The following is a 142,902-nucleotide window of genomic DNA, read 5'->3' as shown; positions in this document are numbered from 1 at the left end:
ACCAAGTACTATACGGTCATTTGGTCCATCACGTGTTGCCAGGTAAAACTGGGCTTTAATAGATTCGTTTTCCTTACAAATCTTCAGAGAAAGCCTTAGTTAACACTCTTGAACAGTTAGCACCTCAGCTCACCCCTTAGCAATGGGCGTGAAATCTCCCCTCTGTGCCTCCTACTGTGATCTCCCGCCGTGATTAAACAGCCAGCAGCCAGGATCTTTCTTCTGGGAAGATAAGAACAGCTCAAAATGGTACAGATCTCCCAGTTCACATGCAAAGCAGAAAACCGGAAGGGAGAGAGACAAAGGTGCAGAGAGAAGCAAAGGATGGGAAAAGGCACAGCTGAGGATTCACCAAGCAGACTACCAGTCAACACACAAACACTTCTTGAGCCCCTCCAGTGTGGGAGGCACGTCACTAAATGCTTTGCGGAGAAGATGTCTTCACCAGAGCCCTGGGAGGTAGGCAGGCTCAGAGGGGTTAGGTGATATGCCCAAGACCATCCTAGCTGTCAAGTCTGACTCCCAAGTGACTTAGTGGACCTCACAGCCTTGCTGGGGACGTGAGGCCATGGCACATGAAAACGTAAAGGTGCTATCAGTCAGCGGTGAAGGAGATCCAAGAAGAGAGGTCCCTGGAGCCCAGGATGGTGGGATGTCTTCTCAAAAGTGTCCATGAGGGTGGGTGAGCTCGAGACAGGCGGAAAGGAAGTGGGAGAACTCACATGAACTGAGATCAGGAATGTGTATGCTGTATTCAGGAGGAAGGGAAGACTCGTGGTTGCTCCAATGAATGGTGTAAACTAAGTGTAACAGGCCTGGAAAATTAATTTGGAACCCAATTTTATAGTCCTAAACATTGGTCTGAGGAATTATGAACTCAGTCCCTTGGGAAATAGAAAATCCCTGAAAATTGTAGTGAGATAGTGACCACCCCAACGATGGGGGGAAGCCCCCTTTCCCTCTCTCTCAGGGGACCATGTTCTTGCCTTGAGCTTTTCTTCCCATTTCCAGTTCAGGAACATTCTTCCTAAGGTCCTGTGTGTGATGGTTGCATCCACTGTAAAAGAAACCTAGCCACAGTGGCTTCACAAAATAAAGGTTTACGACCCTCACATACTAGTAAGTCCCAGGTAAGGCAGTCCATGACTGATGAAACTGTTCTAGGAAGTCATGGAAGACTCAGGCTTCTTTTTGCTCCACTATCCTTAGCACACAGCTTTTATCCTCCTTACTCCATGGCTTTCAGCCTCATGATCTCAAGATGGCTGCTGCAGCTCCAGGCATCAGGTCCACAATTCCAACTCAGAAGGGGTGGGAGGGGGAGGGGGCATGCAGAGAGGAACCACCTTGTAACAGCTTTTCAGAAAGACTCACCTAGAGATTTCTGCTTACATCTCATTGCCCAGACTGGTCATGTGGCTGCTGCTAGCTGCAGGGTATCTGAGGTGGTAAGGGTTTTTTTTCTGTTTGTTTGTTTGTTTGTTTGTTTTGTCTGGACATTGTCGCAGTATTGAACAAAATTGGGATTCTGACAGTATGGAGGAAGGAGAGGTGGATATTGAATAAATGACTGTGCCTAGCATACCCTGCTTTTTTCAGGCCTGGCCCCCACCCCCCTCCCCAGAGCTGAGCCAGAGTTACGCTGGAGGCTGAGACAATTGGGTGGAGCACAGCTGCAGCCAATCTGGGCCTGGCCCACTTCTGTCTTAAGGCCTCATTCGCATACCACAGCAGGAAGGTCATGGTTTTGTCTGGGCACGTGACTGGAACAGCTCTGCCTTCATCCTCCTGACCTCTGCCTGAGGCCCCATGACCTTACACAACCAGGGCAGCAGCCCGGCCTGGGGACTTGGAAGGGCATGCCCCTCTGTGCGGGGCACCTTCAGCAAAGACACAAGAGAAGGCAAGTTTGCCCCTAGGTCCTTCTCCTTCCTGTGTCCCAGATCCCACAGAACAAAGCCAGTGCCCCTGACATCTCGACCTCGTGCCTGGCAGCCCACGCACACGGCCAAGCAAGAGGGGACGGGCCACGTCTGTTTCTAATCCCACCTTAGCAGACGACTGGCTGTAGCAAGCCAGGTCAGCTTTCTAGGCTTCACTTGGGTGACCTATGAGTTATCCAGACTCTAACTCAGTTTTTAAAAAACGTAAAAAGAACCAAAGCCTAGGGTTGGGTTTAATTGATCTGAGACGGTGTCCAGGGGGGTTGGTGGACTTGAAAGCGCCCCACTGGTTGCAATGGGCAGCCACACTACAAAACCTAAATCCTCGCTGCTCAACGTGCCATCTGAGGACCAGCTGCATCTCCTGGGGTGTCTTGGAAAGTCTGGAAGCTCTCTGTTGGAAGTGATGTGACTCAATTCCACCACTGCCTTGTGGTGGGGACGTTGCTCTTGGCCTGGAGGGTCTGCGAGAGGGAGGCTGCAAGATGGCAAGGGAGGGGAGGGTAACCGAGCACCCTGTCCTCCCTTGGGTGCCAGGGAGGCCCTGGAAGTGCCATGGGAGCCTCCGAGAGTGCAGGGCCCAGCCCAGGGTGGGGTGCATCAGGCCTCCCTCTGTGCTGTTTGCGGGTCCTTGCTCTGGCCTTCTGAGGAACCAAAGGATTTTCCCCAGCGCTCCAGGATTCATCAGAAACTTCCAAATCTCCCCAGGCCTGTCTCCGCCTCTGATGTGTGTAGCTTTGGGGAGATCTTGCTAATATACGTTTATTCATTATTTAAAGGCTTGCCACTGTTTCTTCAGGAAGGTTAAGCATGATTAAAAGATGGGATTTTTCCACAGGGCACAGCAGAAAAGCTGGGGCTCCCGCATTTTTAAGCTGTTTTGGCCAAGCCTTGTTGCATAATTTAAAGTCCGTGACTTGTGTAGACTTAATTAGCCCAAGGAGCAGCAGCTGCAGGTTCATTAGTTAGTATTTATTAAGCGCCCTCAGAGGGCTTGGTCGGCTTTTAAGAGGAAAGTGGAGAATCAGCTTCGGACTTGCAAATTTCCTACACTTAAGTAGGAGGGGGTTATAGATGTGTCAGGAGGCAGGCATTTTTGTCCTCAAGGGGAACCAAGGGGTGGCATCAAAGGGCCTGGAGTCATGAAGCAAATCCCCACAAGCGCCCTTCTCCTCAGCAGAGAGTGAGTGATACCACCTTGCAGGGCTGTGGTGACAGGTGAATACGATAAGGGAGTGTGCTCACTGTAAATGTGAAAATAGACAAGTCACAGGTGTTAGTGAGCGGTGAACGAGGGAGGTGTAGGGACTGCCCACCTGACGCTGAGGACTGGGAGAAGCAGAGAGGGCCAGTTCCAGGATTCACGGGGCCCAGTGCAAAAGGACAATGCAGGTGTTCAGGAATATTAAGAATTTCAAGGTGCTGACAGCAGAGCCTGAAACCAAGTGTGTCCCCACCTCCCAAATGCAGGGCTTCTCTCAGCGTAGGCAGCCCCCCCCCAGCACAGGGCCCTCTGATCACACAGGTCCCCCTGAGTGGGGTGCCCGGTGCCACTGCCCTGGTGGTGTGCCCACGAGGCCAGCCCTAGGGGTGCGTGAAGGAGAGCCCCTGAGGTAAGGGGCTTTGGTGGTGCCTCCCAAATCCCACCCTGAGAGACTAGGTCTTTGGATACCCCATCAGAGGGAGGGAGGGGAGCAGGTGCTGTGCATTCTGAAAGGGGTGGGGACCACTGGAGTAGGCCCAGGGGTGGAGGATGCTGAGGCCTCCGTCCCAGGTAAAGTGGGCCCCTGCTTCACCCACCGGCTCTGGAAGCAGCATCCGAGGGGGCAGGAGGCACCTCTCTGCGTGCAGGTCACGCCCCAGGCTTGCAGCTGCTAATCACAGGGCTGGTGGAGCCTCAAGCTCTCCAACGCCTCCAGGTTTCCCTCCCTCCTGGCCTTGGCCCCTAGCCCCATTCAGCAGGTCATTTTGCTATGGGCTACAAAATCCAAAAATAAAAGAATAAAGCTCAACTTTTACCCCTACAAACCTCATTTGTATCAAATGACAGTCACTTTGCCTCAAACTTTCCATCAAAAGGGCCTTTGTAAGGTTCTGGGACAGAAGGCAAGCCTTGGAAGCCAGCCACCAGGAAGCTGGGCAGAAAGTGTTGCACAAGACAACTTTTGACCGAGGAGATGGCATGGGTAGGGTGGGGGTCTCCAGAGTTCCCTTCCCCCCAACCCAGAAAGGGCCAGGTTACAGCAGCCTGCCACGCAGCTCTTCTCCCCGCACCCAGCTCTGCTTCGGCTGGCCGAGAAAAGCCAGAGCAGCTAGTAGTGCGGCTACAGGGACCACCCGGGGATGGGGCCTCCATCGGGGCTTGAGGAATAAGAGAATGAACCATCCAGGGCACAAAGGGATGCCATAGGCAACCCGAGGAAGGCTCTGTGTTCTGTGAAGGTTTCCTGGAGGGGGGGAAGGGTGCACACAGCCCCGCTGTGTGTGCAGCCTGTGCGGTGCACTGTAAGTCTCCTCATCTCAGCTCCTGTCAGCCCCGCCCCGCCCCGTCCCCTCCCCTCCCCCTCCCCCAAGGCAACACTGCCACCACCCTTGCTTTGCAGCTGAGAAAGCAGCAGACTCAGAGGGTTCAGGCGTGGCCTGAGCCTCCTCAGTGGGAAGGTGGCAGAGACCAAGTGTGGCAAGGAGCTGAAAGTTGGTTTAAAGGAAACAATACAACATACAGATGATGTATCACAGAATCGTATACCTGAAACCTATATCATTTTATTCACCAATGTCACACCAACAATTTTTAAAATAAATAATAAACAGAGAAATGTATGTGTCTCATCTCCTTGGGTTTGTGGATGAAGATTCAGAGCTGCTTTGATAACGCAGGAGAAGAATACTGTTGCTTTATTTCAAATAGTACTATGCAGCCCCACTGTGCCGCTCCATGTGTATGCCTCGCGGTAGCAGATTCAAAGGTGTTTGACTTAAAAGTCTCCCCTTTTATTCTAGCCATTCTCTCACTGCCTCCCACCAAAGGCTGTGGAGGGAAATGTCTTTCAAAGGGGACAAGGATGCAAGTCCTCACTCATTGGCCCAACCCGTTTCACACCCCTACCCTTTTCTTGAGAGGTAAGCGGGAGCTCCATACTCCGAGCCCTGGGTGGCTTCCTCTGGATCCCACTCAACACCCTCTACTTCGTCCCTCAGGTCGGGTGAGTGGGTCTGTAGCCGGCTTGGGGCTCATCCCCCTTGAGTGGATAGTCAAGGGTGGGAGCCATGCCTAGCTCTCTCTCTGGAGCGCAGGACGCTGTGGCAGGTATAGGGAAGAAGAGGAAGGTGGTCAGACCCAGCAAGAAATCTCACAGTCACTTCTGGGCGACATCTGTATGCTCACAGACAAGAAGCCCCCTGGTGTCAGTGCCACCCCAGTGGGCTCCTAGACAAGCATGTGCTTTGACTGGAAGACCCTGCAAGCTGAGCAAAGTGGTAAAAAGCTCACCGGCTCTCAGACACCAGGGTGACTTCAGAGGAACTTCAGGAGACTGCCCTAAGCAAAGCACATGCTCTGGACCTTACAAAAGTCTGTGAGCCCAGCAGCTCTCAGTCTCTGAACTTGAGCTACGATTTCCCTTGTGATAGAGTCTGTTTCACTCAGAGACCTGCTGGGGGATGTCTTTAAACAGAAAACACTGCCAGTACAGAAATAGAATGTGATTCACTCGACCACAGGGTTTAAGCACAGAAGCAGCAGTAATGGACTCTCCTCTTCACAAATGGCCTCACCTTGAGGTGTTTCAAGAGACAGATAGACCTCTTAATGCATTTCAAATCAGGTTAAAGTGGCAAAAATCTAATTTTCATATACAACTTCTTGAAGAAAGGTGGGAATTTGGCCCGAGCCTGGACTAGGATTAAAGAAGGGGCCTGGAAGCGGAGAAATGAGGAGGGAAGAGTGTGTTGGGGTGGAGGGCAGAGCTGGGTGCCCAGGCTGAGTGATGTAGAAGGAGGCTGGCAACAGCTCTGTGAAGTTTGTCAGACAGAGCAGCGGGGCCTAGGGACCAGAAACAGCCAGAGTGGGGAACAGGAGCAGGAAGCATCATTAGTTGCCATGGTGATAAAGGAACACGGAAAGGGGGAGAAAGAGTGAGGGGGGATACTGGGGAAGAGCTGTGTTGCACTGCTGTCTACAGACAGCTCTCTCCGCTCCCCCAGACGCCGTGTCTGTGACTCCCTGGCCCCTCCCAAACCTCCCCCACCGCACTCGGCTCATCCCTGACATGCATAAACTACTGCGAAATGATATCGAGGACATTTGGATCCTAAACGTGGGTAGGCTGGATGGGTACCTACTCACTGGGCCTCTGGGTCTCAAAAGGCCTCTTGAATTCAAAAATACCTTCTCTACTGTTCTGCCATATAGCCTATAATTCCACCATTAGGGCAGAATTTCTTAAACTAAGGATTTGTTGGTGTTCAGCTACAAACCAGCATTAGGAAGGATAATGATAATATCTTGAATATCTTTTTCTAGAATCTAATAAGAGAGCAATTTAACACATGTAGCAGGGATCTCAGCTGCACTCCTCGAGTGTGCGCATATCTGAGCATGTATGAGGAGCTGATAGGGCAGGCCCCGACAGGCCAGTCCACAGGATGGTTCCAATGGCATCTGCTGGACGTGTCCGGCATTCGTTTTTTTCTTGATCTTCTTTTGGGGTTACTCCTTGTTCCTCCATCTTTGTCCATGAGGTTCTTGGGGGCCGACTTCTAGTCAAGCGTGGGTCCCAGACCCAGAGGGGACCAAGTGGAACATTCCATCTCCCAGCCAAAATACTTGGTTCTTGTGTTGTCGTGTGATCCAAGCCGGACCAATGAGTCTGAGAACTGGGACTTATGCTGGAACTTTCCCCTGGGTAAGAAGCTGATAGATTATATGTCCAGAGCTGCTGGTGGCCATCTTGTTCCGCTTGGGGAAAACCTGCCTGAGAATAAAACCAATACAGAGAAAAGCAGAGCTGAGAAAAGAAGAGATATGAACAGAGAGGAGGAGAGAGAGAGAATTGGCATGACTCCTGCCCCTGGAGCCACCTAAACTAAGAGACATCCTAAAGCTTTTCAGTTGCCATTAACTTTGATTTGCATTGGGTTCCTGCCCCTGGGAACCAGGAGTTCTCGGTCTTGTGGAGGCAGTCCCGTTTGGCTAAGGAGAGGGAATTATGGGTTAGAACCTGGGCTCAGCGATGGCCAGTGGAGGAGGTCTCGTGGCGCCTGTCCTCAGCCTGTGCTATGGAGAAATCTGTGGGGATGAAACTAAGCAGCGGTGTCTGGGACACAAGGGGAGAAGTGGAGTTCTCTCACATGCCCCTCAGCAGGAGAGGGGGCTGTTTCCCCACTTCTTGAGGGAAAAGCCCTGCTCTGGCACCATGATGGGTGGAGGCATGGGAGGCAGTGCCAAGGGAGATGGCACATGGCTCGACTGAGAGAGGACACCCAGTGGGAAACTCCACAGACAAGCGTATGCCACGCATGACCAGCATTACAAAGTACTAGGTTCAGAACGGGGTCCGTGAAAAGACCTTGAAAGGTCTGGAAAGAGCCCCAGTGTCCACCAGCTGATGGGCAGATAACTAAGATGAGGGACGTCCTCAAGGTGGAACACTATTTGGCAAGAAAAAGGAATGAAGCGCTGATACATGCTGCAACACGGATGGGCCTTGAAAACCCTATACTAAGTGAAAGAAGCCAATCACAAAGGACCACATATTGTGTGATTCCTTTTATATGAAATGTTCGGAACAGGCAAATCTACAGAGACAGAAAGTAGATCAGTGATTGCCAGGGGCTAGAGAGATTCAGAAGTGACAGCTAAGGGTCAGGTTTTCCTCTGTAGCGATAAAATGTTCTTAAGTTGATTGTGATGATGGTTACACAACTCTGAATATACTAAAAGCCATTGGATTGTACACTTCAAATGGGTGAATGGATTATGGGTTTGTGAATTATACCTAAAAAAAAAAAAGACTTTGAGTCCTGCCAGTCTGCGAGTGGTGAGGGTGAGGATGGGGGTGGGGGCGGCCTCCCGAAGGCCAGGGACACATCACGCAGCTGCTGCTCTGGAGCCGCAGTGCTGCCCTCAGACCTGGTAAGAGGGTCATCACGCTGGGCTGGCACTTGACCTGGGCTCCACTCTGACTCTTCTCTGGTCTCCCCCTCCCTCCTGGGGTAAGCACTCTGTGGGGCCAAGCGTACGTGTCCACCAGGCTCATACCTTCTTCCTACACCCTGGGGATACAGGGCCCAGGGATTCTGTGCCCAAAAGGTCCCAAACCTGTTTCTAGAGCCTGCGGGCCCCTTCCCTGAGTCCATCCTCTCCGAGGTAGATAGGTTGTCCCCACACATTGGTGGGGACAATATAAGAGGTGGGATCGGAACTGGATACGTAGGCGGGGACGCTCTCCAAGGGTGGGGCAGAGCTGGGGGTGAGAAGAAAGGGCTGGCCCTGTGTCACGAGCATAACAGGGTCAGGCGAAGTCTGGGCCAGCTCTCCCCTCAGTCACCACGTTCCAGCATGGTGCTGTAAGGACTATGGAGATTCTCAGTTCAACTTGAACTTCCAGGTCAGTATGAAGATATTTTTTTCAAGATAGGAGCCTAGAACATTGAACAATTTGTTAGCTAGCTTTAAGGTCTAAGATATTTAGACACACGGTTTGTGAACCTCCATTGGCCCTCTTGCTCTGGACCCCCGCAAACGGAAACATCTGACCTTCTGGGAGATGCTGCATTTAAGAGAGAAATCTGAGAGCTTTTCTGTCTGATGAATCCGGGTGTGGGCTTTGCCCAGGCTGCATCTGCGGATTTAGGAAACACAGCTCCTCACTCCCAGCTGAAGAGAGAGCTGACACATGCCTGCCCACAGCCTTCAGGTTTAATGATTTCTCACAGTGTTTTCTCAGCTGAGCCCAGGGGCTTACGCATGTGGCGAGGTGCGGGCTGAAGACTGGGGTGGTTGTGTAAGCCACACCAAGGAATTCTGGGTCTGTCTGGCTCTCTTGTCTTTTGTTTCGTTGTGTTAAGATATAATGTAAGAGTCCAGCTGGCAAGAAGTTCTAACAGGGGGTGTCCAACCTTTTGGCGTCTCTGGGCCACACTGGAAGAAGAATCATTGTCCTGGGCCACACATTAAATACATTGTGACACAAAATCACAAAAACATCTCATAACGTTTCAAGCAAATTTACGATTTTGTGTTGGGCTGCATGCGCCCCGCAGGCCGCAGGGTGGACGCCCCCGTCAGCAGACGCTCAGGAGAAACATCTGAGAGCAGGGCTGGCACAGGCCAGAGAGTACTGCTTGTCTTCCTCCTCCACCTTCCCGACAGCCCAGGTCCGCGGAGGGTCCTGTGGTCTAGCCCCTGAGGTAGGGACCTGCAAGACACAAGGTCTCTGTCCTCCAGGAAGTCACCCTCCAGTTAAGGAAGTAACACTGACACCGAAGTCACTAAAACACATTGTAAAAATATATATATCATTTAGGGTGTGACATAAAGTCTTTTCAGGACTAGAGAGCATCTGGTCCAGAGCATCTCCTTGGTGCTACTGACATTTTGGAGCAGATAATTCTTTGCTTGGGCACAGGGAGGGGCACAGTCCTGTGCAATGTAGGATGTGGAGCACATATCTGGTGTCTACCCACTAGATACCAGTGTCCGCCCCCTTGTCCTAGTTGTGACAACAACAATGTCTCCAGACACTGCCAAACATCCCCTGGGGGGCCAAAATTGCCCTCTGTGGAGAATTGCAGCTCCCCACAATTTCCAGTGTCATTAACAGGCCTAGACCGACAGCCCTGCAGGGAGCCTGAGAGGGGGGAGGAAGAGCCCGGTGCTTGAAGGAGGAGGTAGCACCTGGCTGGGCCTCCGAGGATGGGTAAGCTTTGGCTAATGTAGCCGGAAGCCCAGATAGGGGGAAGAGTGAGCTGAGAGGCAGAGAGGTGGGGACCAGCAGCTTACTGCCCAAAGGGGCCCAGCTGAGGGTACAGGAGGGAGCTGCAGTGCAGCCCACCCTCCCTGGCTAAGCAGTGCCCCACGCACTGAGCTGTGTCTGTCCAGAGGAAAGGGAGCTTTCTCTTAGTACAAAGGTGTCTTGTGCTCCCCACCTCGTAAGCTCCTGGTGCTGCGCTGGCCTGGAGTGGGTCTCTTTCTAATGACAGGAAGGCACCACAGAGGTCAGTGGAGGCCCCATGGAGGAGCGCGTCTTGGGATGGAGCAGACAGGCAGACAAGCAAAGGGTCAGCACTCTGCCAGGGTCTGATGGGACTCTGGTTTCCACTGGCCCGCATTGGCTCCACGATGTTCCTTTCCACTCTGACCGCCCCTCCCCCCCCACACACACAAAGGCTCCATGTGGAAGAATGAGAAGGAAGTTCATTCAAACACCCAAAGCAGGTTGAACCAACAGGAGAAGGAAGGCTCTGAGAGAAGAGTCTGGATCAGGAGGCAGGCAGCGTCCAGTAAACCTGGGGCTCAGATCACTGTTGCTCTGCCCCGTCAACAGAAAGGCCCTACACAGAGCTGGTCACTACCCAGGGAGGTTACCTCTGCCTGGTGAGACTTCCCTCCTACCAACGGACCTTCAGAACCTGTAGAAACCCGTCACCCCTTTACCTTCCCTTCTTTCTTCATCGATCCAGCAAAGGGCCAGATCAAACTAGGGTGCGGACGCTCCTGGGGATACATGTAGCCTCTCCGAAGGACACATATTTTGGTGTGGGTCTTTTGAGGAGCCTCACACTACAAGTCCCCACTTGTCCAAGCGCTCTCTCATATAGGCATCCTGTCTGAGCGCATGGACCGGGGCTGCTGCCAGTCCTCCTGCACACCCCCTCTCACGATCACCTTCCCCCCACTCCCAGGGCAAAGGCACCCTTCTAACTCACCCTAAGTCTTACCACGGTGCACTGATGTGGGGGGGCTGGGGGGGATGCACAATGAACAAAGGGACGATCTAAATCCTGGTATCCACGATGGAAAGGAGCTACTGATGACTGGGCAAATCTCCTAGCTGCCAATTCTCTGCTTTTTTAATTCAAAGTGAAGGAGAATCTCTTCTACTTGTCGACTGATGGATTTTTAATGATCCACTCGTGAGCTTTGCCATACAGCTGAAAAGGGGTTTGTAAGATTGAGTGACATCACTCTAACAAAACGCCTTACATGCCTTTGTACTTAGGTATGTTAAAAGGTTTCTGAGCTCAGCTCCTCCATCTAGTAAAAATAAATAAAGTAAAATAAAACAGAAATGGAATGCTGACCCCTGACCCCTTCTGGCAATGAGTAATAGTCATCTGAGGATGTATGAACTAATTAGTGTGGGAGAAAAAAAAGTAGCTTCGTCTCATTAAGAGATACATCCCCAATTAAGCTTTCTTTTTTATGTTTCCTTAGTATCTATTAAAATTTCTAGTAGCATTTGTTTTGATTAATTGTGGGCTAGTTGTCATGGTGCAGATCCAGACAAGATTTTCTCTAACCTTTAGAGCCTATGGTCACAGGAAACTTTTAAAATAAATTCATTTTACATACATAGCTTTGTTGGAGAGAAGTATGATAAGGTGATACATAAATGACCCTCGATCATAAGAATATGTTAAATGAAAATATAAATTAAAGGAGAAAAAAGAGATGAAAATTTTTCCACATTTAAGAAAGAATTTAATGCATTTTTTAAAAGGATGGTGGTGGGTATCCAATCACTATAGTATTTCATTTAGAAACGTGTTTCAGAATATTAAAACAGTTTTATTTTAAAATGTCAATATTTGCATATACCACAAAGCACTGCCTATGTAAGTATTTATACTATGAAAAATTGTTGAATGTTTGCTTCTAAAATTGTGCAAAGAGATATATAGATTTTCAAAATCCTTTTAGGAGTTGGAGAGAAAAATGTCTAGAGTACCAGGGTCACCGAGCCTGGCTCTTGCCTGCAAGGGGAGCATGCCTACAATAAATGTGAAGTCAACAGCTTTGAATATTCTCTAAATGTTGGGGGACCTGTGGGCTCCCTTAGAGAGGGAAGAGAACTCTCACTGGTGCCCCGGTGGTGGGAAATGGGTCAAGGCGCCCCCTGCATCCTATCCATACTTCCCTCTGGTCTTTTCTGCTTTCGTGTTTTATCTTAAGCACTCCTCTAAAATCCCATGCTCTCCACTACAGATGCCCCATCATCAGGTCTGTGTGAAATCTGTTTTGCGTTTTCCCAAGCTGCCTCAAATCCTTCCTCTCTTTCGGAAGCTTTCTGCGCCCACAGTGCCCCCACCCCCAGCCCCACCCCCAGCCTTGTGGTGGCAGCCTAACACCCCTCATACCACCGGGCACCTCTGTTTTCTCCAGTTTTCTGTTGCTTTCCGCTAGCCCTCACTCCCCAGCCAGGCCAAAGTTTTCTCTTCTGTCTCCAAGTCTTTTTTTCTCAGCAGTAAGAAAGATGTAGATAATAATCAAGCGAGATGAAATTTGCAGAGTCGGGCACCAAGCCTGGCTAGGACTGGGCACCCAGTTACGATCAGCAAATACTTGCTAATCATGCAATTAAATTTTCTCCCTGACCAGAGATTACAGAAGTCTGGGCCTTCTAGCGTCCCCCTTCTTCATCGCCCAGGAAACCAAGGACAGTTACCAACTCCCCAGGTCTCCTGTAGGTAACTTGCTAACTGAGAGTGACGAAAACGCCCTCCCCCCCTCCTGCTGCCAATGCTGGGTCCGCTGGGGGGAGGGGAGCCGAGAGCTATGAGGTCATGCTCGGGTCACGTGACCGCTGCCGCATCTGTCAACTGTGGTACAATTGCTGTGACAGTCAGGGCTTGTGACATTCAAACCGGTATCTCTCCCTCCTCCCTCTCCAGCGCGCTGGCCCCTTTCACACCAAGGCACCGTCTCAAAAGTCTAGGACCCTGAAGGGTATGGCTCCAAATGCTACAACTTAAGGTCTGGGAACAAAAGAAAGAAGTGGAGAGGGGAAGAAAGGTCCAAAATTGTACTTCTTGCAGCTGCAGTTTGAATACCATGCTTAAGCCCAGATTCTTTAAAATATTTTCTGCCGACCCAGTTTGGCATATGTATTAAAGAGTCTTTTAAAAGTTGTCATACTCTTTAACCCATTAATTCCAGTTCTAGGATGCTTGCCTATGGGAATAATCTAAACTGGGGCAAAGGTTTAGGTACACCAAATTAGGTACACCCCCAACCATAAAATTATCAGTGAGTTAAATTTTCTTTATACTATTCTGGATCTTTAAGTTTTTCTACAATGTGTGTGCATGAATTTAACAGACAGACAAAATGTTATATACAGATAAATCCCACTAAAAAGCCATGCACCAATTACAGTATTATTATTTATTATAATGAAAACTTGAAAATAGCTCAAATATCAATTGCTGGGCAAATGGTTAAATAAATTATAAAACATAACAGGTGCAATACTCTGCAGGCACTGAAAATGAAGGTAACAAAGACCAAGCAATATCATTATGTGAAAGATTCAGAACCAAGCAGTGGGTCGCCTTATGCATCATTATCTGAGGATACCACTGTGCAATCTGCAAGAAAACAGAAAATGGGAGCCCTGGCTGGCATTCCCACTCAGGGTACATGCCTGGGTTGCAGGCCATGACCCCCAGCAACCACACATTGATGTTTCTCTCTCTCTCTCTTTCTCCCTCCCTTCCCTCTCTAAAAATAAATAAATAAAATCTTAAAAAAAAGAAAAAAAGAAAATGGGAACTGTATCGGGATGGTAAAATTATATGTGATTTTAAAAACATTTTTGAACTTCTGAATGTTTTTCTATTTCTTGCATAATAAAAATATTTTCATGGACTTATGGCTCAGTAATCCAAATTAGCAGGACACACACGGGAATCTGTTTTCCCTGTCTGCTTTATCTCATTTTATGCCGAAACACCCCAATGCAAACAGGCTTTTTTCTCTTGTTCTACTGATGAGAAAGCTAAGGCAAAGAGAAGGTAAGCGAGTTTCTTGGAGTGAACTAGCAAACAAAGGGCAACCCGGGACTAGAATCTCCCGCCCCAGGGCTCTGGCCCACAAACTGCACACATGCTTTTGTAAATGGCTGCACGGTGCTGCCTGAAGAATACAAGCTACTGCTACTACTGAGACCCCAACTCTGAGACCCAAGTGTGGATTCTCTCCAGTGGGCAAGAGCCTGGAAGCAGGAATCATACCCTACCCATGCTCTTTGTCTCCAGGGTGGGAACGCCTAAGGCTTTCTCCATCCACCCTCCAAGCCCTCCACCCACTCCCCCACACACAGCCTGCCTTGTCCCCAGAACAGGCTCCCAGGAAACATGCCTTGCCCAGGGATAAAGAGAAGGTCAGTAGATTTGCAGTTTATCCTCCCCCACTCCATGTAGGATACAGCCCTGCTCAGAGCCTTCATCAGAGGAACTGGGACCCCATAGGCCAGCAGGTGTCAAAGGCCAGTTGCAAACCAGGGGGGCACCAGAGAAGCAAGCCTGGAAAAAAAGATCAGAAGAGGTCAAGGGTCAGCAACAGCGGGTGAAGCTAGCAGTGGTGAGCTGGGAAGCTTAGGTGCCCCAGAGAACTTGGTCATCAGGCCCTGGTCCTTCATCTAATGGACAAAGTGTGAACTGCCAGGGTCACACACAGCCAGAGAGAGTAGGAGTGAGCCCAATCCAAAGCTCCAGAGAATTGGTCAAAGGTCAGGCCAGGCCCCCACAGAGCCAGGCTCCATCATCCGTTCAACATCTCTAGTGCCATTCCTGCTTACCAGGTCTTTCTGTTCTCATGGGGCCAGAGCCAGTACCCGATCTCCAGTTCCACCTGCCTTGGGGATCGGGGGACCCCATACATAGTTCCAGGTGGGGAAAATCTGGAGAGTCACGGGCAGGGAGCAAGCTCCCTCTCCAGGGAAATAAGCTCAAACTCCAAAGCACAAGAAATGAACAAATGGACTGAGAGTCCAAGGATGTGCCCAAGTCCAAGTATTCCAGAGCCTGGTGGGGAAAGGTTCCAGAAGGCAGGAGGGGTCAGGAAGAGGCAGGACTTAAGTGGTCCAGACAGAGGGGCCTGCTCTAAAGCACTAAGAGAAACCAGAAGATTCCAAAGTTAGGGTAATGTCACAGAAAGGTAAGAGGGGAGCTAAGCCTAGGCTTACCAATCCCAATGGCAGGGTGAGCCCCTAATAAGGAGAAAGGGAGGTGGGAGGGCTTGGATGGGGTGGTTTCTATAAATGGGGCATCTGAGTGTTCCCACCTGGGAGTGGAAACCATGGAATGCCTGAACGTCAGCAGTTTCTGCTACTGGAGACAAAGTGAAGTTAATCATATTTTCTGTAAGAAAAGGGATGTCATTGGCCCCAAATGCTATTTACAGGGGCTTTTCTGGGGTGGGGGTTGGGGAGCATTGCTTATGAAGAGACCCGTGCATTTGTCTGAGCTGGCTGATGACAGGCTGATCTGCTCTGCTATTTCTGTGGGATCAGTGTGGTTTCCTTGGGCCAAGAAGGGGGTGGGGCAAGTGCCGCATTGGGGACCTGACAGAGAAGCTTGGTACATTTTACACAGTCAAAGAAGGTCATGCCCCTTTCATGCTTGCAAGCTCTCAATGGCTTTCCACTGTGCATAGAATAAATCTAGACTCCTCAAGTGCCATCCACAAGACCCGTGTGATCTGGCCCTGCCCCTTCCCTGTGCCCTTCACTTGCTGAGTGAAGCTCCACCGGCCTCCTCTCAGCTCCTCAAACTCGCATAGCTTTTTTTGTCTTGGTGCCTCAGTCTGTGGTTCCTTCCACCCAGAATGCACTCCCACCCTCCTCCTCTGCTGTCTGCAGGGCGGGCTCCTTGCCAGCCCTTAAGTCCACGAGGCCCTACTTGAGCTGGGGTCAGGGAAGCCTCGATGCCCCGGCCCTTGACTTCTCCACAGCACTGAAAGCAACCCGAAGTCACCAGCTGTCTCCTTGTTTGGTGTCCCCTTCCCAGGCCTGGCGCCTCCTGCCATCCCCACCCCACCCATCCACATTAGAAAGTTCCTTTGTGAAAGCTGGGCCCTTTGCCGGCCTGCTCACTGCAAGGGATGCAAAATCTGGCAGAGGGCCTGACATTTGGTAACCACTCAATAAATATTTGTGGAATGAATGAATGAGTAAATGAATAAGAGGTCTGCTGATTGGAATTGAACCAAGTGAAGGCCCAGGGCTCAAATGCCAAACTAGGAAAGACAAGAATCTTCAAAACCTTCAAAATCTCTACTGTTCCCCTTCCTCCATTTGAGCCCCAGCGCATCTTGCTTCCCGTTCTCCTCTCCTCCCTCCTTCTCTCCTGTCCCTCCTCTCTTTCCCAGAGCTCCGCCAGCACCTGCTCTGTGCTGGCTCTGGGCTAGGTACTGTGCCACCTTCCTACACACCCTGCTCCCCAAAATGCACCCCATTCCCTGGTCTCCCACAGGGTCCCAGTCTTGCCCTGGGCCCCCTCGAGTCACATCCCTTGTGCAGTCGTCACCCACTGATACCCCTTCTCTGCGGGGCTTCATTAGGACCGAGGCCTGAGGCCAGAACATCCTGGGAAAGCAGAGGGAAGGAGTCTCCAAGGATCCAGCTACAGCCATGCACTTGCTAACATCGCTGTCTTACCGGGAGCTGAAGTTCCAGAGCTTCTACACAGTGAGTTTTTCATACAATGAAACACAATAACACAGTCTTTTCAGGTTTTCTCTTTGTAGTCCCAAGAGTGTTGTTAGGTGATTATGACCCGAACTGTGTGTCCTTGCTTCCTTTGAGCTTCAGATTCAAGTGAACCTTTGGCTCTCAAGACCCCTTTGAGTTCTTAACATTCTAGATCCTCCCGGGTGTGAATCCACTGAAGTCTGTAGCCGCCAGGATGAACCGAATGTCACCCTCTATGGGCACATGTCCCAGTGACAAAAGAATGTGCTCAATTCCATCACCCCAAGGGTGTGTGGGAGGGTGTGGCGACTGGCCCAAGCGTCTGCCAGGACTGTCTGTCAGAGCTGGAGAGTCTTTCGCTGTGTCTGCAGAGAGACGTGGAGTAGGCTGCCTCCCGTGGAAGGGCTGCTGTCCTGAAGGAAGAGGCCACTGGGTGAGCTGTGAGCCAGTGCAGGAAAGTGTTGGGTGCTATGAGACAGGGAGGGCTTGTCGTGCTTCAGAACCATTGAGAAAGATGGGGGTGGAAGGGCTCCATTCCTTCTCAGTACTGTCAATAACAGGCATGATTTCAGGGTGAGGTCATGATTTGGAAGGGATAGGATGGGCAGACTTGAGCAATTTCCCCCTGAGAGCTCCAAGAAGGGCTGCACTTTGGCTCCGAGTCGATCTGCTGACCCACTTCCGGAGGTCCTGGGACCCCAGGGGCAGAGAAGAAGCCTTGTGACATTTTCTGATCTGCTGGCCTGCTCTCCCTGCCTTCTCTGAGCTCCTTCTAGCCCAGGCTCAATGCAACCCCTTTGTTTCTGGCTCTCCAGGAAGCTCCAAACCAGAACTAACTCTACACTCTCTCTCTATCAAGTTACCCCCCACCTTCCAAGAGGTACAGGCCTTGGGGGAGGGGCCGAGTCTTGCTGCATGTGTTTTCAGGTCCCCCAGTCCTCCCCCAGCAGGGAGTGAAACTACCAAAGTAGTCTCGCCCCAACTAAGCACATACTCTGTCTGCATCAGCAGCAAACAGCTTCTCTTGCACCTCGGGAGGAAGTGTTAATGAGGAAAGTGGTGGGGAAGGGTTGTGCCTGCCTGCGGTTATAACTGTTTGCTCCTTTTAGCTCCTGGGGATCGAGGGGCTTAAAGGAGGAGCGTGCCTTCTTGAGAATGGGGGCAAGTGGAGAAAGCTGCCACCGGTACATAGAGGCAGTGCGTCCAAGCGCTCAGGCGCTACTGTCCCGGCAGCCAACACTGTGGGGTGGAGGGGCTTGCGGGACCACTAGTTTTTGTTCTGCTGAGGGGACATTAGGAGGGAGGAGACTGGAACCCATGGGTGGAGAGGGCTGAGGAGGGGAAGACTGGGGAGAAAGGGAGAGCATCTGGCAGCCTTGGGAGAGGAAAACTTTTGGGAAAGCAGAGACATTTAAGGAAAATGCTGCCCCACGGGCACTGAAGCTGCCTGACAGTCCACTTTTATGGAGATGAATTAATGTCGGTGCCCAGCAATGGATGGGGGCCAGCTTAGAGGGCCAGAGCTTGGGTGGGCCAATGGGGTCCAGACACTCCTGGGTTATAGCAGGAAGTGGGGTTCTAGTTCCCAGAAGGGGCAACAGCTGGGGGGTTGGGGGCTAGGTCAGCTGGGAAGAGGCTGCTTTGCGGGGTCTGGGAAGATGGCTAGGAGAGAAGGTGGGAGGCTTTAAGAGTAGGGAGACCCTGACAAGAAAAATTTGTAAGATAGGGAATACTACTTGGCCAGAAAAAGGAGGGAATTTTATCCTATGTGACAGCAATGGATGGACCTGGAGAGCATTATGCTAAGTGAAGTAAGACAGTCAGAGAAAGACAAATACCACATAATTTCACTCATCTGTGGAATCTAATGACCCAAATGAACTTACAACAAAATATAGACAAACTCATAGATAGGGAGCAGGCTGACAGCTGTGGGATGGGGAGCGAAGAGGCTGGATGAATCAAGCAAAAAACGAAAACAGAGACAGAGAGAGGGAGAGAGACAGCTCTCCCAGGAACACGGACAACAGTGTGGTGACTGCTGGGGAGGGAGGCGGAGGAGGGTACAGGGTGGGTAAATGGTGATGGACATAGCTGGTGACCACACAACACAGTGTGTAGCTGACATGTTATAGAATTGTGTACCTGAAACCTGTGTAATTTTGTTAACCAGTGTCACCCCAATAAATTCCATTAAAATTTAAAATAATAATAATAATAATAGTGGGAAACTATGTTGGAAAGCCTCAAGTCCTGGACAAGTGAAATGATATAGTCAGGAGGGGAGGCAGGAGTGGACAGGGCATACAGGTCACTGATTCTAATCTTTTTCAGTCTGTGCATCAATGAACTTGACCAACCTCACAAAAGAGCTGAGTAGATTACTTATTATCTCTCACTTGGGCTGATAAACTGCCCCCAGAAGGGCTCCTACCCCCAGCCGCTCCCTCCCTCCAGTGTGTCTTCCACATACAGTGACACTAAATCTTCGAAAAGTCCAGTTCCCGTGGCTTCATTCTTATCTGAAGTCCTTCAACGACCCTTCATCACTCGCCCACCAGAGTTAGTCTGACCCCTCCACAGGGCAGGCGGCACCGTGGAGTCAGGCTCTGCCCGTCTTTCCAGCCTGGTCCATGACCATGCCCCCTCACACTCATCACAATGAACTACACACAGTTCCTCTAACACCACTTGCTTTTCCACACCTTAAAGCTTTTGCATATGCTTTTATTCCTTTTCCCAGAGTACTTTCCCCAGCTCCATTGCAAACACCCCAGAAGCCTTCTATGACCCCCCCTTCCTGTTACTGTTCCCCATAGCACCTTGTATACAGCACTAGGCTGGCACTTCCCTGTTGTACCGTCATCGCATGATCTTCTGTCGGTGTGTCTGTGACTGGTGAAAGGACAGGACCGAGTCTGTTCTTTGTAGCCCAGAACCTAGCTCAGGGCCTAGCTCATTGTTGGCATTGAGAACATGTTCATTGAATGACAGAATTTGCAACTCAAAAGGGCCCACCTAGAAGACACCCTTTGGGGACTCTGTCTAGCTGACAGAGACCCCCTTTTCCATGAGAACTGCCCCCAAACACCAACTGGACCATCGGTGGACATGTGAACTGAGCTGGGCCAAATGGACTCTCAGGAAAGTGGAACTGAGTCTGAGAAGCAAATTTGTTTCTGGAACCACTACACCGAAACCTGCGAGTGCAAACATTGCGAGGCATGCTTACTCCATCATCCAACCTAGACACTAGAGAAAGTCACTCCTGAAGGGAAGAAATGGGCGTGGCCAGGTAGAGGACTTCAAATGGCTTTCTGATCCCCAAGTCCAGCCCTCTCCTGAGACCCTGATGGAGTCCTGTCCTGGGTTCTGGGAGATACCCCTGTTTACTAATAACTTGTCCCCAAATTTGTGCTAGAGCCACACAGGATTTCTCTTCCTTATACAGTCCTTTCCGCACAAGGCAGCCTTTGCCCACGGCAGAGTTACTCCGGGTTTTCTCTTCAAAAAAACTTTTATTTTAATACATAAATTATGCTTGGACATAGATTAGACTTTAAATCAACATACCCATGTTGAATTAATTGGCCACATAATTTATAGGACCCAATGCAAAATGGCAAATGTGCTATCCTTTCTTCAAAAAGTACAATTAAATAAAGGTACTAAAATACAAACCTTTCCCCTTTTTTCTGCAATCTCTCTTTTGATTTTTCATGGTGTATATTTGCTATACAGTGTCTAAGTAAATGAAAATAAAAATTTTAAATCATTAACATGAACTTTATTACTTATCTTTATATTGTGCCATGCCCATGTGGAGAATCACCAAAATTACAATCTGTATTTCTTGGCTCCTCCCAGAAAATTCATCAGGCTGTTGTGAAGAGATGATCCCAAGTCTCCCCAGGCACTGACTGAGCTATCTGATGGAGAACCGTCAGGTATGGGGATACTTTGTGGGGCAAGTGCAGACCCTCGTGAGCTCCTGCAGTTCCCATCCTGAGACTCAAGCCCAGCAAGCTGGACAAATGCTGCATCCTCCTTCCCACAGATGTATGTGCTATGCCCTGGCCAGGGTCAGGGAAGTCCAGCCAAGCATCTCCTATTACAGCAGGCTGGCTAACATACCCCACAGCAGACAAGTGAACCCCAGGGTCTTTAAACCTCCACACCAGGATGTGCTCAGTATCTGGTGGGAGAGATATTCACCCTCACTGACTTACCTGCTGAATGTACCACAGAGCTGCTAGCCAGGGGTGCAGTGGCTATCATTATTATACCCAGTCATAAGACCCTGCAGAGCATGCACACCTTACCCAGACCCTCCCTGTATGCACACCAGGCCCTCACCAGGGACAAAGGGCAGCAGTGGTCACTGAATGAGGGAGGGGAAGGCTAAGCACAGAGAGCTGGGAAGTGGTGGCCAAGAATGCATCCCAGGGAGATGGGTAGGCTGTGGGAGTTGGTACCACGTGTGAGCCAAGGCTCCAAGCCCCTGGTGCATGCTCCAAAGTCCTATGGGGCTTCACTTACAAAACCCACATTCGAAGATAAAATTAAGTATCTCAAGGCAGTGGCTACAGAGCATTAAATCCCAAGCACTGAGCTCTGCTGAGCATGGAACCCTGTGTGACTGTACTAGTTACCTACGCCCATGAAGCTGGCCCTGTACACACGAGGGAGATCTCCAAGTCCCACTAAATAACAGGAGGACAGGAAGTTGAACAAACACTTCACACACATATTAAAGAAACTTAGAACACTCAGACCCATAAACCAAAAACACTGCTCACATCTAACCTGGCGGATGAGCTAAAGAATAGGCTTTTTGTCTTTACTCCCTTCAGCCCAGACAGCAGAACTGACCAGAAGCTGTAGCATGTATGAATGAACTGGAATTAGATTTCTGAGCATTAAGCCAGGCTTTATTCCAAAGCATAATGCCTTTAGTTGTTCAAAGGGTATTTCATAGAAGATAGACTACTATAAGAGCAACAGAGAGGAGGAAACTTGAGTAGTTTCCTTTGCCTTAATAACTTATGCTTTTATGGCCTAGCAGTTCATTTCCCAGAGGTTTACAGGAAAAACTTCCTGTTGGGATTGATTCCAAATAAGGCCTTTCGTATTTCTGGCATCTTTTGCTCGGCTATCAGATCCAGCCGACTTTCCAGGGTATTGGAAATCATTATTCTATAATTTCCACTGTAGACCTCCACACCTCCCACTGTGTTCATAGGTAGGTGCACCTCTCGATCAACTTGGACTTTCGCCTGTTTTTGTGAGACTTTCATGTATTCAGGGGTGGCTTTTTGCACTATAGCCTCTACTAGGACGTGGTCCTGTGGCCTGCAGCGTACAATCATCACAGGCTCCAGCAGTCGGAGCAGACTCTGGAGCACTAGTTTATACAACAGCCCCTGGTATACTTCTGGGTTTTCCACCAGCCTGATGAGTTTCACCTTCATATCATCCAGCAGCTCTGAGACGAATTCATTTTGAGCTGTCAGGACCCTCAGCCTTGCTTGATTCCTTATGGAGGATATATAGATTTTCTTCTGCTGCTCTATCTGCTTTTCCTTTTTCTCATAGTACTCCATAATCTTCGTTCGTTGAGTCTGCACAAGACGTACTTTCTCAATGCTGAATTCCTCCTCAGACTTGGCATCTATTTCTTCTACCTTTTCATTGGCTTCCTGCTCAATGAAAGCCAGCATGTGCTTAATCCGCTTCTGCACCTCAATATCATTCAGGGCCATGGCTGCTCCTGGAGAGGGAGATGGAGGGAGAGCTGGCAGACCCTTTGGTTCCTTTGATTAGGGCAGAGTTTCAGGAGAGTCTCCAGAGTTCCATTTCCTTAAATGTGGAGTGCATAAGGGGAGGAGGGAGAGAGTCAGCATCCAGAGGGAAGGATCTTGGAGACCATCTATCCACCACTTATTTCACAGATAAGGAAACTGAGGCCCAGAGAGGGAAAGCAACCTGTCCTAGATCATACCTTAGAAGAACAAAGACTTGAACTTGGATCCCTAGAGTCCTCTCTCTACCACACTCACCAACTTTCTGTCATCAGTTAATAACGAGACAATTAGGGCAGACATAATCCAGAAGGTTTCTAGTCAGTGATGGCTCAGTACTCAGGAAACATTACTCCAGATGCCACAGAAATAAAACTAATTACAAGACTACTATGAACAATTATATGCCAACAAATTAGAAAACCTAGAAGTGGATAAATTCCTAGAAACATACAATTTATCAAGACTGAATCATGAAGAAACAGAAAGTCTAAACATACCTATAACTAGTATGGAGATTTTACCAGTAATTAAAAACCTCCCAACAAACAATGCGTAGGACCAGATGGCTTAATTGAAGAATTCTACCAAATATTTTTTAAACAATCAATGCCAATCCCTCTCAAACTCTTCTCTCCAAAAATTAAGAGGAGACACTTTTATGAGGCCCACATTACCTTGACACCAAAGCCAAAGACACTACAAGAAAAGAAAACTACAAGACAATATCTCTGATGAACACAGATGTGAAAATCCTCAGCCAAACACTAGCAAACTGAATTCTACAGTGCATTAAATGGTTCCTACATCAGGAACAAGTGGGATGTATCCCTGGGATGTAGGGATAGTTCAACATACAAATATCAATCAATGTGATACGCCACATTAACAGAATGAAGGATAAAATTACAGGATCATTTCAATAGATGAAGAAAAAGCACTTGAGAAAATTCAACACCCATTCATAATAAAAAAAAAAACACTTAACAAACTAGGAGTAAAAGAAAATTATATTACACGCAACAATAAAAAACAGAAAGATTTACCTCTAAGATCAGGAACAAAGCAAGGATGCCCCTTCTTACCACTTTTATTAACATGGTATTAAAAGTCCTAGCTACAGCAATTAGGCAAGAGAAAGAAATAAAAGGCATCCAAATTGAAAACAAAGGAGTAAAATAATATCTATCCCCAGCTGACATGATGTTGTATTTAGAAAACCCTATCAATTCCACACACACACACACACACAAACATGCTAGAACTCATAAACCAATTCAGCAGTTGTGGGATACAAAATCAACATATAAACATCGGTTGTGTTCCTATACATTAAAAATGAATAATCTAAAAAGGAGCCCTGGTTGGCGTGGCTCAGTGGATTGAGCACTGGCCTGTGAAGCGAAAGATCACTGGTTTGATTCCCAGTCAGGGCATATGCCTGGACTGCAGGCCAGGTCCCCAGTTGGGGGTGAGGGAGAGGCAACTGATTGATGTTTCTCTCACACATTGATGTTTCTCTCCCTTTCTTTCTCCCTCCCTTCACCTCTCTCTAAAAATAAAGAAATAAAATCTTAAAAAAAATGAAATTAAGAAAACAATTCCATTTACAATATCATCCAAAAAGCCAAAAAAAGTAGGAATAAACTCAACCAAGGAAGCTAAATATTTGTACACTAAAAACTACAAAACATTGCTGAAAAAGAATTAAAGAAGACAAATAAATGGAGATATCCCATGTTAATGGATTGGAAGAAAATATTGTTAAAGATGTTTATACTGTCCAAAACTACCTACAAATTCAATGCAATCTCTGGCAAAGTCCCAATGGCATTTCTTCTTTTGAAGAAATAGAAAAATAATCCTAAAAATTTGTATGGACTCACAAAGGACCCTGAATAGCCAAAACAGTCTTGAAAGAAAACAAAGCTGGAGGCCTCACATTCCTGACTTTAAAACATATTATAAATCTACAGTAATCAAAATGGCATGGTACTGGAATGAAGACAGACATATAGACCAATGGAACAGCACAGAGAGCCCAGAAATAAGCCCACATATATACAGTGAAATGATTTTTGACAAGGGTATCAAGACCACACAATGGAGAAAGAACAGTGTTCTCAACAAATGATGTTGGGAAAACTGAATATCTACATACACAAAAATCAGCTCGAATGGTTTAAAGACTTACACATAAAACTTCCAATTATAAAACTTCTAGAAGAAAACATGGGGAAAATCCTCATAATATTATTATTGGTCTTGGCCATGACTTCTTGGCATGATGCCAAAAGCAGAGGCAACTAAAGCAAATGGGACTATAGTAAATTCAAAATCTGTGTGGCAGAGAAAACAATCAGCATAGTGGTAAGGCAGCCTATGGAATGGAAGAAATATTTACAGACCATATATCTAATAAGGGATTAATATCCAAAATATATAAGAAACCCCTACAACTCAATAGCAAAAACAAAAACAAAAAAAGGAAGAAAATGGAAAAAAAAGAATAGACATTTCTCAAAAAAAAAAACGCACAAATGCCCAAAAAGTTTATGAGAAAATGCTCAACATCACTAATCATCAGGGAACTAAAATCACAACCACAGTGATATGTCACCTTACGTTTGTTAGGGTGACCATTATCCTCCCACCCCCACCAAAGCAGAAAATGAATGAGTTCAAGAGGATGTGGAGAAATTGAAACCCTTGTGCAATATTGGTGGGAATGTAAAATGGCGTAGCAGCTATGGAAAACAGCATGGAAGTTCCTTTAAAGGTTAAAAATAGAACTACCATATGATCCAGCACTCCCTCTCTGGGTATTTATCCAAAAGAATTGAAAACAGGACCCCCCAGAGATATCTGCCACCCTCCCCCATATTCACTGTGGCCGTATTCACAAAAGCTAAGAAGTAGAACCAACCTAAGAGTGCCCCTGAGAGTTGAATGGATAGAGAAAATGTTGTCTGTACATACAATGGAATATTATTCTGCCTTCAAATATGACAAGGATGTCCTGTCACATGCCATATTGCAGATGGATCTTGACCTTAAGTGAAAAAAAAAGCCAGTCACAGGACAAATGCTGCATGATCCTGCTTAAAGGAGGGATCTACGCAAACAAATTTATAAAGGCAGAAAATAGGAGGGTGGTTGCCAGGGGCAAAGGGAAGAGGCAGCTGGAGAGTCGATGGGTATAGAGTTTCGTTCATGCAACGTGAAAAAGTCCTAGAGATTCGCCGATAAACATTGTGCATGTAGTTTACAGTGTGTTGTAACTTAGAAATTTGTTAAGAGGATAGATTCCAGGTTATGTATTTTTTAACACTATGAAAAAATAGAATGCTCTCCCAGAAAGATGTGCCACTCACCACCCTTGGTGGAAAATGACCCAGCATGGTGACAAAGACCAGGACTTTGGGCTCAACCTTACAAACTGTTGTCGGAAGTTCAAAAGAAAATTCCCCCACTAATTGAGAATGTAATTTTTTGAAAAACTGCACTTTTGTAATCAGAGCAAAACATTCTCTGCTCCTAAATAACACAACTCAATTAAATGGTCAGGGGGAAAAAGGATCCCTGGGGAACCCTGCTGGTCCCTGGCGTTGGGAGCCATCATCAACGAAAGCAGAGAGAGCAAGAGATCCAGGAAGCCCCAGGTTATATGTGTAGAAGAAAAAAGTGTACGAGAGGAACTCTCACCAGTCCACTGCCAAGGGCCAGCCTTTGCTCCGGCGCCGGGAGTCTGCAGGCAGAATGTGGAACTTGGAACGCACGCTAGAACCTGGCACTGTTTCTTCCTTCTTTCTGCAGACGACCCTCACAGTCTGCCCAGGCAGCTTGATCCAAAGAGCCAGGCTGTCACTGAGGGAGGCTGGCCAAGTCTGCAAGAGGAGGCCAAGTGGGATTTCCTTGGCACATAGGCCATGCTGGGGGCTCCCCGGGCCTGCTTGGAATCTCAATTAAGTTGGCATAGTGAGGGCTTCAGGTCTGGGATGGGCTCACCTTAACCAAGTCATCAGAAATGGATACGTGCGTGAATCAGGCAGCCAGTTTATTAATTTACTAATGAAAAATACAGCTGTCATCTTGGCAGATCCTGGCCTTTTTTTCCCTCTGTACGTGAGTTGCATGGGAAGGCGATCCAAAAGCGGTTTAGTGAGAAACCAGAGCAAGCAAAATTTGCCAGATGGTCTTTAAGGGGGCCACACCCACTGCAGGGGCTGGCCTGCTCCGGTGGGTGACGAGGATATCTCCAGGCCCAGACAGGGCGGACATGGGCATGGCCAGCCTCCACGAGAAGGGCTCCAGAGTCAGCTTGCCGGAATTCAGACCCTAGTGCTACACTTACCATTTTGTATGACTTCGGCAAAGCAGCTCCTCCCTTGAGGCCTTGGTTTCCTCAACCGTATAATGGAAATAATAGCATCACCATCACAGGATTATTGTGAGGATGCAATAAAAGAAATGAACTTTTAGCGTAATGCTAAGCATGGAGTTGTCAGGCTTGGTACTTATTATCATCATTACTACCACAGTCACTATTACCAGTACCTCTTCTCCTCTGCTTGGGCCTCATTCCTGCTCAGTATCTCTGTGTAGACAGAGTACCTGTGGCTGATTTGGTTTTCACTCCCCAAAGGAAGTGGGAACGCACCCTAGTCTTCCTCCTTGTATTAAATTTTGTAGTCCTGCCTGGAGTTTGGGAAGCTCCCAGCATCTCACCGCACCCTTACCCCGTCTCAGGAGGCCCAGCCACATCCTTGGTGATGGTGGGCGAAGTCCTAGATTCCAGAGCCCCTGGGGCTAGGGTGGAGCCACCTCATAGCCTAGTACCAGTCCCACATTCTTGCTTCTAAACAGTTCATCAGTGCAGGGACCTGAAGGCAGCTGCAAGGTGGGGCAGGGTTGAGAGTCAGGACTGAGCCAGTGTGTCTGCAGGCATGTGGTGCCTGTGTAATGTGTCTGGCAGGTGTAACTTTCAGTCTGTCTGGGATGGGGATTAGGAGGCTACATGAGCCTGTGGCTTGAGCAAAACGACACAACAAACTAAGAAATGTGAATTGCACATGTCTGCTCTTGCATGAGAGCCCATGCCCCACCGTTCTGATAAAGCAGGCTTGTGCTGTAAGTGGCTTTGGCCTTGCCCATGTTTGAGGCCTGGGGCATCACCCAGGGCTCTTTAATACATCCTCACCCCTATACACTATTCAGCACTGGGGTCTTCTCATTGCCTCCCACACACATCAGGTTCTGCCCCACCTGACAGCTGCTGTTCATACCATTCTCTCAGCCAAAATGCCCTCCTCGGCTTCTCTTCACTTACCTAAATCCCACCTGTATTTTCAGGCCCAAGTTAAGCCCCCGCCACCTCCCTTGACCTCTGGGCTCCTTCTCAAAATAATGACAGCATGGCTATTTTCCAGATAGAGTTCAGAGCTGGATTCAGTGTTGTGTTTTTTTGTTTGTTTGTTTTTCCCACTTTGTTTCTTCCAAGAAATTCCTCGAACACAAGGATCTCCTTTAGTGGGGCTGGGTATAGACAGGCATAGGTTAAAATGATTGATCAGAATGAGAGCTGGGGAAGGGGGGAGACCTCCTTTTTTATTGTGAAATACAATACACACACCGAAAAGTGTGTAGAACATAAATGTGTGGCTTAATGCCTTATTGTGCTATACAAATATTCTGTAACCACCACCCGGGTCAAGAAATAGAACATTGCTAGCACCCCAGAAGTCCCTCTTTATGACATGGGGGAGACATTTCAAAACTGATGATTTTGTAGTTGTGGGCAGAGGAGGGTCCTCAGAGGAAGTGTGAGCTTGGAAATCTCTCTTCTCCAGCTCTCACCCTTGCCTAGGGGGCCTGTGTAGGCCCTGGGAAGGAAGTGCGGAACCCAGGGAACCCACGGCATCAGCATCGAGAGAGGGAGGAGGGGCTGAAAGGAGTGCAGGGTGGGCAAAACGTGTCTGTCAGCCAGAAGCCCCGCCCAGACCCCGCCCCCGCCCCCGCCCCCGCCCCAGGCAACTGTTCTTCATTCCAGCTAGGGTGTGTAAGCAATTTAAGGGCAGACGTCTGGGTGTGGGCTTCCTATCCCTGGCCGAAAGAGTGGCGGCCCAACCTGGGCCTCCAGACACTCAGACATTGCACAGCAAGAAAGGGAAGGGGCTTTCCAGAGCCTGGAGTATGGGGCAACACGCAGAGCCCAGGAAGTGGGTGAGGGAATTTAGAGAAATACTGACTCCCTGGGGGATTTCAAATGCTAAATATGTGGGAAGGGGGCATCCCCTTTGCTGTTTCTCAACAATCGCTTGATGGCCATACATCACATGCCAGGCGCTGTGTAGGCGCTGGAGGTGGAAGACAGAACCCACGAGACACCAGCCCTGCCTCTCCAGCCCACGGTGTAATGGGGGAGAGGAACCAGCAAGGGGGTAATCACCCAACGGTGTGTGGTGGAAGGAACCAGAGCTTCAAGAAAGCTCAGGGAATGCAGGGATCTAGTTCCAAGTCCACTTCCAAGTTCATTATGGGCTCTTTTATAATGCATTGCTCCTACAGACAAGGTAAACCCTGTCGTAGGTGGTTCGAGACATTCTGTCATTGACAACAGATTCCTTAACTTGGAGGCAAGTCACCTGGCAAATGTAGCAGGTTGGTAGTATTCACTAAGGAGAATTTATCCAAATAGATAAGAATCAATTGAGTCCTTATGGACACCTGACTCTGTATAGTACTTTGGAGCTTCCAGAGACAACCTTGGTTCAGAAATGTGGAAAGGTATTTGGCACCTAAAATGGGATGATATAAGAGCCAGGAAAGAACACAGGTTGAGTGGCTGCAGACTCCAGCTGGAGACGTGGTCCCGTGGGCAAGGGGGAAAGAAGGGCACGGAGGGCCCGATCATTGCGATAAGCAGAGAGAGAGGATGAGACCGGCTAGAGGGGGAGAATGCTGGGGGCCAGGGTGCAGTGGTAGGGACACATAGGAGGTCTGTGTGCAGAGAACAGACCGGTTTGGAGGCAGCAAGCAGGCCTGCAGTGGGAGTGAGCCGTGTCCAGAAAGACAGCTGGAGTTGAGCTGGGGAAGGTTTGAAATGTCAGATGGAGATTGGGGCATTAGGCAAAGGAGACCCATCAAAGACTTTGGAGCAGGGCTGGAACTTGGCCAATCCGAGGTTTAGGAAAATTAGCAGAGGCAGGAGCATCTGGCTATAAGCCAAATGCCAGGTGGAGACTGTGCGTGGATGAGGGCTTGGGTAAGAACACAAGGACGGAGCTTTGGGGTGGAAGGAGGTGTGGTGCACAGCCAGCTGGCAGGCCGGATGAGTCAGGGTCAGGCCCCAGGTGGGCGGGCAGCCTGCTGCTGCTCACAGAGCCGAGCAGCTCCCGGTGAGGGTGCGGGGAAGCATACGCTCTGTTCCCTGCCGCCTCCCTGCAGGCTGAGGGAGAAAAGCAGGAGCCAAAGAGTTCATTTGCTCTGGAAGTAAACAGAGACAACCTGAGGAAAACATCAAAAGTGCCCAGAAAGCTTCATCTCTTTTTCAGTGCTGATGAGCAAGGGGACACACACAGGTTTATTCCAAGAACCCCACCCCAGTGGCAGAGCCCGCTCCGACCAGGACCAGAGGAGCTGGTGCCTGCTGGGGGGTGGGGGTGGAGGTGAAAGGGTAAGAAATGCTTCTACTCAAATACTTCACATACAGAATTCACACCTCAATTTCTCCTTTTCAAACACCTGGAGGAAGTTTGCTTGAAAGCACTCGGGTTCTCTCTAAGAGCAATTGGCTTCGAAGTTGCATGGCTGAAAGGTTTCAATCATGGCTTCCCCTCAGAAAGGGGCCAACCCGCTGCCACCTTAGGAAATGTGGACTTTGGGGTCATAAGATCCGATATTGTAGAGAAACAGAAATTCCATTTTAAAAGAAAAATGCATCTATTTTTCTATGTTTTATTGTGGCAAGGTATACATGACATAAATTTGCACCATTTTAACTGCTAAGTACTGTTCAGTGGCATTAAGTGCATTCACGTTACTGTGCGACCACCGCCACCCACCTCCAGAACTTTGTATCTTCCCAAAATGACACTCTGTCCCCATTAAACACTAACTCCTCACCACCCCCGGCCCCCCACCACAGCAACCACCACTCTACTCATGTCTTTACAAGTTTGGCTATTCTAGGTACCTCATAAAAGTGGAACATTCAATATTTGTCCTCTGTGACTGGCTGATTTCACTTAACATAGGGGTTTCAAGGCTCATCCACGGTGTAACATGTTCCTCTATAAGGCTGAATAGCACTCTCTTGAACGAATCTGTCACATTTTGTTCATCTGCCCATTGAACCATCCATTGGGTTGGTTCCACCTTTTGGCTGCCGTGAATAATGAACGCTGCCAGGAACACGCAAGTACAACGATATCTGTTTGAGTCCCTGCTTTCAATTCTTTGGGATATATACTTAAATGCAGAATTGCTGGATCACATGGAGACCCTGTTTAATTTTCTGAGGAATGGCCATACCATTGCTTGAGCGGCCGCACCCTTTCACAATCTCATCAGCAAGCAATGCAGAGGGACTCCATTTCTCCACATCCTCACCAATACTGGTTATGTTCTGGATTCTTTGATAATAGCCATCCCAATGGGTATGAAGTGGTATTTCGTTGTGGTTTTGATCTGCATTTCCCTGATGATTAGTGATGTTGAGCACCTTTCCCCGCACTTATCGATGGATTTTTCTGTGTGTGAAATGTCTATGCAGGTCCTTTGCCCACTTTTAAATGTTTGTTTGTTCTTGTTGTCGTCGAACTGTAGGAGTTCTTTTCCCTTCTGTGCTCCCGAGCACTCAGCTCCAGCCTCGCGCCAGGGAGCACTCCAGCCAACAGCGTCTCCGTGGGGGGTTCCAAGTGTGAGCCTGCAGCCAAAGGGAAGACAAAATCTGGAGTTTACTACAGGTAGTCAGGTCAAATACTGTGTAGTCAGACTTTTATATGTCATGTGTCTAGATGTACATGTTACATACACATAACATGTATGTGTATATATTCTGACTCACAGTGAGAAATATGTTACTGTAACCTGCAGTACAAAACGTTGGAGACACAGGCCCTTCAATCTGCCCTCCTCAGAGAGCAGCTAAGCAACCATCTACTGTTTCTCACGCAGCCCCTTGGAAGGTCTCATTTAACTCACTTATCAAAGTATTCGTCCCCCAAAACAGGCCTCTTCTAAAGTGGGGATGAGATGCTGGCTACCTAAATATAAGCAGTTTATATAGCTAATGTGTGCTGACCATGTCCCACGTGTCGAGTGGTCATGGGACATCACGGGGTGGTAATTCTTCCAAGGCAGGCCCCTCTTCATACTAGGGACTCTGAGGCAGGAGACCAAGCGGCCCATGAAATAAGTCTCTCTTTTGGCCTCAGGCCTTCCATGGGCCAGAGCTTGGTGCGGTGAGAAGTGCGCAACACTTTCTGTTCAAGTTTCATTCCTGATGTCACTCACGGGCTGGGCGATCTCAATAAGGACTCAAAGTCTGCCTGAATGCCATCCAGGTGCAGACACAAGGATTCACCTGTAAAACAAGGATGTTAACAATGGGGTCTGCCGCCCTCTCAATGGAGCTGCAAAAGCCACATGATGTAAGGGGTGAACAAGCTTTGTGAAGTGCTCGGTAAATGTCAGATGCCATGCACAAAATACGCTGCCCCTCATCCTGTCCCCGCTGGAACCACAGTCTTCAAGCGGCCTGTGGGGAGGGAGGCCCAGGCCAGGGCCCCAGAAGTCTCCAGCAAGCCAGGAATAGGTACGAGGTCAGCCAGGAACCCCAGGCCAAGTCTCCAGCCTGTGAGCTGTGGGCAGGAACAGCCCCATGGGAGTGCAGGTGCTCTGAGTGCTCAGAAACACAGTCCTCAGCTTGGGACATATTCAGATGCCGGACACTGCTTTAATGTTGACTTAATTCTCACTGTGATAGGTCCTGGCTGATCTCACCCCTGCTGAGCAACACATCTCAGCCTCTGACATGGAAGGTTCTGGTCTGCAAGGAGGAGAGTGTATTCATCCAAATCTGCCCCTCACCACGGGTAGGGATTTCTGTGATGACCTTATCTGGGAAAGTACAATTTCTGACTCATCTTAATACTTCCCACAGAGTCCAGCGCACAGCAATCACTTAGTAGTAATTATTAGTTGAAACTATACAGATGGGCGGTGAGGAAAGTCTCCCCTACAGACTGTCACAACCTCAGGGATTTGCAACCCACTTTCAGAAGAAAGAGAGGGGGATGGGAAGATGGGAAGAGTGCTGCAGTGGCCTGCCCCAGAGGGACGCCTCCTCCTCTCCTGACCACATTCCTAGAACACAGAGTGCAATCAGAACTTTAAGCCCTGGCTGGTGTGGCTCAGTTGGCTGGGTGTCATCAGAACTTTAAGCCCTGGCTGGTGTGGCTCAGTTGGCTGGGCGTCATCCTGCAAGGCGAAGCGACTCTGGTTTGATTCCCGGTCAGGGCACACGCCTGGGCTATGGGTTCGGTCCCTGGTCAAGGTGCATGTGGGAGGCAGCTGATCTGTTTCCCTCTCACATTGATGTTTCTCTCTTTCTCCCTCCCTTCCCCTCTCCCTAAAAATATATAAATAAAGCCTAAAAAAAGAAAAAAGAACTTTACACATGTAAGTTACCCAAATGAATCTCCCAGGCTCTCTAGTTGAGTCTATTCTACTCAGAAAGGTGACCTGAAAGCCCAGAAGGGCTCCCACAGTTGTACCGTGTCCCACAATCAGTGATGACACTCAACATAATGGCTGACCAGCCACAGTCGTCCTGCCTGAGTTGCAACGGGGTCCTCAAGGCTCCTGCTCTGCCAGGCATTAGCCATTTATGTTGAATCAGAAGGTCAGAGCAGGGCAGGGAAAGGCCCGGGGTGACAGGGGCAGCTGGTGTTGAGGATTCAGGGCAGGGGGCATTTATTAACCAACACGAAATTCACATATTTTAAAAAAAACTTTTATTGTTGACACTGCTACAGATGTCCCCATTTCCCCCTCCTTTGCCCGCTTCCACCCATCACCCCACCCCCTCTTTTCTCTGGCCACCACCACACTGGTGTCTCTGTTCTGAATTATGCATATATGCTCTTTGGCTAATCCCTCCACTTTCTTTCATCCATTCCCCTCCCACCCCCGACAGCTGTCAGTCTGTTCCATGTGTCCATGCCTCTGTTTCTATTCTGTTCATCAGTTTATTTTGTTCATTAAATTCCACATATAAGTGAGATCATATGGCATTTGTCTTTCTCTGACTGGCTTATTTCACTAAGCATAATAATCTCCAGGTCCATGAATGCTGCCACAAAAGGTAAGATTTCCTTTTTCACAGCTGTGTAGTATTCCATTGTGTAAATGCATCACAGCTTTTTTAATCTACTCATCTATTGTTGGGTACTTGGGCTATTCCCAGATCTTGGCTATTGTAAATAGTACTGCTATGAACATATATTCTTTTGAATTAATGTTTTGGGTTTCTTAGGATATATTCCCAGAAGTGGGATCACTGGGTCAAATGGCAGTTCCATTTTTAATATTTTGAGGACACAACATACTGTTTTCCACAGTGGCTGCACCAGTCTACATTCCCACCAATAGTGCCCTAGGGTTCCCTTTTCTCCGTGTCCTCGCCAGCACTTGTTGTTGATTTATTGACGGTGGCCATTCTGACAGGTATGGGTGGTATCTCACTGTGGTTTCAAACTGCATCTCTCTGGTGATTAGTGGCGTTGAGTATGTTTTCATGTCTGTTGGTCACCTGTTTGTCCTCTTGGGGAAGTGCCTATTCAGGTCCTTTGCCCATTTTTTAATTAGATTGTTTGAATTCCTGGTGTTAAGTTGTATAAGTTCTTTATATATTCTGGAAATTAACCCCTTATCACGTGTATCACTGGTGAATACATTCTCCCACTCAGTGGGCTCCTTTACCTGTTCTACTACGTTGTGAAGGGGTTAAAAGTTAGTCCTGCCCCTATGGAATCTGCTGGAAATTTCCACCTTAAAGGCATTAGGAATGCACAGTTTAGGACACTGCTATTGTGTTTGTTGTTTTGTATCCTCAGTCTTTTTCTCTGTGTGTTTTAGTTTGAAGAGGTCCTATTGCTATGTCTTCAATGTAGATTTTTTTTTCTACAATGTCCAATCTGTTGTTAAAAACAGCCAGTGAATTTTTCCTCTCAGGTACTATATTCTTCAGTTCTAGAATTCAGTTTCGTTCTTCTTTATATCTTCTATCCCCCTCCTCCCTATCTTCACATTTTTCTTTAAGTCCTTGTGTATGTTTCTAATACCTTTTAAAATCTTCATCTGCTAATCCCATTATCTCTCATTTCTGGGTTTGTATCTATTGACTGGCTTTTCTTCTGATTACATTTTCCTACAGTTATGGCAATAGTGGATGAAGGGTTTTTTTTGAGGCTTATTTATAAACTTTGTTAGGGGAACATCTACAGATACTTAACTGTAGTGCTAATTTAGCCCTTCTACAAATGTGGAATGCTTCTGGAGTTTCTACTGAATCCTCTGGACATTCTACACCATCTCTTCCTATTGGCTGGTTGAAACTCAAACATCTCCCAACTCCGTGTAGGCCTGAGAACCAACCAGTTCATATTTCCTGGCAGTTCTTCACCTAGCACTGTGAAGCTCACTCTCTGCATGTACAATTCTGTATCAGCAGAAGACTCAAGAGGATCATAGGGGTCCTCCACCTAGAAAAGTCTCTTCAGCTATCTTCTAAATTCAGCAAAGCCACTGTGGTTTCCCCTCACTGTGCTGCAATTCAGAAAGTGCTTCCAGCAGAAAGTTAGACGATAGTGAGCTTGCCTCATTTGTTCTTTCTTGCAGGGATCACAGTCCTGTGCTCTGTGCTGTCCAATCTCCAGAAACAGTGGCTTCATATATTTTGTGCAATTTTCCAAAGTTAATTACATTAGGAAGGTACTATAGGTTTAATGTCCACCCTCCCACCCGCCCCAAATTTATATGTTAAAACCTAAAGCCCAAAGTGTTGGTATGAGTAGGTGGGTCCTTCCACAGGTGATTAGGTCACCAGGGCAGAGCCTTCATGAATGGGAGCAGTGCCATTACAAACAGCCTCTACAGAACTCACTAATCTCTTCTACAATGTGAGGGTACAACAAGAAGTCTGCAACCCAGAAGTGGGCCCTCACCAAACCACACTGGTACCCTGATCGCAGACTTCCAGCCCCCAGCAACATGAGAAATACGTTTCTGCTGTTTATAAGTCACCCAGTCTGTGGCATATTGTTACACTGAGACAGGAGGTAGGCATAGCACCAGTTACTTGAGCATGGCAGACATGGGAACCTCTGCACGAAGCACAATCAACATTACAGTTCCCACTTAAATACAAACCAGCTCCCCTGTACCGCTAGCCCCTCGCTCTAGATGGCTTGCCTAGATGGCTCACTGTTCCCAAGAAGTTGTGTGTTGTTCCTTTTTGCCCTGGTGTGTGGCTGTTTTCCCCAGGCACTCTTATCTTACCCCTATTAGCCTCTTAACCACCGGGGCCAATGACACCCTGCTGCAAACCCTGCCCCAGCACACTCAGAGCAAGCTAGGTACTAACAGCCTCCTCCGAACTTCCAGAAGCCTGTTCTTTATCCTCTACCACAGCGCTGATCACATTATATAGTAATTATCTATTGCTCATCAGTTCCTTTCCACCCCCTCCAGCAATTGTGGCTTTCCAGCTCTTCATCCTCTGCCCAGCAATAAAGCTTGGCATCTAGTAAACCCGAATAAAGGCTTGTTAAGTGAAATACTGGTTAAATCAATGGAGAGTAGGAGCGATAGGAAAAAGAGAAGCCTAAGTAGAGATTCACTGTTCTCACACAGACCACTATGTTTTGACATCTGCAGTTGACACAAAAGGAGAAAAGCGAGCACAGTGCCTACAGAATGCTTAGAAACAAAGTTGATTTCTGTCTCTCAAATCCCTGAAATTTGAGAATTGTTGTTGTTGTTACCACTTGAGGCATTATCCTCTTTGCCCACAAGAAAGGGAGGTTTCTGTTAAGGTCTGTTGGTCCTTCCAGCTAACCCATCTGTGAGCTGACCTGGGGCACCCAGGGTAATTCCTCCCTCCCACTCCACATACACACTAGTGGAATCAGCCAGAGAGCTCTAAGTATTTCTGGCAGTCAGTTTTGGCTTTTCTATGGGCCAAAGGGATGAGGTCACCATCACCAATGAAGTCACCTCTGCATGATTCATCTGACATCAGTTCCCCACTCGAAGTGCTCTGACACTTTCAGAGCTTGTCCCAGACGATCCAGGACCCAGGGTCCTTGACATTGTTCAAGGTTCTGCAGCTGCTCCTACAGCTCCCTGGATCCCTAGTCAATGTCTGCCCCAATAAGAACACGGAGGCTGGAGTCCTGACCTGGGGGAGACCCTGGAAGCCTCCATCCTCCCATCCTGGGACAGATCTTGTCACTCCTCATAAAGGCCTTCCCCATGCCTCCAGCAACTGCATACCTTCTTGTCTCAAAGCTGTTACCAGGAGCTCTCAGGACACATTTTAAAGCACCCTAGAACTCTCAAGGGTGAGACCGATCTCATTCTTGAGAACATTCCCACGTTTATAGATGAGAAAGCTGAGGCCCAGAGAAGCGGGCCTCTAACTAGCCTCACAGCTGGGGCCAAATGTCCTCTCCTGGCTGAGCACACTCCAGAGTGTACTCAGAGCTTCTGCTTCTCACAGAGCTCCTACCCTGTTCTCACAGGGCATCCTTTTGGAAAACTAGTCCCAGAAAATGCTGCCTGAAGAAATGGTCCTGTAGGCAAAGGAAGCAAGTCCTTTCTTCCCCTCTAGAAGTGGCAGAAAACGGCCTTGAACCAAGATCTGACCTCAAGGCTGTCCTTGTCTTTTGTACAAAGTATCTTCCAAATTCATTGCATAATCTAAAGCAACAGGCAATGCAAATGCCCACCCACACTTAGGTGTATTTGGAAGAGTCTGGTGAGATCTTGAGTGTGATTCCACCAGGAACTACCGATAAATAATCCAGGAAGTCCTACTGGGACAATGGAAATCAGATTTGGGGTTTGAGAGTTGAGGCCTCGGAAGGGAAGCACAAGGACAGAACAGTGAGCACTTTCCAAAGTGAAATGTCCTTGAACGCTGGGATTAGCTGGAAGCTTTTGGGATAATCGCTTCGCCTCTCTAGGTCTGTTTGCTTACCTGCAACCTAAGGGAGTCTAAGGAAGAGGGCCCAGTTGACCTCTGGGCTGCCTCTCAATGTGAATAAATGAAAGGAAGTGGTTTGTCTCACGTCAGCAGGGGGTGGGGTCCAGTGCCAGTGTGGAGTGTACCCACTCTCCTCCACCCCTTTTTCCCAGTGCCTAATGTTCAAAGCGGCACTACTGGTCAGTGAACAGGACCTGGACAGCCAGGCGTTTTCAAGCTTTGCCCAGGCAGCTGGACAGGGGTTGCTGCCTGGGTCACAGGCCAAGGCTTAGAGCACCAGAGTGTATCACTCCTGAGGGATCACAACCTAACACCCATGAGGGGCACTGGGGATGGCAAGGGGGGCCCAGCGAATGTCTCCTCCAGGGGGAACAAAGGTACATTTGTGGTGTCCACAGCCAGTGGTGTCTTCCTTTTCTGGCTATTGTGGGGTGCTTCAGTGATTCAAGATGCTGTAACTCTCTTAGTCACCAGTTTTATACTAATGCTTCAAGCTTCTGTTGTGAAGAGAATGGTGGCTGTGGGAAGGGGGCCCAAGCGATAAGCCAGGAGTCCCTGCTTTCCAGCCCAGGGAACACCATCCCCCTCCCCCATCACTCCGCGCACCTTACATTTTTTTTCTTTAACCCTCTAAGTCTTTCTTCCTTTCCGATTTCTAGTCTGTTGTGCACTTGGAGGCCCACGGGTTGGCTCCTGCCTTCCGAGTGGAGTTTAAATCTATATGTATAATTTTGCATGACTATTGCGTCATCGTTGGAGTCGTCGTAGCTCCCCAAGAGGCCTCCTGTCTTCTCTCAGCACTGGGGCCTTTGGACGCTTCCGGGCGCTGCGGGCACTTTCGCGAGGAGCCCTCGGCTCCTCCCAAGCGCTTCCCTCTTGGCCCCCTCCCCCAGCCTTACCTTTCTCCCCTCCCTGCTCCACGGCTCCTCCTCCTCGCCCCCTCTCCGCTGCCCGAGAGGAGAGTCAAGCTAGGGTGAGCCGGCGAGGCCGGGAGGCGGCCGCGGGCGGGGCGCAAGAGCCGGTCTGCGGGCACTGGCGAGCAACCCGCACTCGGGGGAGGTGCCTCGGTCCGCCCTCCTCCAGGGCCGGGCGGGGAGGGGGCCCGGACCCGCGCTGGGCGGGGAAAGCCGTCTGGCCCCTCCCCTCTCTGCCCTCCCCAAAGTTGCGGTCTCCCCCGGGGCCCGACAGTCTTATGATCCAGCGGATCCTCCCGGGGAAGCCGGGCTGGGGAGAGGGCGCGGACGCGGAGCGGCGGGGGCAGCAGGCGGGCGCGGCGACCGGGACCCCGGCGGGGATCCGGGCAGTGACCGAGGCGGCGGCTGCGCCCCGGGCCCGCCGCCCCCTCCCCTTGGGCGGGGGGAGCCGCTGAATGGGGCCGGGGGGACGGCCCTGCTGCGCGGAGCGGCGGCGGCGGCGGCGGACCCCCCAGGCGGGCTGGGGTTGAGCCCGGTACCGGGGCGGGGGCTCCGGGGGGACCATGCCCGGAGGCCGGCCGGCCGCAGCATGGCTCACGGGCCCGGCGCGCTGATGCTCAAGTGTGTGGTGGTCGGCGACGGGGCGGTGGGCAAGACGTGCCTACTTATGAGCTATGCCAACGACGCCTTCCCCGAGGAGTACGTGCCCACCGTCTTCGACCACTACGCAGGTAAGCCTCGGAACTGCTGACTAAGGGGCTGCTCCCCCAGCCGGGAACTTTGGAGTAACTTTGGCGGAGCCCCCTCGCTGCCTCCCCTGAGCGCTCTCCCCACCCCTCCCCCGCCGCGTCCTCCGCCCGGCGGCCGTCCCCACCTCCTGGCTTTGCCTCTAACCATCTCCTTTGCGAACAGATTGGACCCCTTTTCCTACCCCTACTCCCACACCCAGTGCCAGCTCCCCGCACTTCCCAAACCCCTTGGCGTCCTGGGGCGACCTCCTTGACCTTCCCACAACCGCCTCCTCTACTGCCCCAAGCCCCCGGGAAAGCATTTGGGGGGCCGGGCGAGAAAGACGCGGCTACGGGACTTGGGAGAAGGGAGTAGGCTGTAGCTGCGGGCCACCTTGTACCCCGACCTCACGCCACTTCACAGTGAGTCGGGCACAAGGGAAAAGGGGTGGCATCTCCCTGCAGCGCTCTCATGCCTCCGGCTGGGTTGGGAGAGGAAGGTCCTGGTGGGGAGCAAAATTGCCTTAGAGGCTAAGTAATTGTGAGCTTTTCTCCCTGCCCCCATTTCTGCCCCTGCAGTCAGCGTCACCGTAGGGGGCAAGCAGTACCTGCTGGGACTCTATGACACGGCCGGACAGGTGAGTGTCTTGGCCCCTGGCCTACACCCTCTTCCCTTTCCAGATTCAGGGAGCCTGGGAAGGGTCGTTGGAAACTGAGGTGTCTAAGGAGGGAGGGCGTGTTTCCGAGGGGCTGCTGTGAGTCAAGTCTTTATTTCTTTTTTCAAGTCAGCAAATTAGGAAGAGGGAAAAAATCCAACAGCAACCCTAGACCAGCCCATGTAACCCCTAGGCTTTGAAAGTTTTTGCCTGTGTGTGCACCTTCTGTATGGTGCTTGGTGTGTGGGTCCCAAACTCCTGTTGCAAAGTGGCAGCGACCAATCGTGAAGCGCCCTTATTTTTGGTTGCAGATGACCAGGTCTCCCTCTCACAGCCTCTGTCTGGTCCCTCATTGGTGAGTGGTCTGCCTGCCCGAGGAGCCCGATTGGTGGAAAATGGCATCATCTAATACGATGGGAAGGCATTTGGTCCTCGTTATGTTTATTACAACATCACTGCACTCTGGGACTGGAGTCCCTGAAAACATAATTGGTGGTGTTACCAGGGGACCACAGGGAAAAAGAAAAGAAATAACAACCATTCAGCCACTCCCTGGGCCAGGGAGGGGCAGGAAAGGTTAGGAGTTCAGTGTGAATCTTGGAAGAAGGGCTTTATTTATTTATTTTCCCTTGGAAGGCCAGGTGATTTTTTTTGGGGGGGGGGGGAGAGATTAGCAGGCAGAAAGAACTTACACACTTCTCCTGGCAGCCTCTGACCGTTATTTGCAAATTAGAGGTGGCTCCTAAAGGATTAAAGTCTCTTCTCTCTCCCTCTGTCCCAGCTCCACCCTCTTCCCAGACCCCTGTTTGCTGTGGAGCTAAGGTGATTGTGTGATGAAGTTTTGCAGAATCCAGCACTGTGATTAGATCTGAAGACTCGGGCAGAAGTTTCCACATGTCACACAGACTTGGGTCCTTGAGGACATGTGAGCAGCTGAAGGGCTTAGTGAGTGACTTTGGGGACCATCCAGTTGCAGCTTCCTTACCCGTTAAGTGGGGCTTAGCACTGAGCCAGGCACACACTGGGCAGGCGCTCAGTGGAGGTACTGTTCTCTCTGGCTTTCCTAGTTTTGGATTTCAGAGTGATGGTACTGGGTTAGAGTCTGAAAAATGTCTTCTTTGGGAGGTGCCTTAATGTGGCCTCTGGGTTCTAAGCCATTAAGTTAGAGCAGCATCTGAGGATTGAGAAACTGTGGCAGTGGGAGGGGCCTGGAGCAACCCCGTTTCTCCAGTCTGACCCGAGTCAGTACAGGCAGTTCTCCCAGGGCCCCTTTCAGTTGCCTGCTTCCAGCTGTCAGAATGCACGGAGAGCAACTTTTAGGTTGTACAGTGGGTAACTTTTAAACAACAGGTTGAAAGGAGACAGCTTTTAAAGTATGGCCTCTATTGTTAACTTCTGTCACTACCCCTTCTTTCCTTTTCTCCTTCACTTGTCACCATGGCCAGCTGTTGACCATGAGCCCTGTCCAACAGGACAGGGATATGTCAGAACTGTTCTGTGCACATTCACGCCTAACATTTACTGAGTTTCTTCCGTATATCAGGCACGGGCGACCACGTGCAAATATCATTGTATTTCCCCCATGAAACAACCTTATGAGATAGGTGATATTTCATCTTTGCAGATGAGGAAACGGGCTCAGAGAGGCGAGGTTGCTGACCTGAGGTCACAGCTCCTGGGAGGTGTTGCCGGGTTTAGGGCATGGTCTGAATCTGCCCACCTGGAGGTGGTTGTACCTGCAAGAAGCCACGGGAGGCGCTGAGGTACCACCTGGGTCGGTTGAATTGCTGGTGCGTCTGTAGACATGGTATTTGGAATCATCACAGCCCTTCTCTGAGTGGGAGTTGTATGCCACCTTTATAGAGAACCCAGATCCAAAGAGTCATCCAAAATTAGGGCCCACTCACAAAACCAGGGCTTTCCATATGTCGTTAAAATTGCTGTTTCCCGTGGAGATTGTAAAATATACACCAAGTGGGATCAACCGACTAGTGAGGTTCAGATAGCACTGTTGTTGCCCAGGGGCGGGGTACTTCCTCTGTTGGCTGAGATGCATATTCGGCCCCCTTGGTGTTTCTCCCAGTGTCTAAAACTTGTTTTTCGATCAACATTAGTGATGACTCATCTTGCAGCAGTGAAGGGTTTATTACTAATAAGCAATCTTAGCAAAGTAATTATCAGTGAGATTCAATGGTAAGTGCCTAGCGGGTACCTAGCACTGTGCTAAGCACCCGGGAGGTCAAAAGAATACATTTAAGGTAGGGATCTGCCGTGGCCGATGACAGCATGGGTGGAAGTGTCTGCGTCAGATGTCTGTTCATGTGTGCTATATAGGAGATTTCTGTTGTACTCGGTCATTAAAGACTCCATGCTTCTCTGAATCCGTAACAGATTAATCTCACAATAACGATAATGACAAACACATGGGAATTTAAGCCTGGTGGTCAGTAGAACCACGGGCTTTGGAACCAAACAGGCTTGGCTTGGATCTCTCCCTTGCTAGTCATGTGATTCCAACTAAGTTATTTTCCTTCTTTGTGCTCTAGCAAAAGTGTGGATAATTTGGCTTTATAACTTGGCTGTGTTTTAGGCCAGCTTATAATGTTTGATGTATGTAAAATCACGGACACTGTTCTTCACTCATAGTGATGTGTAATATGCTACGAGAAATTATGGTGCTCCACCCTGGGCACCTTTGTGGGGGGAAGGGCTCTCGGGTGGAAGAGGACCATGTAGTCGGCCTGGAGCTGATAGCACTTCCGTTGGGATTCCAGATCCTATACTGTTCTCAGCAGAGGTGTGGAGCCAGGTTTGCACTTGGTAATTCATTCCCACAGTCCCCATCAGCGACCCATGGACACAGCCGAGTGCTCCCTGCTCTAAGTGCCCCGTTGTGTCATCTGGTTTTCTATCTGAATCAGTACCTGCATCCTCCATGGTGGAACACTTAGAAAAACTGAGAGTGTGGTGTGGAATTTGAGGAACAAGTGGGGTGTGTAGGTTTCAGCTGATTCTACTTTGGGAGACAAAACGGAATGAGGAGGAAGCTCAGCACTGGGAAACAGTGACTTTCTCCAAGAAGTTCCCTCATGCACGTGGACACTCACTGTGTTTAATAACAGCAACAATACCTCCTTCTGGTTGGAGCTTCTAGTCTATGTGCTTATTCTTCTTGGTGTCTGACCCCAGCAAAGTTCTGACCCCTAAGCAAACATTCACCCAACGTACATGTTAGGGCACTCAAGAGGTGACTGTACAGCCATATCTCATTTCATTGCACTTTGCTTTACTGTACTTCGTAGATGTTGCAATTTTTACAAATGGAAGGCAAGACCCTCCACCAACAAGAAGATTACAACTCACTTTATTGCAGTGGTCTGGAACAGAACCCACAATATCTCTGAGGTGTGCCTATAGTAGATGACCATTGGCGTTCCAGAGCAGGCTGCTCCCCATGCTGACCTCTGCTGCTATCGGGAGAAAGAGGGAGAGGAAGGAATATGAATGTGTGTGTGTTGGCCAGTGCCAGTCTCCATCCCATGTTCTGCTTGGGGACATCTTTCAATGTCCCAACACACTTAGTAGCATCACTGCCAAAGGGAAGCCCCCTTTCCTGGCCAAGCCCCTGGGTGGTCCAGGAGCAGCTGACATTTTTGACTGCTAAGCATTTCTGAGTGGAAGTTGAAGGCAGCGCCTTCCTCCTCACTGGGGCCTTGTGCAGGGGTCTGGCTTCCGGCCTGGACCTGTGGAGCTTCTCCTTTCTTGCGTAGGCTCTGCTCTGCAGCAGCCTCACTGTCTGTTCGGGGAGGGACTGGAGAGATGAGATTTCCCTCCTGCCTCTGCACTGCTTGAAAGCACATGGAAGGTGGGAAGAGCTCTCGCTCTCTGTGCAGATGAGCGGTGGGGAGCTGCCTGCTCTTGAGCTGCTGGCTCCAGGCTGATCTCTTAATCCTTGGCAGAGAGGCAGAACTTGATACCCTACAGAGAAAGAGGACTGATGCCCAGTTTTATCCCAGGTCCCAGAATACCCACACTCAGGAGAGCGTGTTGGGGGTGAGTTTGGGTTCCCTAAAGTTCCAAATTTAGCCACTGCTTCAGTGTGTGGAAGTCCATATGGGTGCTTTTGGGTGTGCTGTTGCTATGTCTGTTAACTTAAATGCGCTCCCTCAAGTTCAAGGGCACATACATGAGCGCTATAAATACCCTTTACTCAGGTGTCCCTTGTGGTTGCTTTTTTAGTGACAAGCGAGATCTGTTTCTCATTTGACATAGCCCAGCAGCTGTGGCTGCCCTGCAAGCCCTCTCGGCACCCAGGGGAGGACTTCCTCTCCAGAAGGGAATCACCATGGGAGGCAGCCTCCGGATCAGCCTCAGAATTCCTCGCCCTGTGCCCTGTGCCCTATGCCATGTGCCCTGTGCCCTGCTATGCCTTCACTGGGCTGCACCCAGGGCCCTGTACAAAGGGAAGGGGGAAAGGGGAGGGCTAGGGTGAGCTCCTCCCACCTTTAGGCAGCATTCCTTACAATATACCTTCCCAAGTAGACTTTTCCCAGATGAGGAAATTGAGAGTGAGTGGGCTTATGGAGAGCAGATGGAGGTGTGGTTAGAAAAAAGTTTTCTTCACTTTGGAGGGGGCCTGTAGGGAATATCAGTAGGGCTTAGGAAGTGCCCACTCACTTTACCCAGGCTCTAGGTCCCTGCAGCCCCACGTTACTTCCACTAGGGGCCCAGGGAGCAGAGTTTGGGAGGAGCCGCAGGGTTTCATGCAGATGGCAGCTGCAACAGGTGAGATGCTGGCACTAAGCATCCTGGTTTCCCTTAGTAACCTACTGTAGATTTGTTATCTGTACATTTTGCTAATCTTTTAGAAGCTATTTATGTCTCCAGCCTGCACCACATCGCTTGGAATGCTGGCTTCCTCCTCTGTGTTGGGAAGGCGGATGGCCTCGGCTGGCTCCAGAGCCTTTACAGTGCCCAAATGCCCTGTGTTTCCTACCCGGAACTCTGCTATGGGTTTGGGATGTGCCAGTTCAGACAGGCAGACAGGGACCTGGGGTTGGGGACAGCCTGCACCAGCTCTGATTGGTTTCTCTTTGTGCCTCAGATGGGTCTGTCCCCTTCCTGACCCTGTCATCCATCTGGCTTCTCCACTTCCATCCTGGTCCTCGAGGTTTGTGACAGTAACAACTCTGGGAGCCAAACCTTTCTCGCAGACGTGTCAGGAAGGAGTGTCACAAGCATACTGCTGGGGTGGGGGCAGTGTGTGGCTCCCAGGGAGCTGAGCATATACTGCCATTTTCTGTGTGTGCCGGGATATGGGAAAGGCGGAAGCATGGCTTTAAAGCTCGTGGGTCAGAGGCCTAGCGGAGAGCTGGGTTTTTGTGGTTTCGTTGGGGAATTTGGGGTTCCAGGAGACGAGACCAAATGGTCCTGAAACAAAAGAAAACAAGGCAGCTCTCCATGGGGGTGTCAGTGTCGAGCAATGACACTCGTGTCGGTGGTGGCAGGTCCTACCAAGGGGGCTCAGATGCGGACCAGCAGTCCTGCGCGGAGGAGGCAGGGGAGCAGTGACACAGAAACGAAACCAAGGACCACACACGTCTGTTTAAAAAACGAGAATTCATGAGCCTCTGCTGAATTTCCTTTCACTTGGAGGGGCTTGGTTTTGCCCTAATCGGGCATGCTAGCATCAAGGGGCAGCTTTCCGTGCCCTCAGCACTTCCTTCTTCCTCTTTTAGTTTCAGGCAGGCAGCTGCTTTGCCGGAGGAAGCGATGGTTCCCACAGCAAGGGGCGCTGCGCGGGTGGCAGGCTGGCCGTGGCTGGGTCATCGGAGCCCCCCGCCCGGGGTCTCTTGGCTCCTCCAGAAGAGACGCCCCAGACCCGCTGCCTGCCAGCACCTCCTGGGCGGGTTCTTGCCCTCTCTGCGCTCCACGAAGACAGGTCACTGTGTCTGTGTTTTTCTCTGCCACGTTTCCAGCACTTAGCCCAGAACCTGGTGCGTGGAAGGCATACCTCAAATATTTCTTGGAGTGAGTTGAGTCTCATTTGGCTGTCAAGTCATTTTTGCTAAAAAGTTAACCAAAGACTCAGGTTTTACCTATTAGACAATAGCTTCAGGCACAACCACTTTTTGGAGGAAAAAAAAAAGCTTTGTCAATCCAGTAGATGTCTCCAAGGTTCAAAGGAGTGATGGTATGGAGGGGTGCAGCAGGCTCCCAATTTATCCCCACCTGGACCCTGGGGCGTGTTGGTCACCAGTGTGCTCCATCCCCCAGAACTGTCTCTCAGGCTCACGCCTTTTTAGCTTGTTTGAGATCAGCTTTCTCTCAGATCTCCTTAGGAGGAGGCAGCTGGACAGTGAAAGTATGGGTTTTAGGTTCTCCAGTCCAGGTTTGATCCCAGCTCCTCCTCCTTGTAGCTGAGAGACTATGGGCCAGCCAGCCCACCTGCGTGAGCCCGCTCCCTGTAAACAGGAGACTGTGTACCCCACACAGTTGCTGTGAGGGGGAGAGATGAGGTGTGGTTGCCTCCTGTGGCCTGGTGCTCAGCCTGTGGTGACTGAGAGTGACGACTGAGAGTGACGGCCCAGACCAGCCCCAGGGGGAGAGTGGGGGTGGGGGTGGGGGACTCCACACCAGTTCAGTGCAGCTGGGGTTGAGTCAGTGCCTGCTGTGGGTTCCGACCTTCTGTGGGAGAAGGAAGGGGGGATCAGATTGCAGAAGGGTCCACCTAGAAAACTGGAAAAGCTCATTATGTGAAACCCATCTGAGAATGGTTCCAACTAGGAAGAGGGGGCCGGGGTGAGCTTTCTGGAAGATCTAACCTTTCAGGAAGAGATGAGAAGCAGTAGGATATCCTGGTTGCCTATCTCTGTGGGGTCCCACACTGCACTGCCAGGGCCCACTTCCCAGCGAGGAGCTCAACCTCTCAAAACCTCAGTTTCCTTACTTGTGTAGTGGTGATTATGTTGTCATCAGATCCAATCAGAGCTTCTCAGCTGTCAGGTAACGGATTTTCCCAGGCTTAAGATTGATGGGCGGGGCCTGTGACAGATAGCCCGGGACTCAGGTTGTACCTTCCAAATGGAGCCAACCTCAGTCACTTTACCCACGGCTCCCCCATCCCACCCACTGTGTGCTGAACACATAACATCATTTCTCCGTATCACCAAGTGAAAGCTTGGGGTCATTGGACTAAATGAGGTCACACCAGGCAGAGAGCCGGGGGAACCCATACCCTGGGTGGTGTGGAGCAGCGTTGGGTGTGCAGGCATGGGGGTGTCCCAAATGTATCTTTTTATGAATCTCAGACCCCTGCTATCAGTGTCAACATGTGGAGTGAGGTTGATAACTAAATTAAGGAGTTTTTCACCCAGTAACTGACAACTTAGTAATTAGGAGATATTAATCTGGTGCTGTGTCGCTTGTTGATTTGAACAGAAGGAACGAAAAGTGAGGGAAGGGGCCCAATGTCGTTTGTCACTGTTTCCTTTTGAGTGACTGGTGGGAGCAGCGAACCAGCCAATCCCTGACTTGCCAGCCCTTCCTGGCCTCAGGTGAGAACTTGGGGTTTAATAATAACTCACTGGTCATCAAGTAACATTTTTAGAGAACAAAGCATGTTGCGCTTGGGGCTTCTCACCTGCTGCAAAACTAAAGGAAGCAAACGGTCGCCTCCCTGCATAGGTTTTGCGAGACTCAGGGATTCGTTCCAGGCATCTGGGAAAAAGCAACACCGGAGTTACGGGGCAGGCTGTCCCCTCCAGTCCGGTTTCTTCATGTTAATTACTCCCGCCAAGCAGCTTGACAGTGTCTCCTTTCATCACAGATACCCTGTCGTCGAATATTTCATGTGAAAAGTGCATTGCGTTTCTGGACAGAAGAGTTGGTGGAGTGGCAGCTCCAGATGGGACAGTAGGGGCCGCTTCTAAAATGTCTCCGCAAAAACATGTATTACCCCCCCTCCGCCCACCTGGGAATGTAAGGGTGTTTTGTCAGTTTGTTCATTAACCCCGACTCCTGCTTAAAAAGAGACATGCCTGGGTGGCACGTGCTGGTGAGCTGGTGAGGGTACGGGAGGAGCTCAGTGCTGTGTGTGTGCAGGTGCGGCCTCCTTCCAGGAAGGAGGAACAGGGACTCTTCTGTGGTGACGGGAGCTGTCTCTTCCCAGGCTCAGGTGACAGGCGTTCCTTGCTGCCCCTCACCCCTGCTCTGTCTGCCAGCCTTGACTCACATTAGCTTGCTTTTTGGGGGCCACCCAGCAGGACAGCTTTGGCCTGCAGATGGCAGGTGTCTTTGCTGTCCCAAGCAGCTGCCCCAGCCCTTTCTTTCCTCCTAGAATCTTCTTATTCAGGTGAAAACTGCCATTTCCAATCTGTTTGTCCCTCTTCCATTTGACTATGCCCTGAATACACACGAAATTTTTTCTGTCAACCTGCTACTCATTTTGCTTGTCACTGTGGGCTGTCCCCATTGGCACCACCTCTGCATGAGCGCCCATATCCTCCTGCCTGGGTGGGCTGTCGGGACTAGACGGAAACATTCATGCAGTCAGTGAACAAACACATTCCCCAAGCACCCCGTCAGGGCTGAGACCTGAGCCAGGGGCAGGGCTTACAGGACCAGTCAGGCACAGGCCCTGCCCCCAGGAGCTCACAGTTCACAAGGGGCCAGCGGTGACCGTGAGCGATGGGAGGAAGGCAGGTGCATGCCTGTCACTGGGGACACAGAGGAGGCCTGGTTCTGCCCCTCCAAGGAGCTGAACTGGTCTTAAGAGCTGAGGTGACCATGGGGTTCTCCAGGTCGATTTTTGGTGGAGAAAGTTGCTTAGACTGAATTCTTACATATACCAGGTACTTAAGAAGAGTTTGATTTCTGCACTGGGTGTGCGTCAGATGTGTGACTCGAACCAGCATGTATCTCCAGAACACTTAGAAATCAGAATTCTCGGGTTCCACCCCAGACCTGAATTGGATACTTGGAGACATCTCTCTTACAGTGAGCCATGCAGGTGGTTCTGATGCAGGCGGAAATGTCAGAGCCACAGAGAGGGTTTAATGAGTGTTTGTGGACTTGTGTGCCTCCCCTTAGCAAGCCACCTCCCCTCCCCCTTCTTGCAACACACACACACACACACACACACACACACACACACACACACAGGCACCCTTACTGGACACAGTGCCCCTGGAGTGCATGATTCATTCATTTTTAACGCCTGCCCCAGCAAACACGCCTCCTTTCTCGTTCTTTACACTTGGCTGTGACTCCATATTTGTTGCAGTGAATTGATGCATTCAGCCACTGGTGCTGCCTTCCTCCCTCTCCTGGTGGAGATGGGGCCAAGGCACGCTCAGGAAAAGGCAGAGGCAGAACTTTCCAAGCCTCCCTTAGCTCCACTGGGACACCATCTGGCCCAGGGCTGTGCACACAGTAGGTTCCATGGGCGTTCTTTGATGAGCCATTTTCTCTCCCATACATGAAGCGGCCAGACTGAGCGGGGCCGGGGCCCGGGCTCGGGCCCTGCCCCATTCACTGTGGCTAAGGTTAGCACTCTGGGTGGTGACAGGCCTTCCCCGGAGGAGGATGCCAGTGTGGTTAGTGCTAAATTAGTTCCAAAACAACAAATGGGTGATGAGGTCCTTTTGTACTAACACTACCCAGGCAGGTCCCCAGGAAAGGTGGGGGGAAGGGCTGTTGCTCAGACACCCTTCATGGCAGTAATTACTTCTCCGACTGACCTAAGCTTTCTGTGTCAGTGTGCTCCTCCTTCGTGCCTCCGTTCTCCTGCACACGAGCGCGCACACACACACCACACTTAAAGGTTCTTTCTTCCTTCCATCCTCCTCCCTTCCTCTCTCTCTCTATCTCTCTGCCCTCTCTCCTTCTTTTTCTCCCTCCCACCCCCTGCCTGCCCTCGGCCACCAAAACTGTTCCGGTGTACAAAAGCCATCCTTTTTCAAATGGCATAATGATTGGGATTACAAATGAGTTGGCTCAAAGTGTGCTTCCTTTAAGAGCCACTGCTGAGAAAGAGCATTTAATCCTGATTGTCCAGTTCAATTAAAATTCCATTTATCCCGGCTTCATTTTCAAAGGACAGTCTTCCCCAGCAAGCTGGTTTGGGGCTTACATTTACTACCTTAGGGGGTACCCAGTGGGGTCCTTGCCCTGAAGGGATGGGGTGGTGGGAGGTGGCTCCTGGTCTTCATCCAGCTGCAGAAAGCCAGAAGGCCTTTTGGGGCTGAGGTACCCTGTGCCTTCCTCCTCAGTGACTCCAGCCCGCTGGAGGTTGAAGTCTTTCCTTCAGTTTCAACTGGACAAATTGTCTGTTGGTTGTAGTCTAAGCAAGCATTTGGTTCTATTCACATGTAAATCTCTACTCAGCACCCAGACTTAGCACAAGGTTTGCCCTGCCCCCAACCCACCCTGTAAGAAAGCAGGTGTGTGTTGGATTTAGGAGAATGTTTCAGAAAAATTATTATGGAAAGAACCTTGGCCATGATGTTACATCACCTCCACACTGACTTTCTTATCAGCCCACTTTGAAGGAAATTTGGGTCTGTCTGGACATTACCGAAGGTCTTTAAAATCAGGTTTAGGGGGTCATTTTAATGCATTGCTCGTTTAAGCACAGTAGAACTGGTTTCTTGGAAAGGCTGCCAGCTGTATTTGGATAAAATATTGGCCAGGGTGTGTATTGTTCTCCAGCAAGTTCTGGTCTTTAGGAATCCTTCCGCCTGTGTGATCTCAGGTGTCCCTCCAGGGTGTGCGGTGGCCCTCTGTTGGAAGGAAGGGAAAGAGGGAGCCCAGAATGAATGGGCTGATGACCCACTCAGCTCTGCCTTGACCGCAGGGGAGACCCAGCTGCTGCCGGCCACCCTGGGGGGCCCTGCCATCCTGCTGCCTGCCCCACCAGGCCAGTGTGGGAGCCAGGCCAGCGTGGGGCAGCCGCGCCTAGGCAGCCTGGTGCTAATGAAGAAAGCGATTCCTCAGAATTCCTGGTGGACCAAACTCTTCAATGTACAGGTTTATTCCTATTGCTTTAAAAAAAATTGAGATATAACTCACATTCAGTGGATTTTATATATTTAGAGTTGCACAACCATCAGCACTATTTTATTCCAGAAGGTTTTCATCACCCCCTAAAGAAGCCCTGTACCTGGTTAGCAATCACTGTATTCTCCCTTCCCCCCCAACTCCTAGCAGCCACTAATCTGTTTCCCGTCTCTCTGGATTTGCCTGTTCTGGACATTTCATTGAAATGGAATCATGCAATAAGTGACCTTTTGTGCCTGGCTTCTTTCACTTAGCATAATGTTTTTGAGGTTCACCAGTGTTGTAGGATGTATCATATTTCATTTCTTTTTATGGTTGAATAATCCTTGTCTTTCCCTTTTCTGCTCTTTTGTCAGCCTTTATTACAGGGACAGTTTACCCCCAGGCTCTGGGAACCACGTTCCGGGTTGTGAGGCAGAGCGTGAGGGCCTGCTGGGTGCACACATCTGGTGCTGTTTTCACCGGGCCTTCGGTGGGGTGGGGGTGGTCTCCCCGCCACCCTCCCAGTGTCCTGGTTTTCTCTGTGCCTCTGTCCATAGTCTCTCCTCCCTCCCTCTCCATCCTTATGTCTGCATTTACCGAATTCGTGAGTATCAGGCAAAGGGAGTGAGGAGCACGAGGATCCATCAGATAGGGTTCTTCCCCTGTGGGAGTTTAGAGTCCAGTGGGAGGGGAAGATAGACACTGATGGCCAAAATGCAAGTAGAACGTGGCACGTGCCAGGAGAAGGTGACAATGGGGAAGTGTGAGGAGTGTCGTGAAGGCGCCCAGCTGCCGGGCCGCTTGCCCAGAGCCTCTCAGAAGATGGGCCGGGCCTCACCGGGGCTGCCCGATTCGGAAACTCGGTTTTCCCGAGACACTCACGGGCCCCTCAGGCTGCAGGTCTGATCTGTGTCGATTCATAAAGATCCAGATATAAATCAGGTTGCCAAAGGATTAGCTCACCCTGTGGTGTCAGCGGAAAAATGAACACAAGACATAAACCAAAAGCTCACAAAAGAAGAAAAGCAAATAGCCAGTGAACACATGATGTGCAAAGGCATGCAACTAAAAACTTTTTTTTTTCACATGTCAGATTGGACAAGATGGAAAAAAAACTGTTACCCAGGAGTTAGGGAAGTGAATGCTCTGTGTACCGTTGTTGGAGTAAAATTGGACACCAACCATTTGGAGGTTCTTTGAAGGATCGTAAGACTCAGTTTCAGTGTGTTGGAGTGGGGGTGTCCCCAACCCACGCAACAGGCAGACACCAGCAGAGTTCTCCAGGAATTCAACCAAAATTCTGACACTACCTACCCAGAGATAGCATCAGCTTCTACAGGTTAAGGGGTCAGTCAAGACTCTCCCTACTGCCCTCCCCACCTCTTCCACTTCAGACACCAGCCTCAAGCCCAGGCTGTTTACCTGTGCCTCTGACCAACCTGGTTCAGATAGGAGGTTCCAAGGACCCCCGCCAACTCTGGGTGCCAACTGCAAGTCCAGGTTGTGACCTGTACTTCTGACCAACTGGTTATAAATCGGCTTCCTGTGAGAAAAACTCCTCCTCAAGGGGTTCAGTTAATTTGCTACAGCAGCTCACTGGACTCAGAGAAACATGTTACCAGATCACAGGTTTACTGTAAAAGGACATAGCTCAGAGGCAGCCAGATGCAGAGCTGTATAGGACGGGGTATGTGGGAGGGGGCGTGAAGCTTTCAGGCTGCCTCTGTGCATGCCGGTCTCCCAGCAGCTCCACGAGCCCCCCTCCCTGGCCGTCTCCAACCCGTGTCCTCTGGGTTTCTGTGGGGGCCTCTCTGCGTAGGCCACTGTTGCACAGTTGAGTGAATCATTGGCCATTGGTAGTTGATTCAACCTCCGCCCTCTTCCTTCTCCCTCCCCGGAAGTGGTCGGGGGCAGCTGGGGCTTCCAGTTCCCACCCTCTGGTCACATGGTTGGGTGTCCTAGAACGGGGTCCCGTCCTCAGGTAGGGTCCAGAAGCCACCTCACTAACATAATAAGACATGTTTTCGTGCTCTTGTCACTTAGGAGATTCCAGGGGTTTTAGGAGCTCTGTGCTGGAAAGCAGGATCCGAACCAAATATGTATTTCTTATAAATCACAATATCTCAGAGGTTAATTTGGCAAAAACCCTTACATTTTGATGATCCATTTCTTTAAATTTATGCCAAAACATTCAGAGTATACAAATGTTTACATAAAGCGGTAGTCCTCACAGCAATATTTATAATAGCGGTAAATTATAAACATATTAATGTATAGTAGAAAGGGGTTCAGTAACTGATAGCATGGTGTGTATTACAATAATCACAGCCATTAAAAACTGCCTTCAACAACTATTTAAAGATACGTGAAAAGGTTAATGATGTGTTAAGTGTAAAAAAAAGCAGGAATAAAAACTATATATAGCATGATTACAACTTTAAAGAACATGCATATGTACATATAATGTGCAAGGAAAAAATTGGAACAAAACTGTCTGAATGTTAAAGTGGTTAGCCCTAGGTGGTGATATTGAATATTTGTAGTAATTTCCTTCTTTATACTTTATTCTTTTTTCCTCCAATTTTATTTTATTTATTTACTTTTGTTTTCTCAATCCTTACCCAAGGACATTTTTTTTTTCATTGCCTTTTAGAGAGAGAGGGAGAGAGAGAAACATCAATGCAAGAGAGATGCATCGGTTGGTTGCCTCCCGTACCTGCCTTTACTGGGGACCACACTACAACCTAGGTATGTGCTGTGACCGGGGATCTAACCTGCAGCCCTTTGACCATACAAAGACACTCCATCCAACTGAGCCACACCAGCTAGGGCCCTCCAGTTTAATAAAAAAGTTATTTTAGCTCTGGCCAGCGTGGCTCAGTTGGTTGGAGCATTGTCAGTAAACTGAAGGGTTGTGGGTTCGATTCCCAGTCAAGAGCACATGCCTAGGTTGTGGGTTTGGTCCTTGGTCTGGGTGCAAACGAGAGGCAACCAGTCTGTGTTTCTCTCTTGCGTCAGTGTTTCCCTCCCTCTCTCTCTCCCCCTCTCTTTCCCTCTCTCTAAAATCAACAAGCATGTCCTTGGGTAAGAGTAAAATAAGTTATTTTTATTAAAGTTATATGTGCAGATGGCTTAAAGAGTCAACAACTTTATAAGATCCTGTTATGAAGAAACAAAAGATCCCTCTCCATTTCCCCTACAGTAAAGCCATTTCTCACTCCCCTGAGGCCACCACGTTCAATTCTTAGCTGTTTATTTAGGTAAAAAAAAAATACCCTCTGTTGACTTTAAACCATGCATGATGGGGTTTCACACCTACTCTCCACTTCCTGTCCACTTTTTCCCAGGAGCTACATTGTAATTTGATCAGCGGTTATATATATATTTTAATCCTCTACTGCCATTTGATTATTTAAAAAGTTTATCCTTTGTATGTGACCCAACATTCAGGTATTCCGTTGTAACAGGGTGCAGCCAAGAGGGGGGGCCCAAATAGGGATTTGAAATGGGGTCCAGAACTCAAGGTGTCCAGGAAATATTAGGATGTCCTCACCACCGCCCCCCCACAGGTGTGGGTTGGGGGAAGGGACAAATGGAGCAGGGCCATTGAGAGCTGTTTTGCATAGCAACAGCCTTGCAGCTAACCTCTGGTGTGGTCATTTAATATATCTATAACCTTTAACTGGTTACATAGATATGTTAAATAGCTGTGGCCATGCTCTGAGCCAGCGGAATGGAAGTAACTTCCCCACCAAGATGTAACTGGGGGGCAGGTCCCCCGAGTTACAGGGCCAGCGTGGGAGCTTGGAGAAGATTGGCTCCAGGACATAGGGCCACGCCTGCCCAAACTCACAATGGCAGCCCAGTAAAGCTGGAAGGATATGAGAGTGTTGGCAAGTGTAGCCAATTGTGGGAGGAGTCGGAAATGGGGCTGCAGAAGAGGATGGGCATGGGGATTTAAACCCAGGTGCGGCAGCCATTGGAGGGAGAACCACGTGGTTTTGGCTGAGTGGAGACTCCCGCAGCCATTGTACAGGGAGGACCACATGGCTTTGCCACTGTGGAGACCCCAGCTTTAGAAGGGGGAACCACCACCCGGCTTTAGCAGAGATCCCAGTGACAGCTGAGGGTGCCGGGAACCAAGGGAGGTCCCCCAGCCGAGACGGATTACTGGGAAGAAACAGGGGCTGCCTGAGCCACGGACTTCTATTTCTTTTCCTGAGATACGGTACCCCAGACTGGGCAAAGAGGGAAGGAAGGACTGTGTGTATTTTTGGGTGTTTTAAGGGACTTTGGGATTTTGATGAAGACATTAGGTCACTACTTTAAGTTTGTATAGCATTAAATAAACATTTCATTTCCTTTTCACAAATATCTGGCATTGAGAGATGTCTTTTCTCTGGTGGCAGACATAACGAACCTGGCGGGTTCCTTTTGGTAATGGTATATCGCCCGTGCCCCCCGCCCCCTTGTTGTTCGGTAGCAGACGTCCATCCTTCCTGAGTCGGATCTGCTCCATGGGGGCTGGTCGCCTCTTGGGTGCCGGCTGCCACCCTGAGGTTCCCTTCCCTTATTGGAACTCCCTTCGGCTCTCTCCCTCTCATGTGAGAGCCCTGTTTTGGACGTTTTTATGTCTTCTTGTCTTCATTTTGGTGGAGCATACATTTTATTAATTTCCTGAGAAGAGGTGCACAGGAGGCCAAACTTTTTGGCAGCTACTATGTTTGAAAATGTTTTCCTTTCCTTGATACCCCATTAACAGTTTGCAAATAGATCAGAAATCATTTTGTTTTCCTTCAGAACTTGGAAGAGAAGTCTCCGTTGTCTTCTAGCTCCCATTTCTGCTTTTTCGAGGTTCAGCGTCGCTCTGGCCCTGCCTCGCTGGAAACTGTGGGGGTCGCCATGTCACCTTGGAGATTTCACAGTCATGGACTTTGGGGTAGCTTACTGGGCCCTGTCAATCTAGAAACTCCTGCCCTTCAGTTCTGAGACGTTTTCTTGGTTTAGTTCTTTGATTTCTTCACATCTAGTTAATCTCTTCTATTACACTAGAACTCATAGTATTTAGGTGTTGCTGTTCTTGGAATGGTCCTCTAATTTCCTTGTACATGGTGGGGCAAAAGTAAGTTTACAGTTGTTCATATGGAAAATAATAGAATAATTAATAAATAATAATACAAGATTAAACTCTGTTTCATGTACTCACTACTGTAAACCCACTTTTGCCCCACATTGTATTTGCTCTCTCTGTGTCTTTTGCCCTGTTTTGGGGGGAAGTCCTCACTTTTATCATTAACTCCTTCTATTATTTTTTTTTGGATGGTTCTATTTTTAATATTCAAAAGGCTTTTTCTGTTCTCAGGATGTTTCTTTCCTTCTTCCTTTAGCATGTTCTCAGTTTGGTTTGGCTTGCTTCTTGATTGAATGTCTTCTCTAATTTCTCCGAAGATATTAATGATAGTTTTTTGAAGCTCGTGTTTTGCTGTGGAGTCTCTCCTTTGCCCCGTGTCTTTTGCGGTGGTTCCTTAAGTGTTTACTCATACTTACGGGAGTGTCATGGAGCGTGTGGGAGGCTTGGTGTAGGAGTGGGGCTGGCTGACTCTGGCTGAGGTGGCCTGGACCTTGGTCGGCATCATTGATATTTTGGGCTGGACAGTTCTTTGTTGTGGGAGTGGTCCTCTGCACTGCAGGATGTTCAGTAGCAACCTTGGCCTCTACCCATGTGATGCCTGTAGCAGCCCTACCCTAGTCATGGCATTCAAAAATATCTCCAGACATTGCCAAATGTCCCTGTGGTCAGCATCACCTCTCACTCCCTCGACGGACAACCACGGCTGTGGGACGCTGTGTCTGGGCCTTGCACTGAGGAAGCTGCAATGCTTGACTTTGGTCTTTCCTCTCGGGCTGGTTATGTTCCCCAGAAAAGAATCTTCCACTCTCCTGCCTGGGAGGTTCCTGCTGGGTGGTCTGCCGGTGCTCTGGGAGGTGACTAGGGGAAGCAGGGTGGGCGTCTCAGTCTCAGTGTGCTCCCTGGCCTTGTGTGTTTGGTGTGTTAACTGGGCCTGATGCCCTCCCGTCAATGTCCTCTGCCTGCTATCAGGGCTGGGGAGAATGTTCACCATGTCAGAGAGAGGGATCTGGGGTTAGGCTGCATCCTACCTCAGCCCACCTCCTGTGTGTGGCTCCACCTTCAGCTCAGTTGCAGATCACACTGCTTCAGTCCCTACACCTTTGGGGGGCTCTGTTGTGGAGAAAGAGGTGCTTCTTTCCTCCCCCAGCCCCTGTCTCTGCCGACCCCGGATTTGGTTCCCTGGGTCTGCTGAGTCACTTCCAACTCTGTCTTTTGTCTTCAGGCTTCTAAAATCCTGTTACTGTTGTCTCCTTTCCTGTTTGCTTGGTTCTTGTGATTTTATGCCTTTTTAAAAATTACTGTACCTGTTAGAGAATTTTGGAGATATCAGAGATAAGTGCCTATGTTCAGTCAGCTGAGATTTAACTGAAGTCTTTCCCATTTTTTAAATAATCAGAAGCCATAGATACAAAAAAACAAGGTCACAGTGACGGACATCCTTTCCGATGCCTGCTATCCTATGTGTTCCTTTCCTTAGCATCAGGGTCCCTAAAAAAATGCTTTCATAAGATGCTTGTTTGGGATTGAGAATTTGTAGCAAAAGGGATTAGAAATCTTAGGGAGACTTATTCTTCTTCTGGGTCCTGAAGCCACTTGATGAACTTTCCATTTCATGAGAGCACACTTTCCAGAGACCAGGATGTGTGTGCCCACCAACCCGGCATCCTGCCGTGGGCAGGGCCGGAGAGGTGCTAATATTCTCATTCTGCAATCTTGCCTTTGCTAGAGAGTCTGTGTAGAGGCCGATAGACCCTGGCTTTTCAGTTACTCTTTCTCAGACAGGCCGAAACATACCCGTTGGGTTGCAGCTTTCTTCAGTTACACTCCAGTCACCTTGATGGGTCTGGGGGTGTTGGGTTGTCTCCGTCAGCTCAGTGTGGCCCACACTACCGATGACTAGTAACTATTACAGTTCAACTTTTGTTAATTTAATTCTCAAAATGTGGCCTCATGTCAAATTATTAGGTGATCTTACGGTAGTTCTCCTAGACTTGTTAACTGTATCTACAGGTGTCAGTGACAATGGGAGGCTGGAAGGAGCACGTTCAGCCCTCGTGGCGGTCGGGGGAGGGTCTGGACAGTGTTCCTAGGTAAAGAGATGGCGTGTGTTTGGGTGCGGGAGGGGGAGGGGCCCCAGGTAGGACACGGTGTTTCATGCAGCCTTTTCTAGTCCTGCAAAGCTGGACCAGAATTCCTGTGGCATTTAATGTAAGTGTCTCTTGTCATTAATTTTGTGCCTACATTTGAGGCCTTCTCTGGACCTGTTTATGCCACTTAATCCAAACCTCAACCTTGTGAGGTAGGAGATATTGTCCTACCCTTTCTCCTCTATTTTTTTAAATGGATGAGAAAACAGACTCAGAGATATGCTGAGATATATGTACAGCCTGCACAGCCCGTGAGAGGTAATGCTGGACCTCTGACCAGGCCTCTGGCTCCAGATCTGAACCCGTCATTCCAGTGACTGCCTCCCGCTGCCAGGCTTTTACCAGCTAAGCTGGCTGCTCTCTGAAGGAGCTGTGTGCTGTTTGGCTTCCTAGGCAGCACGTAACACAGACTCAGTAGAGGGGTTGACCCAACAGCCGGACTCACCACAGTGGGTGACACAGGGCAGGGCCAAGAGCTGGAGCCTCGTGGGTTCCTGTGCGATATGGTCAGACCGCAGGGGCCACACCTCAGAGCTTGAAAAGGACTCCTGCTCTGCTCCTGACCCGCCCACCTGCCCCAGGGATAGTTTTGCCATCATTTCACCCAGTTGCCCTGGGCTGGGCTGCAGCCCACACTGTCCCAGAGATCAGGATGACAGTGCCTGTCCCAGCACTGCCTCCAGGGAGTTTATGAGGATACAGAAACTCTTGGAACCACTGGAATGACCTTTATTAGGTGCTTTTGCTATAAAATTTTGTTGTTAGTGCTAGTTTTCTCGTCTGCCTGTAGTGTTGCTTCTCTTTGATCGTGTGGTCCCGGCTCTTGGTTCACTTTGTAAATGCCCTGCCTCCCTGACCAGGTTCTTCACGGTGGGAAGTCCGCATCCTTGGTTGGCTGAGCTTGGAACACAGAGGACACTGGTGTGGACGTGGTCTCACTAGCACTGTCCTGGTGGCCACTGAAAACTGCTTGTGGCTGTCTGCAGTGCGAGCGTGCGTGGGCACTATGACCACATTCAGTCCCTCTGCATCTTGACTGTTAAACTTCCTAGGTCTCAATAACTGTTGTTTGGTTTAAAACAAAACAAAACAAAACATATTTGAGCTGTATTGGTTTAGTTATGTTCAGGTATTTGGCTCAAATACCAGACTTCAGTCCTTGTCTACCATAGAAATAAACATAAGCACTTATTAAGCCAGCAAAACTTAGTGTGTTTTTCACGAAGCTGATTTCACCCTCAGTCTTCACTTCCTGCCCATTTATTCCTCTGCCCCAAACCTGCTGAAACTCAGTGCAGAAGGATGGCTACTGGGTGCGGCTGGCAGCTGGCAGCCACCACACACGCTAAGTGCCGTTCATGCCTTAGCTCGTTTAACCTTCCCAACAGCGGAAGAGGAACATCCATTAGTTATTCATTTCATAGCTAAAGGAAACAGAAAATACTAGGCAGCAGAGCTAATAAGCCTGTGATTCAAAGACTGAAAGGTCTGTGTCCAAAACCTGCGGTCTACTGCCTGGTGAAAACAGAGGGGCCAGGCGGGTCCTGCACTAGCTGTTAGGAGAACTGTAGTCCCGCCTCACTTCCACCGCCCTCTCCTGTGACTTGGGACAAGTGATGAGCTTCTTCTTGGGGCCTCGGTGTCTTCACCAGGAACGTGGGAGCTGCCCCATCTCACAGGCTGATGGTGAAGGTTCAGTGGGATCGTTGGGGGTCATGTGAGAGCAGGAGCTGGGTGTTCTTCTCGGAGCTTTGAGGTCAATAAGGCTATAGGCTGTGATGTGGTTAGTTGCTCTAGGCCTGGAGGAGCTCTGTGGGGAGCCTCCTGGAGTCCAAGAGGGCCAGCTGGCGGGGAGAAGATGAAGGAAGAAATGCAGAACAGGCAGAAGGGGGTATAAAACAGGCACGAAGGAGGATGAGCTGAGCTCGAGTGCTCGGCTACGGGGAAGCGTGCCGGGAGGATTCATGCAGGTCTCGGGGAGCTGGTGTGCTGGGTTCCAGGGACGGCCTGCAGGCATTTCTGTTGCGTGCCGTACCTCTCTGAATTTCAAAGAAACCTGTTATTCTGAGTGTGTATGTGTGCATGTGTGTGAATACTTTCAAGGTTCCAGCTTTGCACACTCGTAGTCCTGTATGTTTCTTAAAATAAGGTGAAATTCACACAGCATCAAATAACCATTTTGAAGGGTACGATTCAGTGGCGTTGAGTACATTCACAGTGTGGCACAACCCCCGTCTCAGCTGAGTTCCAAAACATTTTCATCACCCCATTAAAAACTGTATTTTTTGAAGGGCCTGTTCTGTGAAAGCGCATTTGTGAACTACATTAAGTCATCCTCATTTTGCCTGCCTGCCAAGGAGCCTTCCTCATCCTCAAATGGAAGATTTTACTTTGTGTTTGGCCAAGGAGTGTGGTTTAAGTGCTTAGATCCCAAATGGGTTAGTAAGCATGGTTTAACCCTGCCATGCAGCTTGCTGCCTCGTCTGGGCACGGGGACAACCAGCATTTCAGGCTCACTCAGGGTGGAGTTCCTTTCTTCTCTCACTTCATGGCTGCTTGCCTTCTTGGTATCTTAAAAGGCTAGTGAGAGACTTCAGTCTTCATAAGCCTCTTCCCCAGCCTCAGAGGCAGAGAGGGCAAGTAGTCAAGGAGACCATAGTCAAGGAGAATGATGTTGCCTGTGGATTTGGCCCATCCATTACTCACAGTTCTGTGTTGGCTGTTCCCCTTCCCTGGCCCCACCGTTGCCCCCACTATGGGAAGCCCAGGTGAGCTGCATTCACAATGACCAAAGGTCCTCAGTAGTCCAAGTGTTGGAAAGGGTGAGAGGGCTGCTCCCGTGGAAGTGTGAAGCCTGGTTATTACACATGCCTCCCTCGAAATAGCTGGTCCTGGGTGGTCTCTACTCCAGTGTGATACAGAGACTACAGCAATGGCTGGTACAGAGGGGGTCCCTGAACAGTCTTCATGCGCTGCAGAGATGGGGCCCTGTGAATAGCAACTATATGCTGAGTGAGAGGTGGAGGGAGGGAGGGAGAGAGAGAATGAAGAGGAATAGCAGGAGAAGAGGGGTGTGTGAGGAGCCACCTTGGGTAATCAGAACTGAGTGGACTTACTAAGTCACGTGCTCATCTGAGAACCAGTGACTGTGGCCAGGGGGTGGGGAACGAAACTCTGTGATGAGATTAATCCAACCAGGAATTCTTGTAGCTTGCCTAAATACGGGGTCAGGGTCCTCAGGGGCATATGTCTGGATGAAGAAGTGGGTCCTCAACAGTCAGTTTTGGGAAGAAGGAAGTAGGAGAAGGATGCTCAGTACACAGTCAGTGACACCCCTCATATCTAGGTAAAATGGGTATCAAGACAGTGAATGAGAGGCCGTGGTGAAAAGTAGTGGCAGGAACTAAAATGCTGAAAATGAGAGTGGAAGAGTTGGTGTTTGTGCAGCCTGTCACTCCCAGAACCCATTAGCAGAGACAAGGATTGAATCCTTATGGGCACTTTATTCAGATGCCGGTGATCTGAGAAGGTGGCGGGTGATGTACCCTAAAAACTCTCTCAACATCTCAAGACAACCTTTTTATAAGGAGAAGAAAAGGGTCAGTAAGGGGTTTGGAAGAAGGTTAGAGTTGCAGACAAGAGTTGCAGTCTGCAGAGATTTTCCCTAGGATTTCCTTATCTACTGATCACCGATTCTGTATCTGCTGTCCTTCCCGGGAACACAACGGCTCAGAGGCCTTCTCAGTCGCTTGCAGAACCCTGGGGAGCAAAGGTGGAATTGCTAGTCACATAGGTCATGAGTTTCAGTTGCATGAACCACTTGCCTATCAACTCTACCTACAGCTAACATCTTTAACTCTGGAGTTCCCTCATCAAAAGTATCACCCAGTCTGAGGCTCTTCTCTTTGGAGCTCTCATTACGCAGGCGGGAGGGTCAGACCCATCGGAGCACCACAGAATAGCCCTGATCATAGGCCGCAGTTTTATTTTTGGCTGAATGTGGTGACGGCAACCTGAGAAATCAGACTGTTACTGGAGAAGTCGGATTCTTGATTCTTGAGGTGCGGTGCGGGCCAGCCCCATGCCAGCCGGCCGTGACCTGGCTGCAGTTGACCTTTCTGATTTCACCTTTCCACATGCTCCCCACATCCACTCAGCAAGATAGTATGCTGTTACTGTAAGCCAGACTTTGAAGAACAGTCCCCTGCTTTCAGGGAGTCCTGTGGAGATGACAGATAAGAAAAGAAGCAAACTTATTACAGCGGAAGAAAGGGAATGACAGGAAAAGCCCCAGGTGCTACAGAAGTACCTAGCACTGCTTAATCAGAATGGATTTGTTGGATGAAGAGATTTCTAGACCAGAGCCTGAAAGGTGGGCAGGAGTTACGCAGGTGTGGAAGTGTGGAGAGGCAAAGGACAGTGAGACGGGCTGGGCAGCTGACTGATTTGCTGGGTTTGGGGTGGACATCGAGGACCTTGAGCCTGACATCCTTTACTGAGATGGTGAGCACAGGAGGAGCTGCAGATCTGAGGGGGAGCAAATGAGGCTAGTTTGGAAGTGTTGAGTCTGAGATGCATCTAGTTTAGACCAAAGGAGGCGTCTGGAGTGGGGCCTGGAACGCAAGAGGCAGAGAGCTCCTCCAGGTACACTGCTCTGACAGTTTTCTCAACGTCTCAAGCTTAACGTGACCAAAATTGGCCTCTTGAATTTTCTCCCTAATGGGCTTCCCTACCCTCAGTCTTCCTCATCTTTCTGTGAGGACTGGATCCTGCGGCTGCACAGGATGAAACCTGGATTATTCCAGAGACCCCCCCCTGCCCTCTAGCCACATGGCCAGTCCACTGTGCAAGCCCGAGTTTCCTTCCAGAATGTGTCCAGAATCCACCGTTTCTCTAGCTGTCAACTGCTGCCACTCAATCCCAGCCACCCTCTTCTGTCACCTGAGTTACTGCAATACTCTCTCCTGTACGCCTGCCCACCTCTGATTCATTCTCCACAAAGCAGCCCGAATGGCCTTAAAAAAAAATAACATGACTCCCTTTTCTCAACGTTTTACTGACTTTCCAGTGCAGTGGGCTCTGATGATACAGGGTGGATAGTTCTCCGACCCCACCTTGTCACCTGGCCTTTTCCCAGTACCTGCCAGGGCTTTCTGCCTCAGGGCTACTGCCCACACTGTCCTGTATCTGGCTCCCTAAACCTTCCCTCAGATCTCAGGTGAGATGTCACTCCCTCCAACGGGTCATCCTGGAGAGTCTTTCTCCAAGTACCTGGCTCTTCTCCTTCATCGCATGTGTCCCAGTTTGTATTTGTGGTCACTGTTGTCTCAGCTTGTTGAATGCCTGACTCGGTGCCTCAACCAAATCAGACTCATCCCCCTTTTATAACAAGTGTTTCTCCTTTACCTGTCCTCAGGTGAATTCTACAGGAAATAAAACTTCTCTATATACATAATTTTAAATCAATGTAAGATCCTACCAGTAATATGGAGAGATAAAAGGAAAGTGATTCACCATAAAAATATAAATTCTTAAATTCTTAGAGCTGAGTTCTCCGGAAATCATAATGAAATAGTCAAGTACTCACACCTAGAGGTGGAGTTACCAGGAATGGTACAGCTCACAAGTGGTGACTGCCGTGGTTGTGGTTTATTGGTGATGCAGATACAAAGAGCGATATTGCCAGTGGTGTACATATTCTACAGTCATAAGCAACTCCTGTAATGTTTTGAACAAAATAAAGTACTGTCTATCCTTCTCTTTCAGATTGCACTGAAATTACCTTCCTAGAAAATTCATTAAATCTGTGCAAAAAAATACTTTGTGTTTTTAGATACACCAGCGTTAGGTCCTGGATTTGGGTAATTATAAAAGGGGTTTTCACATTCATCACTGCCAGGCAGTACACCCACCAGCCATGCCCTCAGGTGGCTCCCTGACGCCAGCGGGGGGTACCCTATATACCATTTTACAACTGAACTGAAGATTATGGGGGGAAAAAAGGCCATGTATTTGAAAAGTTTTTGAAAAACAGCTCCCCCCTAGGAATTTGTAGCAGTTAAAAATTCTTTTTCCTCCCCCAAATTTTCTCCCCCCATTTATATTGACAATCAGAAACACCTTCCACATTTTCTACACAGTCCCTGGAGACTTTTGGTCAAGATGGAGGCATAGGTAAACACAGCTCACCTCACACAATCACATCAGAATTACAACTAAAGTAAAGAACAGCCATCACTGAGAACCATCAGAAATCAAGCCGAGTGGAAGTGCGGTAACTACAGAATTAAAGAAACCACATCCATCCAGACTGGTAGGAGGGGCGGAGGCATGGAACGGGCTGGCCCCGCACCCACATGTGGTGGATGAAAATTTGGGAAGGACATCTCAGGAGCAAGGGGTCCCAACCCCACACCAGGCCCCCCTTGTTCAGGGTTCCAGTGCCAGGAAGGTAAGTTCCCATAACTACTGGCTGCAAAAACCAGTGGGGACTGAGTCAGTGCAAGAACTTTCTGGATTCCCAAGCAGTTCCTCTTAAAGAATGCACACGTGGAGTTACTCAGACTCACTCCCTCTGAGCTCCAGCACCAGGATAGCAGCTTGAAAGGTACCAATGGCATATGGGGAGGAACTGAAGTGTCTGGTGGCATCAAGGCGACAGCTGGGAGACAGCTTTCTCCCAGACAGAAAGGTAGGCAGAGGCCATCATTCCTTTTCTGAACCCTCACCCCCGCCCCGCCCCGCCCCCACAGAGTCACAGAGCCAGCTGGGGTATGCCATATCCCAGACTCTATCAGGCTGCCTTGTACTGTTTGCTTCACCCTGGAGGTCAGCTCCAGCTCCACCCCACCCAACTTAAAGGCCCACCCAAGCTGTTAAGAGTGGTTTTTCCATAGAATGGCGGGTCTTAGCTCACGCTTCACAACGTCCTAAATTCTCTCAAACAAGCAACAGCCTGTTCAAAACTATGAACAATAAAATAGCAATAAATACATATCTATCCACAGTCGAATCTAAAAAACAAACTGAGCAAACAAGAATAGAGACAGAATCATGGATATGGGGAGTATTTCGATGGTTGCCAGATGGGAGGGGGGTGGGGTAGAAAGGGTGAAGAGGTGAGGGGATTAAGAAGTACAAATAGGTAGTAACAGAATAGCCATGGGGATGTAAAGTGCAGTACAGGAAATGGAGTAGCCACAGAACTTACACCTATGACCCACGGACATGAACAATGGTGGAGGGATGGCCTGAGGGAGTGGGGGGTGCTGGGTGGAGGGGGCAAAGGAGGGAAAATCAGGACAATCGTAAGAGCATAATCAATAAAATATAATTTAAAAGGACAGCCCCGCACACAGCAGCACTGCCCTGGTTGAGAGGCACCGGGCGCTCGGGCACGCTGTGCGTCCCCGCGGGGCAGGGGTCCTGTGCATGCTCACCAGCGTGCGGACAGCGTTCAGCCCGCTGCTTGTTAGAGTAAGTGAATGAATGAATATTCTATGGACATGACATTTGTGCCAAGAAGGTTAGAAAAGGAATATACCACATGGAAGTGTGACCTGACATTTACCTTCTGTCTGCGTGCCTTTGGCCAGCCGACCTCTGTTTGAGTGAAAGAGACGTGTCATTAGAGCTCCAGACAGTGTAGCATTTCAGCTCTGAATCCTTCACCGCCAGGGAAGCCATCTCACCGTGCACAAAAGAAACTGCACTGGCTCTGAAGTTGCGGTTTGTCTTTTTTTGGAAAGTCAGCCCTGTCTGTTGCAGAGCTCAAAACACTTGACCGTTTATCTTAACGTGTGTGTGCTATATTTATCTTCCCCTCGCAGATGGGGAACTGCAGCTTGCCCGAGGGCCATATTTAGCTAAGTCTTGATCTTCTTGCCTTGTGGGGTCAGCTTAGATAAAACAGAATTCTAAAGCTTGATTTTTCACCCAGTCGGTTAAATCTCCTCCCACATTAAATCTGTTACTAGGGCTGCTCACCAGGGTAAAAAGAGTTCTTGTGAGCATTTTTAACCATGTAGTGTGGCGATCTAGTTCAGCCCCTCCTTCTGGAGAAGAGGAAGTGCTGGTTCATAATGACACAGTTAGACGAGGGCAGGGCCAGTCCCCGGCGGATGGATCGGCTCTCTGCCGTGGCACAGTCAGCTTTCCTTTTCCTCCAGCCGGCCGGAGGCGGGGTGAGGGTCCGTCGGGCAGTCGGAAAGGAAGGTGGTGATGGGGAAGATGATCTGCTTCCCCAGCTCCCAAATCATTGGCACATCAATTGGGAGCCTGAGTTATTATAAATCAAAATATATGAAGATGACAGCTGCTGAAACTGAGAAGCTAAACCTTCAATTTCAAGAATTCCTTTACTAAGAAACAATGAGGAAACATATGTACACACACACACACACACACACACACACACCCCATTTCACAGCTGAACTGAAGATGGAAAAAAGCCAAATATTTGAAAACTTTTTGAAACATGGTTACCTCTTAAGAATTTACAGCTCTTAAGAAAATTCCATTTCTTCTTCAAATTTTCTTTAATTCAGCCGTAGCAGGAGGTGGTAGGCAAATTCAGTAAATTGATCACTGATGTATTTTGGGCCAAATTTATCAAAATGCTCCCAAAAGAGACCCAACCCAATTCTGTGAAAAACACGATTATTGTTTAAGGCGGTAAAAAGTGATACTATCATTTCATAAAGTTTAATACAAAATAAACTCACAAGTGACAGAAAGAACTATGCAGAGGAACTAAGGTTTCATAGACTACAAAGAATTATTGTAGGGATGCTTATAATTTGTGTTAGGTTTATGACAAACCATTTTTCATCTTCAGAAGTTAGCTTCAGTCCATGCTGCCCCTTGATTCCCGTACGGCACCCTTTGGGGGTCCCCATGTTTCAAGAGCCATGCCTGAGACCTTTGGGCTTCTCACAAGAAGCAGATGTTTCAGATCGCTACTGTGTGCTTTGGAAGTGACAGAGTCATTCCGTCACTTACCACAAGCCACCAGTTGTCAGGGCCAATCTTCGTGGCCTACATTGTCTGTATCCCTCAAAGTAGTCAGACGCCGTTTTAGACTTTAGAAGTCTGGGACTCGTCTGTTAAAGGGTGAGTCACTTGTGATCCCGCTTTTTATCTTTCAAGGTTGTTACCAAGGAAAACCCTTGTAGGTTTTTATCAATGGCTATTTCTGAAAGTGACGATCGGGATTATTTGGGAGTATAATACGTTCTTACAGCACTTTATAGTCTTCAGAGCGTTGGTCACTGACGTTCTCCCATGTTGGGGACGGAAACCAAGCCTGTAAGAAGTAAGTGACCCGACGAAGGCCACATAGCTTGCAGGTTACGTGTGTGCCCCTCTTCTCCATTCTTTAGGGCCGTCTCCTCTCAGAAGGCTTTTCATGTCCCCTAACCACAGCTCGTGGCATGTACCGCATTCTGACACGTAAGGTGGCGTCCACACACATTCGTCTCCCTTCCCATGAACTCCCTAAGAGCAGGGACTGCTGGAAATGTTCTTGTGTCTCCACCTGTCAGATTCCTCCTCCTCGGTGCCGACCCTACGCACACTCCCACACCAGCACCGCAGTTTCTTCTCCTCTTCCAGGCAGTGGCTTGGAGGTCTGCAGAGCCCCCGGGGGTGGACGAGGACTTGGTGGGTACTGGCTGCTAGCGCTCATTTGCACTCGTCGCCTTGTTTACGACTTATAGAATCTTATGACGGTGCTTTGCATACGTGTATAAGGTGTCCCATAAATCAGAAGGGATCTGAGTCTTGTCCACCCTTCATTTCCCTAATGATTGCCCTCCACACCATTGTGGACACGCAGGAGATGCTTATTAATGTTCCTTTGGATTAAGCATTTATATGTTCACCTGCCCAGTTTACACTTTTCTTTCTCCCACTATTGTATATGACTGTCTTTTTATATGTATGTGTCTTTAACTTCCAACTAAACCCTAAGCTCCAGAGAGGACCATTATTTCTTGTATTTATGTCTGTGTGTCCGTAGAACATCTCCCATGCAGTACGGTCTCAGTGAGTCTTTGCTCGTTGACTTTAAGTGACTGTATGTGACAGCGTACCAGACAACAAAGCACAACAGGGCCTGTGCTATCCAAGGTGACTGGTTTTGCTTACAGTTCATGTTCCAGATATGTATTTTAAGTAGGCATTCGCATGCTAAAAATGTGTATTTTAAAGAAGTCACTGAAGTAGGAGGGAGTGCCAGGGCCCCACGAAGGGGACAAAGGTTGGTTAACAGGGTGCTGGTCACGGGCCCTGCTGGCCGAGCCGTGTGTAAAAAGGGGTCTCCCGCTGGATGTCCCGGCCGCAGCTCTGCACCTGAAGGTCTCTGGTTTGCTCTCCGCGCACATTTACTCAGTCCCCTTCTGTCTGTGGAGCCTTGTCCCCTTGTAAGTATGTCATCTTTTTCAAGGGTCAAGTTGGTCGTTGCAGACCAGAGACTCTTGACCAGAGTGCAGAGCTTAATCGCCGAGCTACCCGAAGAGAGTCCTGACAAAACGAGTACTCCTGGAACTTAGCCAGCTGGTCAGAAACCGAAGCTTCTACTAAGCAGTGCAATACCCCTGTTGATAGAACTCTTGGTTGCTTCCATGGTTTTGATGTGAGACAGTTGTCTTTAGTATGGTTTTTCTCTACTGGGAAGGTTCCAGTTACCATGCTGGAATGTGTAAGGCCTACCTTTTTTAAGGAACTAAAATAGAATTGATCTATTAATTAAGAGGACACCAGAGAGTTGGCCTCACATCCTGCAAAGCAAAAGGTCGCTGGAGGGGGCGCAGGTTGGGGGGAGGTTAGGGGTGGAGGGAGTAAGCAAAAGGAAGGACTCATGGATGTGGGCAGCAATGTGGCGATTGCTGAGGGGAGGGGGTGTGAGGGGGATAAATAGTAATGGAAAAATACAGTAAAGATTAAATGAGAAGAAAAAAAGAGAAGTTCTGGCTTTGAAAAGTGGCTATTGAAGGTCAAGGGCAGGCGCTGCACATTTAACCTTCTTGGTGTTGTCATGTTTGCACGACGTAGCTGGAGGTGAAACTCCTCTGGCCCCAAACCCAGGATTTCACGTTGAGTTCACTCAATAGTGTGCATGCAGGGCGAGGATGCATAGGAGATAATTTATTTTTTTAATGTGCTGTCTATTATTAGACTTCTAATTACTCTGGCTGGATGGAAGCAGAAAGGTCTCGTTCTTATAATAACTGCCAATTATTTAGTTGGCGATTGCAGGCCGAAGGAGTTCATTTTAGGTGGTTGAGACTTTAAGAGGTAACATTTGTTTTTAAGGAGTTCTAAACATTTTTTGTTTTATTCTTTATAACCCAAATCCTTCACATTTTTAAAATCTGGTTTTTTTTTTATTAAAGACTGTATTTATTTATTTTTAGAGAGAGGGGAAGGGAGGGAGAAAGAGAGGGAGAAACATCGATAGAGAGAAACATTGATCAGTTGCCTCTTGCATGTACCCTGATTTGGGACCAAACCTGCCCCCCAGGCACGTGCCCTGACTGGGAATCAACCCGGTGATCTTTTGGTTTGCAGGACGGTGCCCAACCACAGCAGTCAGGGCAGATCCTTGACCTTTTAGTTATTTCAGCAAGATCTGTAATTTAACAGATATCTAGAAATGATTAGTCTAATTTCTTTCCTTTGTGCCCATGTGTCCCTCTTTGAAGAAAGGCAGTATTTGGTATGGTTATGAAAGCAATACATAGCCCACTTATGTTCTGTAGAATCTTTGCATTAGTGTTATTAAACATTTCTAGAGAATTTTGCATTCGCTTTTTATTCTTTGCAATGCCTTCTAGAAAAGAGAATGCACATTCTATTTCCCTGGTGAGGTAAACTTGCTTGTAAAGTAAAATTTCATTTAAAAATCTCATTTGGTTTTCTTAGGAATACTATATTGAATAGTCTTAAGGATCTTGAGTCCCCAAGTGACTAATTAGTATAGTTATAATATTTTCTTTTATTAATCTGAAAATTATACTGTCCTCAAGAGACCTCCATTTGACTTGTGTTTTTTGATGCCAGTGTAGAAAATTTTATTTCCCACTAAAGGAGCTTCTTCTCTGTGGTTGGAGAGAGATGCAAAACCCGGACTGGTATGGGACTGCTGGGACCCTGCACGCATTTATGGAAGAATAGGAGAGCCAGTTTCCTGTGGGATGAAGAATTTATGTGAAAACATTGGAGTATTTTACGTGCCTGGCACTATGTTGAGGGATTTAGTTGCATAATTTCATTTATTCCTCATAATCCTATGAGACAGTATCCCCATTTCTAATTCTGTGAAAACTGGAGACCTAAAAATGAATGAGGGGAGATTTCTTTTTAAATTAAATATTTTATTTGTTTATTTTTAGAGGGGAAGGGAGGGAGAAAGAGAGGGAGAGAAACAACAATGTGAAAGAGAAATATGGATCGGTTGCCTCTTGTATGCTCCCTGACTGGGGACTGAACCCACAGCCCAGGAATGTGCCCTCACCAGGAATCGAACTGGCGACCGTTTGGTTTGTGGGATGACACCCAACCCACTGAGCCACACCAACCGGGACAATGAGGGGAGATTTTTAACAAGAGCACCCCATTCCCTGACCACACCAAGTTTTCTTTCTGGACTGTGGAGTTGCTGGGTAGATGCTAAGGTTAAATGCTGTCACTCCCCGCCCCCCGTTATTGACATGCAGTGTGACTTAGGCAGCAGAGCACAGAAAGTATATTTAATGCACCCAACTGTACTATTTTACACTCAATTGGTTTTTAAAAACATATACTCTACTTTTGATAGGAGTCCTCTGATACTGACTGGGGTGCAACATGTTTCATACCCACATTACTTGATTGCTTTTTTAAATTTCTAAATAGCAGAGCACTGCTTTATTCAAAACCAAGTAGGAGCCTCTACTTTTAAAAATAAAGGGTAAAGGAGATTGGGGATGGCTTTCCCCTTCTTGTCCTGTAACAGCCAGCACCTGAGAAATCTGCCAGTGCCCACGGCTCCAGGCTGTGTTGGAAGCATCCTGGAGAAACCAAAGGGTTAACTCCACTGTCGAGACTTTGAGCCATTAATATGCTGGAGTTGAACAGTATACTGAGGAAAATGTTCGAAGATGACGTATGTGCAAGAAAAATTGTCCCCCAAGAGAAATACTGCTGCTGAAACTCTGAGTGGAAGATGTTCTTAATAATTTGTTCCCTCAGTTCCACGTGCGTTGCAGTTCTAGTAGTGAAGTGGGTCATTTAAGAGGGGTGGTGGCCTCGGCCCAAAATAAACTTTCCTTGAAACCAGATGAGAGGCTAGCCCTGACAAAAATAGAATCCTTAGTCTGTTCACTCACTGGAACGTAAATAAGCAGAATTTTGTGTCTTAGAAGATGGTCTAAGCCAAACAGGATCTTCACTGCCTTTTGTGACAGATGCCAAAGCCGTCAGCAGTGCCGCCCTTCCGTGGAATGCGGAGCAGCGGTTTAAGATCACATACACGGCAGTCCAACATGTTCTGATCTGGAGAGATCTCCAGGACGTCCCGCAGGGGGCAGAACAGCACGGATTGCACGGGCCGTTCTCGCACAGTGTTTGCACGCGTGCAGCTGTAGGTGTGCCATGCACAGAAAAAGAACTGGAAAGACGCATGTGAGAACATCTCCATTTCAGTCATGGACCCTGGAGAGGAAAGGGTTTGTTTGTGAATTCCTTCTATATGCTTCTTTCTTTATATTTTCACACACATACACACATGCGCACACACAATTACAAAAAAAAACATATAAACAGGGAAAGCGAAGATTTAAGTTCTCCGTGAAGATGTATGGTGGGTAAGGCATAAACCTGCCAGGGCCTACATCCCATCTCTCCTACTCACTGGCTGTACATCCTCACCCAAGTTATTGAACTTCTGTGCCTCAGTTTACTCAAATGGAAAACAGGGATAATGGTACTTACGTTATCATATAGTTGTTATGAGAATTAAATGAGTGGGCGGGCATATGGCTCCATACCTGACACAGTAAATTTTCATTGCTTATTAGTTATGAGTGATAACGAACAACACCCAGCTAGCAAGTCTGTGTGCAAACTTTCCCGTGAAAAAGTGTTTCCCGTGGCCGCTGTAGTGCTCACAATATATTTTCTCTAACTTTCATCGTAGTTGTTAGGGGACTTGTATTCTTAGCCCACTGGTATTCAGAACCTCAAAGGGAAAAGCAACAAAAACAAACTGGATGGTCTTGTTTTATGGAGAATGCTGTGCACTTCACTTGCAGGAGACTCCTGACTTTGTTGCCTCGACCATGTTAATCCAGTGGACATATTATTAGCAAACTGAAGGCATGGAGATGGGAATAATGAAGTTTCTCTTTCTTCCTTAGGAAGACTATGATCGCCTGAGGCCTTTGTCCTACCCGATGACTGATGTCTTCCTTATATGCTTCTCTGTGGTGAACCCAGCCTCATTTCAGAATGTGAAAGAGGAGTGGGTACCAGAGCTGAAGGAATATGCACCAAATGTACCCTTTTTATTAATAGGAACGCAGGTATGTCTGCTTTGATTTTACTCATTTAAGGAGACTCTCCCTGGCCTAGCTCGTACTGTGACCCTGAGACAGATGGTCCCGAGGATTAGCGAGCGGTACACGTGTTTGAGCTCTGTTGTAAGTTATGGTGGATGCTGTCACAGTTTTGGAAAAAGTGGTGCTGAAAGAAAGCAATTATATTAGTTGGTTTTAAAAATTAAGTTCTTTGTGTAATCTTGTACTGGTGTGTGGGGATGAAGTGGGACTACATGCTTTGATTCCTTTTTAAAGACGTGTAATATCATGGGACATTATTGACCTTTCTTAATTAGATTGATCTCCGAGATGACCCCAAAACTTTAGCAAGACTGAATGATATGAAAGAAAAACCTGTATGTGTGGAACAAGGACAGAAACTAGCAAAAGAGGTAATGGAACCTTTACGGAATTTATGAATAAGTGTAAAAGCTAAAGTAATGCTAGAAGCTAGCATTTATTGTGCACTTACTGTATGCCAAGAACTGTGCTGAGTGCTTTCCACATATGATCTCACTTCATCCTTGCACCGGCTCTGAGGCAGGTCTGACTAGTTCCCTCTCTTACTGAACAGAGAGCAGGCTTGGTGATGTCAGGTGACTTGGAAGGTCTACCAGGTAGTAAATGGCAGAGCTGGGTTTCAGTCATGGCCTGACTCTAGAACCCAGATTCTGGCGCCACTAACAGTATTTTCCCAATAAGTCATGTGTAGAAAGAGGCATCAGAAGAAGGTGCTGATCTAGAAGCCCTTTGTAATCACTTAAATATTTGTACTATACCAAATCAGGCTCTGTCTTCAGTTAACACTTGTGGAGGAGGTGGTGAGGGTGGGGCAGAGGGTGACAGAGTAAATCTGCAGTTAAAAACAAAACATTGCCCTGGCTGGCGTAGCTCAGTGGATTGAGCTCGGGCTGTAAACCAAAGCATCGCAGGTTCGATTCCCAGTCAGGGCACATACCTGCATTGCAGGCCACGGCCCCCAGCAACCGCATATTGATGTTTCTCTCTCTCTCCCTTTCTCCCTCCCTTCCCTCTCTAAAAATAAATAAATAAATAAATAAACAAACTTTTTTCAAAAGTGTCTTCAAATATTAAAAAAAACGCATTATGGCTAGGTTTGAAAAGAAACTAGTTGAATTTTCTTCCAGCCTTTTTCTGAAAGATAGGAAACAGTGGCATTCCAAAAAATACATAACTGTGATGCACATAATATGTTTCAACTTATGCTTTTCCTCACTCCAAAGCTATGCTTACTTTTTTTCTCTGTTGGGCCCTAACATTATTGGATGCTATTTTTCAGATGTGACTTTAATAGGCCTTTGGTGGAAACAGATTCTAATAAGGTTTTTAAAAATGTACTATCAGAAGGCAGAATGGAGCAGGAGAACTTTGGGGAGGACAGTTTTTACTAAAGCAAAAGATAAATAGATTCACTAACAAATCACTTTAGAAATTCCACATACTCAGTTTTGTAATCCTAGGGAGAGAAGGAATTTCTAAATGCCGTAAAGGTAAAAATCTTAAATGAAAATATTGACAATTGAACTACATGAAAAGTTAATACATCAAACACCAGAAATAAAATTAAAAGTCATACAACAAACTTGACACAAATGGCAGAAAAATGGATTCATATCCTTAGTGCACAGGAACCCCTTGCAAATGAATTGATCAGAAAAAGACGTACATCCCCAATAGAAAAATGGGCTAAAGGACATCAATGGAAAATTCACCAAAAAAAGTGCCAATTGCCAGTGGAGACAGAAAATATATTTAAATTCCTTAGTAGTCAAGTGTAAGTTTAATTTCCACCTGTGAAGTTGGCAAAAAATTGAGACATGAATGGATGATAATAGCCCCTCCTGCAGGGCTGCGGGGGAACGGGCATTCTGTTGTGCTCTTGGTCACTGACTAAAAGCAGTCTTGACAATCTACAGAAGCCTTGAAGCCACGCACACTTTTGATCAAGCAATTCCATAGGTAGGAGTTTATCCTAAGAAAATTGTCTGGATGTGCTTAAAGACATGGCTACAAAGTTGCTACATTATTTATACAGCCCCCCCCCAAACTGTGCAACTATTAAAAATTTATATTAATATATCCATTGATATGTTCAAATTTATTATGTAATTTAAGGAACAAAGTGGTTGTGAAACAATATCCCATTTTTAAAAGGCCTCTCAGCAGCATTTGGCACAGTTGGTTCCTCCATGAAATACTTTCACTAGGCTTCCTTGAATGCCCTCTCTCTGGTTATTCTTTCTTCTTCTTTTTTTTTTTATATTTTTAAAATTTATTTTTAGAGAGAGGGGAATGGAGGGAGGAAAAGAGGGAGAGAAGCATCAATGTGTGGTTGCCTCTTGCGTGCACCCAACTGGGGACCTGGACCACAACCCAGGCATGTGTCCTGACTGGGAATCGAACTGGCTACCCGTTGGTTCACAGGCCAGCACTCAATTCACTGAGCCACAGCAGCCAGGGTTGGCCTTTCCTGTATCTTTTCATCTCTCACTCTGAATGACGGAGGGCCCAGGGATCAGCACTCAGCTTCTTGAACATCTTTTCTTCTATATCCACACTCATTCTCTAGGCCTAGATGAGCTTCTGTCAGTCTTGTGGTTTGAATAGTCTTCTGAAGATTCCCAAATGTGCATCTCCAACCTGGACCTCTTCCCTAAACTCTAGACTTGGTTATTGAGCCGTGCTCTCAGCAAGTCCATCTTGGCAGCTAACCATCTCCAAATTAACATCTCCAAAACAATTCCGAATTTTGTCCTCAAAGCTTCTCCTTCCAAGTTACTCAGGTCAAAAACGTTGAAATCACACTCGACCTTGCTATTCTTATATGATATAGCCAATCTTGCAGAAAAAGATATTGCCCTGCCTTCATAATATATCCAGAATCCAGATGTTCCACCCCATTCTGTCCTCTATCAGTCAAGTTCAGGCCCCTCCCTGTCTGGCCTGGATTACTGGGACAGTTTCTAAGTCACTTTTCCGCTCCTGTCTGTGTCCTGTGTTAACCTGCGCTCAACACAACATCCTGAGGGAGTCTTAAAATGTAAGCTCCATCAGGTCTCCGCTCTACTCAGAATCTTCCAGAGGCTCCCAGATCATGCAGAGTCAAGGCCAAAATCCTCGCTGTGGCCCCTGCTACCTCCCTGCCTCACTGAGGCTCATGGCCTCCTTGCTGTTCCCTAAAGTCTTCTACCTTAGGACTTTGAACTTCAGTTGCTCCCTCTGCCTGGAATCTTCTTCCCTCTGCAACATTACTCATTTCACTCCTATCAGATGTCTGCTCACATGTCACTTCATCAAGACCTTGCCCCATCTTGTCCCCACCCCTTACCTATCCTGCGTCTCCATTTGTCTGCAGACCACATAATACCCTCTGGCATTTCTACCTCTACATTTATTGGCTCATGGTCTTTTCCCTTCAAAGGGTAAGTTTCATGAGTAAGCTTACTTTTATTCCTTGCTGTGTCTCTCATTTGGCAAATAAAAGTGCTCAGTACATTTTCCATGAATGAATGACAGGTCCCTTCTCAGAGAAGCCAGTCTTTCCAGTGGCCTCAAGGCCCTCACTGACCTCATCTCCAGCCATTCCCCCTGCTCACTCTCTCCTGCCACTCTGGCTTCTTTCCCGTTCCTGGAACACTCCAAGTGAGCCCCTGCATCAGGATCTTTGCCCCCATGGCTCTGTCTGCCTAGAATTCCTCCTCTAGATATCCCTCACTGCTCAAACTTCACCTTGTGGAGCTTTCCGACCACCAGTGTCCTCTGCTCTCCACCTCTTCCTCACTCTGTTTCTCCAGAGACTGTGCCAGCATCCGTCCTGTGTGTGCCCCTCCCCCAGAACTTAAGCATTACACAGCTGGGACTTGGTTCTGTTGTTCAGTTCATTGACATTACGCCCAGCACCCGAAGCAGTACTCGGCATACAGTAGGTACCCAGTAAATATTTGATGATTGTTTCACAAAAAAGCCCAGAAGGATATATACTAGTAATTTAACAGTTTAGCTATCTCTGGGTATTGTAATGATTTCATTCTTTTTGCATAGCTGTATTTTATAATGTTCCTTATAATGGTGTCTTTGTGTCATACCAGTTGTATAAAAAAAGGTTTTATGTATTTGTGATTTTTTTCTCCCTCCCAGATAGGCGCGTGCTGCTATGTGGAATGTTCAGCTTTAACCCAGAAGGGATTGAAGACTGTTTTTGATGAGGCTATCATTGCCATTTTAACTCCAAAGAAACACACAGTAAAAAAAAGAATAGGATCAAGATGTATAAACTGTTGTTTGATTACGTGAGAAACATCTTCAGTGGCGGAGGAAACTGTCCATTTCTAAGAAAGCATATGAAACGCTACAGCTGTCCCTAGACCTCTCATAAACACTGAAGCAGTTCAAAACTTGAAAGGAAAAAAAGCAACCCTGTCCTCAGAATTCTATCAAGTTCATTAAGAATGTTTCTTAAAGGTCCAAGAAGCAGCAAACAGCATCTGAAGTCACAATCTATTATAAATACTTTATTTCAGTTAGAAGGTACAATCTCTCAGGGGTTTCATAGTTTAAAAAGCTACAATCACATCATGTAATACATAAAAACAGTGCTATAGATGGAACTGCCTGGCTTAGACCATATACATTTCTGCACAGTCTTTATGGGATCTGCACAAAAAACAAACAAACAAACAAAAACCCCAACTTCTTCCTTTGTTCCAATTAATTGGTCTTGTATGTAAGTTGCTTTCTATTCCAGTATATCCAGAGTGGTGAGATAACAAGGCCAGCCACGTAGCCAAAGGTCGCCCCCAGCGTGCAGGAGATGGGCCATACCTGAGGAGACCATGTATGAGATCAAAAGAGAACAAATGTTATATTATTACTTGAGCACAAGTTAAGTGTAACCTAAATATTTCTATATTAAAGCTTAGTGTGCTTTCTTAAAGAATGCCAAAAGTGTAATAAAGTCATAACCGCATTTATCATGAACACTAAAAATGGACACGTTTTAGTTAATGTGCATTCAACTGTAACAAGGCTTCTGGCAACTGTAGATTTAGTTTGATGCTCCCCAAACTGCATGAGAGACATGCTAAAATTACAAATTAAAATTTTGGGTCAGACTTTGTCATAATCTTGGACTCAATTTAGCTCTCTGAGGTTGGTCATTTTGTTTCTGAATCTCCACATTGGCCTGTATTGTATATCACATGAAATGAGAAATGCATATGATGATCAGACCACAAGCAAGACCTAGAATTCAAGCATGTCACGTGGAATTTATAACAAAGCAGTTGCTTCCATCATAAAACTGATGCCACCTTTCAGATACAGTATTGGAACCATCGCAGAAGTTACAGAGCTACCAACTTAAGTCAAACACCTAGAGTGTAAGTTCAACAAAACACTGGCTTCCAGACACTCATTGCTTTCCAGCCAAATTTGTAACATGTCACAATAGTACACAAAGCCAGAAGTAAAAATACCGTTGATTTATTCCATCCACAAGCAGTGCACGTTGCTCCCTAGGTGAAAGGCCCTGTCTTAAAGAAGACTTTTTCATGTTATCTGTGAAGCATACTAGAGCCATTTCTAATCTTCTTCTGGGGGAACAGGCCATAGAACTGTGCTGGAGGTGAACCATCTTAATTACTAGTTCTGTTACCTAAGCTTCCTTGGTTGGTCTGCTGTGGATCTGCCTTATTCCAAATGCCATGCAACAGACAGTAACATTAGGCAAAGTTTCTGTGTGAACAAACCAATGCAGTTCAGAGAGAAGCATAATGTAATTCATACATTCCCCCCCACCGCCTTTTCTACATTTAAACTTGCAGTTGCCTAAATTATGATTTTATGTCCTTGGTGGGCTCTTATTAATTTCCATGACTCAAGCTTATAGCTATGTCTACTGCACAGATTGGGTAATGAACACTAAACTTTTATACTTGAAAATGACAGCCTTAAATACTCATCAGTCACAAATCTAGGATGGACTGTATTGTATGTGAGCTTTGTAGAGATTTTTTAAAACACAAGCATCATCTTCCCCATGGAAGAGTGGAGAGTCTGCTGGATAACTAGTCAGGAGCTTCCTCTGAACTGGACAGTGGCTATCTTCTTTCTCCCAGAAAGTGGTGGTTCGCATTAAGTACCATGGCCTTATTTATGCTTAAATGGAACCTTATGTAACGTTTTCATTTAATTTTGGTCTGCTGTTTTTTAGATAAAATTGAAAGGAACTGTGTAAATCAATTCGTATATTAGCTAAGTTGTCCAACACATGGTATAAAGGAATTAAGACAGTAAAGTATACATTTCCAACTTGTCTTTGGGGATTTATGGGAATTTATTTTTTCTCAAATTCACATCACTGAAACTCTTCACACTTGCCTAGCCAGCAAAAGTTAAATTCTAGAATCTGTCCAATCCAAGAGAAATGGACTAGGAATCTGGAAACACAGCTCTGGTGTCACTTGTTTCATGAATGGGCCTCAGTTTCCTCATCTATAAACATGGAAGATAGATGATTTCCAGGATCACTCCCATTTATCAACTGTGATTCTCCTCTTTTTCACAGTGATCACAGTTGGACATTACCCTTTCAGCTTCACATCCTTCAGATGGTAAGAATCCTGTACATAGATTATTAGAACTCAGAGCAAAGATGATCGGATCATCTGAACCCGAGGTGCCTTAGGTGCTCTGCTGACCTTGACGGGGTTTGGAGTTTCCCATTGCTTACTGAGAGCCTTTTCATTGCTTTGGCTCTTTAGTATTTCTTTTTGCAAAATCCTTCCCGCCACTTTAACTGAAAACCAAAGATTTGTTTTCTATTCATACGCAGATTGTAGAAAATTGCCTTATTTTCAGAAACGCATCTTCATTGAAGGCTAAGGTCTCAACAGAAATTCAGACTAGTCACTGGAACAACTAGTTCAAAGTAGTGAAATATCTGGGAAATAAAATACTCCAAAAATATCTTACGTGAATTTTGCGAGTGCAAATAAACTGCTTCAAATAAGGCCATGTATGAATGAACTTATAGTTAATATTTTTATATATATATATATATATATAAAGTCAGTTCTGAAGTTCTTAAAAGTAATTGTAGAGGCTCCCTGAAATCTTATTTAACACTTTGACGACTTATACCTTTATTCTATCTCTAATGGTACATTTTAGGTTAGCCCGTTTTGAATTTCCATATTTCCAGTAAGTAGAGCCTGAGTTACGGTTTTATTGTGAATTATCTTACTTATTGTAGACATTGCTTCCATTTGATTTTTAATTATTAATTTTTAAGTTCCAAGTTAAATACTGGTTTGTTGGTTGTTGCTTTTTAAGTGTTGTTACTTTAACAGTGTCCCATCTTAACACATGGGATTAAAAATAAAATACCATGCGTAGTTTACTGTCTATGTAAAGCATTGCACTTCTTACCTTAGCGGTTTTTGTTTGATGCCCTGTGTAAACATTTGGGATATACTCTTTCCTCTGTTTCTCCTGTTGTGAGTCTACGCAACATCTGCCAAGTGTTAAGCATCTGCACTTTGTTGTAAAGCTCGCTGTCCCGGAGTAGGGAGGATGGTAATCCCCCGGGAATGCCAGCAGAATTCCAGTTTGGGTTACTAAATTCTACCTTCATCACTTTGTAATTTCAGTGTGGCTCTTTGTTCCTGAACACGTACATATCTTCACACACACAACTCTCTAAATGGCTGCTGTACTTCACCTCCAGTGGAATGCCAAAAGTGAAATAAATATTGGTTAAAAAGTTTCGTCTAATGAGGGGTTAAGTCTTCTTGGAACACTTGCTATTAAATGCCTCAAGAAATCCATGCTGTCAGCAAATTAAAATGTTGGACTGGTTTTGAACATTGTTTCCTGGTGATGGACCAGGCTTCCCAAAGTGGTCATTCATTGTAACGAAGTCACATTTGAAAGAGAATTTCCCTACACAAGGGTGACTTCACTGATTGTTGCCGGGCAAGACAGGGAATGAGGAAGGGAGTAGCTGAAAGGAGTGGGGGGAGGCTGCCCACTAATGATTTTCCTTCAAGCAATTTCTTACCAACCTTACAATTGTTTTTTTAAAAATTAAGCCTATACTAGGGCAACAGATTCAGATTGACTTGTCAAGCAATCCTTGCTTAACCATGTATTTTCATAATTAGATCCTGAAGTTTATAATTTAAAACTATTTACTTGTCTCATATACAGAGATGTTTCTATGTAACATTCTTCATGTCTAAAAAGATTAAAAAAAACACATGGTATTATCTATTGAACAGACGATTCAACTGCATTGCTACACATATTTCTCCATATTATAGTAATCTGCAATGGCTATAAATAATTATCTTGTTTTGTTTAAGGAAAATAGAAAACTCAGACATTCATGTAGAGGAAGTCCTTCACAAGACTTTGCCACCAAAACGACGGTCATCTTTTTACCCAATTTTTATGAATGAAAAATTTTTTTAAATCACAAAATAGAAGAACCCCCCCCCACACACACTGAGTAACAAAAGACAATAAAACAAAGTGGGTAAAACTATTAAAGTTATTGTTAAAAAAGGAAAACATTTAAAAAGTGATCAGCTATGTCATGTGAAGAAAGTATCTTGCTTAGTGTACTATTATCCTTTCTCTGTGTCAGATGACTCCTTACATTTTCATCACTTAAAAAAGGTCCGTGTTCTCTAAAAATAACCAGCATTAAAAAGGCCTAATATTATAGGTTCTGGGTACATGGTATCCGGGAATAAATTATTTCTCTGTAATAAAACAATTTCATCCTAATAAGCTAAAAAAGCTTCTTAATAAATAATGGAGTTATATATAACTTTATATTTTCTCTGTTAAACATATGATTGCTTCTGGTTGAAAGGCATTTCAAAATTACACAAGCTTATTTCCACCTGAAAACCACACCTCTCCTGATAGAACTTTGCTTACATTTTAGGAATGGAAAATGTACTAATATGAGTATATCTGTGTAGTGTTTGGTATTTTTAAAGCATGTTCTGAGTAGTACAGAATAAGAATTAAGAACCCTGGTTTTTGAGACTGGATGAGTCTCAACTCTGCCATTTGTTAAGTATGTGGCTCTGGGCAAGGCACCTAACCTTTGGGTGCCTTGGTTTCTCATCTGCTAAGTGAGGGTCGTCATAAAGCTCACCACCTCCTGGGGTTGCTGCAATGACTACATGGACGATGCGCTATGGGTGACGCACAGCCGTCCCTGTAACAGGGTCTGACACACAGTGCAGGTGACCGATACTCGTGAGCTACACTTGATGGTAATCTTGGTTCATATTCCTAATTGGCATATACACGGTGGAGCAAAAGTCAGTTTATAGGTGTTCTATGGGAAAATAATGCAGTAATTGATAAATAGTGATACAAGAATAAACTTATATACTCACAACTGTAATCCTACTTTCTCCCCCACCCTGTATAAGTTGTTCCAATATAGAAAACTGTCATTCCCCAAATTTCTACAGCTCAGATTTCTAAAAACCAAACCTGCCTAAAATTTAAGTACTTTAAAAATAATTTCTAAAAACTGCATCTGACAGAATTCATGTTTCCTTGTCAAACATGATCCATACATATTACAAATATAAAGTACATATAATTTTAGATTCACAGACCTCCAAAGCCCAACTATGGGCTCCTGGTTAAGAATCCCATCACTCCAACAAGTATTTTAATTAACCATTCTAGTTGGTCCAAGGAATATTTTCAATGATGGAGATGGCATCTGTTTGTTAATCTGTGATTCAAGAGTAAACTGTTCAAATACACTTCACTTAATTATAATATGCACACTATTTTGTGGGTGCCCTTGGCATATATTAAGGGCAAGCAGACTTTTAACCTTGTCATGTCATTACAACAACAGCCACACGCTTTTGAGACTATGTAACAGCCAGTTTGGCGTGCCACTATGGCAGTATAAGCTGCTGCAGATTTCCTTACTAAAATGATGGTCAGGTATTTATTAGATAACTATAATTAGATAATTATGATTTTTTTTTGAAATTAGTTAAAATACTCAACAGAAAGGTTTAAAATGATATACAAAAACATTAGACTACTTTTAAAAAACTTCTTATTTTACTTAGGAACTTTGCTTTTCTGGGAAGGAACACGGGACAGTGGAACGGCGGTGATCAGAGTGTGCGGGCCGGGTCAGCCCCTTCCTGGCCATGTGACCCTGACCAAGGCACTGAATGCCACAGCCCTAGTTTCCCAATCTGCAGAATAGGAATAAGCACCTCTGGTACTTACAACACGAGGATATTGAATTAAATCATGAAAGCTGTACAGTCCCCTGCATCGGTATCATTTTGTACATGTTCTAATGTGAAAAAAATTAAACTTACATGATCACTAACATAAGTAAGTATTTCTTTGGTAACTGACACAGCTAGGTAGTAATTAGAACCAGCAGTTTAGAACAAATAAAGCTGTTCATGAGCAATGTTATACCCTGCTGTAGGAACTATTCCCTTGCCCTTGCAATATAATAATTTTTAATACGTACTATTCTTCACATGAAATATCTAGTGACTATAAAGTTTATAAGAATACACACCACATTGTGTTAACCATATGCAGCTCCCCTAAGAAACAGAAGGGGGACTCCTGCTCCCAGCTGTAGTTTTTCATGATTTTAAGAAGCATTAAGTACCGAAATGGGTTCTAAACCAACCCCCAGTGGACATTTGTGTCATTCTTAAAGAGTCTCATGAATGACTCCAAAACTATTGAGCCTCCACTATAAACCAACCAGTTCAGGTACAAACAAAGATTATTTAATTTGGGATATATTTTAATAAGTTCATAAACTATGTGTTGCAATATAATTACAATTTTTGGAGACGTATATGCTATCACGGGTACCACGGGGGAACCGACCTCTCTACAGATCAGAACACCTTGAACAGTCGAGCAACTCAACAACCATTAGGATTACTGACTCTTTCAGATAAAAAAGGAAGATAAAACCCAGGCAGCCATTTCTAAATTTCTCACAGCTACTTTTTAATTTTATTTTTATTGTACTCATCACAAATTTGTATTTGCATGACAGAATTCATCTTTCAAAGGCTGCTGACACTGCTACTGGTTTTAAATGACCATTTATATTTTCCTCTGAATTTGGCCGTAAGTGGTATTTTTCCAGATGTCCTTAAAGCAAATGCTACTGTCTGATGTGGGAGTACACATACAGATGACCTCCTCATCTGGACTCGTTTCTCTAGTTGCAAATCCGCACCTGTCCGTGTAGACTCCACCACTCTCCGTCTGGTGAGACGTGTTGTCTCCAGTCTGGAACTTTTTGTCAAAGTGACACAAAAACGGTTCTTGCCATGATCATGCCAATGAGTTAATGTGGCCAAGCACCATTCTCTCTCACACTGAAGTTCTAGCGAGCACTACCAGCACAATGACTTCACAACAAACCCACCTTTTAACTCCAAAACCATTCTCTGCCAGGTAAGTATTACAGTTATTTTTTCTCCCATGCTTGCAACACATCTTACTCATATAAATTAGCATTTTATTTTGGTCTGTCTAAAACACTGAATAATACCTTTGGTAAAGGAAATACCACGTAACCTAAAAACAGCTACTCTTCAATAGATAAATCCATAATCTTAGTTTCATCCCTCACTCTAGCATTACTTGTAGTGATTCATTTAGTTATAAACCTTATGATCCCTAGCTTCAATTTTTGAAAGAATTATCTGTGACATCTGTGACTTTAGAAAATAAATAGATGTTTCCCAAATATTAAATTTTTAACCTAATAAAACCAGAGAAAACAAAAAGGACTTTTATATATAACAATGCTTCATTTATCTGGTATCTGATGAGAATAAGTACAAATATTTAAAAGTAACTTAAAATTGCTTTAAAGACAATCAATTTTGCTTAAGAAATAAGTATGCTCAAAAGAGATTTGATTATCTTGCTTAATTCCATTTTGTAGGTAGTAGCATTAATGTCCAAAGTTTAAAGGCATCTAGGTGGCCGGATATTTGATAATTTTTACTTTCTTCTTTACAATTATTAATATTGCTTAAACTTTCTAAATAAATACACACTGTCTTTATAATCAGAAAAAACTGTATTCATGTTTGGAAAAGAAAGAATATTTTTAAATAACACAATTCCATTTGGGGAAAATTATCTTAAGAAAATAACTGGAAAAATCTGTGAAGGTACAGATTTTGATGATAGCACTGTTTATAATAACACAATAATGGCAATAACCTGAATAATCAATAATGAATTTGTTCAATAAATTTTGGAATAACTATATAATGGCATGCTACTAAGCCATTAAAAATTAAGACAATGATACATGCATTACTAGCTCAGTGAACTTTAAAATATTACACATCTTTCTCATACCAGTTTCCTCACCTGTAAAACAGGGACAGAAAGAACACTTACCCCACAGTGCTCTACTAAGCTCACCAGCTATATCCTATTGAGATAGGAAATGAAAACCCTGATGTTGGTGAGCTTCCATTAGATCGTGTACCCCTTTTAAAAAGCTACTTTGCTACATGCTTTTAAAAATTTTCAAGCTCAACATTCAATTTGGCCATCAATCACATTAACAAAAACATGACTTGAAGACCACAAAAGCAATGAGTATCAAAGTTGAAAATGGAATTCCTGCAACCTCTAGCCTATTTAAAAAAACCCAAAACTATACATATCCACAAACTAAGCTTGTTTATCCACCTATATATGAAGAAGAAAAGTGCTGGAATGTAGAACCAGGCTGACCCTGTGGCACTGGGACCTGCTACAAGGAGAAATCGCCTAGATTATGGGGACAGAGGGAACTGGCATCTCTACTGCACTGAAAAACAAAGCAGTTTATGTGTATATGCGTGTCAGCTGCATCAGTTTTATTATCATACAAACATTAACTTTGCTGCTTTAAGTAGCTGAAACCAACCTGCCATGGTCTTTCCCAATCGAGTGGAATAGGAAAGGCTCCAAGCCATGTTCCTATAAAACTAGAAATTGTAGTGATCTGGAGACTGTTCTCCCAAATGGATGTAACTCTGTAAAACACAAATACATAAATCAGTGGTGGTATGTATCTTAGCTGCTGCAGAATCAAACAAAGAGAAGCATAAATTAACACGATGCATACATATTCTGTTCATTCTGTTCAAAATAGGCACCTCAAACTGACATGTATTTACCATGAACTATAAACAGTTAGTTGGCAAGAAGATGTGCTTTTCCGTTGGAAAGCTAATGTGCACATAGTAAAAGTCAGACAATGTGGAACAGCACTTGCAGTGAAATCGAAGTCTTCCTCCTGCCCTTGTCATCACTACTAGTTCCTTTCCCCAGAAGCAACTGCTATTACCAACTTATTACATACATCTATCCTTCCAGAAATATTTTACACATGCACAAATACATTTGTTTACAATGATATGTGCATACTTGCACATATGCACACATCTATGGGTACATCCTTCAAAACAAAACTGAAAGCATCATGTTATAAACCCAGTTTTGCTGTCGTTTTCCCTAACAGTTATAACAGTGCTCCATTGTATGGAGGGGGCTTCATTATTCAACTAGTCCTTCTTATGGCACATTTTGTTTAAACAAATCAATTCTATTTGGTGGAAGATTAGAGAACAACAAAATATTTCAAAAGATTCAGTGATTTTGGCTACCTTTTTTTAAAATTCTATATTTATAGAGGGGAAGGAAGGAGAGAAACATCAATGTGTGGTTGCCTCTCATATGTTCCCAACTGGGGACTTGGCGTGCAACCCAGGCATGTGCTCTGACTGGGAATCGAACCGATGACCATTTGGTTCGCAGGCTGGCACTCAATCCACTGAACCACACCAACCAGAACTGCCTACCAATTGTATCGGCACATTGTTTGCGGGTAGTTTTTATCGCGCGCTCTACTGCCAGTCAACATAAAACGTATAAATATGTTTCCTGCATACAATGTGTTAAGTGTAAAGGTGGAAAGACAAAAAACTCTGCCATTCTCTTAATAGGTCTTGATTTCAGCCTGCTGTGTAGAATATCAGTCTGGTTACAGTAGGGAAAACTCCACCACAATGCAATAAGTGGGCTCCAGATATTCAATTGTTTAAAATGCAGGGTTATTTTGAAGTTTATGAAAAAGCAGTTTCTTTCAGTTAGTGTATAAGGGAAAAACATTTGTTTTGCTAGATTATTTCTTTCATTAGAAATAAGCTGGTTATTTCACCAAAATGTACACTGAATTAAAGAAGTCCCAAATGACAAGTCAGTTTATAAACCAATCTATCACCTGTCCATCTTATTACCCCTCCTTCATCTAAACAAGATTAGAGCTTTAGTTTGTTTCTATTGAACACTGGGGCTGGAAGAAGGTTGGAGTCAATCATCATAAATGCAAAGTTGTGTTACTATTGTTCTTTATGTAACACCTATAGATGCAAGTCAATTTTTTCAACTTGCGTTCAACAGAACAGAGATCTGTTCCAAGCTGGGGAAAAACTGGTGAGTTAAACATAAAGAGAATTGTACTGTTCAGGCAATTTAAGATTTTCTTGGGTAACTTTTGACTGTAGGAAGCTGACAAATGTTGACTAGCTGTCGCTTAACATGTAATTCCTGTCTGTGCTGCAACACATAAAGTGATATGCCTAGACATGCACAGTCTGGTAGAGGCTGAGAACAGAGTTTACTTTCTCTGTTTCCTATGAGTATAAGAGAAGGAAGTTCGGCTGGACTTGGAAGGATGGGTAGCATTTGGTCTTCAGGAACTGGAGAGAGTTGCATTGCAGGTTAAAAAAAAAAAAAGTAAAATTGATTGAGGCCAAGTGGAAGAATGGGAAATAAGACTGGAAAAGTAGGTTGGAGTTAGGATTTTTTTTTTTGAATAACAGCTTTACCAAATATAGGAAACAACTGCCCCCAGAAAGTCCTTTTCTAGCCCTAAAATTCACTCATTTCAAGTACACAATTAAATGTTTTTTTTTACAGATTTGTGCAACCATCACCCCAAAATGAAACTCTACTCATTACAAATAACTCCCCACTCCCTCTTTTCCCTAACCCTAGGCAACCATTCATCTGCTTTCTGTCTCCACAGATTTGCCTGTTTGGAGCATTTCATCTGAATGGAATCATGTAATATGTGGTCTTTTGTGGCTTTCTTTCACTCAACATAATATTTCAAGGTTTGTCTATTTTATAGCATTATAAAAATACTTTTTTACTGCCAAATATTTTGTTGTAGGGATATACCACTTTTTTTTCCCAGTGTCAGTAGATGGACATTTGAGTTGTTTGACTATTTTGCACAATTTGCATAATGCTAATGTAAACACTCTTGTACAATTTTTGTGAAGACACACAATCTTATTTTTCTTGGAGCTATAACAAGGAATAGAATTGCTGGGTCATACGGTATCTGTTTAACCTTCTGAGGAAGTACCAAAGTGCTTTCCAAAGCAGCTGAGCCATTTTATATTCCCACCAGTAGTGCATGAGGGTTCCAATTTTCCCACATCCTTGCTAACACTTGCTATTATCGATTACAGCCATCTCAGTGGGTGTGAAGTGTTCTCTCATTGTGGTAGATTTCAGGTAAGGATTTTAAAAAAGCCTAAAAGTCAAACTAAAGGAGTCACTGAAGGTTTTAAATCAAAGTAGCAATATGATCAGAGCCACGTTTCAAGAAGATGTATGTGCATGTGTTATCTAACGTCTAAGTTCCAGGTTCCTTGGGGTTAGAGGCAAGATCCATGTCTTCACATTTTTCATTGTTAACAGCACGCTTGTGGCCATGGTGGAATTAAGATTAAAAAGTGCAAACATTCAAGAGGCTGTCCTCTATTTTGTTTGAGGCATCCAAGCGTGCTTATGATCTTACATATAGTAAGTACATAAAAAGTGAAACCAAGACCAAGTTCAATAGAAAAACTTTATAGTCTGTCTTTTTAAAATTATAGTTTCATATTTATCAAACTAATTAATACCTTTAAAGTAAAAAATTACAATCAGACTATTAAGAAAAACCCCTCCCTGCAGTAGACTCTCAACTCGTCATTTTCTTCTATGTAACTCAAATTTAAAAGAATATACATTATGGACAGATTTTTAAAGATTTAGTTACTTTCTGCTTTCTACCCTGGAAGAAGAGGATTTAGCACTCTTTACCCACGAGCCTGCCATCCTCACATCACATTTCTGACTCATGACCCCTTTTTGACTGGAACGTCGCCTCTTCTCGGTCAAGTCCCTAGCACTGTATGCGCAGGTTATGATTATGGAAATATTCATCACACAGTGGTTCTTACAGTAAATATAATTTTTAATTTCCCTTAGATGTTAAGAACTGCCTCTTTTCCCACTCTATTTGCTTATGTACCTGTCACTAAATCATCCTTAAATATTCCACAGAAACCAAGCATTATTTCTAAATGCTTGCTGGTGCTCTTTTGCTCTTTCTTTTGTGGAGACACCTCACCTCCTCCCAGTCACTGTCCACACTGACTCCACTGAAATTCATTATATCAAATATTCATTGAAATAAACAGGACATTCTGAATGCTGCCTGTGTGTCAAACACTGTATCAAGTGCCTGGGGCAGTTCACAGTAAACACTGCAAACTATAGATAGTAAACACAGAAAACACTGTGAACTACACAGACCATCATCACAGCAGTGCTTGTGGAGACGGTTGGTTTCTTCATCTAAAATGGAGACACCACACTACTCCTCCTAGTGGCGAAAAGATATTTTACTAAATTATTATATAAACTTCCCCCTTAGCCACGGAATTAGTATTAAAACCAATCCATTTTTACCATTAAGTTTTTATGCCCACATTAAGGCTAAACTACCTATTTCTTATATGTACACATTTTTCATTATTCATATCTTTTCATTCATAATGTCTACAGTGGTTTTTCCAATATAACATCCACTTCAATGCAAAGATGACAGAAAGAGGCCTGTTGACTTTGTCTACACAAATAGGTCTTTACCTTGGTGAGATAACCAAAGATTCAAGAACCTATTCAGAAATTCAGTTTTTTTTCATTTCATCAAAAGTGATCACATTCTCACTTAAACATCTAACCTAACAGCATAAAAGAAGTAATAAATCAAAAAGAAACTCCAATGAGAAATAGAGGTTTAAGGTAGTCAGATTATTTTCCTTTAAAAGAAAGTCTGCAAATGAAAAAAAAAAACCACAATAATTACAATACAAAGGCAACAAACTGAATTAAAGTAGTACAAATTGACTATATTCACTCAGTAATAAACATACCAAAAAGTTGGCAGAACTTTTAAAGAAACCAAATGACTTTTCAACATTCAATTTTCTTTAAAATAGTATGTTTTAAAAAATCTAGAATAACTTTACATTTACTTTAAGGGAAAGTCTTATTAAAAACATCATTTAATTATATACTAAATAAATCTCAATAGTATTCCAAAGTCCTTTACTCTTGGGATATAATTCCAACACAGTCCTCACAATTAAAGCTTTTGTGTTTCCCAGTCTTCAACTTATTACCATCTACTCAACTTAAACATGCAAATAAATACATTAAAAATTAGGATGTAATACTTATTTCACTTCAAAGTAGTATAACATTTATATTGACTCAATACTAAGTGAGATATCAACCTAACTCAAAATTGGCCTGTTTATGCTATCTGAATTATCATATTTCAATAATATCAGGAGGGCTAGCTTTATACAAACAAAACAAAAACTCTACCATGTTTTATACACTAAAACACAGGATAAATGATAAAAATATTGTAACCTCTAAAATCTTCAATCAGTACTTTAAGATATTTTAAATACTTTTAATTAATTAGAACTATAGCATAAGAACCTCAAATCAGAACTTTAATTTCTGTTGTAAATAATTATTGGATAGGAAAATACACACTCATGTTTTGTATAACGTCTTTAAATAATAGAATCCTTTGAATTTAAAGTTGTGACTCAATATAAATAATGCTAACTGTATATGGGACAATTTTAAAATAACACAAAAGTAATTGTTTTTTGTGGGTAGTTCATATTCTTACTGCAGAACCACCAGATCTTTGAATTTTAAAAATATTTTTGCCTCTCAGTGAACATTTATGAAGGCCAACTCTAATATTAAATAAGTTAATCCACTGAATTAATAATTACTCCTTAATTTATTCAGAACTCGACATGCTTTTTATCCTAAGTGTGATCAGAGTGTCAGGGAGAAAGGGAGCAATCACTGATGTACGGTGGAGACTCGAAGACTTGAGTTCCCCTCTTGTAAAAAAGTTCGAGTTAATTTTCCATGCAATGAACTGAAAAAACAGTTCCTCTTTTTCAACCAGCGCTCCGTGAGTGCCCGTGCCCAGCCCTCCTTGGTCTGCTCCCTGCACTGGGAAGAGGCACCAGGACAGACGGACTGGAAGTATGAAACATAAAAATGCTCCATGGCATGTGCTAGTCCATTGGACAAACATTTCTTGAGCACTTAGTATTTGATTTCACCCATCATTTCACACTCAGTTCTGACAATGACCCTGTCAAGTACAATTAGTATGAGGATCTGTAAAGTTAAATAGCTTATTTAACGTCATTGGCCACTAAGCAGTGAAGACAGGGTAGGAACTGGTTTTCGGACCCTTGATTAGTAGCGTCTTTTAAACATTTTTATACTGTCGGATGATCTGGATTCCAGCCCCAGCTCTACCTCTTTCTGGCTGTTGGGCTTTGGCACATCACTTAACCTGTCAGGTTTCCATATCTTTGTCTAGAAAATGGTGAAAATAGGAGTATCTTACCAAATTGCTGTGAGAATTAAATGCTATAACACATACAGATTGCAGCACAAATAATGCCCCCTTTTTATTACAAAATCATAAGCATGTAATCCTGTAACATAACAATATCACACTCAAGCATACCATATGACATTTTAGGTGAAATGTTCAAATTTAAACTATAAATTACTACACCTATACTATTACCCTACCAACCTCATTCAAGCAGGCCTTACTTCTGCCAGACCCTGTATAAAAATTCTTTAAAAGTTACTGAAGTATTTTTTTGCATATTACTATTTCATGCCATGCATTGTGTGATGTTAAATAAAATGTTTTATAACAAACCGATTATTTTTAGCCATAGTTTTCCAGTAACTGAACTGTTCTCTGGCTGTATGTTAGAAAATTTAGGATATTTTTGTACTCTACTAAAATTTAGGTGGCATCAGAGAAATCTAACATTCTTGACACAGGTCTAACTTTTCAATAACCAAAAAGTAAGTTTAAAGTAAGTTAAGTATTGGCAAAATCTAACTAATTTAAAATTTTCATTTTGACTACGCAGTGCATTAAAATGGTCAAATTCAAAAGATACCAAAGGGGGGTCAGTGGAGCGTCTCCTTATCTTGTACTTAGCTGCTCAGAGCCTCTCTCCAGAGCCAACCAGTGTTTCATCAGGTTTTTATGTATGCTTCCAAAGACATACAGGTATACCTATTCTCTCCTGCAAATTTTTACGAGTGGTAGCATCCTACTCACATTTTTCTACCCTGCTTTTCTCCACTTACCAGCATCTCAGTAAATAAAGACTTGATTGGGTTTTTTTTCCCACAACTGTGTAACATTCCATGGTGTAGATTAAATTTCATTTAATCCATCTCTTATTAAAGGATGTTTAGGCTATTTTCAAAGTTTCAATGAATAATCTTCTATAGTCAGTATTTTGTAGGTATGCCAGTATATTTACAATAAAATCCTATCAGAACTGCTGGGTCAGAGATGGGTATTTGTAATTATAGGTATTATTGCACTGCCCTTCACAGAGTCTGAACCAACTCACATTCCCACCGGCACTACCAAAGGACACTGTCAAGACGGTGAAAAGACAACACACAGAAAGGGCGAAAATATTTGCAAATCATGTATCTGACAAGGGACTTGCATTTGGGTATATGAAGAAATCTTACAGCTTAATAAAAAGACAAATAACCCAACTGAAAAAAATGAGCAAAGGATCTAAATAGACATTTTCCCAAGGAAACTATACAATGGCCAACAGGCACATGAAGAGATACTTGACACCATTAGTCAGTAGGGAAATGCAAACAAATCACAATGAAATAACACTCCCCACCCACTAGGATGGTGATAATCAAAAAATCAGATAAACAATGCCCTGGCTGGTGTGGCTCAGTGGATTGAGTGCAGGCTGCGAACCAAAGGGTCACCAGTTCGATTCCCAGTCAGGGCACATGCCCGGGTTGCAGGCCAGGTCCCACTGGCAGCCACATGAGAGGCAACACACATTCATGTTTCTCTCCCTTTCTTTCTCCTTCCCTTCCTCTCTCTGTAAAGATAAATAAAATCTTTTTTAAAAAAAGTCAGATAAAGAACTGCTGGCAAGGATGTAGGGGAACCAAAGCCCTCATGCATTGCTATGGAATGTAACTTTGGAAAAGAGATGGGCAGTTCCTCAAATAATTAGACATGGAGTTACTATATGACCCAGCAATTCCACTCCTAGGCATCTACTCAAGAGAAATGAAAGCTTAAATCCATATAAAAACCTGTACACAAATGTTTATAGCACCTTAGTCATAGTAGCAAAAAAAGTGGAAACAACCCAGATGTCCATCAATTGATGAATGGTGGTATATAAGGCCTCTCGGGAAAAAGTCCAGCCATTGTTAACATAACAAGAATGGCTTGCGTGCCACTGATGTAACCTGGCAGCCAAGGAGAGTGACTGGAATGTGCGTGGGTGAACAATGACGTCTTCATTGTACCAGTCAGCGGGGGCGGTAGATGCTGTTTAGTGAACATGTGTACTGTGTGGCCTTCACATTCAAAATGACTGAGTGAATACAGCAGCTAATCTGCATCAAATTTTGTGTTAAGCTTGAACATTTCTCCATGGAAACCATTCAGATGATTCAGAAGGCTGCAGCTATGGGCAACTGGTGATTAGCAGCTTCATCACAGTGCCCCTGCTCACGTGTCACATCTTGTTCAAAGTTTTTTGACAAAACAAATCACCCAGGTGACTCAGCCTCCCTATGTCCCTGATTTGGCACCTTGTAACTTCTGGCTTTTCCCAAAACTAAAATCACTTTTGAAAAAAGAGATCTTTCAGACTGTTGATGAGATTTAGAAAAATACAATGGGGCAGCTGATGGTGACTGGGAGAACTGTGTGAGGTCCCAAGGTGCCTACTCTGAAGGGGACTGAGGCGCCACTGTCCTATGTACCTTGTATGTTTCTTACATACTGTATCTTCTTCAATATATGTCTCTATTTTTCCATATTACATGGCTGGATACCTTCTGGACAGACCTCGTATATCCATACAATGGAATATTATTCAGCCATAGAAAGGATTTAGTACATGCTACAACATAGCTCAACCTTGAAACACTAAGCTAAGTGAAAGGAAGCCAATCGCAAAAGATTAACATATGATTTCATTTTTATGATGTGTCCAGAACAGGCAAATCTATAGAGACAGTAAACAGTTTAGTGGTTACCTAGGTCTGAGGAAGAGGGGATAATAAGGAAGTGATGGCAAAACGGTACAGAGTTTCTTTTTAAGGTGATGAAAATGTTCTAAAATTGACTGTGTTTGCTGCATATATCTGTGAATATAGTAAAAGCCATTTAATTGTATACTTTGTATTATATTTGCATTATGTCTCAATACTGTTTGAAAAGCTCATCTCCCAGTTCCCCCAGTTTGCCTCCTGTGTCTGAACCACTCCCTGCACACCTGGCCTGCCGTTCTGCCAGGCCCCCGACAACCTCCCTTGACCACTTTGTAATGACTTACAAGCGGCAACCCTTCTCAAACCTGCTCCCAAAAGCAAATTTCAGGTTTTTTCCCAGGAAAAGTACATTTATTATATTTATGTATTTCTTAACTTGTTTAACAAGTATAAAACTGTCCTACCATTTGTATTAAGTCCCCAGCTTTCTTTATGCGTTTTTGATTGTCCAAGTTCACATAGTACAGGGATTTTTAGGACTGCATGTGCCATACTATCACAAGACTAACTGTAGAATTGGATGTCTCCCCCAAATACGCTATTATCAGAAACAGAATTCAAAGCCGGATAAATCACCCATCAAACCAATAAGGTTTCAACCAGTTTTCACTGTATAAAAATTTCAAACTAAAATGCTAAAAGAAAGTAATGCCATTTGGGATACTGTCATAACAATGTGGGAAAACATTTTCAATAATTACACTTTTCTTTTCTAGAGACTTCATGAACTCTAGAATATGGTTCTGAAGGGGAACAAACAATATTCATTCCAAAAAGAAAAAGTCAATTATTTATGGAGCCTTGCTACCCATCAGGCACCCTCCATTCTAGTTGGGCTGTTCTCTTCCAAATCACACAAAGATACCACGTTCAGTTTCTGTGGCGTCATTCCATCCCCTAGCATGAGGTTTCGTCCCTTCCCCTTCGGTCTCACCTAATCGCACACTCTCGATCCAAGCCCTTCATAGGTCATCCCACCCCCAGCTCGCTCCTCAGTGGTCTCCTGCCCCTCTGAGTTCCCACAGCACTTCTGTCTGACACAATTTTAGCCTCACACCATTTGTCCATCTCGTTCTTGTCCCTTGCACACGCAAGCTCCACAGGGAGAGAACCACAGCCAGCACCTTGGAGCCCACACGCACAACACGCACACGGAGTGGGAACTGGGGGTTTTCCCTGTTAGGTGATAAACGGGACAAAATGATGGCCACCAAGCACCTTTCCAGTTTCATGAGTTACGACTCGACCATTTTTGATACAAATCATCTCAATGCCTTTCAAGAAGCTAAAATTTTAATTTAGCTATGTTGAAAATATATTTGGCCGCTAAGGAAATGAAATCCTATAAAACCTGCACTTGGTTGTCATTACCACAGCAGAGGCTAAACAAGAAATGGTGGTGGTTATACTAAACATTTTTAGGTTATGGACCCCAATTCTACCTTATAAGATGTATGGAAGCAATTTCATCTGATCAGCTTTATCACAGTGACAAAATATCCCTGAGCAGTTTTTAAAGCTTTCCTTTGGTAGCAGAGACTGTTTTCCAAACCAAAGGTTTAGCGGAATTCTACCCTACAGAAGAACGCATAACTAATCTTGCTGAGGTAGAGAGAGGGACCTGTGGTTCTGCCTGCTTGGATCCCCCTCAGGTGCACCCCACTCCTCCTCTCCCCAGTCCCCAAGTGCAGTGGGCCCTGAGAGCATCTCCGAAAACTGGACAGTGCTGAGAAATGCTCATGGAACAATCAACTAGCTGCTATGAATAGAAAAATACATTAATTCTTTTAAAAACCTTCAAACATCACTAAAACATGAAATCAAAACTTACCCATTTCTACTGAAAACTCTCAGCCATGCTTTGACGTTCGGTCCTAACAAACACAAACAAGGTACAGTAGTAAAAGTAGACAAAATAACTGCAAATAAAAATGTTTCCAACACCAACCTACAGAAAGAAAACTTCATTAGTTTTTTAAAAAGTGTTAAAGGAACAAACATACACACATAAATAATCTTTGTTACTTAAATAAACTTAACATAAAAATATTTTCTTGTATTTTACTTTGAAAGGTAACATGAGTCCTACCAAAATGATGACCATGAAAAAATATCTAGCAAACATCTGGCTTCAATGATAAGAGGTCCAAAGTGTTAAATATCTTATGATCCATTCTGTCCAAGGCAAGAAACCCATTTCTAGATCATTAACTTTCTTTCTCAGTAGTCTCTGGAACTTTCTCTGCAACCAGTGTTTCAACTTTAGCTCATTTCAAAATTAACCTTCTTCCTAAGTAGTCTTTGGAACTTTAGCTTTATCAGAGCCACTTAGAAAGCTGGATAAACTAAAGATGGGGGACCCCACCTCTAGAATTCTGACTGAGGCCTGAGAATTTGCATTTCAATAAAATGCTGATGCTGGTTTTAGGACCACTTTGAAAACCATTGCTCTAGACATTCATTCTACTCTAAAATGCATTAGACAGAAATATCTGTTTACCATTACAAAGGTCTTATCCTCCCTTCTCTAGAAAAGATGACCTGTTAATGTGTATATATAAAAAACTACATATAAATACATAACTATATACATAGCTTGTGTGTGTTTATACATAACCATTCATTTCACCATGACCATTAATCATTGCTAAACAAGTTTCCCAAACTACAATAAATGTTATATAAAAAATATTCATGAGTTTAATATTCACTAATTTAAAACTGGTCAGTTTTGAAAAAGTGTTGAGTTAAATTTTACCTTCAAACTATAAACATTAGCTAATTAAGTAAAGACAGAAATCTACTGGCTTAAGAAAATAAACTTTTTTCAAGCACTTCAGATCACATTTACTAAGAACTGATACGCTAATAGTAGCTAACTTATCCATATTGCCATAGTAAGTTCTCTTTGAGATTCTAAGGGTCACACATTTATTGGTGTAGTATAGCTTCTCATCTGTACCTCCCATCCCTACCCCAACCTGCGACTCGTACTAGAAGGCTAGATAATAGGAGCCTTTGATGAATTAAGTTATTCCCGTTTCTAAAAGAACAGCACTGTAAGGAAGGGCAATGCCAGTACCCTTCCATGATCTAACAATCAAACACACCAGTCTTTCTCTAACCATCAACAGAATTAGCCCTTTGTTTAGTAAATGAGTGTTTTAAAGTACAGTGGCCTTAAGCTTGGAATTTCAGACTTACTCTATTAATGGCGCTCCATACAGAACAAAAATTACATGAAAGAGGAAACAAGACATAAGAAAGTAGATACAGCATTTCAAAAATCTGGTTACCTGAAAAAGAAATGAATAAAGACTCAAGAGAATGCCTAAAGGACATTAAATGTTTCCATTTTAGGTGCAAGCATAACATTCTCATGTGTGAACAGTTAAATGTTCCCTGGATTTGGAGATTCTGAATTCAGATCAGTCTTGTGTAGTCAGGTAAACAGCCCTGTAAAAAAGCCTAAAGGCAAGTATCCACCACCCCCCCCGCCCCCCGCCACACCTCATTCTACCCACCCAACTAGCACTACAGTCAAAAAGCATTTCTGGTCCTGTGGTATGCATTGATCTATGCTGTTAATCAGTATTTATGAATTATTTACCAATAACAGACTGCTAGAATACAAGAAAACATAAACAGTCCTTATTATGTGATGATACATGAGATATTTGGTATATTATTTACTGAAGACACTCTAATTACACAATTAGTGCATGGCAAGGATTGATCAAGTGTTGTGGGCAGGCTTCCAACAAGTGACAGGCTACTAATTTGAAAAAAAAAAATCAGGTTAACTTTAGTTACTGGAAATAATCCAATTTAGTTCTTGACTAATGCTTTATTTTTTCATTAAAAGAAACACTCCTTCTATCCAAAAATCAGTTATCAAGAAATAAGCCTTACCTTGTGTGATGAACTTCTTTTAGTGGATGTATTTGGTTTCACCACTAAATATAACACTAGATTGACAGCAGTTACGAAAACAGAACAGATGCACAACCAAGTCAAGTGTGTTTCCAATACTGAGAAGTTCTCCAAGAAGAATGATGGGATGAAGATGCTTAGGATAATTGAGAATATGCACAAAAGGTGGGTATACAGTAGTCTCTTGATATCAGTATTTTTCATGGTGTATTCTTGAGTGGCTATCTAATGAAAAACGAATTAAGAAAAGCATATGCAATAGTGGCTTTTTCCATTGTTCTAAATGTTCCAACACTTAAAGATAAGTTAGGACCCAAAGTCAATTTTTTATGTTGGTTTTGGAATATAGGAAGATGCACAATGTAAATGCACATATGGACTACTATGGTAAACAGCTCTCAGAAACTAAAAAGGACAAATTTCTTAATTCTAATTCCTTAAACATCTGTGAGTGGTTTCTGCAAAATGGTCATGTGCTAGGACCAAGTAAGCAATTCCTTTTCCTTTTTTTTTTTCTTTGCCAAAATCTGAGGTGAAAACAAACTACAGGGATTAATGATTTGCCCCTGTTGGAAATATACCTATGCATTCTAGAAACCCCATGAATTCAGTTTGGCTAAATTGTTGTTTTTCACCAGTGTGGATCCTGGTAACTAACATCACGGTAGTTCACATCTTCCTAGCAAATGCCAAGTGACACCACCAGTGGCCAGTGTAATCAAGAGAGTTCAAACAACATTATGCTAAATGAAGAGATTCTAGTGTTGCAGAAATACCAAAATGACAATGTTTGTTACAGGTGCTAGATTACAATAAAAAGTAAAGCATAAATGCTTTGTGCTTTTATGGAGGAAAGAATTTATCTATAAAACACACACATCTTTATAAATTACCTAGCTGAGAGCTTATACATAGCACTAATGTTAAGATCTTACTAACTTAAAGTAATAGTCCATATGCAACTGTGGTTATTCCAGAATATATAAATATATATTATATATATATAATATATATTTATATTTTTACACACACATACATACAGAGGGGGCTCCCAGTAACACAAAGGGTCAAACCTATACCTTATCCTAACAAGTCTCATTTAATTAGCACTATAAGTTTCAAAAGCAAATTTTAAGGAAACAGGCTAAAATAGGTTAGGGAACATGTCGAAGGGTCCAAGCTTCCACGTGCTAGGGGTCAAGAAGAGTATGAAGGGCAAGGAGGGAGAAATGAAAAGTTTTTAGTCTTAGCTTAGGGGCGGGGAAGCAGATCTGCAACACACTCTCTTCCCATTTTTTTTTTTTTTACCCCCCCTTCGCATTTTTTTTCTGGACCTCTCTCAGAACGCCAACTGACATGAGCATCCTGGGATGTAATACAGTGAGCAGTACCCAAACTCAAATGCTTACTGAGTCAATGAATGAACGAAAGAATGAAGGAACGAATGAATGTACAAGGGAACAAAGGAGAGTGGGTCAAGTGTTTAACCCTCTTGAGATACCTGCCCTGTGTTAGGCTCCCGACGAGCAATCTTAAGAGGACACCCTTCAGGCGTCCGCTAGATGGGATGCGACCCTGGCGTTTGCGGTCCGACCTGGAAGGGGCCCGCAGACATTGAGGTGAAAGAAGGCCCTTTTAAGCGGCTCCCGGAGACTTCTCGGGAATCATTGGGCCGTTGTCTGCAGCCCCACCCTAAACTGGGTCACTCCGGGAATCTGCCCAAGCCTCAGTCGGCCTGAGGGTGGGCAGCGGGGGATGAGCTGAGAGGCATAAGCAACCAGCACAGGCGTGGAGACTACGAGAAAGGGAAACAGACACAAAAGCTCGAGGGACGGCCCACCAGGGCACCCCCTGGATCACGCAGCAAGAATGGCGCGGGCGGTCAGGGAGCACAGAGGCTCGCAGTCAACTGGGAAGTCGGCGCGGTTTGCTCGCATCCCCACGAGGCCCGCGTGCCGGAACGTCCGGCAGGGCTTACCTAACACTCCCGCCCGCAGAGAGCAAGGGGGGGGCGACTACCTCCCACCACCAGGTGCTACTCGCCCCCCCAACCTTCGCGCATGCGCAGGCTTGTGGGCGGAGACCCAAGGCCACACAGCCAATCGCAGAAGTGAAGGGGCCGGCAAAAGAAGCAGCCCCGCCTTTCTGCTCTTGTTCTTTCCTCCCTTGGCTTTCCAGGTGTAGGATAGGCAGGGCGGAGAGAGAGACCGGAAGTGGGTTTTTGTAACCCGGAAGGGGAATCTTTCCCTGGTTGTGTTGATGTTTTGAAGTTGCTGCTGCTACTGCTGCTAAGGGAACCGTCGCTGAAGAATGGTGTGCGAAAAATGTGAGTTAAGGGGCCGCTTCTGTGGGAGGAGAGTAGGAGAACCTAACTGGAGTTCCCTGGAAACTTTGCCTCCACCTTTTTTAAGCTTCAGCCGCGGGTCTCTCGTTGTAGCCTCTGTCATCCTACCTTGTCCTTGGACCATTCTTGCCCCTCCCCAAAACATATTGCTGTATGTTTTGTATTATAGGTGGTCTCAGGTTTTTCACATCTTGATCTATTTGCGTTGCTTCCCCCGACCCCGGGTCTTAACCCATACAGCTTCTTGAGCGGCTTCCTTAACCCACAGACACTTAAGTTTGGAATAGATCTTAAGAGTCACTTCTAACCTTGTCAGATTTAAGCAAATAAAAATACCGACACCTCGTTAAATTTGAATTTCAGGTAAACAAGGAATAATTTTTTGTATAAGTATACCCCATACAGTACTTGTGACTTGGTTCAGTTTGCTGCTCCTTACTACTGTAAGGAGTGCTTTGTCCCGGAGCACGCACTTTTAGGACATTCTTAACGAAAAAAAAATTCTGAAATTTAAAGTTTACTGGGCATCCTATCTGACAACCCGAAATTAGTGTCCCTCCTAATGGTTTCAGCACTTTTTTCATGAATGCCTACCAGAAGAGCCTTTTCTTCCTGTACATCCAGCGATTTTTTAAAAAAGTATTTATTTATTTATTTATTTTTAGAGAAACGGGAAGGGAGGGAGAAAGAGGGGGAGAAACGGGTTGCCTGTTTCACGCTCCCAACTGGGGACCTGGCCACACCACTGAGCTACACTAGCCAGGGTGCCATCCCGTGATTCTAATGCCAATATAGGAGATATCCTATGGTTTTTTTGACCTCCGAAACTGTCTATGTGTTTAAAAATACCTGTCATAAGCCCAGGCCTCTTTTTCAGCAAGCTAGATATATCTGGCTCTTTGGTGACAAGGTTCAAGTCCTCTTATCTTGATTATTGTGTAGTTAACATATTCTATTTTGTTTATATACCTTCCAATAGATAAAACTTTGAACACAGACACCCATAAGTTTGAATCACAGATCTTATATTAGGCAAAAGAATGGTCATGGGCAAGTCACTTAAATAAATTCTCAGTGTGCAGGGAATACTTTTGGGTTTCTCTATTTGGAGCCTCTCATTTAGAATCACACTCCACAATAAGACCTCAGCTTATCTTTCCCACTTAATTTTCATGAACCATTATCCTATTTACACTTCTGCCAAACCAAACTAGCTTGCATGTCCATGTGTACTCTGAGCTCTCCATGCCTTTCCTCAGGATGTGTCCTTTTTTCAGTTTGTCTTCATCCCCTTTCCTCCTCATTCTTCACAGTCCCATTGTTGTATACCCTCTCTGTTGCCTTTTCCACAGAGCTTTCCTGGATTTTCCTAGCCAAGGTTGTTCCTTTCTCTGGAATTTCTCCTAGTATATTAGCTTTCAATTTATTTTAGCTCTTGATTTTTATTTTCTAGCTTACACTTTGTTTTAAGATTTTATTTTTACACAGAGGGGAAAGGAGAGAGAAAGAAAAAGAGAGAGAAACATCAATGTGTGGTTGCCTCCTGTGCGTCCCCCACGGGGGACCTGACCTGCAACCCAGATTGCCCTAGATAGTGAATTGAACTGGCGACAATCTGGCTCATAGTCCGGCACTCAATCCACTGAGCCACACCAGCCAGGTCTCTAGCTTACATTTTAGCTGAGTAGTTCTTAACTTTCTTTTTCTTTTTTTGGTTCTCTAAATCCTTTGAAAATCTGATGAAAGCTGTAGACTTTTACCAGAGTCTATTAAAAAAATATGCAAAAGGTTTGTGTACAATTTCATGTAGTTTACATGTTTCCTAAGGTCCACCTATAACACCCAAGTTAAAGACTATTGCTAGAGAAATCAGAAAGCTCCTTGTAATTTAGAACTTCATCTAACTGATCAAGTTTCTTTTTCTCTGTATTTTGTACAGTGGTTTATACATGGTATAAATGGTGTATAGATGCTCAGTAAGTATTTATGGAATGAGTAAATTTACCAGATTTGTGTACCCAATTTGTTAAAAGTATACAGAAGAAGCCTACTATATTACAAACTTTGCTGAGAGTCAGTTGTCCATTTCCCACAGTTAATTTCTTAAGTCTCAGTTCACTGGCCCCAACCCCAGCATTAACAGCTCCTACTATAATATGACTGTTGATACCAATGTGAACTTTAGGCAAAATATAGGGCATTTGTTAATAGTAAATACTAATTCCCCTTACTTTTACTATCTTGCTGTAACAGGTGAAAAGAAACTTGGTACTGTTATCACTCCAGATACATGGAAAGATGGTGCAAGGAATACCACAGGTATTTTTCCTTTTAGAACACAGAAGTTGGATCAGATACTTCCTGTGAATAGTGTTTTAGTGTTTAGATTATTTGTAAAATGAAATGTTATGTATACAAAATATTTCATCTATTAAATGTTAAATTATACTGGATCCCCCAATAATTTAGTATCTTATTTAGTTCTCTTAGTTACATATTGGAGTTCCTAATTTGGTAGGCAGGAGATAGTAAAATAATTAAATGATTTTCAAGCAATGAGTATATACTAGTAATTGATTTGCTTCAGCTTAATTACACTTGGTATCAAATCTCCCTCTCCGTGCCTGATTTTTATATTCTTAAATCATTTAAATGTTTTCATCTCCTTAATCATTTTCCTCCAAGGTAATTTATTACAGACTAGCTAATATCCTTTTCCTACTCATTAAATACAGTGCAAACATCAAAGGGAAAGAAAAGAAATATTTTCACTATATTCAAGGCCTGTGGCACCAGTGTAGTGGTTTCTAGATTTTACAGTGGATAAATTAAGTGTAGACCCATTTCTAAAGTCCAGCTTTGGATCTGAGAAATAAAATGATTGTTTTATCTAATTTTTATTGTTTTTCTATTAAATAATTGTTTTCTCTTAAGTAATATCCTGAGAACCTGGTTGCTAAATGAGGATTTCTGAAAATTTTGATACAGTATTTGTAGGAGGTCAAAAAAATGAACTTTTAAAGTAATTGTTTAGTGTGAAATGTGTAGAAATAACTAACAAGTACATGTTCATTTTAATATAGAAAGTGGTGGAAGAAAGCTGAATGAAAATAAAGCTTTGACCTCAAAAAAAGCAAGGTAGGTACAAGAGCACCTATAGAGCAGTAGTACGTTAAATCACCACTCCTTCTAACATTAAGCACACTGACGTGAGTTTGGTGTGCCATTCTATTGTGATGATACAGTTGGGTAGTTCCTGGCGAATAAGAACAAGCTACCTGTTATAACCTGCTGGTTTCACCCTGTTCTTCCTTACTGTATCAGCATATGAAGATAATTAGTGCTACTTCCTTTTTATAATTTCACCAGAAAATATGACTTTTATTTTTTCTAGTTCTCTTTCTTTTTTTAAACACCAGAGGGCATTTTTCTATTGCTTTTAGAGAGAAAGGAGGGAAGAGAGAGAAACATCAATGTGAGAGAGAAGCATTATTGGCTGCCTCTGGTATGGATCTGTACCGGGATTGTACATGTCTGGTCCAGGGATCAAACCCGCAACCTAGGCATGTGCCTTGACTGGGAATCGAACCTGAAACCCTTTGGTTACAGGGGTGATGCTCCAACCGAGTCACACCAGCCAGGGCCAGGGCTTTCTAGTTCTTAATTATCCTTCAAATCAGAGGTAACGGAAAAATAAGAAAATAGAGTAAGTTCTGGAGTCAGATTTTAATTCGAATTTAGACTCTGTCACTGTCTGCTTCTGTGACCTTACACAAGTTAAGCTAGTTTCTTTTCTGAACTTTACTTTTTCATCTGAGAATGGGGATAAAAATATCTCCCCCCTTAAAAACAATTACTGACACCGTTTCATTATAGTTAGTCTTAAAAATCCCATGACCCCTTCCAGCTGCCACCCATTTTCTTGTTTCCCTTCACAGCAGCAGTTTTCCAGACCTACCTAGGTGCTTTCTCAGCGTCCTTCAGTTCTGCTCTCTCCGTCGGCTGTGCCAGTCAGGCCTTTGTCCACCCACACCCCTGACACTGCTCTTGTCGGGACCACACGTGACCTGTGAAACTGCTGTCTCCTACTTTATTTTTACCTTACTGAATCTTTTAACAACTCTTTATTTTTGGTAGCCTTTATTCTTTCGGCTCTGGGACACCACATTCTTCTTTCCTCCCAACTCAGTGCTGTTCCTTCTCAATCAAGTGCTTCTGGACTCAGTCCCAGACTTTTGGTTTTTTCTATTTATAAATTTATAATTTCTCCTCAGTTGACTTTGGTCCAATGGCTTTAAGTTCAAACTGTCTGTTAATTACTCCTAAATGTGTGTCTCTAGTCCTGACTTCTGAGCTCCAAACACATTGAACCGTCTACTTGACTTACCCAGTTGGTTGTCTTAACAGGTAACCACTTTTCTTTCAGTCTTCTAATCACAGTCTTCTCATCATTGCTCCACTGTCCGGTCCAGTTGTACAAACCTAAAAGCTAGCATTCCTCACCGGTTCCCTCCTTTCCCTCTCTTCCTACACTCATCAGCAAGCCCTTGGGTCCTGTTACCAAAGTATAGCCTGAATCTACCTGCTTTTGTCCATGTCATTGCTATTATCATGTTCCAAACCACTGTTATTTCTAACTTGGGTGCCTAAGTAACTTTCTATCTCCCTGCTTCCCTTCTCTTTCTGTATAGTTAAGTTTAAAGGGCATGTAACTTCTTTGCTTAAAACCTCCATTGGTTTTCTCTTTATGTTGAATAAATGCCAAGTACCCTGCTGTGTTGTTACAAGGTTCTCCAAGATCTGGCCCCTCCCACCTCTCTGACTTGCTGTCTAGCAACCCCTGCACCAGAGAGGCCAAGTCCCTCTGGAGGAGGTGTGTGCTTACTGCTCCCTCTTCTAGAGCTCTGCCCTCAGAGCAGGTCTCAGCTGAAATGTTACCGTCTCAGAGAGGGCCCATACCCAGCACCTAAACTGATGTCTTCCCTCTTTTGCCTCATGTCTGCCATGGTGTCCTGTTTGAATTTCCTCTACAACCTGTCATGACTGTCTGAGAAATGTGTTTGTCTCATTACTTACTGCCCATCTCCTCTCACGAGAACGTTAGCTGGATGAGGGCAGAGTCTTTGTCAGGTTTATCTTTGGTATGTAAAACAGTACAGGTGTGTAGTAGGCACTCAGTATATATTTGCTGAGTAAACAAATACCTGTTTGATGACATCAACCCAAAGATTAGAAATAATAGTAAAAATAAAGCTTTTACTATTTCCAGTGCCTGGCACGTAAGTAGCACAATAGAGTCAATCTTTTAAGTGATGAGAGGTGTCAGATTATGCATTGTTGACTGACTAACTGATGTCTTTTAAGACCATTCAGTTATTATTGACTGAGTTATTTTTACAGATTGTAGAATTTAGATACTTCTAGTACCTTTATGCTCCCAAATTTACTCTAATATCATTAAAAAGTAGTTGTTACTTTTGGATTCTCTAAATATTTCACTTTGGAAAGCGTACTACTGTATTATATTGAATCTAAGATACCATCATTTATAAGATGCATCATTACTTTAAGAAAAAGCTGTGCCAATTAATACTTGTAAGATTTCAGAGATATTAAAATGTACATCTTAGAATGATGAAATACGGTTTTAAGAAAAAGCAGTCTCCAGCATACAGGCTGAAACAGTTGAGTGTGTTAAGAAAAATAGTGCCTCTCTTCTCTTGTAGGGCGTAAAGTGACATTCTCTGGGGTCTGGAAGAATTAACCTTTGGGAATGAACTATTGTGCTGTGTACCCGAAGAGAAGAAAGTGTTGGTCTTCAGTATATGACTGTTGTTAGAGAAAGTAATTGCCATTTAAGGGAAAGTATTTCCTCTAAAGTTACTTTGCACTTCAGGCACTATAAGGTGGCATTTTTATATTGTAGGATCCTTTTTATCCAAGACATCAGTAAAAGTAGGCAGTTTTTAAAAAAAACACATACTTTATTTGTTTTAATTAATTAAAGACATCAGTAAAAGGCAGTCTTTAAAAAACGCATACTTGTTTTATTTTAAATTAAAACACATGCTCTATATACATTCACTGGTCATTTGATAGTGAGACAAAGCCTTTTGAGTATGAGTTCTTCATCATTTTCCTCATAGAATTCATAACAAGAATATATATTTCCAGTGTCTTTAAAGCGGAGCAAGAACCGACAGTTGTGTCCTGGCTGGTGCGGCTCAGTGGATCGAGCGCCAGCCTGTGAACCAAAGGGTTGCTGGTTTGACTCCCAGTCAGGACACCTGCCTGGGTTGTGGGCCAGGTGTCCAGTGGGGTCGCACGAGAGGCAACCACACATTGATGTTTCTCTCCCTCTCTTTCTCTTTCTCTTCCCCTTTGTCTAAAAAAAAATGAATAAATAAAATCTTTAAAAAAAAGGACAGTTGCAAAGTGCGAAATCCTCCCACTTTTGATTTTTCCTCAATTTTTAACAGTTGTTTTACCCACACTTAAATCAATAGCAGTTCTAATGATTCACACTTAACTAGTCATCCTAAAGCAGTCACATAGTTTTTAATAGACTCTACCATCCTTTTTGTACCCATACTTCATCAATTTCTATAATATTGTACCAGACAGATAGATTGACAAATGCCCTGGCTCTAAACAGGGTTGGGATTAAGCACACCTGGCTCTTTATAAGCACGCAGCTCGCGTGGAAGGGGCTGAAGTGTGCAGGCACTTTGCAGTGTGCCCGCTGGAAGGGCACTGTGCCGGTCAACTGTAGAGCGTGACGGGGGAGGGAGAGCATGGGTTAGTCCCATTGCTTGCTCGGGTGAGGTTGTCTCGGAGTGTGTCTATGGTATTCACATTGTTCTTTTAAAAATCTAGATTTGATCCATATGGAAAGAATAAGTTCTCCACTTGCAGAATTTGTAAAAGTTCTGTGCACCAACCAGGTTCTAATTACTGCCAGGGCTGTGCCTACAAAAAGGGTAAGTTTAATACCATTTTTCTATTCATATCAACTCTATTTTATTCAGTACTGATTTGGATAATATAGAAAAGGAATAGCCTGTATAAATTCTATTATAATCAAATTCTATTTTTTCTAAGGCAAAATAGAACTTGTTCATCATTGAAACTATATATTTTCCTTTTCTCTTTTCTGATACTGTAAAATCATGTTTTTACCTTCAGGATTGACTTAAGTCAGCCGAACTGCTGGTGTTGGGTGTTCACTGGTGGTAGACGTTCGCTGGTGGTACAGTCTGACGCTCGCATGTGTTCTTTTGTCCTAGGCATCTGCGCGATGTGTGGAAAAAAGGTTTTGGACACGAAAAACTACAAGCAAACGTCTGTCTAGATGTATTGATGAAGTTTCTGGCTTTCTATCTGATTTTGCTTTCTGCTTTAAATTTTCAAGGCGTATCATAGATGTTCAAGTTACAAAATAACATGTTTTAAGACAATTAAGTTAAAACCAGGGAATTTGATTAGTATTCATTTTTTTGCTCTCAAGAAGTTCTGAGTAGCAGCATTGTAATTAGTCTGCCTTACGTGCATCTGATTAAACCAGAATAAGTGGCAAATTTAACAACAAAAATAATGGCCCAGTTCTCTATGCACTTTTTATTTAACATCAGTCACATATTCTTACTGTCCTCTCCCTCTACTTGACTTACAGACATAGTTTGCTCCGAACTTGGCATCCAGACTTACACTCTTCGTTCGCTCATTCCCTTGTTGGTTGCCTAGTTCTTAGAATCAGCAGCACCTTAATTAATTGCAGCTTCACAGGCTATTTAAGTACCTCAGACCATTATGGCTGAATGGTTCCTTGGCCCAGACCCAAATCAAACACAGAAATTGTATATATGATTTTCAAAAATTTGTTCTTGACCCCATAGTGCTAATAATACCTTTCACATGAGAATAAGAACACAAGAAAACACCACATACATATCCAAGTGAATATACTGGATTTCAGGAAAACACATGACCTTGAATTCACACTATTATGAAAGCCAAGAGAACAGTGTTTGTTACGATGATATACAATGGAAATGAATGACCACTCTTTGGGAAAGCTCTTGGAAGCAAAAATGAAGCTTGTAATATTCTCCACCCCCCATCCCCCCACCAAAAAATAAATAGAATGAAGCAAACACTTTGATTCTTAAAATATATGTATATATCTTCAAAGAAAGATTTTTGTTTCACTACCGTCAGAGGTTCAGGACTTCGGCTTTGGAAACCTGCAGCCTACTAAGGGAAACCAAGGAAGTGTTCCCTAATGTCAAGTTCATTATGTATAAATACCATTATCAAATGTGTAGAATAGATGACGTGATATACATAATAATAGATGTTGCATTTGTATTTTAAAATTATGGAAAATAAAGTTTTAACTAATTATAAGTTTTTTAAAATAGTGTTTCTGAGATACATTGTTATTAATATCCAGAAAGATCTCAAGGATAATTTAAAATACAATAAATAACAGCTGTGAAGACAGGAAATATCTTCTCATGCTTTAAACAATTTAGGACTATTAGTGAAAATCAACAAAAGGGGACTCATAATAGGACCCAGGTAGAGAGTGGGCCAGATAGTTAAAAGCTGGGTTGGCCGACTTTGGGAAAGGTGTGTTTCTCAGGTGTTACCTGAAATCTGGACTCCCATAACTCAGTTTCATACTGAGGCCTTGAGTAGCCTCCTTCCTTAAACGATCCTGGGGCCAGACTCAGGTTCTATGAAGATTTCCGTTAGTGCTAAGCCTCAGAACAGAATATATGTATTCTAAATCTTCCTATTCTTGAAATGATGGTATGACTGCCATACATTGAGTAGAATTCATTAAGATGAGAAGGAAAATCCCAAACACGAACATAAAATATTTTTAAAAAGAAGGCACATAAACAGAAACTATAACATGAAAGCAGATGACAGAATTATGGCCGAGCATAGTTTTAAAGTAAATGTAAAAATGATGAAATAAGATAATTTTTAAAATCTCAAAACTTTTAAATATAAGAAATAACGTAGATATCAGTAGAACACTTCTTCAGTACGCTGATTAGGATATGTAGCCATCAACATGATACAAGAATTACGTGTACTATATGTGCAGAAGTGTGGGGATGCTTGTGGAAAGCATCTGAAAGCTGTTAATACTGTTTTCCCCCACCGTGCACTGGAACTGAGGGCTGGGAAAAAGAGACTTAACTCTTTATAGCCTCATGCCAACCACCAAATACTGTTTCCTTAGCTGGAGGGGCAGGAGAGTACTAATGATTTTAGTATCCTAGAAATACACATTAACATACACGTATGTGTGTTTTGAGAATTTTATATAGAAGAAATACATTGTTCTGTACTTTGGCTTTTTTTTAGTGTTTCTCATATTTGCTTGACCATTTTCTGTCCCTCGGTACATGTTTCTCCCTCGACTAGTCTGAGAGCGCCGTGCAGGCATCATACCCGTTACCGCTCAGCACGGTGTGTGCTTCGCAAGGACGAGCGTGCCGAGTACAGTTGTCAACATAAGCAGTTTAACACTGACAACAACACTCCTGTCTACACTCCCTCTTCCAGTTCTTTTTGTTTAGCTTTTTTTTTTGTTACAGGATCTTATCCAGGGTCATAGGTGACTTAATCATCACTCCTTAGCTTCTCTTTGTGTTTTGTAGTATGGATGTGTTTGAAGAATACAGGACAGTTAAGGCATGGAAAATCCCTCACTGTGGGTTTTTCCATTGTTTCTTTGTGTTTAAGTTCAGGTTTTGCAGTGTGGGCTGAAATGCTATGAGAGATGTGTCCCGCAGTGTCGCATCCAGACTCTCAGAGCATCCCTTTGTACCTTCAGGGAATGGTCACTTAGATGTTGCCAGTCAATGTAGTTATTGTCTTTCCTTTGCAATTAGTGCTTAGTTTGTGAAGAAAAATTTTTGAGACCATGTCGATACTCTATTTCTCATTAAACCTGCCCCTCATAGATTAGCACCCTTTGATGATTCTTATCTGAAAAAAATTTTCCCGTGAAGTTTACAAAATTGTGATTTTATTAGTTGTCATTCTGCTCTAAGGAAGCAGTTTCCCTTTATCGATATAGAATAAATGTTTTTAAAAAGATTTTGTTTATTTTTTTAGAGAGAGGGAAAGGGAGGGAGAAAGAGAGGGAGACATCAATGTGTGGTTGCCTCTCACGTGTCCCCAACTGGGGACCTGGCCTGCAACCTGGGCATGTGCTCTGACCAGGAATCGAACCAGCAACCCTTTGGTTCGTAGGCCGGCACTCAGTCCACTGAGCCACACCAGCCAGAGCAGTAAATGCTTTTTTTTGGTAACCATTTGCATGTTAGTTATAGATACAGTGCCTCTTTACCTCAAATACTTGTCTGTTTCCTACGAACAGGGGTATTTCCTAACATAACCATAGCACTAATGGCCTTTGTAGTAAAAAATAAGAATGGGTCAGGATCTAATTCTGGATAACACTATATTTAGCTACCATGTCTCTAGTCTCCTAGAACAGTTCTTTGGTGTCTTTCAAAACTGTCAAAGTCATGAAACTTGTAGGCTGATTATCTTACAGAATATCTCTTAATCTTAGTGTTTTTTTTTTAATTTGTTTTGCTTAACGGTTGGATTGAGCCGATGCGTCTTTGGCAGGACTGCCCTAGAAGTGGTGTGTCCCTTCTCCGCGCATCGTCCTGGTGTTGGTTGTCCTGTCTCAAGGTGTCAACTTCAGTCGCTTGTTTTAGGTAGTACCTGCTAGATTTCCCCACTATAATGTTTCTTTTTTCTTCTGTTGTATTAAGCATTTTGTGGGGAGATACTTGGAGACTGAAAATATCCTGTTTCTGAGCAAACTCTCACACCCTAATTTAGCATACAGTGATGTCCCTTGGCCGAGTTAGCTGTTACTCCGATGGTTGCCAAGTGGTGGTTTTCCAATCGTGTCATTCCTTGTACACTTATCAGCTGGCGTTCTGTTGTAAGGAAAAGCTTTTTCTTTTCATCACTGATGCTAGTATGAACTCATGGATTCCTATTTTTTTCAGCCTGTTACTCATTTGTTTTGATGTCAAATTGTCCCAGATTTGGCCAGTAGGAGAACTTTCAAGCTGTCTCCTGGCTCTTTTTGGCACATTCTTACCATTTTTGGAGAAATTTCTTATTTTCCCTCACAAGTGTTCCAAGTGTTGCTGTTTTCTCTTTTCCTACCCAGCCCTGGAATCAGCCATTTCTACAAAGTTTCTTTTAGTGGAGAATTGTGTTTAGACCCTCAGAACTGGGCCTGCGGGGATGTCGTTGCCTCTAGGCCTCGTCCACAGAAAGAGCAAGGAAACCTCTGTATTAAAAATTACAGGCTTCACTGATACCTCCAGTTCCAGGGCAGCCTCGGTGGTTCTTCTCGCCTTCCCCATTCCGTACTTGTGCCTTGGTCCCCAGGAAGAACCTCCGTTCTCAACGCCATCAACATAACTACTCATTTTTCGTATCAGTCGTGTATTCTGTAATTAAAAATAAGTTTGAGTTTTAAAAAAATGTACGTAAGCCCACAGGAGAGTAACACATGTGAATGTCATCCATCAGTCTGTTGTTACAGAAAAAGCCTGGAAACTTCCGTGCGTTCTGCTCCCTCCCAGATGAATCCGGCAAACGAACAAATGGTGCTGAATACTTGGTTCCGTCAATCTGACATTTCTTGGGCCTCTGCTTTGTGCTCCTCCCTGCTCTGACTGCTGTTACTGGTTCTAAAACTTATAAGCAAGTAATTGATAGGCCACCCGTCAAATTAATGTAAAATTATGAAGTTACAAGTGACACTAGTAACAAGGAAAATATATTGAGAGAATAGTGACTAAAGAGAGGCTGATTCAAAAGCAACAATTCTAGCAAAACTAAAACAAAACAATTCCAGCAAAACCTAAAACTAGGAACAAGACTAAGGTGGTACTAGGAGAGTGGAGATGAAAAGAGATCTGGAAAGACCTGATAGAAGATTTGACAGGATTTATTGACCAAATGTGGGGGAATGAGAAGGTGCGTCACAGTGGGTCTCATTTAGGTGTGGTAACTACGTTTGTCCACTAGGTGGCAATGGTGTCCTTTCTCAGTTTTTCAGTCTTGCTACTCAGACCCCCTACAGCCCAGATTTGGCATCCTATGACGTCTGGCTTTTCCCAAAACTAAAATCACTTTTGAAAAGGAAGAGGTTTCAGACCATTGATGAAATTCTGGAAAATATGACAGGGCAGCTGATGGTGATTGGGAGAACTGTGAGGTCCCAAAGTGCCTATTTTGAAGGGGACTGAGGAATCACTGTCCTGTGTACAGTGTTTCTTGTGTCTTCTTCAATAGATCTCTTTGATTTTCGTATCTTTCTGGTTTTCATAGTACATAGCTGGATACCTTCTGGACAGATATTGTATGTTGTTCTGTACTTTGCCTTCTTGTTTAATGCTTTTAATATTTGCTTTACCATTTTCTATTGCTTGTTGTATTTTCTTTCTTGACCCATTGGAGAGTATACTGCAGACATCATACCCTTTGCCCTTTAATACAATATCTGTACTTTGTAAGAACAAGCATACTACGTACAGCTATCAAATTCAGGAACTTAGCATTGATTACAATACCTTCATGTACAGTCACTCTTCCGATTTCATTTGTCGTTCAATTTTTTTTTTCTGTTACACTGTCTAGTCCAGGATCCTATGTTACTTCATCATGACCCTTTAATGTGGCACAGTTCCTTAGCCTCTCTCTGTCTTGTGTAGTATGTTGTATTCAAAGAATATGATATAGAGCAAAGCACCCACATACACGTAGAGACACTGGGGCACTCTTGTGTCTTGGCCTTAGCCCTGGGAAGACCAGGGAAAACAACAATCTCTCCAGAGACTGCAGCACAAAGACCCAAAGATTAAAAAAAATATATGAGATAGAAACTGAGACATGAAAGGTAGAGGGAAAGGGTCTCACATACCCCCCCCCCGAAGTTTCAGAACATATATTTTAATTTGTCTCATAATCTTGTGAAAGTTGGAAACAGAGTTTGCATTTTTAGGAAAGCGAATGAGTTTCTAGCCAACGAGCATATGCATTTCCAAAGACGTATCAGGTAGAAGGAATGAGCCCCAAAGGAAGATAGAAAACATAAGAATAGTGACTTCCCAAAAGTGGTAAATACCTATTCTATTTTCTAGTACTTTAGTTCTTATTAATTCCACAAATTTGATATCATTTTATATAATCAATGTTTGTCTACAGTTGCCTTCATACATGGATGGGCAAAAGTAGATTTACAGTTGTGAGTATACAAATTTATTCTAGTATTATTTAATAATAATTTTTCAGTATGAACAACTGTAAACCTACTTTTGCCCACCCTTGTATATAAAACTGAATCATACACATTCTTCTTAAGCACACAAGGAACATTTACAGAAAAGTCATCATGAACTGAGCCATGACAAAATCTCAACAATTTTTAGAAATGTGATATCTGAAAAACAAATCTCTAACCACTGCACAATTAGGTTAATAATCAACAGCAGAAAGATACATTTTTTAAACTACATTTGGATATTTAAAACACTCTTCTAAATAATCAAAAAAATGTGAAATTAGAAGATATGATCAAATAATGAAACTATTTTAGCAAAACTTGTGGGATATAGCTAAAGTAGAATTTAAAAGGAAATAAATAGCTTTAAATGCTTATGCTCTATAGGAAAAAGAAAAAAGTCTGACATTTATTGAACTAAGAATTGAACTTGATAGAAAAGCAAGTCCAAAGATTGTAGGAAAAAGGAATTAATAAAAATGAGATCATAAATGAATCACATAAAACAAAGATACATAGAAGAAATAAAGCTCAACAGAGCAAAGAGTCAGTGCTTTTAAAAACTAGTAAAATTTTAAAACCTCTAGCAACTGATAATAAGTTAGGAATAGTCCATTTTAGATATAAGTAATGGAACATAGAGATGCAGCAAAGATTTTTATAAAGAATATGTTGAACAGTCAGTCATGCCAATATAGTTGGAAAATATTAGCTGAAATAGTTTCCTATAAAAATAATGGGTTAAAATTGACTCAAGAAGAAATAAAAAATCTGAAAGGATCTATAATCATTAAATAAATTTTATCAGGAGTTAAAGAAACCCCAGAGTGAGATGGTTTTATAGGTGAGTTATACCACAATTGACAACAACTGCTTCCAAACTTACACAAACTTTTTCAAATGATAGAAAAAATGAGAATATTCCTCAGCTCACTTAATAAGACTAGTCTAACATTGTTGCCCAAACCAGGCAAGTATTGTGAAGGAAAATTACAAGGCATTATCAATTGTGTGAGCAAAGATGGAAATATTAGAAATATTAGAAAATGAAGCCAGCAATGCATAATAGTTAATATTATTTTGTGACCAATGTGGATTAATCCTAGGAATGCAAGGCTAACATTAGAAAAAGCTATTAATTTAATACCCACATTAACAAGTGACTGGGAAAAAATTATGACCATTTTTTATAAAATCCAACAACCAATCATAATAAAAACTGTTAATAAACTGGAATAGAAATTCCTTAACCTAGTAAAAGTAACATCAAAAAGCCCACAACAAATGTATCGAGCGCTGGTGCACTGGCCTTAAAATCAGCAGTAAGGCGCACGTGCCCACTCTTCCCCTCCTGCTCAGCACACGGAGATCCTGGCCAGTGCAGTCAAACAGGACGAAGGGTGGAGAAGGTGGAGAGATCAGAAGGGAGAAACAGAGCTGGCATTATTTGCGGTATTGCAGTACTTTGTGGATTCAAAAAGAATCCATGGCAAATTTTTAGGATGAATAAACCTAGTTTATTCAATTGAATACAAAGAAGATCTATATACAAAAGTAAAATGCATTTCTGCATAACAGCAAAAACAGAAAATATAATTTAAACATATACACTATGTAATTAAAAACCAATAATATAAGAACATAATAGGTGTCCAAGTCCTTTATATGGAAAGTTATTAAATTTTATTGAACAAGCTAGAGTTCAACAAGCTGATCGTAAAATTTATATGGAAGAGCAAAGGGCCACAGGCACTTTTGGAGAATAACCAGATGGAAGGATTTGCTGTACCCACTATAAACGTTCATTGTAAAACTGAAGTGTTAAGACAGAATGGCACCTCACAAAGACAGGAACGGGGAGGCCGGGGTGGGTGACTGTGCACACAACACAGGTGGCATTGTAAGCCAGTGGGGAGACTCTTCAGCAAGTTCAGACTGGATCCCTACACCCCAAAGTCAAGTCCAGGGCTTGGGTGTGAAAGGCAGTCCTGCTCTGCCTGCCGTCCAAGATCAGGGGCCAGTTTTCTCACCGTTGTCCACTGTCCCAGTTGTTCAGAGCAGAAAGGGAAATTCCCTCATGGTCATAAGTGAAAATCAAGTACAGTTCTTTAGACTTTTCTTCTTTCTGCAGATTGTTTTTCCTCCTCGATGCTTTTATCTGTTTGTCTAGATCTCTATCTCCCTCTTTAGAAGTTTTCTTCAGATGTCTAGTCATATTTGGTTTTCTCCTCACTTTTAATGAAGTAGGGACACTGAGGCAGAGTCTATCAATAGTGACACTACTGACATTTTGGACCCAGTAATTCTTCATTGTGGGAGGCTTTTCTTGAGCAGTGTAGGATATTTAACAGCACCTCAGGCCTCCACCCACTCGATGCCAGTAGCACTCCCCTGAGGTTTGTGACAATCAAAAATGTCTCCAGACATCACCTCACGCTGCCAGCTGAGTGTCACGGAGGTGGGACGATCTATCAGGCAGTCTGGGAGGGCGCTCTTGACGTCAGTGTCTTTACACGGTTCCTCTCGAGATGACCATGTTCTCCACCAAGTGGTCCTCTAAGTTCTCTCGCCGGCAGGATGCAGTGGTCTTCAATGTACATGCATTCACATATTCCTCCTGTTTTAAGCCCTTCACACACCTGGTGCCAGTGTTCCTCTGATCCAGAAACCGTCTGCTTCCTTGTCTTTGGAGCCTAAACCTCTGCAGACTTTGGCCAGCGTGTGGGAGGGTCAATCAACCAGTGGCGTGCAGTGCGGGGAAGGGAGAAACCCGGGAATCCACCTCATCCTCAAACAGTCTTTATTTAACCAGTCTCCCTTAATTCAACATCTCAATTCACCCCACGTCCAAAGGCGCCATTGACCCTTGAGTCTTTGGGGGACTCTGGAGTGCATATTGAATTTATTTTTTATCTTTATTCAATGGCAGTTTACAATTTGGTCCTTCAGGTGTGCCAAGACAAATAGCATTTGTCTGTGTGTGTGCTGCCTTACAAAATCTGGTTCCTCTGGTATTCTCTTTCACTCTCTTCATCCTTAGGATTTACGGTGACCCCCAAAATACCTTTAAGGTAGTTCTATGTGGGGAGGATGAGGAGGACAAAAATTAGATGTGAGTTTTATTCTGTTCTCTGTATCCAGGAGCTTCAAGTTCAAGTGTGTGTGATCATTGTGTCATGTTCTTAACAGTCCCCAGACTCTGACTGTCCGGAATGTGGGCTGTCAGGTGGATGGTGACGGACACTGCCTTCATTGCCTTTTCGCCGCACTCTTTCTTGCAGACCGTATGATAATTATGTTTTGACCGAGGGAGGAGGTAGTCTAATTAAGAGGAGACTTAGTGGGGACAAAAATAAGCAGACGTGGGAGAATGAAGAGTGAGATATTAATAGAGGCTATGGGAGATTAACCTGGTCGAAATCAAAGTTCATGTTGAAGGGTCAGAGAGACCTGAATACAATAAATTGATAAGGTGGGCTCAGATTACGAAGCCTAAAATACTGGTTTGAAGAGATCAGATTGGATCCAGGAGGAGATAGAAAAGCGTTGTGGACTTTACCTCTGAGAAGTGACTTGATGAATGTGGGCTTTACAGAAATTAATCCAATGGCTCCGACAACAGATGAACAAGAGTAGGGAATGAACAAAGGCAAAGGAGCTTCCTGGGAGACTGGGCTGAAACCCAGGTGGGAGTGGTCAGGTACTAGGTCGCAGCAGGAGGGATGGGAGTGGAAAGGACAGACTGTAAAGTCTCCCATGACAACGAGGAAAATGTGATTGTATTTGTTACAACCAGCTGTGTTACAGGTTCAGCAGATGACAGCTGAACCTATAGAACCTTATATCTGGATGACATATCTAAAACACTTTAAATAAAATGATGGTTGTGGCAAAAAAAATGCACCCAGCAAAGCACCACGTGGTTTAGTTATTGAGAAAAAACCCAGTCAAGACGATGCAAGAAAAGAGAGGGGAAGCCGTTGTAAGTCCGCAGAGTGGTGTCGCCAGAACAGAACAATTCCTGAAGCCCCGCCGACCTCCTCGGATCACGGAACTGGAACGACACGGGAACACTCTCTCTGTTTTACTTCTGCTTTTTCAGGGAGCACATCCCGAACCAGGCCTACGGGGGCGCTCTTCAAACCCCAGGCCATGTGAGCTTTCCAGCTACATCTCTGTCACCAGCCGCATCTTCCCCCTAGTCTTTTAGTTCAAGTTCCTGAAGGAAAATTAGGGCCCGGCTCCACCTTTCAAGTCAGGGTCCAAGTGACCTGAGTGGCCAGCTGTGGCAGAGGATGGGCTGAGGAGGGAGTAGTGGTCACACAGTGATATCCATTCAGCAGCGACCTTGAATGTGGCAGGACCGCTGACCTGGCCAATCCCCAAGGAAACTGTTGTTGTCACGAATCTGAATTAGACAGGAAGCTGGCACAGCTGGGGTACAGTCTTACCTTCAGTAGGGGTATCAGATATGGAATCCCCATGCCACCTCACAAAGCCACTGGGAGGGACAGGTAAATGTGTGGTCTGTGAGGCTGTCACAGCGTGCTTTTCCCACCTGTGTTAGCAGTTGGTACCTCGACCTAACAGCTCCCCCTGACTCCAGCCTGTGAGTCATGCGGCCTCTTCGACAGCACCAGCCAGGCCTCATGCAGCCCTGCTCTGTAATGTTTATAGATAAAGGGCAGTTTCTTCGCCAGTGGACAGATGTGCCTTCACCACACAGCCCCACGGAAACTGGTCTGCTGTGGAGCTCCAGGGAACTCATAATTTTTCCAAAAGAACTTACAGTTTTTCTACATCTATGCAATCATCGAAGGGTCAGCAAACGATGGCCCAGAGTCCACTTGCCTGTTTTTGTATATAAAGTATTTCAACACACAGCCACGGCCATTCATGAACAGATGGTCTACAGCTGCTTTCGTGTATAATGGCAGAGTTGCAAAGCCTGAAATATTTACCACCTGGCCCTTGAAGAAAAAGTTTGCTGACCCATGTTCTAGATAGTTCTAGAAATGATCAGCATTTTTGGAAAAACCTCGGGTTGCTGTAAAAGACAGTGTCTGCTGGCAGTGGCACAGTGTTTGCCCAGGCTATTTTTATTGGTTCGTAGTTCCTTAATCACTTAATGGACTAAATTTAGGGCAAGAAGTCATGCAGACGTCTCTAAAGGTTGTCTTACTGGCTCAGGCTAAAGCCTATATTATTTTATATAGATAACTAGAACCTTAAGTAATTTGACCTAGATGGTCGCTTCCAGTTTAACCCAAATGACGTTAGTTTGTTCTGCTTATTTACCCAAGGATTACACCTTCTTGCTGTGTCCACTCAAGAATAACAGTAAGTGATTTATAGCCTGTCTGATCTGGAATGTTGGGGCCTTTCTCCAAATGCACCTTTGATTCTCTTCCACAACGTGGAGTTGGCATTTCAGCGATGTGGTTGAGGTTCCCCAGTATCAATTTTCACTCTTCACAGGAGGAGAAACATAACCCTCCTTCATGATTTAGTGGGCCCAAGAGCCTCCTACCTCCTTGCATTATCTTTTTTTTTAAATAAAAGAAATGTTAATTTGGTTTCTTTGGGGACTATTTGCAACAAACTCATGTTTTCAAGGAGCTTACCCCCTACTAGGTAAGCATGCTCAGCTAAGGCAGCCCATTGGGAGCTTTCGGCAAGAGTTGAAGGATAAAAATACATGGCTTGCAAAAGCTCTAATTTAGCACTCTGGTATCTCCTGTGTAGTTTTGCCAACAAACTCTTCTTTGCTTGAAATATAGGACCTTTTAAGTCATCTGTCACTCTCTCCAACAGGCAAGGGGGAGAGACTCTGTGGTTTTGCTTGGTGAGGGACCCTCCACCCGGCTCCCTCCCTAGGCCTCCCATTCAAATAGCACAAGCTGAGAAACATGGAAGTAGAAACTTATGGCTTAGACATGCAGCAGATAGCTCTTTGAGAAAAATGTGTATTCATAATTACCAAATTTGAAGTGTACAAACATCATTGCTACTGGAAATTTGGGGCTGGTTCAGAGCCACATGGGCTGCTCCCTGACGCCTCTCCCACTTAAGAGTATCTAACTTGTAGCTTTCCTGGCCCTTCAGAGTTTGTCCTGCCCCAGAGTCCTGGCGTTTCTTGTCTCAGATTCCACCGGCTCCTCCTTGTCCACCCAGGAAGCCTCCTCTGTCACCTCAGGGCTTAGCGTCCCAGTGCAACCTGCCTCAGTGTCCCAGTGCAACCCTCACATTCTCCAGCATCACCACTCCTTCGCCTGCCATTGCACAGGCTCCCTCCTCTCCCAACTGAACTGTAAGATCCTGAAATGACTCCATCATTTCATCCCCCATCCTCCAGAGAAGATGTCTTTTTTTGTTTAACAAGACTCTAAAGGCTCACCAAGATCAAATACAGTTACTCGTTCCCCAGTACATATCCCCACTTGGAAATTCAGTGGTTCTGAATGAAAGGATGAGCGAATGAGTGAGAGGACTTTAGATCTGCTGGGGGTGGGGAGGTAAGAAAAGGGGAGCAGAAACTTGGGAGGTGGAGGCAGGTGACTTTTGAACAGCCCCAGCGACAGGGAAGTTCCAGAGAGGACCTGCATGAGAGGAGAGCCTCAGGGTGGTGGCTGGCCGTGTGCAGCTGCCTCCCCTTCTGGTCCCCACCTTCCTCTCTCCACGGCCCAGTCTGACTTGCTGAAGAGCCTCCATGTACCAGGGGTGGAGCTTTCAGCACTTACCCCATCCTTAGAAAAGACACCTTTATTTCAGCGTTGTGTCTTAAAGTCACTTCTCTCCAGATGCCCAACTGCAAAAAATGTGGACAGTGTGTAGGAAAACTGTCCCAGTGCTGGGGGACCTTATTTTAATCATTTTGTAACAGCTCACTTTTTGCTCAGTGTCTGATTTGATTTGGGGCTGACCTCTTTTGCAGTCATGAAGTCCACATTAATTTGTCTACGAATTATATATAATATCAATGGATTTCCCCCACATGTTTACCCTACCCCTTTTTTCGCCTCATTCAGGCACTAGCCTATTTCGTGCTCCTTGTCTCAGAGGAGGGTATGATAGCAAGAGACAGAGGAATGAGAGTACCTTCCTGGCTTTTTATTTCAGAAGCTGCCCTGAGGAGAAAGAAGGAGGAAGGAGTGATGGAGGAGGAGAGAAAATGAGCAGCATAGACAAAATGTTTGGGAGAAAAGATGATTAGAGTAGAAGAAGTTCCCTGTTCCTGGGGAGGAGGGGGAAGTGAAGTAAATTCACGGGAAGACAGCAGGGCAGAGGTGTTGCTAGGTGCTGCACGCTACCCCGCAGGCTCACCCCGGGAAGTGGCACATCCCACATATGTTTGTGGAGTCTAGGAATAGAGAACACGCATTTCTGGCATCCTCAGTAGAGACCCAGGAAGGCTACAAGACCTCAGAGAAGAAAAGGGTGCAAGGCAAAGGAAGGCTACAAGACCTTCAGAGAAGAGAAGTCCCCACTGAAGCCGCCTTAGAAGGCTTGCAAAGTTTTCCATGCCCCAGTGAGGCACGGAAGCAGGTCTCCCGTGCCCAAGAGGACACTGGAGGAACGGAGGCAATCCTGCACCTGAACTGGTTATGCAAAGAGGGCAAAGGATGGGTCGATAAATACCAGTGTGGAAGGATGCCCTTGAGGAGCAGATTCCTCACTCCCTCCACATCCCCTTCCCCTACTGCACCTCATTAGCCCCTCCCAGAAACCAGACACAGTCTTAGGGAAGCAGGAGGCTGAAAACAAGTTCACTGAGATCAAGTTTCTGACTATGCAAAGAAATGAAAGCTTGAAATAAAAATTAGGTTATATTTCTTTATATCAATTTGTGGACTGAGAAATGTATCCACTGCTTATAGCTATTATTCTGGATGACTTTCTCATAGAGGAGCAGAGCTCAAATAGCCACTTAAATGTCTTCCTAACTGGCTTTAAGTTTCTAGAAACCAAGTAGTAATATACCATCCAACACGTGCCCTGAGAGCGGAGCCAGTAACGAGGGGGAGACCTGCCCTCCTGATGGGAAGGTATGCGTAGTCCCTAAGCTAAGAATGAAGTGAAATGATGACAAGTGTGAACACTGTGTTTGGATGCACAAAATTTTTTTTCTTAAACTCAAGCATGGTATTAATTCTACTTTTAGTATGAGTTCATTCAGAAAGTACATAACAAACAACTAGGATATATTCAGTAACATTGTAAGTTAATTTCTTTTATTTAGCACATTTTTGCATATTTGAGGAGTCAGGCACGTTCTCCGTCATTATCACTCCTTCACCACTCATCACATGAATGAGCACATTTTTCATCCAGTCTACAGTCAGAGCTTGCACATCCGTTTCCAGGTCCCCCAAGATACACCGCGCCAAGGGGTCGGATGTCCACAGTGGGACGTCCCCCTATTGGGCCAATTCATTCCAAATCAGTCTTAGTTGAAAAATTCAGTATGCATGACAATGAAGCCTCACATAAATATTTCTTTCCATATTCCAGTCTGTGGGCTCTGGCAGAAATAATAGTCTGCTGCCAAACAGATCACTCTTTTTTTGTTTGCAAAGTCTTCATACCAGCTGAATCACAGCTTGCTCTTCACTTCTCGTAACACCTTGCAACATCGCAAAATATTTGCAGAAGTTTGTGCAGGGCGGCTGCAGAGTACTAAGCTGAAGGAGGGGCCGCCTTCCCTCCCACCCCTGTCAGCACCTTCTGTTCTTGCAGACCGACAGGCAGCCTGAGAACTCAGCCTGCCCTCCAGATCAGGATGGCTCTTGGCGCCGCAGCCTGGAGCAAGAATGGAAGCAAAGGAAGCATTAGAGAGTTTTGCAGGTGCCAGTACGTGATACTGTCACTTTACAGGATTGTTTATAAATGACTTCACGAAGGTAAATTGTTATGAAAACCAGCCTTCTCAACTTCTATGGAAGTAAGGACGGTGTGGGCCATTTATAGTGGAAGTATATAATCTGGGTTTAGTGACTAACGCCCCATGCTCTAACCCCTAGTTAACCGGGCTCCTATACTGCTGGACCAGGAGGGAACCTTAGCAATTGCCTCCTTCCAGCTCCCAGGATTATAGACGGGGACCTGAGATGCGCAGAAGGGAGGCCGCACAGCTGCCACGTGTCAGACCTGAGCCCGCGCTTCCTCCCTTAGTTTTCCAGTGCCCGTGTCTTTCCACCAGGCCTCCTTTCTGAATGCACTCAACTCCCATGAGTGGATAAGAGAAGCAGGAACACAGATGTAGGGCCACTGCCACTTCTTCCTGAGATGTTCGATCAAGTTTTACTGATGATGCTGGTGTCTAAGTATATGGCTTTCTCCACCAGAGTTTTCATGGATTCCACATTCCAACTTCCACTGACCTGGAATAGTGGGTGGAAGGACTGTGTGGGGAGGTGGGAGCAATGGTAGGACACTCCATCCTGGTTCCATCGTGAGCTCTATGTATACGAGCAGTTCTCAAAGAATTACAACGGACCCAAACCATATTGAACGAAAGGTAAACTTACTTCAGTGATTCAGAAATACTATTTTTCCAGGCCTACTGTTTTGAAGAATGATTCCCATTGCATAAATTCATGCAAAGTTGCTTTGGATAAGAGTTTTCCTTCCAGAGCACAGAAAATTTAACTATTATGAAGAATCTCCATAGGTTCTTGTAGAGAGAAATGGCAGAAGCTTAGAGTATTTAGTACTATCCTTTTAAAATCAAATCAAAATCCAAAGTTAAAACTACACAGTGAAATTAAAGAATGTTTTAGTTAGAGTACTGTTTTATTTTAAGGCACATACGAATACATATACTTGTCTCCAGAAGTCTTTCATGTGTGTGAATCACCTGGGCATCTCGTTTAAATGTAGATTCCAGTTCACGAGGCCTGAGATGAGGCCCAAGATTCTTCATTTCCAACAAGCTGTCAGGTGGTGTTCATGCCACTGATACTTGATCCACTCCTTTGGTAGAAAGGTGCTGGTTTACCTGCTATCTCCCTAAGGGTGTTTTCTGGAATGGTCAACTCTGATTTTCAGATCAGCGACCGCCCGAGTCGGAATCTTTCTGGCCACTCAAGTCCTAGTACTCTCGTATGTATGTCTACAATTCACGAGGCACTTAGGTACTGCATGTATTGTGATGTCCCGTGGTGTGTGTCTCATGTCCCCCGCCAGATCCCGAGCCCGTCTCTGTGAGCTCGGCCCCGCGTGTGCACCACAGATGCTGAGTGAAGAACTGTTGAGTGACCGATAAATTAAGGATTATTTCGTCCTCCAAATGCTACAACCTAGCTGAAAAATGAGTTCAGGACGGAAATGTCTGGGCTCAGACCCATTCAGTCTATTCTGCTCTCGTTCCCTCTCCCCTATACGCTGACTTCTTAGAAACCTGTGGCTGTGTGGAGAGGTCTGAGTGCATATGTGATAATCGAGGGGGACACTAGGCAAAGTGTATGCTTGTCTAACCAATAAGCTGTACACATGAAACCAATACAAAATAAAATTGAAAGAATAAAAACAACACTCAGCCGTGGAGGGGGGTTGGTGAAGGGACTTGCCACAGCAAGAAGCATGTGTATTGGCTGCATCAGCCCACCAAAGGGCCAGTGCGGGGTCTGCTGGAAGGAACACAGGCTTGGAGGCCAGCAGAACCAGGTGCAGAGCCGTACACACTGTCCACAAGTTGTGTGTTCTTTAGAAAAGTTACTTAAACTTACTAGGAATTTAGTTCTTCATCTGCAAAATGGGAGCGTTTCTCCTGTGCTGCTCATAAGAACTACAGAAAGTATAGAAAATGCATTGTAAATGCCTGCCAAGGTGCTCACTAAGGAACAGATGTGACATCTGCAGAATTGTCTCATATTGGAAATTGAGTCCCTTTGAGAAGCCCCCTGGACAGTTTATGTGCGGGGCATTAGCTCCATCTAGTGGTGTGCCACTGCCTAAGCTTCCTTACAGGACACCTCTGTCTTCCCCTAGTAATACATACCTGTGATGGTCCTTGGATTGATTGATTCATTGATTTCATCCAACAAGTATTTATTGAAGGTCTCCTGTGTGCAGGGCACTAATTTGGCTGCTGAAGTTGCAACAGTGAACAAGACAGACATGGTCCCTCCATTAGGGAGTTTATGGGCGTGTAGGAAAGACACATTAAGTAATATCTCAAGTAAACTTTGAGTTCATATTCTGAAAGCAGTATGAAGAAGGAACACAGGATCCTGAGAGTTTGTATTGCAGTAAGACTTCCCTGAGGAAGGGACATGGAAGTCAGAGGAGAAGAAGGTGGCTAATAGGCCATATCAGGCTTGCATCAGCCACCCAGCATCTCTCCGGAAACCTCACCTCTCACTTGGGATCGGGGTCTTGCCAGTCCATTGGGCACTTCAGTCTTAAACTGTGGCCTCTTTCATCAGTCATTTAGTGTCTATCACATCCCCCTCTGTGCTAGTCACTGTGCGTACATCAGCACTGATCTCGGGTTATCCTCTTACAGGCAGTGTTCAGAGAGGTTAGTAACTTACACAAACTGACATGTCAGAGACAGGATTCACACCCACGTCTTTCTGCCTTCAAAGTCCAAGCTCTTTCCTCTATGCGTGCTGTAGCCTAGTGCCAAGCCTAGATCTCGTTATTGTGCTGCTTGCATTTGGCTGCAAGGAAACCATTAGGAGATGTGTTTGGGGAGAATGAAAATGTGAAGGAAAAGTAATAGCTCCGTGGGTCATCGGTGCAGGGCCGAGAGGAAACTGCGGACTTGGCTGGTTATGCCCTGTCGACACGTGTTAGGAAAGCAAACCCGAGAGATCTCCTTTGTCAGGAAAGTAAGTCTCCCTAATAATGTTCATTATGCTCTGTGATTTAAAATCTGATGCAGATTAGCCAAAGGGCACGCATGCATAACCCACAGATACAGACAACAGTGTGCTGGTGGCGAGAGGGATGGGGCCAGGGGCCGGGTGGAGGCAAGTAATGTGGGGGGAAGTGGGGACATCTGTAATAGTGTCAACAATAAAATTAAATAAAAATAAAATGTGATGCAGTTATTGTTAAATTAACATGGCTTGGGGGGTCACTTGGAGAGGACAGATTATTCCGTGGAGATGAACGAGACTAAAACCAAGCACCAAGAACAAAACCTTGCTGGGCCAGAAAACGGCTGCAGGCTTGTGCAGTGGGTGGGGCGACAAGTGTGCTGGTGCTCGGGGCTGAGAGATTTCTCGTAACACAGGACTCTCAGCTTTAAAACCGGGACATTCTTGGGCAACCATGATGATTGGGCCCTAGAAATGGTCAGACTAGGGGGGTCTGATATACCCATGGGGGTTAAGCTGCCATGGTTTTTGAAACCTGACATCCAGTTGGGGGCTTGGTCATAGACCATGGCAGAAAAGGTCAGATAATGTAAGACACCTTCCCTCCCAGTCCCTGGATTACTGTCCTCGGGGCCCTGCTCTAGGCCCCAAGGGAGGGCTTGGGTGGAGGACAGACAGGACAGCACAGTCAGGCTGGTCTGTGCCTTAGTTTCCTCATCTGCATCCTGGGATGGCGGTACCTGCCTCCTAAGACCGCGTGGGAACTGCAGGAGTTAATGCGTGTAAAGTGCTCGGAGCGGCGCCTGGCCCAGAAGAGCTCGTGAAGTGCCACCGCGTCCTTCTCAGGAAGAGAAACTCGTGTGTCACCATGAACTGATCACCTTCTACAGCTGTTTTTAAAGTGGAAGTCAAAGGCTCTGCCAAAGCTTTTAGAAGAAGCAGAACAGGACACAATCAACAAGGAAATGGAGAGTGGTTGCAAACGGATGCTCTGGAATCGAAGCGCTTGGGTTACATCCAGCTCTGCCATTTAGATGTTCATTTATTATTTAGCAAACTCGCACAGGCCAGGCTCCGTTCTGAGCCCTCAACACACACCGGCTCGTTCGATTCTCATAGCAACCTTACCAGGTGGGTATTTTTACTCTTCATCCCATTTACAGATGAGCCACACAGAGGTTGTAACTTGCTCAGCTCTCTCAAGGGGCCAGAACTTTGGACAAGTTTGTTGATATCTCTGTTCCCCAGCTCCCCCACAAAAGTAGGGATGTAAGTTGCGATACCTACCTCATCGGGTTGTTATGTGGATTTGATGCCATAATCTATACAAAGCCCTTAGCAAAGGGTTTAGACAAGATAGTACATGCTGGATACTTAAACACAAAGTACCTTACTTAACTGGAATAACACACATATTATTTGCTATAGTTATCAGAAATACAACTGGCGATTTAAGAAAATGGACAGTGAGTAAAGCAGGAAAAGTCCGGGGTGGGCAGTGTCCATGAAATACCCTGAACTTTGGAACAGGAGGACAGGCCTAACGACCCTGTTTGCATGAGAGGCCTTGTAAGCCTTCGAGGGGTGGAAATGGTGAGGGGGACTTTGAGGGTTGACAGTTGGCCCCAAAACTCCAGGTTTTTCTTTTCCAAACTAAGAGAGACAATAAACAAGCCCTCACCTATGGGAAGAAGTCCTCGGGAGCCCCAGACAGGAAAGCTGAGGTACCTGGAGAGGCCCACACCTGGCCTGGGGCTGCAACGGCTGGGGTGGCCTGTGAGTGCTGTCCGTCCCTGCCTGCTGCCGTGGAGAGCCTGGGCAGCATCCGGCTCCAGCTCAGGTTCCAGGCTCCTACCGTGACCATGCTCCTGCCTGCCAGCTCAAAACCACTGCTCTCCTGGCACTATCTCTGTGGCTTCGTCCATCATCTCTCTGGCTCTCTTCTTTGACTCACTAAACTCAGCCCTCGTCCTACTCTTTTCTGTTTCTGGTTGTGCCCTCTGATTCTAGACAAGACACATCATTCTATGTGCCCTCAGTGGAGGGACCTTGAGGGCAAAGGGGATTGGCCAAGGATGAGTGCGGGGAGAGGAATCTCTCTGGTAAGAGAGGTGGCAGTATACTCACAAGCAGCTCTAGACTCCTGGCCAAGTCCTAAGGACTCATCCCAAGTTCTTCATCTGAGGGGGCCTTAACTACACTTTGGGAGCCTAGTAAGAGCTGTGATTAGGAGCAGAAAGAGAACAAGAACCCTTCTCCAGGGTGAGGGACAAGAGCAGAAAACATCGAAGGGACACTGGTTGTCCAGCCAAGCCACAACCCCTTTCCTCCTCTCTCGCCCCTTAAAAAGCAGCTGGAGCCGTGATGTCGGGCTCAGGTACTCATTTCAGGATGCACGCTTTGCCTCCAAATGGACTCTTCACCTCTCCTAAAACCTTCGGATAGATGGCTGGATTGAAAGGTACTTGATTTTCATTTCTGTTTCTCCCCTGGATGCTGCCCTCCTCAGATCATTGGCATCCAGTGTTGGCCAACTCCATTCCTCCCCTTCAAGTGGGTGCTACACCTGCTGTGGGCGGGTGCCTCGGGCCCCTTGTCTGTGTGGAGGATTTGGATGGTGGCTGTAGCGCCCTTGGTGCCTGGCATTTCAACCCTTGTTTCTTGGGTCTTCGTGGTGGGTGGAATGCTGCAGGGTGGAGCCACCATGTGGCAGAGTGGAGCACAGCAACGGGGAGATTCCCCTGTAATGGTGACGGGCTTTCTGCCGAGGACATGAGGACCGCAGAATCCTGGTGGTGAAAGGCCGTTGAATTGTTTCCCACAAAATGATGTTTTCTGGGGAAACTCAGCTGAGGGTCTTCACGTTTTCCTAAGGTCCTGCTAAGAAAGCTTCCAAGAAGAGACTGGAACTGGGCTTCCGTTGGGCTCGAAGGGTGATTCACCCCCATTGCACACTCAGGTCTGCCTTCCTGCTCCAAGCAAATCTTCAGTCTGCTCTTACGTTCCGGTGGCCCTCACCCACGAATGTCCTGCTTTGTCCCACAGACCCTATAGGATGTAACATGATAATGAAAACTTCGTGCTTCCTATTGCTGTTACAAAAAGACCAGATTGATATTTTTATGACATTTTTGTTTTAATGTATGCTGTATGTGAAAATAACTACTAAACAAATCAAGTCGTCTGCTTTCCGTTGCCAAGCACCTATGACAGAGGAGCTTCAAGAAGCAGCATAGCGCATAAACCCATCTGGAGCATCACTGATTTGGTGGCTGGGATATGAAGCTGACAAACACCCCCCTGCCCATGCTGCTGCAGCTGACCCACTGGGCACCTCCTTGCTTAGCCACGGCACTGCCAAGCAGGGAGGCGCTTCTCCTTGGCCTTCATCCCCAGGCGGCCCTCACCTTTCTGACGCTCCCATCCCTGCCCTGGGGACAGATATCGAGTGCCCTGCGTGCTGCCCTCCTGGGATCTGTGGGCCGCTTGGTCGTCACCGGCCTCCTTGCTTAACCCGACTCCCACGGATGGCGTTCCAAGCACTCACCAGGGAAGGGAGCGTTCATGAGTCATCTCCTGCGGTCACTGTCATCCTCCCCTCCCGCTCCGAGGCCTCTCCTCCTTCAGCACATTTATTTATTTTAACTGTGAAGAGAGCCTCTTCTGACCCTCCATCTGGAGGCCTTTCCGCCTCAGCAAGTCCACACCCACCCCGCCCCTCAGCCCTCGCCCCCAGGGTCCTTCCCACAGTGCCTGTCACAGTGCCTTGGAGCTCTCTGGGCAGGCTAGGGCATTCCTGTTTACACGTCATTACAACATGGATTTGCGGTGAACCTATGGATGAAGTAAGGTGTGAACTTATTTTCATTTATTGTGAGTTTAAAGGGCAGGGAGGAGAAAACCATTCTAAGGGAAGAAAAAGGGAAGTAGCGTTTATTGAGCCCCCACACATTAACTGCATCATTCTCCCTGTGGTCTTGGGAGATGTCATTTATCCCATTTTACAGAGGAAGAAACAGAGATTAAATAACTTGCACAAAGTACTGTTAGCATAGGTAGCTAGACATTAATAAAAGAGAAGGGAGCAAAAGTGTATAAACTTAATTAGGTTGGAAGCTACAGCTTTACACATTCCAGGAGATAGCCAGCATTGCCCTGCCAATGGGATTAACAACCCTCAGTCCCAGCCGTGGGGCGAGGAAGACCAGAGCTGGCTCAGCAGCAGGATTATGGCAGGGGCAGGGGGAGAGCGGGGGATATTCCTCTGCAGAGGCCTGTGCAGTAGGAGGGACTGTGTGGCCGTAACAGAGGAAGTGTCTGATGTGGGAAAAGGACTGATTGATTAGGGGGAGGGCCAAGCACGAGCCCGGGAAGGACTGGGAAGAGATTAGTCAGTTTGAAAGCCCAAGATAATAAAATCAAAGCTTAACAAAGCCCCCCACACACACACACACACACATGTTGTGTGTTCATTTCTTCCTAAGTTCTCCCTCTGCAGCAGCTGTATGAACCTAGCAGGCCCCGCCGCTGGGAATAGAGACTAAGCTGGCTGCCAGATGGGGACAGAAACTGAACTGGACTAAGCTTTGGCATGGAATGAGCTGGTGGCACGGAATTTCTGGCCCCTGGCCCCTCTTCCAGGCTTGATGAAGACAAGGCTAGACTTCTTCCACAGCAGGAGGGAGGGCGATGAGACACTGGGAACCTGGAGGCAGTCTTTTGTCTCCACCCCAATAAACCTTACCACTACACCGCACCCTCCCAGGCGTGGGTGCCCAGAAGTGCTTTCCTTGCGACTCTGCGGAAGGGCCCCATATCCATCGGTAAAGCACCAGGGTTGGTAAACACAGAAACCAGTTGCTACTTTGCTCTCATTTTGTATAAAAACTAGTGAACATTTCCTGGATGAATTAATCCTTAAAAAATGATAGGACCCATGAAATGTGCCATCAAATGGGCAGTGTGACCTGGGGCGAGTCAGTGAAGTTCTCTGTGCCATAGTTTGAGCATCTACGAAATCAGGGATCTGCCATCTAAGGGCTTCTGACCCAGTCATTAACTACCCTTGTTCTCAGGGAAGGACCTCCTTCTGCCCAGCCCAAATCTCTCGAGAACCTAAGTCACACTACCAGGAAATAAATGATTAGCACTCACGGAGTGTTAATCAGGAGCACATCAGGACACGCCACCCTTTTCCCAGCTGGGCAGCCGTTGTATAGCTGGCCTCGCTTCAACCCGAAATCAGGACCAGTGAGTGGGCAGAACGACGGGAAAACACAGTGAGCACAGAAGGGCTTCTATGTCACCTAGATTTCTACGTCACTGTTGCTCCACACCTTCTGCCCTAGCAATGCAGCTGGCGTGCCTTGACCCTGCTGTCCCTCCCTCCGCAGCCTGTGTGCCCCCTCACTGCTGGCTCCAGCGCCATGGGAGGGGTCCGTGCCCACCATGCTTTATCCCTGGGCAGGGCCAGCCAAGACAGACAGACCGGACCTGCATGGGATCCCCTGCACCCTGGGAGAGCACTGCTCATGTCGGGGAAATAATAAAATCTAGAGCAGCGTGTGCACTTTGGAATTCCAGGAGCCATGAACTGGAAGACCAGTTCCTGACTCCCTGTACAATCTGTACTCACCTAGCTTTGGTGGGAGGAAGGACCATGCACATATACATGCACATATATGTACACACATACACATTATGTGTATATATGCATGTATGTATACTGATTGTCTCTTTGGGAATTGCTGAGCCTCTCATATAAAACACCAACAGCCCAAGGAAATTGTACTTATGAACTCTGAATTCCACCAGAGCTTGCCAGCATTCCAGAGGCAAGGCAAGAACTTTTAAATAGCTGCGGACTAGATTCTGACCTCAGAGCACATATCAGACAGAGACGCCAAGGAAGCTGAGTTTAGGAGGGAAGCCACTCCTGCCCCTCTCTGTCCATGTCCCTCTCTCCATCCCAGCCTCCCAAGCCCACCCTCCAACATACACACACCAAAAAAGCATTAAGTCCCAGAATGAGCAACCGGGTATGAGACAGTGGTTGAAGCTCTGTGTGTGTGTGAGTAGCTGCGCCCCGGACTTGATCTGGGGGTGACCACCAGAGGCGGTGTTATAATAACTTCAGTCTAGTTTTCTTTGGCACCCTCCTGCATCTCACAGCCTGTCCTCTTTGTTCCCATCCCAGCCCTCCTCGGGCACCCATCCAAGCTGCTCTGCGCAGCTCAACTAAATTTACAGAACACTCCTCCGCTCGGCGCCGTGCTGAGCAATACACAGTCACCTGGTACCAGGTCTGTTGCATGCTCTGTGACCTTGGGCTTCTCAAGTGACTGTGTTCTTGCTCCACCTTAGAGAAACTGGAATGATGCAAAAAAAGATTATGAGGAACTCATTCTTAAATGAAAAATCTAGGCTTCTTACCAAAAGACTGGCAAATAAACCCATATCTGTGTTTTTAAGATAAAATAAGATGCTTAAGCCTGGCGTTTCATTGTCTTATCAGCTCTAACCAACTTTTTCAAGTAACTGATCAATGATAGCCCCAATTACTTTTGATGAGAGCTTCTATGATAGTATCTTAATTCCTATGTATATTAATGTGCACCATTAGTAAGGGCCTGATAAAACACCGTGCCGGAGCCAAAGGGAGGCCATCCTGGAGGGGCAGGGCTTGGGGCGGGGCTTGAGTCAGGCTGATTGACAGGAGGTGGAGGACCACGCTGGGCAAGGACACAGGGTGGACCCATGTCTGGACAGAGGGCCAGGGTCCGGGATGGGGAACAGATTGGGCTGGCTAAAGCACAGAGACTTGTGGGAGAGTAAATAATAGGACAAAAAATAGGTAGAGAAGGGAAGAGGAAAAAATTTTTATCATGCACCAGTTAGTGTACCGCATGATTTCACACACTATATGTGATTTTACTTAATGCTGACATCCCTGGGAGTAGGTGGGGCTGGGGGTCTTTAGCCTTTAATGGGAGTCATTAAAGAAGCTAACTTATTTGCTTAATCTCAAACAGCTAGTTAGTGGCAAAACCTAGGTTCTAATTTTCCTTTTCTGTCTCCACACCTGATGATGGCTACTTTTGTATGTTACCTTTCCTACAACTACCTTGTTGACTTTTAAAAAACTATTATATGAAATGGATTGTATATGTAAATGAATATAAATGATATGCATGTATTGTTAAAGAAGAATAAAATAAGCACTTGTGAACCCAGTCCCCAACTCAAGTACTAGGATATTACCAGTATTACTGAAGACATAATCATATGTCTTCATATGGCCCTCCTTTCCTGGCCCCAGAAGCAACCACAGTCCTAAAATGTGTGCTAACAATTCCTTTGTCCCTTAGAATTTTACTACACGTGCTTGCTGTGTAATTGCTATCTGCTCCTCCAGGTCCGTCCTCATGTTCTCCACCCTGTGCTGTGCCCCACCAGGGCCCCCCTTGGTCGTTGGCTTCCTGATGGTTTGGCCGCAGGGAGGCACTGACAGGAGGTCTGAGGATGAGGAGGATGAGGCCAGGGTGTTTGCCCCTGTGCCTGCTCCCTGCTGAGTCACCCACCATAAACTGGTTGCAATCCTCCAGCAAAGGCAGGAGTTCCACCCTACTGCTCCTCCCGTCCCCCTCCCCGCCTTGCTCCTTCAGGCCTGGCGATGGGAAAGCATCCTGTTTATCAGCTCTAGGGCACTGTCCATGCTTTGTTGGTTTCCCAAACCCAGTGTTTCTCAACCTTTTATTTTTCATTATCACCTCCCACTGAGTAGCCTTTTCATATTTTTTCTTAATAGTTCTCCCCACCATGAAATTATAATACCACAGGCATAGGGCATATCTGTTTATGAACTGTACATCTCTTCTGTACTTTGTACATGAAAAGAATATTATTTGCCCCCAAGAACCAATTTGCACCCCTTGGAGGTGATACTGCCCTCATGGAGAATGCACACCCTAACTAAACTCACATTTTTGTACAAAGAGTCCCTTTAATAAGCTATCGTAACCACCCAGTTAGTGGGCGCCATCTCCGTCTGGCCAGAGTACCACTAACACATATCTGTGTCTCTGACAATATAATTTAGTTTTTCTGGGTTTTGATCTTTACATAAATAAAACGACACAGTGTAATTTTTTTTTGCTTTTCTCACTCCATATTGTTTTGTGAAACTCAACCATATTAATGTGCATATTGCTGATTAATCAGCAATTGATGATTTTTGCTGATGTACAGTATTGCACTGAGTCAACATATCAAAATATACATGTTTATTTAGTGTTGATGGACATTTGGGTTGGTTATTCTGAACACGTGGCATGAAACATTCTTGTACATGCCTGCAGGTGAGGGTATGGGCGTGGGGATGAATATAGATGGTCTAGGGTACATATCTGGGTGTAGGATTGCTGGGTCGTGGGTGTGCCTGTTTTGCCCCTTAGCAGGAAATGCTAAACTGTTTTCCTGTACCTGTACTCGGTTACACTCACACTGACAAGGTATGAGAGTTCTGGTTTCTCCACATTCTACCCAGCGTTTGTTATTGTTAGACTTTCTAAATGTTTGCTGATCTGTTGGATATGAAGTAGATGTCTCGTTGCAAAGCAAATGAAACGTTGAGCATCTTTTCACTTGTTCATTGGCCATTTGTATTTCCTCTCTGTGAATGCCTGTTTATGTATTTTGTCTATTTTGGGGGAGTATTCCTCTTTATTTTTGACTCTTTGGTGCCCTTTGTATTTTATATATTCTGGACACTAATCATTTACCAGTTATATGTGTCACAAATATTTTTCTAAATTGGATTGTCTTTTTGCTTTTTTAAGGTGAATTCTAATGAATAAAAGTTTACATTTTAATGTAGAAACATATATTAATCATTTCCTTTATGGTGTGTGCCTTTTGTGACTTGAGATTACTCTTTCTTATTCTGAGTTGATGAAGTTATTCCATAGTTTCTTTTAAAAGATTTTTAAAATTGTGCCTTTTACATTCAAATTTTTATTCTATCAGAAGCTATTTTTTTGGACATGGTAGGGATCCATTTTTCTCCCATATTACTTGAAACCAATTTTCCAGCACTATTCATTGAAGAGACCCTCATCTCCCTTGTCTGCCTTTAGTGCCTTCTCAGTCGTATTTCTGTGAGTGTGGGTCTCTCTCTGCGTTCCTTCTTGTATTCCATTGATCGGTTACTATAACCCTGCACTGATAACGCAGTTCTAATTTTTATACCTTATTAAACTCTTGATATCTGGTAAGGTAAGTCTTTTTCTTTTTCTTTCTTTTTTTTTTTTTTTTTAGGAGTGTCTTGCCTATTCTCTGCTCTTGGCTCTTTCCTGTAAAACTTTTTAAACGGTTTGTCCAGTTACAGAAAGAACCGCAGCGGCAGTGCCTACAGGAACAACAGGAGCGGAAGGAGCAGCCGCAGCGCAGCAGCGAGGGCCGCAGGGGGCAGAGCGGGCGATGGAGGGCGGTGCCAGTGACCGGAGCGTGCCTGCGGGCCAGGAGCCAAGGCCTCTGGGAGCCAGCACAAGTCCACCTGGTGTGGAGAAGCTCAGCCAATGTCAGAAAGTGATGTGAGCCTGTCTCTGCTTGTTTTCATGAGCCGCTGGGCTCATCAAAACAAGCAGAGATTTGGTAAAAGTACTAAACATAAAGAGACATCATAATCATACGACCCCTCTGTCATTAAATCTCCTTTGGGGAAGTTTCTTTAGGAACTGGAATTGTTTATTCTGAGGAAGAGAAAAACTAGCAGTGACTTAATTGTTGAGGACTTCTCTAGGCTCAGGAGATACGTGAGAACACAAAAGCAGGCCAGAGCTGGGGATGCAGACTCGGAGGAATCTATCAGTATCACAGAGAGACAACCCCGGGGAACCCAGAGCCCCAGCCGGTTTTCTCCCGAAGAGGAGTGAGATGGTTCCGGTACGAACCCATGTCCATCACTGGTATCTTTGTTTGTTGGCGTGTTTGTTTGCTTAGTTTAGACCTGACTCTCTTCTGGGCACTTACCATGTATCATTAATTTCTGTCAGTTCCGCCCTCCCAGCCCACATGACCTCAGAGAGCGTATCCAAGTGATGGGTGATCAATTGCGTTGCATGCTCGCGTGAGGAATAGATTACTGAGGGAAGCTGAAGAATTCTCCTCATGAATGAGCCTTGGCAACCGCTCCTCACACTGGGCTTTTGAACCTTTTCCTAGTGGATCTAGTTTATTTGCTTTGAGTGGAAAAATGTATGGCCAGGAGCCGGGTTATACAGTTTAAACACAAAAAGAAGGAGGATCGTGATGACCACACATTCTCTGCTGGGGGCAGGCAGAGGAAGGGGGTGGGCAGGCAGAGGAAGGGAGGGGCAGGCAGAGGCGGGTTTTGGAACAGACGGCCCGGGGTACCCTCCGCAGAGGCGGTGAGAACAAAACTGGGCCCCTTGCTGCAGACCAGGGAGCCCACAGTCTCAGGTGCCAAAGTGTTGGTATCAGGGGTTTTCCAACAAGAAGGCTGTGCCTCAAATCCTTTGTGGAGCAAGACAAGTTATAAATAGATCTATAATTTTTTTAACTAGAAGGCAACAGGCTTAGCACAGCTATTCTTCCCTTTTGGTTCTCCTCCCTGCACCGCTTTGCCTATTATATCCCTGCTACCAGGCAGACCCACCTGCCTCGTAGCCAATCCGCTGCAGCAGCCTCGGGAGAGCCAGGATGGAAACTGGCTTCTATTACGACTCCAGATTGTGACCTTGCTTGTGGAAAGGAGTAAATCTTCCTGTCTCATCTCTGGCTGATGGGGCAGGAGGTAGGGGGGACGAGAATTTATTATACAATTTGCCACCTGCTGACTAGAACACTAATGTATCCATTTCGGAGACAAGCTCTGATTTTAGTGACAGGCTGAGGAGAAAAAGGACATAGACTGGGTTTCTGGGACATGTGGTGAAGGCCTGCTCTTGGGGATTTTAACTACGAGATCAGAAAACTGGTATTTTATGGGTGGCCAAGTTGTATGCGGCTGTGTGTGTGTGTGTGTGTGTGTGTATGATGGAAAGAGAGAAAGAGAGAGAGAGAGAGAAACAGAGAGACCGAGAGGTTGCTCTCCTCTCTCCTAACTGATCTGACGGCATGTGAGCACGCAGGGACTTGGAAACTACTTGCCCAGTGCTTCTCAAACTTCCTTGTCCATCAGAATCGCCTGGAGGCTTGCTGCCACCCAGGCTGCTCTGTCCCGTTCTCAGAGTTTCTGATTCAGTACTTCTGGGGTGGGGCCTGAGAATTTGCATTTCTCATAAGTGACCAAGTGATGCTGTTGCTGCCAGTCTGAGGACCACACTTCGAGAACCACTGATTTGGGCCAGCCTCCTGACATCACAGACGAGGAAACTGAAGCCCAACTGTTAATGAAAGCATGCATCCAGGGACCCACAACTGCTTGGTGGATGCAGCCAGGCTGGGACAGAGATTCCTGACTCCTAATCTGGTGTTCTTCCTACCACGTCAGGCTGGTGCACGGCCAGGGTGCCAGGGAGGTGCTATTCTAATAATAAACGTGTTATCCATCATAGCTGAAGATTACCAGTCTCTACCTTGTCTTCTCTCCCTCGGCCTCCCCCAGTCCAACATCGCTGGCCCTGCTGGCTCAGTACATAAATAACTCAGCCCAGCCCACTCACCCCATCACCCAGTGGGATTTAGAATCTGGTCCTGTTCCCACAGCCAGGTGCCCACTCCCAAAGGCCTAGTGCCCACTTTCCTCCCTTCACATCCTTGCTGGTGAATGAACTGCATATCCAGGGCCTCTTCAGTGACTACTGGTCATGTGTATGGGCCCTAAGTTACAGTTCTTTGTACATCGAGGTTCACCAGAGCCTCGACCTTGGTGTCTGCTGTTTATCCTGCCTACCACCTAAGTCCCCTTCTGAGGCTGCAGCTCCACTGTGGATGACCGTCCAGTGGTGGGGAACTATGCCCCCGTTGGTCCATTGCTGGGCTGGAATGTTGGCCTACACCCTAACCAGTGGCTGGGTCCCGCAGCCCACGGGCAGACCTCCTACACAGTGTCTACCCGCACAGAGGCTTTCTGGGCACTGACTGCCTTTTGAATTCTTTAAGGCTGCACTCTGGCTGCCAAATTGGAAACCCCAGGCTTGACCTGGTAAGAAATCAAAGCTGAGATTTTCATGGCCCTGGGATGCTTGTCTACCCATCACCAGCACTTCCAGAGCCAACCTCTGCATCGGATCAGCTCCCCCACCCCATCTCACCCCAGTCAGTTCCTTCCTTCATTTGCCCGGAGAGACCCCTGTGGACATGTGCTAAAGAGGGCAAGCACTTTCAGTTGCTCCTCAGCATGGGGAAATGATACACCGACCCATCCACCTAATACCTGGAGGCCCCTTTTCATAGAAAGGTGATGTCTCAAAGGCATGGTCTAAAATGAGGCAAAGAACTGGCTAAATTATTCTGCAGAAAGAATTGCTAAACATTGGAAGTGAAGGAGCAAATGCACATAGGGCCCTGGGGAACGCTGGAGTAGAATGAATGATGAAACAGGAAGCTGGAGCCTCGGGGAAAAGCAGCCAGTAAGAGATCCCATATGTGGCATGGACTTCTGCTGTTCATTTTTAATTGGTCTGCCGTGGCACAATACGGCCTCTTCCTTGCTCCAAATCTTGATACACCTGTACAGCTCTTGTGGCGGTGACATCGGGGCAGAGAGAACAGGACAATGCACAATAGTGTGGCTGGCTGCGCTCACCTCTGCTGAGACTCCTGTGGAGCGAGCAGTGCTGCATCTCAATTCCAGGCTGTCTTCTCCAGTTCTCAGTGAGCAGTGGCTACAAGTGGGGGAAGGAGAAGTGGGGAGGAGTGCCTGACCCAGAAGCAACGGCCAGGTGGACAGCTCAGGCAGGGACATGCGACATACCCCCCTGTTTGCTAAACACGCTGGAGGCTTCAAAGGCAACTCTTAAGTGGTGGTGCTGGGTTGTTCCGGGATTCAGTGTCACTGTGCTCCGGCCATCGGAGAGAATTGGGTTCTCTTTCATTTGGATCCAATTAGCTTAGAATCTGTCCTCCCCTGCTCAGAGTTTTGGGGGGAAATTATCTTTCCCTTGTAACGAAAAAACAAATCAGAAATAGAAACAAGGTGGTAGGGTAAATGTTTCACCTTTGTAAAGGAACAATTTAGTAATTCTTGCATTCTGTTTATTGTCCTGTGAAAACATAATTTGCAATGCATGCATTGATGGTTTCGAGGGGGTTATGGTTTTAGAGAAAATATTTAAGTCCCTTGTCCTTCCTTTTACAATTTGGTTTGAGGAGAGTTCCAAACCTCTTCCTAAGCACTCATCCTCCTTTATTTCTCCCAAGCAGACCTTGTGTGGAGAGGGGTCACGTGGAGACTCAGGCTGCCATTTTTTTAAAGGCTCCCCAAAGCATCCTGGAATGGGACATCTTCTTTCTCCTCTCCAAATAAGTGCCAGTCACCAGGGCTTTGACGGGCAGGATACTGCAGTGGGAATAGAAAGGGAGGAGAGGAAAAGGTTCTTGCCGAAACCATTCCCTTTCTTTGATTTGTTCCTAGTCCAGGAGCTGCTAGAAAGTGTCTCTCAGAGCATACCTTGATCCTTTTCCGGAGAACACCAAACTTGGAAGTGACTAGCAGGCCTAATTGTGTCTCTGTGAAATCCAAATTCTGGACGGAGACAAAGAGCAGTCTGGAGGCCTCTGACTGCAGAGCCTGATGGATTAAGTCCCAAAAAGCCGTCCGGGTGCCTGGGCAATGGGGAGCCGAGCTGGACAATGCATTCCAGATGGTTTGCCTTCTTTCCTTGGGTTTGGGACCAGTTGGAGCTCCCGGGCGGTCTCCCAAGGTGGATCCCCAGAGAGCCCAGGGCAGCTGTCCAGTGGGAGGGACTAGGTTCAGGATGACTGTGGCAGGCTCGGAATTAGAGGAAGGGCCCCCTCCTTTGTGTGGAGCATCTGGATATCGTTTTTCAGGCTCTTAAAAACACTAACTGTGCTCTGCTAAATACAGCCAATTCATTCAAAACAAACCAAAACAAAACCAAACCACTCAGGGGACAATTGCAGGCCAAGCGGTTGCCCCAAAAGAGTCCCAAATAATTTCGGACTGTCCTATATGTGCAGCTCAGAGAAGCTCTCCGGCCTTCTCTAACCGGTGTCCGGTCACCACCCCACGCCTGCGGCCCAACTTCGCCAGCTCTCCGGCTATGTAGCAGCCCATCGACTACAAAGATTCAAGAGCAATGGCAGAGCTTTGCAGTATATTTTGCTTTTTTGTTTGTTTTATTTTAGCTTGTGCAAAATTCACAAGACAGATGTAGAAGACTTTCTTCCACGTTCAAGCCTCTCTGACTAGTTTACAAAAAATTAGCATGAGCTAGAGAGAAGGGCAGGGACAGGGAGAGCACGTGAGAGAACAGAGAGAAGGCGCGGACTTGATGCGTAAGCCACCTGACCATTCCCGGTGGACCCTGTGGTCTGCGGATTAGCTTTGACTGTGACAGTTTTTGTACTGTGAAGAAAAGGCTTGTTTGCCTGTGGTCCTGTTGCAACCATGTGGTCAGATGGTAATCTGAGGCTGGTCAGCTAATAGCAGCCCCCCTCTCTAAGAAGCCTGGGGTGGAGACAGGAGGTGGAGAGCATGCCTCTGCCCTGTGAGTGTTTGCGGCTGGCTGTGAGAGAACCAGTCCCTGCTCTGGGGAAATCCTGGTGAACAAGACAGCAGGTCCCAGAGCTGGAGAGCTTCTGGTTTACTAGAGAAGAATCATCATGAGCAGCGTGTGCTAACAATTCCCAAGGAAATGAGGCCATGAATATTGAGGGACACAGTGAAGGAGTGAAGAGAATAGGCTGCGGTTATCTGGAAGAAGTGTTGCCGAAAAAGAACACCCTTTTCGATCCAATAGTCATACACAAAGGAAGCCCAGGGAGAGATCCTGCCCCAGCATTCCAGCGTCTCTTGTGCTGCCCTTGGAACTGTGCTTGACTGAAACTACTTTGAACACATTTCTAGAAGATAAGTATCAGAGAATTAAAATCTTACACATCCAATTAATCTCCCCAAATCGCCTTATTTGAGGAGTGGAGAAGTCATCTATCTATATCTCCCGACTCTATGAACTATCTCTGATGGTAAAGCATGCTTCCTAAAGTTTTCAGCATAATCCACACTGGGAGAAAAAAATAACATTCAGTACCCAAATCTGTAAATATATATCATCCTACAAAGCAAGCTATGGGTAATCTAATACGTAAATCTATAGACTGCAAACTTCTGGTGACACACCCCTCCAGGGCCTAGCCATGTACCCCTTGCTGCTTTATCTTACTCTGTCCTCACGAGTCAGACAAGAGGATCCTTCTCCCCATTATCCAGAGACCTCATTTGACCCCAGCCATCCTGGATGCCTTAGCACGCAATTCTACAACCTGAGGCTCAGATCCTCGCCTGTCTTGACAGAGATTTTCTGGGCGGCTGAACAACACCCTGCCGCATTCCAAGGTGTTATTATTAATGCTGATGTCGCTCAGGGCAGCACCGCTGCGAAATGCCAGTCCTGTTAATAGCTCAGCATTGGGCTCTGTGCGTGTCTTTCGGAGTCATACTTCAGGCCTAACCTTTACCTTCTTTTACGAAATTAGGACATTGATAGGCTTCCAAGTGCCAATAACAATGATTTTCTGAAATTCATCTATCTCATGGTAGCTGACACACATCACAAGCATCGGCCAGTCCTTCTGGGATAATATTGCTGTGACAGGCATACAAGGAAATGACAGGTATTTTTACCTCCTGATTTAAATGGGGCAGGGGGTGGGGACTGATATTGTTTCCCAGGCCAAGAGACTTACAGGGCGGTGAACTTCCCTGGACTGACTCACTGGAATTTTAAGAGAAACTTTCTCTAATTCTTTCTATGGAGCCGTGTTAGTTTTCATCTTGTCTGTACCTGGTAACCCGCAGCACTGCGCTTCGGCATGACATTGGGTACTTTCCCATCACGGTTGGACCTCTCCCTTTGTGACTCATGCTTCTCAGCGACAGGCTGAGTGGAGGAGCTCAGGACGGTCCCAAGCAGACGCACCTGAGACGGGCCCCCGACAGGTTGCCTAAGGAGCAGATGTGGCAGATGCAGGGCATCTCAGCCCCACTCCAAATTTCACAGCCACCCAGTCCTCATTCCCTTTCCTGGCACTGCCCGTAAGCTCAACTCGACATGCAGGCTCCAGGGTTTGCTGAGGAGGAAGATGCCTGGGGAACTACTCCATGATGGAAACCGGAGTCCTTGAGGCTCTGCTCTGTAAGGGTTTGGTCTAGATTTTCTAGAATAACTCACTGCACTGTGGGACATGAGCTCATCTGGTCATGGACCTGAGAGATGGCAATGACTCTGGACAGAAGTGCCAAGGAAAACTCCCCAGAAGATTACTGCTCCTCCCTGCGGCTTTGGTGGCAGTGCCACATGGATGGGTCAGTCCAGCGGTAGCCTTCTCATACCCATAGAATGTAAGCACCAAAAAAAGTCACATTCCCTGAGATCTGCATAGGGGGTGTGTGGGTGGGCCCCTGGCCTGATTCGAGTCAGCAGACAAATTCGTCAAACTAAATGTCATTGGTGTAATGTGGAACTGTTCTCAGATTCTGACCTGGTATAGTCCACTCTGGGACCCAAGGGCTTAGGAAAGCTAGCTGAAAACAGCAAGACTCATCCAATAAGCAGGATGGAGGCACACCCATCCTGCCCTGGTGGCCGGCTGCCAAAGTCGATTGGCTCCAGAGAAGTCACTGGCAAAGAGGAGCATACTTCTCCCTGCTCTGCATCAGAAACCTGTGCGTGGGTCATGAGCTGCCGGAGCAAGGGCATGGTGTAGAATTGGAAGGACACCAGGAGGCTTTTGCAATC

At 45.5% G+C, this 142,902-nt stretch overlaps 4 protein-coding genes and 2 long non-coding RNA genes across 9 annotated transcripts; 2 read left to right on the top strand and 4 right to left on the bottom strand.

Moving 5' to 3' along the window:
- Positions 1 to 21,720: 21,720 nt before the first annotated feature.
- On the bottom strand, positions 21,721 to 22,401 carry ATP6V1E2 (ATPase H+ transporting V1 subunit E2). The gene has a single exon (XM_045828557.1). It carries the CDS (start codon positions 22,399 to 22,401, stop codon positions 21,721 to 21,723), a length of 681 nt encoding a protein of 226 aa, XP_045684513.1.
- Positions 22,402 to 30,410: 8,009 nt separating this feature from the next.
- LOC123812032 lies at positions 30,411 to 38,812 on the bottom strand. The gene is made up of 3 exons (XR_006784475.1): positions 38,611 to 38,812; positions 31,818 to 32,026; positions 30,411 to 31,366 (listed from the first exon to the last, which is right to left on the bottom strand). It is a non-coding gene; the product is annotated as an uncharacterized LOC123812032 (long non-coding RNA).
- On the top strand, positions 38,811 to 80,697 carry RHOQ (ras homolog family member Q). Of its 2 annotated transcripts, none has more exons than XM_045828641.1 (5): positions 38,811 to 39,356; positions 39,933 to 39,991; positions 72,724 to 72,888; positions 73,200 to 73,295; positions 77,062 to 80,697. In XM_045828641.1, the coding sequence occupies exons 1-5, from the start codon at positions 39,215 to 39,217 to the stop codon at positions 77,215 to 77,217; spliced, it is 618 nt and encodes a 205-aa protein (XP_045684597.1). In that variant the 5' UTR covers positions 38,811 to 39,214; the 3' UTR covers positions 77,218 to 80,697. The 2 variants fall into 2 exon arrangements, with proteins under 2 accessions (XP_045684597.1, XP_045684598.1); XM_045828642.1 differs by having other exon boundaries at positions 39,070 to 39,356; positions 77,066 to 80,697.
- LOC123812031 lies at positions 62,296 to 66,064 on the bottom strand. The gene is made up of 2 exons (XR_006784474.1): positions 65,898 to 66,064; positions 62,296 to 62,547 (listed from the first exon to the last, which is right to left on the bottom strand). It is a non-coding gene; the product is annotated as an uncharacterized LOC123812031 (long non-coding RNA).
- PIGF (phosphatidylinositol glycan anchor biosynthesis class F) lies at positions 77,410 to 100,530 on the bottom strand. 3 transcript variants are annotated; one of them, XM_045828639.1, is made up of 7 exons: positions 100,427 to 100,477; positions 99,950 to 100,042; positions 98,428 to 98,673; positions 97,720 to 97,811; positions 96,347 to 96,463; positions 85,901 to 86,009; positions 77,410 to 77,745 (listed from the first exon to the last, which is right to left on the bottom strand). In XM_045828639.1, exons 3-7 carry the CDS (start codon positions 98,650 to 98,652, stop codon positions 77,632 to 77,634), a joined length of 657 nt encoding a protein of 218 aa, XP_045684595.1. In that variant the 5' UTR covers positions 98,653 to 98,673; positions 99,950 to 100,042; positions 100,427 to 100,477; the 3' UTR covers positions 77,410 to 77,631. The 3 variants fall into 3 exon arrangements, with proteins under 3 accessions (XP_045684595.1, XP_045684594.1, XP_045684596.1); XM_045828638.1 differs by lacking the exon at positions 99,950 to 100,042 and having other exon boundaries at positions 100,427 to 100,530; XM_045828640.1 differs by lacking the exon at positions 100,427 to 100,477 and having other exon boundaries at positions 99,954 to 100,023.
- A 92-nt stretch (positions 100,531 to 100,622) lies between these two features.
- CRIPT (CXXC repeat containing interactor of PDZ3 domain) lies at positions 100,623 to 109,211 on the top strand. Its single transcript, XM_045828643.1, has 5 exons — positions 100,623 to 100,774; positions 103,046 to 103,111; positions 103,876 to 103,930; positions 107,669 to 107,772; positions 108,079 to 109,211. The coding sequence occupies exons 1-5, from the start codon at positions 100,759 to 100,761 to the stop codon at positions 108,141 to 108,143; spliced, it is 306 nt and encodes a 101-aa protein (XP_045684599.1). The 5' UTR covers positions 100,623 to 100,758; the 3' UTR covers positions 108,144 to 109,211.
- The last annotated feature ends 33,691 nt before the right edge of the window (positions 109,212 to 142,902 follow it).

This window comes from Phyllostomus hastatus, unplaced genomic scaffold, assembly GCF_019186645.2.
Source record: "Phyllostomus hastatus isolate PE091 unplaced genomic scaffold, TTU_PhHast_1.1 phas_scaffold_78, whole genome shotgun sequence".
In the NCBI taxonomy this organism is placed as follows: domain Eukaryota; kingdom Metazoa; phylum Chordata; class Mammalia; order Chiroptera; family Phyllostomidae; genus Phyllostomus; species Phyllostomus hastatus.
Note: the sequence above shows the minus strand (reverse complement) of the source record. Positions and strands in the feature narration are given on the sequence as shown.

Coding starts and splice junctions, on each gene's coding strand:
- ATP6V1E2 (XM_045828557.1), bottom strand. CDS start 22,401: ATGGCCCTGAATGATATTGAGGTGCAGAAGCGGATTAAGCACATGCTG.
- PIGF (XM_045828638.1), bottom strand. CDS start 98,652: ATGAAAAATACTGATATCAAGAGACTACTGTATACCCACCTTTTGTGC. Junction 97,812..98,427: donor AAAGAAGTTCATCACACAAG/GTAAGGCTTATT, acceptor TTTCTTTTTCAG/GTAACCAGATTTTTGAAATG. Junction 96,464..97,719: donor TATGGAGCGCCATTAATAGA/GTAAGTCTGAAA, acceptor TTCTTTCTGTAG/GTTGGTGTTGGAAACATTTT.
- CRIPT (XM_045828643.1), top strand. Junction 103,931..107,668: donor TTGACCTCAAAAAAAGCAAG/GTAGGTACAAGA, acceptor TTAAAAATCTAG/ATTTGATCCATATGGAAAGA. Junction 107,773..108,078: donor GGGCTGTGCCTACAAAAAGG/GTAAGTTTAATA, acceptor CTTTTGTCCTAG/GCATCTGCGCGATGTGTGGA.
- RHOQ (XM_045828641.1), top strand. CDS start 39,215: ATGGCTCACGGGCCCGGCGCGCTGATGCTCAAGTGTGTGGTGGTCGGC. Junction 39,992..72,723: donor TCTATGACACGGCCGGACAG/GTGAGTGTCTTG, acceptor TTTCTTCCTTAG/GAAGACTATGATCGCCTGAG. Junction 73,296..77,061: donor GACAGAAACTAGCAAAAGAG/GTAATGGAACCT, acceptor TCTCCCTCCCAG/ATAGGCGCGTGCTGCTATGT.